Genomic DNA, 143878 nt, shown 5'->3' with positions numbered 1-143878 from the left:
CATCACTAGATCTGTCTTAGAACAAATTCTAAAAGAGCTCCTCAAGCTAAAATAAAAGGACACTAAATAGTACCATGCAAACATATGAGACTACACAATAGACTTGTAAATGTTAGTATATAGTTAAGGTAAGAATACCTTAATAGTGTGATATGGTGGTGTGTTAACCAGTTAACTTTAGTATATAAAGGTTAAAGGATGAGATTATTAAAATAACTGCAGCTATAATAATTTTAATGTATAAACAATATACAAAGAGGTAAATTGTAACACGATACACAAAAATTCATGGAGGGGAGTAAAAGAGTAGATTTTTTTTTGTATGTGATGGAAGTTAAATTGTTATCAACATAAAATAGAGTGTTATATCTGTAAGATGTTTTCCGTGAGCCTCATGGAACCACAAAGCAAAAACCTGTACTAGATTCAGAAAATACAAAGGGAAGGGAATATCACTACAGGATATCACTAATTCACAAAGAAAGGCAGCAGAAGAGGAAAAAAGGAACAAGAAACAAAAAAAATCCAGGAAACAACAAGATGGCATTGATAAGTCTTTACCTATCAATAATTACTGTAAACATAGATATATTAAATTCTCTAGTCAAAAGTCATAGAGTGGCTAGATAAAAATACAAGATCAAACTATATGCTGCCTATCAGAGGCTCACTTCAGTGTCAAAAACACAAACAGCTCCAACTGAAGCTTTAGAACAAGATATTCCACACATGTGGAAACCAAAGGAAAGCAGTGGTAGCTAGAGTTACACCAGACAAAATAGACCTTAAGCCAAAAGCTGCAACAAGAAAAAAATGTCATTACATAATGATAATGTTTTCAATTCATCAAGAAGACAACAATCATAAATAAATATGCACTCAACAGTGGAGGACCTTAATGTGTTAAGCAAATACTAACAGATTTGAAGAGAGAAATAGACAATAGAAAAAAAGTGTCCAGATCTTTAATACCCAACATTCAACAAAGAATAGATCATCCAGAAAGAAAACCAATAAGGGAGTACTGAACTTGAATTATACATTAGACCAAATGGACTTAGACAAAAAGAGAACAGCCCATCCACCAGCAGCAGAATACATATTCTTCTCAACTGCACATTGAACATTCTCCAGGACAGATCATGCGATGGATCACTGAACAAGTCTTAGTAAATTTAAGAAGACTGATATTATAATAAGTATCTTTTTTAGTGATTCAGTTATACATATATATACAGTTTTTAAAATATTCTTTTCCATTATGGTTTATTATAGGATACTGAATATAGTTCTCTGTGCTATACAGTAGGACCTTGTTGTTTATCCATTCTATATACAAAATCTTATATCTGCTAACCCCAACCTCCCACTCTATCCCTTCTCCTAACCCCTCCCCGTTGGCAGCCACCAGTCAGTTCTCTATGTCCGTGATTCTGTTTCTGTTTCATAGATAGGTTCATTTGTGTCATATTGATATTTTAGATTCCACATGTAAGTGATAACATATGGTATTTGTCTTTCTCTTTCTGACTTACTTCACTTACATACTAAATATTGGGTTGGCCAAAAAGTGCCTTTGGTTTTTAAGTAAAAATAAAAGACACACTTTTCATTTTCACCACGAACTTTATTGAACAATGTATTCACCCTTTTGTTCCACTACCTTCTGGCATTTTTCAGGCAACTTCATAATTCCATCTTCCCAAAACTTTTTATTTTTTTGAGCAAAGAACTGTTCCAGGTGCCTTTTACAGTCTTCCAGGGAATTGAAAATTTTTCCAACAAGAGAATTTTGTAAAGACCAAAATAAATGTAAATCAAAAGGTACAATGTCTGGTGAATACGGTGGATGAATCAGAACTTCCCAGCCAAGCTGTAACAGTTTTTGCCTGGTCATCAAAGAAACATGAGGTCTTGCGTTATCCTGATGGAAGATTATGCGTTTTCTATTGACTAATTCTGAACGCTTTTCATTGAGTGCTGCTTTCAGTTGGTCTAACTGGGAGCAGTACTTGTTGGAATTAATTGTTTGGTTTTCTGGAAGAAGCTCGTAATAGAGGACTCCCTTCCAATCCCACCATATACACAACATCACCTTCTTTGGATGAAAACCAGCCTTTGGTGTGGTTGGTGGTGGTTCATATCACTTGCCCCAAGATCTCTTCCATTCCACACTGTACAGCATCCACTTTTCGTTGCCCGTCACAATTTGTTTTAAAAACGGAACGTTTGCATTACGTTTAAGTAGAGAATCACATGCGGAAATATGGTCAAGAAGGTTTTTTTCGCTTAACTTATGTGGAACCCAAACATCAAGGCGATTAACATAACCAAGCTGGTGCAAATGATTTTCATCGCTTGATTTGGATATTTTGAGTATGTCAGCTATCTCCTGTGTGGTATAATGTTGACTGTTCTCAATGAATGTCTCGATTTGGTCGCTATCAACTTCAACTGGTCTACACGACTGTGGAGCAACATCCAGTGAGAAATCTCCAGCATGAAACTTCACCAACCACTTTTGACGTGTTCAATCAGTCACAGCACCTTCTCCATATACTGCACAAATCTTTTTTGCGTTTCAGGTGTGTTTTTGCCTTTCTTGAAATAATAAAGCATTATATTCCGAAAATGTTGCTTTTTTCTTCCATCTTCAATATTAAAATGGCTACCAAAAATTCACCAATTTTGATAAGTCTTTTTTTAAATGCACACCGATATGACAGCTGTCACATACAATCTAACAAAATTGTTTTGAATGAAGTTAAAGACAACTAAGTGCTACTAAAGCCATCTTACGGAAAAAATGGAATGAAACTTTGGTCCAACCCAGTATTTTTTTCAACCACAATGGTAACAAACCAGAAATGAACAATAGGACAGAGTCTGGAAAATTTACAAATGTGTGGAAATTAAACAACACAATCCTAAAGAATCAATGGGCCAAAGAAAAAATTAAAAAATTAAAAATAAAAAGACTGAATCATGAAGAAATAAAACAATCTGAACAGACCAAATTACTATTAAGGAGACTAAATCGGTTCTCAAAAACCTCCCAACAAAAATTTACCAGGACTACAAGGCTTCATTGGTGAATTCTACAAAACTTTTTTTTTTTTAAAGCAGAATCTGAATCAGTTGGTTTAGGACTGGGCCTGAGATTCTGCATTTTTTTTTACCTTTATTTATTTATTTATTTATTTATTTATTTATTTATTTATGGTTGTGTTGGGTCTTCATTTCTGTGCGAGGGCTTTCTCTAGTTGTGGCAAGTGGGGGCCACTCTTCATCGCGGTGCGTGGCCTCTGATTATCGCGGCCTCTCTTGTTGCGGAGCACAGGCTCCAGACGCGCAGGCTCAGTAATTGTGGCTCATGGGCCTAGTTGCTCCGCGGCATGTGGGATCTTCCCAGACCAGGGCTCGGACCCGTGACCCCTGCATTGGCAGGCAGATTCTCAACCACTGCGCCACCAGGGAAGCCCCTACAAAACTTTTAAGGAAGAATTAATACTAATTATTTTTAACTGGATAAATCTTATGAATCTATTTGTGGACAATACACTTTGCATTTTATAAATACACTTGGGGAGATATACACACAAAGATATAAAACAAGTTAGAGCTATTGTTTCTGAATCTTTGATGTCTTTGAAAATACTTATCATTTGAGTTGAGCTATATTTCTGAAATTTAACACTATTGAGCATACATTAATAATATGATTCTTGTAAACTTTTGAGAATACAAAGAAGTGATAAAGAAGAGTATTTCTGTTACATGAGCATAGAGTATAATGGAAACTTACAAGAACAAGCCTTGACTGATTACAACCTCCACCTGAAAAGCCAGTATCTTTAATTAACAAAGGTGACAACGTTCATTTTCCAAAGCAAACTACAAGTAAAGGAAAACTAAGAAGAAATTGGAGTTTCCAGATACACCATGATGGTTTATGCACATTTCTCAGTGAATCACACCAAACCCTTACTAAAGATAAAAGAAGTACATGAACGTCAAAGCAGAGAAATCTTGCAGAAAACACCTGAACCAGGGAACATCAGGTGTAATGGGACAAACAATTATCAGGTCACTGAAGCACACATGACACATCATCCCCGCCGTGGTATTCTGGGTGAAAATACTAAGAAAATCATAACCTGAGACTATCATGAAAAAATGTCAGTTTTATGCAAATTTCAGTCCACATATACCTCCCACGTTCTCTGACTCTAATACTGTATTTAGTCTTTCTTATCAAAATACAGAGCAAATCTATCCTAGTTACTTTTTTTCCCCAGAACTTTGAGTTATCTGGACCACTAATGCCATCCCACTTAAAAGTGTGTTAATCCTGTTGTGCTAAGTTGATGTTGCATTCAGACGTACGTTAATCATTCCACTTTCCCCTTCTTCACTAATATCTCAACATCTGAAATTACCCCATAGGGAATTTTGGATATTAATGCCTTCCCATGTTGATTTTTCACAAAAGGAATACTTTCAATAGTTGAAAGTCATTAATTCATGGTGAGAATTCTCCAAGCTCTGTAGGGAGCCTGGATGCAGACAATGGGGAAAAGGCTCTGGAACACAGAGAAGTATTGTAAAGAGCTGACTGACTATCATAAGAAGGAAAAAAACAAGTAGTTGAAAACAACCTTGCTAGGCAGGAACATCAGAAGTAGAAAATGAAAGGTTTGCAGGTACTCAATCCATGACATTTCAGGAGAAAAAGCAGACACGGCCTCTGACCCCGAACAGGACGTTTACCTGAGAAGCTGCCATTTTCTCCTCTTCTTCCTCCTGCTCTGGGTTGTTTTCTCATCGATATTATGTTGAGAAATCACATCAGTATCTTGAGAATATGTCTTCAATGGCATCAGCACAACTCCTTCACCTGTTCCCACCATACCCACAGGCAAAAGGACCGTGAAATGCCAACCTTTTGAAAAAGAGAGATTCAGGAAAAATGAGCTCCTGCATGGAGACCAAACTGTGAGGTTTTTCTTTCCTGTCTACATGTGCTCTCCCCTCACACAGAGGCCCAAAAACTCTGCTACAGCATAGAGAAAGTGGGCTACACTCCTCTGCCCCTTCCAATCCCATGTAGAGCAGACACCGATGCCTCTCCAACGGCAAAAAGACCAAAGACTGGAAGCAACACTTACCAATGAACCCAGCAGCCCTCGTGCTTAAACAGGGCCTAACCTTAGAACCACCTGGAGTTAAAACAATGCAAATGCTCCCACCCAGATCAATAGACATACTCAGTGGGGAGGGTACAGGTGATGTTATTTCTAAATACTCACCATGTAATACTAGTGGGAAACTGCATGGGAACCACACAGCAAACATTTCTTCCAAAGCTTTAAGGTGCTTACAAATTTGGAGGGAATCAGGGCCCCACTCTAAATTATGATTCTCCTGTGGGGCTCATAAAATGGCATCTTTAACAAGTTTTTTGTTGGTGCAGATGTTACTCCTCATGCCCGTATCCAGTAGCACTGAGCTAGAGTTATCAGGCAGAGCACACCTGAGACCACTGAGTAGCGTGAAGGTTTCAGGTAAGAACTTCCAGAAGTGCAGGTTCCCTGGGCCTGATTCCTAGGGGCTGAGCCCCTCCTGGAATAGGTGTGGCCTTGCTGCTGCCTAGGGGACATGCTGCTAGGTTGGTGGAAATCACATGGTGGGTTTAGGGTTGTGTGAGGGGTGGCTCGTAGAAATCTACCCAAAGGTACCCTTAGTCCTCAGGTCCTTTAGCCCCCTCTCCTCTCAGGGCCCACCTGACCCACAGGACTACCTGAGAGCAGGGCATGACCACCTGTCCTCAGGTGAGCCGAGACTCCCTACTCCTAAAGATCCAGAGCATGAAGTTGTTTGCATCACAGATTTGTTTGAAAATAAACCAAAGGCAGCTGAGGGTGGATTAACATTTTGTGTTGGGAATGGACAGAAGCCTTTGAAAATGATTCCATGAATGCATATTTGATGATTCACAAAGGAAGTCATAATCTATGTTAATAAAGCACATTATAACTGAATCAACAGATCAGAATTTTTTGTTTATTGTGTGTCTATGTGTGTGTGTTATAAATTGTGGTGCCAGAGTTTGTTCTCTCCACCCTCCCTTATGTATTTATAATTTCTCAAATATTTAAAGTGCATTGATTAAGGTAAAAATTAGAGAAAAGCACATCCACTTTTTCAAATATTCTTTGAGAATATTGTACCTTTTAAATTTTTTATTTATTTTATTTTAAAAACTTAAAATATTTTTATACAGTTTTTAAAGGTTACTTTCCATTTACAGTTATTATAAAATATTGGCTATTTTCCCCATGTTGTACAATACATCTCTGAGCCTATCTTATACCCAATAGTTTGTACCTCCCACTCCCTCACCCCTATAGTGTCCCTCCCACCTCCCCACGGGTCACCACTAGTTTGTTCGCTGTATCTGTGCATTTGTTTTCTTTTTTGTTGTATTCACTCATTTGTTGTATTTTTAGATTCCACACATAAGTGATATCATACAGTATTTTCCTTTTGCTGTCTGACTTATTTCACTTAGCATAATGCCCTCCAAGTCCATCCATGTTGCTGCAAATGGCAAAATTTCATTTTTTCATGGTTGAGTCGTATTGTGTTGTATACATATACCACATCTTCTTTATCCATTCATCTGCTGAAGGACACTTAGTTTGCTTCTGTATCTTGGCAATTGTAAATAGTGCTGCTATGAACATTAGGGTGCATGTATCTTTTGAAATAGTGTTTTGGGTTTTTCTTGGATGTAAATCCAGGAGTGGAATCACTGGGTCATAGGGTAGTTCTATGTTTAGTGTTTTGAATCTTTTATAATAGTATATCCCAAAAAGTGTTTCATGCTCCACATACCAGTGTATTTAAATTTTAAGTGATTTTTAAAAGAGCCTTTTTTTTGGCCACATGGGTTGTAAGATCTTAGTTCCCCAACCAGGGATTGAACCTGGGTCACCACAGTGAAAGTGCTGAGTCCTAACCACTGGACCACCAGGGAACTCCCAGACAAATTAGACTTTAAAATAAGGACTGTTAGGAGACAAAGAAGGGGACTTCCCTGGCAGTCCAGTGGTTAAAGACTCCACGCTTCCACTGCAGGGGGCAAGGGTTCAATCCATGGTTGGGGAACTAAGATCCCACATGCCATGCAGTGCGACCAAAAAATAATAAATAAAATAAAATAAAATAAAAGAGACAAAGAAGGACACTACATAATGATTAAGGGATCAATCCAAGAAGATATAACAATTTTAAGAATTTATGCACCCAACACAGGAGCACCTACATACATAAAGCAAATATCACCTGACATAAACAGAAAAATTGATAGTAACACAATAAAAGTAGGGAACTTTAAAACCCCACTTATAACAATGGACAGGTCATCCAGACAGAAAATCAATAAGGAAACACTGACCTTAAAGGACACATTAGAACAGATGGATGGATGTATATATGACACATTCCATCCAAAAGCGTCAGAATACACTTCATTTTCAAGTGCACATGGAACTTTCTCCAGGATAGACCACATGCTATGCCTCAAAACAACCCTCAGTAAATTTAAGGAAATTGAAATCACGTCAAGTATATTTTCCAAACACAATGCTATGAGACTACAAATCAACTTTAAGAAAATAACTGCAAAAAACACAAACACGTGGAGGCTAAACAATATGCTACTAAACAACCAATGGATCACTGAAGAAATCAAAGAGGAAATAAAAAATACCTAGAGACAAAAGAAAATGAAAACACAACAATTCAAATCTACAAAACACAGCAAAAGCCGTTCTAAAAGGGAAGTTTACAGTGATACAAGCTTGTTTACAGGAAACAAGAAAAATCTCAAATGTACAATCTAACCTTACACCCAAAGGAGTGAGAAAAAGAAGCTCAAAGTTAGTAAAATTTTTAAAAATCATAAAGATTAGAGCAAAAATAAATAAAAGAGATGAAAAATCAATAGAAAAGATCAATGAAACTAAGAGCTGGTTCTTTGAAAAGATAAACAAAATTTAGCCAGACTCATCAAGAAGAAAAAAAAGAAAAGAGAGGGCCCAAATCAGTAAAATCAGATATGAAAAAGGGTAAGGTACCACTGACACCACAGAAACACCAACGAGCATGAGACTACCATGAACGATTATATGCTAATAAAATGGACAACCTAGAAGAAATGGACAAATTCCTAGAAATGTATTTCCCAAAACTGAATGAGGAAGAAATAGAAAATATAATCAATTTGATGAATTACCAGTAATGAAGTTGAATCAGTTATTTAAAAAACTTCCAACAAACATAAGTCCAGGAGCAGATGGCTTCACAAGTGAATTCTACCCAACATTTAGAGAAGAGTTAACACCTATTCTTCTCCAACTATTCCAAAAATTGGCAGAGGAACTTGCAGAGTCAGGAATTATAGGGTTGGGGGAAATGGGTGCAGGGTCATGAGGAAACTAAGGACACTTGGTAACTGATGACTGGAACATTTGGGGGCATTAGACATACAGGACACAAGAAATGGGCTGAAGTCACTGGAAGGAGAGGAGGATAAAGGGCAAGGGAGAAGGAGGATACGAAGGATAAAAGGCTTGGAAGCAGTAGAAGGCGAGGAGAGTTGGGCTGAGAGCTCTGGAATCCGGGGGATACAGGTTTCATGGGGATGGAGGTCTAAAATGCACAGGATGGACATGGGAGAGCAATAAAGAAGCCTAGAAGGGGAAGAATTCATTCTAAAGATATCTAAAGGTCACAGAGGCAGAGAGACTGAGGTCACAATGAGGAATAGAGGACGGTGGAGTTGAGGGGTGGAGGAGGGTGATGGTAGTTGCAGCAGGTGGATTAAGGGTCACTAATTTTTTCTCCTATTCACTAATTCCATGATTTGCATTCAAATCATAACCTAATCATGAATGGTTTCTAATTTGAGACCTTGAGGTAATAACCTAACTTACATAAAATACTTGTGATGATCCCTTCAACTGAATACACAGTAAAGGATTAGAGAAAAAATGAGTGAACAATGACACAGTGTTTCTCCTCTCCTTTAGGGACACCGGATGCAAGGTGTGACCATGGAGGGCTCACATGGAAACCACCAGAATGAAACGGATTGTGCCTAGCACCTGAATGGTCCTGGAAGTGGATTCTCCCCTGGAAGCTGAAGATAAGAACCTATGCCTCATGAGACCCTAATTTTTGACCCTGTAAGACCGTAAACAGAAAGCCCAGCCAAGACCACTGGATTTCTAACTTATGAACAGTAGAATGTTTTTTAAACTGCTAAATGTGTGGTCATACATTATGGCAGTGATAGAAAACTGTGCATAGGAACAAATTTACTTATAAAATAATAAACATTATAAAATATGAAATTATAATATATTTAAACAATAAAATCAAGTAAAAATGCCCATTAATTAACCACCCCCCAGAAGCAATAAATTTTTTTCTTTGGCTACACATCACGGCATGTGGGATCTTAGTCCCCTGACCAGGGATCGAACCCTGGCCCAAGGCAGTGAAAGCCCAAGTCTTAACCACTGGACAGCCAGGGAATTCCTCAGAAGCAATAATAAAATTTTATCTCCAGATGCAACATCATCAGTTCCAAGTATATCCTCCTTGCTATGCAATTTCCATGTGTAACAAACTATATTTGAATTTGTACAATATATATCCACACATACACAAACACTAAAATATTATGTACATGGTTCAATATTGATATATATAATGTCAAATCAAACTCTGTCAATAAAATTGCTTTCCTTAATCAATGATATATGAAGGTGATATTTTCACACCAGTAGAAATGGATCTCCTGCATTCCCAAACACACGACATCATATTCCATGGTAATTACGAATAGAAAGGCTTTACTGAAACCCTCCCTAGTTATGCATTTACATAGATACATCTGTTTTTATCCTGCTATCACAGAATGTGGATCTCCGATTTCTACACATGTGCCTTATCTGGGTGGTTCTGGGACATGAAATTGTTGCACCAACATGACTGTGCATTTCTACATTAGGTGGACAATTGCTAAATTACCTTGCAAATGGATGAAAAGTATAATATCCCACCTACTGCGTTTCCAGTGTTAAAGTAATTAAACAAGGAGGCCATTAGGCTGAGGTGACTCTCACATTGTGGTAGCCTGTTTAAGCAAACAAAACTTAATTCAGAGTCAAGGCTCGTTAATCTGAGAAAATAAATTAAGAACAACCAATCACACACAGCCAGCAGGCTTTCCCAAACCACGGTGACTGGTTAAGATACAATCAATTATTATCCTTGCTTTGATGTGGTGTCTTCTTTAGAAAAACCTCTCTCCGAGTTCCTGCAGATAAAGTGCTCCTAACCACCTTTGATTTGAGGCTGCTGGAACTGAATAGAGGTCGGCTCAAATGAACTCGTGAAAACTGGAATGCTCATAAATTAACATTTTAACACACAGTGCCACATTTCATCTTCAGCACTAGCACCTTGTCTAGTCCCTAAACACCTCGCTCAGGTGCAGCGTGGCCTGAGGACTCAGGGTGAAGTCTCTCCCCGCTTCTCCCTGCCCCCACTCACTCACGCCAACAACACACCAGCACAGCTGTGCCCTCACTTGACCAGACTGCACCCTTGATAGTAACACCACACTGCCTGCGCCGGCAGAGTCTCCCACCACGTGCTGAGCAGTGCACAGAGGACTTCTGGCACACACCAGCCCCTCCCAGGGCCAAAACTTCCAGTCACAGCCTCCTCCCTTCACCAGCCCGGGGCTCAAGATCGCCAGCCTTGAATTCCATTTTAATGGAGCCCACGCACCTGAGTTCGCAGTTCAGGCAAGCTGGTACCACAATCTGTAGCACAGGCCAGTTCTCCCTCTGACCCGTGTTGTTACCCCTTGGGTTTTGACAACCTTCCCTTTTTTGGCCTCTTTTTTAGCCCAAACCTTCACACAGGCACACACAGGGAATGCAGATGAAACTCATAAAGACTTGAATCTAGTACCTCTAACAATGCATATGACCCAAGAGCAGATTGAAATCAGGGACTGGCCACCCAGAATCACCCTGAGTAATATAAACTCATAAGGCACCGGTCAGTCCCACTTCTAGAGCAGCCCATCGGATGCCACAGATTCCTGTTTCATACTTGAGGCTTAACATTGCAGGCACAGCTCTGCTGCCCCAGAATTTCCACCCAGAATATAGTCCCTCTTCCAAAATCAGACATGTAGAGCCTAATAGGAAAGGTCAATTCAGATTCCTTTTAAAAGGGCTACTTAAACAAGCAAAAAAAAAAAAAAAAAGTCCTGCATTGGCTCCGCCCCCATTCCTTGGTCATCCTTTTCAGAGCAGCTCAGATACCGGAGTTTCTGAAAACTCTGCCACCTTTGTGAATGGATCTGGCATTCACAATTTTTGATGCTTAGACTCAGATAAAGGAGAGCAAAGGACTATCTTCTGTGATAATGAAAGAGAAGAGACAAAGATAATCTCTACTCCCAGGAAGGCAAGCCTGACATCTAAATCCTCCTGGGAAAGATGAACATAGAATATCCAGTTCCCAGCAGATTACGACAATCAACTCTCATAATGTGAGGATGTTAGCACAGTGTCGTGAACACAGTGCATCCTCCCATAGCTGTGAGCATACAGTAGGTCCTCATGAAACATTCCTTTCATGAATGAATAAATGTTTCCGCATAACAGTCTTCCTCAGACCCCACTGCTTTCTCTGGTCCCTGATCAATTTGAAAGTGGTGAGCAGAGAATGTCATCTTTTCAGAAGTTGTTAGTGGTCTTCCCTGGGAACAAGCAGTATTTGTGTTCGGATAGGCACTCAGGCGCTGTTCTTGATTTCTCTAGATTAATGCTACTGGAAATGAAGTCTGGGGTAAGCAAATTCAGTGGCTGCTCAAAGTGCAAATTAATGACCTTCATCCCAACTTGGAGACTCATAACATCTGAGTGTGGGGCCCCAGTATCTGTTTTTAACGGGATCCATAAGTGATTTGTATAGACATGCAATTCTGGTGAGCAATGTTCCCCAAAGTCATTTTCAGCATTGACTCCCCATTGGAATCATTTATGTATATTTTAGAACTACCATTCCCTGTGTCCCACCCCCATAGCTTCTGTCAATTAGTCTTTGGCAGGGCCCAGCATCAATGATATCTTAACGAAGTGGCCCAGGTTATTCTATCATGAGGCCAGGTAAACACTGTGAGGCTCCCAGCTTCATTTCCTTTTTTTTTTAATTTTTAAAAATTTATTTATTTTATTTATTTATTTTTGGCTGTGTTGGGTCTTCATTGCTGCGCATGGGCTTTCTCTAGTTGCGGCGAGCGGGGGCTACTCTTTGTTGTGGTGTGCGGGCTTCTCATTGTCATGGCTTCTCTTGTTGCGGAGCACGGGCTCTAGGCACGCAGGCTTCAGTAGTTGTGGCGCTCAGGCTTAGCTGCTCCATGGCATGTGGGATCTTCCCGGACCAGGGATCAAACCCATGTCCCCTGCATTGGCAGGAGGATTCTTTTTTTTTTTTTTTAAGAGTTTTTTTTTTTTAAACATCTTTATTGGAGTATAATTGCTTTACACTGGTGTGTTAGTTTCTGCTTTATAACAAAGTGAATCAGTTATACATATACATATGTTCCCATATCTCTTCCCTCTTGCGTTTCCCTCCCTCCCACCCTCCCTATCCCACCCCTCTAGGTGGTCACAAAACACCGAGCTGATCTCCCTGTGCTATGTGGCTGCTTCCCACTAGCTATCTATTTTACATTTGGTAGTGTATATATGTCCATGCCACTCTCTCACCCTGTCACATCTTACCCCTCCCCCTCCCCATATCCTCAAGTCCATTCTCTAGTAGGTCTGTGTCTTTATTCCCATCTTGCCACTAGGTTCTTCATGACTTTATTTTTTTCCTTAGATTCCATATATATGTGTTAGCATACTGTATTTATTTTTCTCTTTCTGACTTACTTCACTCTGTATGACAGACTCTAACTCCATCCACCTCACTACAAATACCTCCATTTCGTTTCTTTTTATGGCTGAGTAATATTCCATTGTATATATGTCCCACATCTTCTTTATCCATTCATCCAATGATGGGCACTTAGGTTGCTTCCATGTCCTGGCTATTGTAAATAGAGCTGCAATGAACATTTTGGTGCATGACTCTTTTTGAATTATGGTTTTCTCAGGGTATATGCCCAGTAGTGGGATTGCTGGGTCGTATGGTAGTTCTATTTTTAGTTTTTTAAGGAACCTCCATACTGTTCGGCAGGAGGATTCTTAATCACTGCGCCACGAGGGAAGCCCCTCCAGGTTCATTTCTGATGACCTAGTGCAGGGTCTGGTCCCTGGGGAAGCCTGGTCTACATAGACTTGAATGGGGGACACTCAGTCTATCTCACGTTCCCAGGGCTGTAGTGGAATGTGTACGTGTCTGTAGGAGACAAGTACCTCCAAAGACAAGGGAGGAGAAACTCACATAAACTCCATAAAAGAACTTTGTATGTGCACAGATTTTCCCCAGGTCCCCCAAAGCAATGGAATAACAGTCAGAACATGCAGACCCTCAGAGGCCATGGGGAAGCCTTTGGCTCTCACTCTGATTGCCATGGAAGATCACTGGAGCAAAAGGAAAACCCTTAGAGGATTTAGGAGCAGGATACGAGTAGAACAGATGTACCTCTGTGACAGCAAGAGACATAAACCTGGGCTTCTCAAAATAATTTCCATCGAAGCAGAGCCTCCCAAAAACATTTTAAAGCCTTGCTTCCTCCTTCACCTTTGTACATCACCCCTGTGTTATCTGCTTTATTCATTCCCACCTACCTGAGTGTATGACTGTTGTCTCCTTTTCTTCACATCCCAGGGCTCTTTGCTCAAAAGAGGTGACCAGGTTCAGCTTAGAGACAGCAACACCTGTTTATGAAACAAAGGAACATATTACTCATCCTGGAGATTCTACAATTTCCAATCCAGTACTGTGTTCAGTAGAGAAGAGAGGACACTATAATTTATAGAAAATTACTTCACCAAATAGTATTTCCTGACAGCCCCTTTAAAACACTTAGGAAGCATTTCTAATTTGCAGATCCTTAACTCTACTTCCAAGTAGTACTCAATCAAAAATAAGGAATGGATAGCCGATTTTAAGATGTGGGCAACAATATCTTATTTCATTTTAAATATCTAGAATGATCACTGATCTACAGCGAAAGATGCAGACCAACTCAAGAAATGAGAAGGACAAGATGAAACCTCATGAAGATTTTCTTTGCATCAACAAACCCCTATTTCCTTGAAATGATTTCATTTCTCATTTGTGCTGATTATATTACAGCATTTTAAATACTTGAACACATACTATAGGACCCTTGTTTACTTTTCCTGAAGATACAAAAGTAATAAAGAAGAGAATAACTGTGAAATGGCAGTGTAATAAAAAAGGAAATTTATAGAATATTTACTAACGAAAGTCTGAACAAAGGTGAGAGTCTTCATTTTCTAAAGCAATCCACAAGTAAAGGGAAATGAAGTAGACAGGGGGAGTAGTCACATGAAATGCGATGCTTTATGCACAGCTCTCAGTAAATCCCTCCGAGACCCTATTAATGGTAATTGAAGAATTATTAACTTCTCTGCCAAGGAATCTGGCTCACAGCCCCTGAATCAAGTGAACAAAATTAACATCAGCTGTAATGGGGCAAATTGATATCAGCTGCCCTATCCACACAGGACTCATCATTGCTGTGATACCGTTTTGAAAAAAAAAAATCTAATCATGAGAAAAGTGTTAAGCAAGTTTAAAGTCACATATAACTCTCACATCCTGTACTCTTGTGTATTTTAAATAGTAAGTCTTTCCTTGAGGCAACTGGTAGCTCTGTTTCTTTATCAGAACTTTGGGTTACTCTGGGCCATATAGCAAATCAGCTTTATTGGTGCATTTTCATTATCCTTGTCTACATAGACTGATGCTGCATCCACACAGGACCTAAATATTACATATTTTCCTTCACTGATATCCCAGGACCCAACCTCATATTCAGTGGGAATCTTGTGTATCAACACATCCCTGAGTGGATAGGACAAAAAGGGATCATTTTCAACATTTGCACATCAGTAATTTATGGTAGGAATTCTTTATGCTGTAAAGGGAGCCTGGATGGAGAGAAGGACATGGGATGTAAGAAAGGAATATCCTAAAGATCTAACCTTGGCTATCATTAGGAAAAAAAGAAAAGTATTGTTGCAGTAAAAATAGAAATGAAGTTTTCCTTCTCCTGAGAGCAAGGAAAACAAAGGGAACAGTGAACAGGCAGGCTAGAGATGAAACATAACCTGGCCTGAAACAGTTAATCACTCCTAGTTTTATTTTAACTGCTACTAATCTGTAGTGTCTGTAACTAGATTTGTTCTTCACAAAGATAACCTCAGTCCCTGACACTATGTAAATTACATTCTGCACCTATCACCCCTAACCCTGTGTGAGTTACATCCTGGGCCTCTCACTCCCTAACCTTATTCCATCCCTGCACTTACATTTCCTATGCCCCCTTGTAACAAATCACTCCCTGTAGCTTTTGCATTTCAGAAAGAAGGTCGCTGGCCCATAAACCAGAGACAAATGGACCCAATTACCAGACTGCTGGACCCCAATTACCGGGCTGCCTGATGCCAGCTTTGACTGTTTTGAAATAATGCAAAGGAAAAAGAATGCAAGACATTCACTACTTTGATCCTTATCACATGCCCTGGACTGCGAGCCCCACACATAAAATCTCCAATTCCCCAAGGAGGGGGGCACAGTTCTTGAGGTGCTAGCCTGCTGTGTCTTCCCTTTGCCTGGCAAAGAAAATAGAAAGCCTCTCTATTTCTTATCCTCCAAATTTCCGTCTCCGTATTTCTATTCGGCATCAGTGCGCAGGGAGCCAAAATTTGTTGGCAACAGTATTGAAAGCAAATTTGTTAGGAAGGACCACCAGCAGTAGAGAAGTAAATGTTTGCAAGTTCTAAATACATGGGATTTCAGCAAGAAAAGGGGACACAGCCACTGATCTGGATCACAAATTTTACCTGAGAACCTGCCATTTCTTCCTCTTCCTCCTCCACTTCTAGGTTCCTTTCTCAGGCAATATTATGTAGATATATGCACCTGTACATCTTTGAGGGCATCAGCACAGCGCCTTCACCTGCTGCCCCACTCTCAGAGGCAGGAGGCCCCTGAAATGCAGAAAGACCACGTTCCCCTCTCCTTTGTCACGTGACAGATTCAGGACGAAATGAGCTCCTACATGGAGACCAAGGATATTCTCCTTCCCTGTTTTCATACGCTCTTCTGTCTCACAGTCAGCCAGGAATGCTGCTACAGCAATGGGGTATGTGGGGTACACGGCCCTGACCCACCCACCCAGACTCTACTACCCTTCCTTAAACCAAAGGCTAGATTCAAGTCTCACATCACAGAAATATGAGAGACCTCTTGCATAACCCTGGTTTCACCCTGGAATTGCCTGGGAACGTAATTAAAGCAAATTTATTTGTAATCTATATAAATCATGTTGTTCACCTGAAACTATGTTGAAACCCTGAATCAAATACAATATTGTATGTCAATTATACTTCATTTTTTAAAAATGCACACTCACCCAAGCCAATAGACAGAATCTGTGAGGGAGGTCACAGGTAATAGTAGTAATTAAAACTCTCCATGTCATCTTTATTGTAAGCCTAGAGTGCAAAGCACTTATGTAAATCTTGCCTCTCAAACTTTAATATGCATACAAAGCATTCAAGCACCCATGGAAGAAACTGGGATTCTGCAGGTTTGGAGTGGGGTCCATGAACTGGCAGCTGTAACAAATTTCTTCCTTGTACCGAGGATGCTCCCCCAGACCTGTTTTTAGTAGCACTAGAGAAAGCAGGCACACCACACCTCAGCCCCTTCCACCAAATACCTTATCTCAAAGTGACTATTATTGGTTCTGTGCGCTTAAAAAATTATTCACAACCTAAAAGTTGAGAGTTATGTTTTATTCAGCGGGAATTTTTAGGGCTTCAAGCCCGGGAGGCAGCATCTCAAGTAACCCTGAGAACATTGCTCCAAGGAGGCGAGGTGGGGAGCCAGGTTATATAGACATTTTGCAACAAAGGGCAGGTAGTCAGGAACATAAAAGGATTATTTTTAATTCAAGAAAACCAGATATCCCAAGTTAAGGAATTTAGCGCTTTTCTATGTATGGGAAGATGCAAGATCCTGGGCTCACTGAAATCATTCCTTTGATATGCACCTCAGCTATCTGGGGCCAGTATCCTGTATTTTCACATTCTGAGTTTCTTCAGGGCTCACTGTAGGGAGTGGCTGCAGTCTGATGGCTGCTAGATGGCAGGTATTCTTTCCTTCCTGAGTTCCCTCAGGGCTCACCAGGTCTCACTGGAGGGCTGCAAGTGCAGATGACTGTGACATCCTTTGTTTACTGATATGGCAGGAAATACTCCTTTTCTCAGTTCCAAGAAAGACCACCATCAACATCTTGAAGGATCACATGTTTGGCTGGCACTTTAAAGTTTACAGAAGGCAATAAAGGTTGTAACATCTGAGTAAGTCTCTATTTGTTAAACAACATGTATATAGTCATTAGTGCAACGATTATTGAGCATCTACTATGTGTTTACAAGTAGGTTATGGTTTTGGAAACCTCATGGATATTGTTGGAGTTAATCTTCGTAATACCCTGGGATTTTGGCACTAGGAGTCTCATAATAACCATGAGAACATAGATACTAGGACTCACCTTTCTCTCTCTTCTTCTGTTTCCCTATCATTGATTTTTTAAAAAAATGTTTGCAGGACTTCCCTGGTGGCGCAGTGGTTAAGAATCCACCTGCCAATGCAGGGGACACAGGTTCGATCCCTGGTCTGGGAAGATCCCACATGCTGCGGAGCAACTAAGCCTGTGTGCCACAACTACTGAGCCTGCGCTCTAGAGCCACAACTACTGAGCCAGCGTGCCACAACTACTGAAGCCCGCAAGCCTAGAGCCCATGCTCTGCAACAAGAGAAGCCACCGCAATGAAGCCCATGCACTGCAAGGAAGAGTAGCCCCCGCTCACCTGAACTAGAGAAAGCCTGTGCGCAGCAACGAAGACCCAACACAGCCAAAAAAAAAAAAAATTGTTTGCCTACAATAGAAGCTACCTATAGATGGCTTCCTCTTAATTCATCTCCCCCTTAATTCGGGTAACCTGTCTTTAGGTCAGGTCTCCAAACAGGGGTGTGGAAATGGGAGGAAGAGGCTCAGATGAAAAGCAAAGAAGGAAGTTTCAGGAGAACTTGCAAGAGAAAAACAGGCCAGAGAGATGAGCAGAGCCTGACCCACAAAAATACGAGCGCTTTTACAAGCCCTGCATTCATGGCCATCCCCCCTACGTTTTCAACATGCCTACAGCCACCCAGGCCTAGAGCTGGAAAACTGCAAGCCCAGGAGTCAAGCCAGATATTACAGGGTCCAGAGTCCTGTCTCTGGAGAAATAAAGGGAAGTCAGCCCGCAGACAGCCTTCACGCTGTCCAGACACTAGGCCACCAGATCAGGCTGGAAGGGCCCCCATCAAATGCCAAAAGCAGACCTCTGTCCCCTATTTGAAGCGAGGCAACTTGAGCCAGAGGGTCAAAGCCACTCGGTAACCAAGCCCTCATGTCTGCGCACGACCCTGAAGTTGCTCCAAAGCCGGCTCCTGGCCCTGAGGTCCAGCCAGGGAGCCTTAGGTGGGTTGCACCAGTCCTCTGGCGCCGCCTGGCGGATGTCCGCTGGAACAACAACTCTCAGCCCTTCAAACAGCCTCCCTCCCCTGCCCTGGGGGCTACACTGGCCTAGGGCACCAGCCCGCCTGATTTCCTATCTCCCCTCCCTCTAAGGACAGTGAAGTGCCCCACTTAGGGTCCTATTGCCTCGCAAAGTTTCCCAGGGCACTCATGCCTCCCTACAACACCCCATTACTTTATTCCAATTAGGCCTTAAAGTGACTTGATGTGACCTGGCTTTCAATCAGCTCCCCCTCAATTCAGGTGACCTGGCTTTAAGTCAGGTCCTCAAACAGGGGTGTGGGGACAGGAGGAAGAGGCTCAGATGGTAAGAGAAGAAGGAAGTTTCGGGAGATCTAGCAAGAGAAAGAAAGGGCACAGGGATGAGCAGAGCCTGACCCACAAAATACCAGCGCTTTTACAAGCTCTGCATTCACTACCAACAGCCTCGTTTTCAACATGCCAACACCCACCAGGCCTAGAGCTGGAAAACTGCAAGCCCAGGAGTCAAGCCAGGTATCACGAGCTACGGAGACCCGCCTCTGCAGGCCTTGGGCACCAGCCAGCCTGATTTCCTACCTCCTCTCCCTCTAAGCTCAATGAAGTGCCCTACACAGGGGCATATATATCTCTCAAAGTCTCCCAGGGCACTCACCCCTCGATATTTCACCCCACTACTTTAAATCACGCAGCCTCTGAAATCACCTGAGTCTGCTTTAATTCAGGTGACTTGAAGTCTAGTGACTTGGCCTTGCTGTAAATCAATCATCTCTGCCTTAATTCAGGTGAACTGGCTTTAGGTCATCACTGCCCCGGAGGGGTGTGTCGACAGGAGGAAGATGCTCAGATGGAAAAGGAATAAGGAAGTTTCGAAAGAACTCCTGAGAGAAAGAAAGGGCATAGGGATGAGCACAGCCCGCCCACCAAAATACCAGCACTCTTACACGCTCCTGAGACATGATCGCCAACCCCCTTTTCCAACACCCACGCAGCCCTGCAGCTTGAAAACTGTAAGCCCAAGAGTCAAGGCAGGTATTTGTGGGTCCAGAGTCCTGCCTTTTGAGAAACAAAGTGCAGTGAGACCACAGACAGCCTGTTAGGCTGTCTGGCCACTGAGCCACTTGCCAGGCTGGAAGCGCCCCCATCGCAGGCTGAAGTCAGACCCCTGCCCCCTTTGTGAGGCGTGGCAATTTTGGGCAGGAGAGTCAGAGCCGCCCGGTAACCAACACCTTCACTCTGGGCACCACCTTGGGGTTCCACCAACTCCACCTCCCGCCCCATCTCAGAGCCTGGAAGTCTGACCTGGGAGAAGCAGTTGGGCTCCGCCGGTGCTCCTGCGCCCTCTTGCGTCCATCCCCTCTAACGACAACTCTCGTCCCTTCCTCCCGACCGCCCAGCCCAGGGGCTTGCTTGGCCTTGCGCACCTTCCAGCCTGATTTCGTTCTTCCTCTCCCTCTAAGTGCAATCAAGTGCTCTACAGAGGGGCGTATATTATCTCTCAAAGTCTCTTAGGGCACTCAGCCCTCCCTACTCCACCCCACTACTCCGTTCACCCTTCCTCCCTCCACCTCCGGAACCCACGGGGCAGCGCTTCTTAAGCTCCAGCCCCCTGCAACCATCTCTGCAGCCTGGATTCTTCCCGGAGTCTGGAAATTTCTGGGATTGGAAGCCAGGCTTGCAAGGTCACCGGTTGCGGGGTCGTACCTGGAAGACGGGGGAAGGGTGGGGAACTGGAGCCTTAAAGCCCACCCACGTCCTTCAAGGGGAAGGAGGAACGCATCATTTTAACAGTACTTCTCAGGGGTCAGCGGTGATCAATACTCACTTGAGGCAGCAGGAACCACCTCCTAACTGTCTCCCTCGATTCTGCCGGAAGGGTCCCAGGGCGTCTGTGATAGCTCAGGTCCCAACCTCTTTTCTAGGTGAGGCCACCGCTTTCAGGGGCCCTTCCAGTCCAATCCCCCGTCCCCTGCCACCTGGTGCTTTATCTCAGAGAGGAAGGAGCGCAGAGGGACTTGGCTGAATCAAGGAACCTTCTAGCTTACAGATGAGTTTTAAGTCAGAACGCCGCAAGACGCAATTAAATATTATTGGAACCTACTGTAAGAGCGGGAGGGGATGTTAGGAGGCTGAGAAGCTGAGTCCGACCGCAGCGGGTCCAACCTTGGGACCCCGCACAGGCCCCCCCCCCCCACCTCGCTTCCTCACCTTCAGGAGGAGGGGCGCTGCGACTTCAGCCCGGACTCTGCACCTCCCCTCCCCAATTCCCATCGGGACGCGCAGGGCGGCCCCCTCCCCACCCCGGGAGGCCCGAGCAAGCCGGGCGGAGGGCACCGGCGAGAGGAGGGACCAAAGTTCCCCCGGACTAAGACGCTGTGTGCGGCTCTTCCTAAACAGCTGCAGTAGCAGCCGCTTTGAGCGAACCCAGTGCGCCTGGAGCAGCAGCCCGAGGACGCCGTGCAGGGTCGGGACCGACTTACCTGGCGTGCCGCCCCAGAGGGCAGACGGGGTTTCGGCCGCCGGGGTCTGTCCCGAGCGCAGTGGCAGTGAGGCTTTAGGCGGGGTCGGGGGTCGCGCCGCCCTCCTCTCAGGCTTTGGGACAATCTGCGACCGTGGAGGCAAGAGAAGCGGAGCGAGGAGTTAAGGGTCCTTGCGGACCCGCGGCGTTCTGAGCGGCGGGGCGGGGCGGGGCGGGGGCGGGGCTACTTGGCCCACAGTCAAGTGCCCGGCTTCAGGTCAGGTGCCCCAGCCTAACGTCAGGTGCCCCGGCTTACGGTTAACAGCAGAGTCCTGGGATTTAGGTATCGTTCATCCAGAATGGAGCAATTATACTCCAATAAAGATGTTAAAAAAAAAAAAGTAGGATTAAATGTTTGAAGCTGTAAAAGAGAAAATAGGATATATGAGCAAGGCACAATTTATTCTCACAAATAACCAAGCCAACTTGGTAAACATTCAAATACAACTTCTGGAAACAGAACATTTCCATTGGAATAAAATCCCCAATGGATGAGTACACCTAAAATCAGACATAGATGATAAAAGAAGTAGTCAACTGAAAGTTGGATGTGAAGCACTTCCCCATAAAGCAGGTTAGAGAGACAGAGAGAGAGAAAAAAAGAAAAGAATGGCGCTTATGGTACAAAAAAGTATGGGTGGCTCAGAAGGGGGTTGAAGATTTCTACTACAATAGGTAGGACAGGGGCCGGATAATAGAGGGCTTTGTACTCCATGAAGACTTTGAGTTTACTTTTGAGACACTGAGAAGTCATAGGTTTTTTAAGCACGGGTGACATGATTTGTCGTGGGTTTTGTCAAGAGTATTCTGGCAGCACTGTGTAGAGTGGTAGGTGAGGAAGCTGGTGTTTGCAGGAGAGGTCTGAGGCAAGGAGGGGAACTGATACGTGACTGCAGAAGGCCATGTGGAGGGATAGAGGAAAGAGTAACCATGAATTCACTTTTTGGGTGAGGAAGAGGGAAAAATTCAGGAAGACATCCAGATTGCAGTTAGTTGAATAAATGGGAGGAAAAACTTTTCTTTTAGACGCTTGGATTTTTTTTTTTAAGGTGAAGTTTTTTATGTGCAAGATATTTGAGAACTTTATGGACTGAAGGAAAGGGAGATTGAAGATATAAGAGACTGTAATTAATGCTGTGAGAGCTGTAGACAGCTCCTGTTGATGTCTAAGATTAAGGATTCTGCCCAGAGGGTGGCTGAATTGATGTAATGTGAGATCTACAGAGGGTCGGGAACGAAGTGGGGTGAGGAGGAAGAAAGGTGATACCGTCAGTAAAAAGAGAGGGCTTGAAGGACTTCCTGGAAAGTCAAAGAGGAGGTGTGTTTGGGGGGAACACCAAGTAGATGTTTAGTAAATGCTGCTTAGGTTACATGGTTACTTAAGGGGGTCTGTGATAAAATTGAATGATCCCGGAAACAGAGTTAGGGAAATGAAAAGAATTTTAGGGTATATTCTGTCCCACTTGACTGGCTTATTATCAGCCCGTCTGGCTCTGATGAGCAGTGATGTGTAAGTCTCCAAGTGTTCACACAGGTGCTCACGCCCTCAGAGTATTCCAGGGGTTCTTGTGGGAGTGAAGGAGTGGTAACAGAGTTAATATTCCAAGCAGAGTAATCTCTCTCCTCTCATCAACTTACTAATTTTCATATTTTTTTGTAATATTAGAAGAAAAAAATGGCTTAAAGCTCCCTATATTCTCTTATTTTTCAAATACTAATTATTCTTGAGCTCTGGTAAATCCTCTTTACTCTTACCTTTGGAAAATAGGTTCTCCCAGCTTTTACTTCTACATCTTAAGTAATCAAATTACAGTTTTGTGAGTGCTCTGTTTTCATAAAATTGAAAGATTTGTATGGCTAGCTTACCGTAGAGTAAAAGAAAAATGTATACAAAGTTTAGAAGGGAAAATTAACCAGTAATTAAGGGCATTTCACGAAACAGCTTTGTGTGTGTGTGTGTGAATATTTCTCTTAAATGTGTTTTGGCCAAATGCTGTCGTGGAAAGTTGTTTTTCTTAAATTGGATATAATTTGTATTATCTATCTGCTGAAAGGGCCTGGAAGCAGTGATATGCTATTAGCAATGTACCTTGAGACCAGATCTTCGTTTCTAAGAAAAACATCTCCTGCTGAAAGAACCCAGCACTTGCAGAAATGGCTGATTCCAGGACTGGTGAAGGGAAAGTACAAACTGGAACATTTTGTGCCAGAAAGCAAGAAAGTGCTCAAACAAATGGGGAGGTCATGTCAAAAGGACACAGGAGTCAGCTTTATGGAGATCTAACTTATCGTGGCTGGAACTATTTGATATCAAAATAAAATGGATTATAGACCTATTAAATAGGAATCCATATTTTAATACATAAGTAAACACATGGGTATAAGGAGAAGCTTCTGCTCACCTTAGACTGTCAACTAATAAGTTTGTAAGAATGAAAGAGAAAAATCATTTCGCAGCCATCATGGTAGTGTTTCAGACAATCATCAGTGGATGTTAAAACTAGAGAGTGGAAGTTTTATGAGGAATAGAACATGTATATAGTCTAAAAGAATCCCTCCGCAAATTACTTATTGATAACAAAGCAAGAAATGATAACTTCACAGTAAAGAAACTCCCCCTTAACTGAGTGATCAAAGTTAATATTGCATGTATGGGACTTGCTGATAAACTCTACTTCCTGGTGTGATGCACTAAGAAGGATACAGTATCACTTCTGTGATATTTCTGCCCAAAATGCATAATGTTGAGTCTCATCATGCAGGAGTATCAGGCAAACCCCAACTGAGGGACATTACATGAAATAGCTGACTTATATTCTTCAAAAATGTTAGTGTCAAAGATAAAGGCTGAGAAATAAACTGTTCCAGATTAATGGAGACTAAAAACTAAAGATTAAAATGCATGAAAACAAATTGCATTGTGTTATCTTAGATCAGATCCTAGATCAGAAGAACAAAAGTTGCTAAATAAGACTTTATTAGGACAATTGGTAACATTTGAGGTCTGTAGATTAGATAATTATATTTTATCAATGTTAAATTTCCTGATTTTGATCATTGGACTGTGATTATGTAAGTGAATGTCTCTGTGCTTAGGAAATACATCCTGAAGGATGTGTCTATGACTTATTTTCAAAAGGTTTAGGGAAAAAAAATATATAGAGAGAGGAAAAGAGTGATAAATTGGGCAAAATGTTGAGTTGATGAACTTGGGTGAAGGGTGTGCAGGTGTTCCATATACCATCCTTACACATTTTAAATTTGCAATTAATTCAGAATGAAACAAATATCTACATATATACCTTTTAGTATATCTTTTCTATACCAGAATTCTTATTACACTGGAATATATAAAACTAACCACTAAAAAGACTTAACCTGGCTTCTCCTAAATAGTTTATCAGTGAATGATATTCAGGTATGCTCAAGTAGCCTTGAAGAGAGTTTCAAAAGAGACCTGTCAGCTCTTCTCACCCTAATTAGTGTCGTAATGGTGAATGTGTGAGGGCAGTCAAGATCAGCTTCCTGAAGAGTATACTTTGAGTAATGGCCTTGTTTTTTTGTTTTTATTTTAAAGCATTATTGGTCTTTGGTCTTTTCTTTCAGATTCTGGGCCTCTGAACTTATATCATTAGTTTTCCACGTCTATATTAATTGATAGGACCTATTCATGCTCACGTTGGCAAATCTTTAATTCGGCAAATCTTTAAGTACCTGTCGTGTGGGAGGAATGTATATGGAATTATAAATGACATGCTTCAAACTACATTCTTGATTACTTTCTCCCTTCTTCCTCTATTTCACATCCAGGGAGTCATCTCTCTCTCTTAATTTCTTTGGTGTCAGCAACTTTTATCAGTTCTTTTACTTAATAACTTGTACTCAGATTTTGCTGAAGCTCTGAACACCTGCAATATTGTTGTGGCTTCCACTAAGTTTCTCTGCACTTCCTACTTTCTGGCATAACGGGATGTTCCAGACTCATCTTGGGAAAACTCTGGAATCAGCCATTTCTCTTGGTTCGTTTTAATGGGGATTGGTATTTAGAAACCAAGATCTGGGCAAGTTGATTCTTGAGTACTCGGTCTGCTGTTTGGCTTGTCATGTGTGTTCACCACATTTATTTTTAGACATTTTTAGTGGGTGGAGAGAGCCCCAAAGAACATAGTATGTGAATTCTTTTGCCTTTAGTGGCGTACTGTTGGAAAGGCCTTTTTTCTCCATCTTCAATATTTCTATGCTTTTTGAGAAGGAGATTTATAGACCCTGGTCATAAAGGAAGCAGATTACCCTGTGTGTTATGTATGTGTACGTAAAGTTGGATGTTGATAGGAATCTATATCCCTGGATGGGTATGTAGTTTTTCATCTTTCTTGGAATCATATCAAAGTGACATCTACTTTTATATACGTATTTATATTTTTCACTAACAATTTCTATTATATCTTTTGTTAATTTGGCATCATTTTTCAGATGAAACTTGGTTTCAGGTGGAATTTTAAATTTAAAAATCTTTAGTATGTCTATTAGCATGATAGCAAAATATGACCCTTTAATAAATTAAATTGGAAAAATTGTCTCAGAGCTTGCCATTTTAAGAATTTAGTTGGGCCAAAAATATTATATGTATGCATTCAAATATATACACATATAAACTTGGGCAAATTTGGTTAAGGAAAATAGACATGGGAGACAAAGGTAGGCAAGGGGAACAGGTAGGAAAAGGTAGGATGTGTGCCGAGAAACAATAAGTCCCTCAGACAGTTGGATTAGAGCGCTTGTATACGGAAAGAGGCAAACATAAAAGGAAAGGATAAACAACAAGGACCTACTGTATGGCACAGGGAACTATATTAAATATCCTGTAATAACTATAATGGAAAAGAATCTGAAAAAGAATATATATGCGTGTGTGTGTATAAAACTGAATAACTTTGCCGTACCTGAAACGAATACAACATTATAAATCAACTATACTTCAATAAAAAGTTGTTTTGAAAAAAAAAAGAAAAAGGGAAGGTTTGCACCAGGTGGTAGAAACCTTTAATGCCCAGCTAAAAATTCGGGTTATTTTCTAGCAATTCATAATAAAATCATTGTTGATAAAACCATGTCCTTTAGTGATGCTGAGAAAGGGGACACAGCATCGCCCAGCCCTCGAGGTGGGTCTGCTCCTCTCAAGGAATAAATACGTATTTGAATCACGAATTCCTGTTTCCCAGGGAATGTCTTACAATCATGTGCGGCAATTCAGAACGCCTGAGAAGTGTTCGTGTTTTGTTTTCTTAAATCCAGCCATTTAGTATTTACTTCTTGTTTATGACTGTACTTTGAACCTTATTTTGGGAGAATGTACCTAATAAAAGCGAGGTATTTATTTACTTTTCTATCTAGGTAATGAAGCATATATGTGTATACTTTGGAGGAAGTGAAGCAGATGAGCTGGTATTTATCGAGGGCCATATACACCACCCAGTATGTAGGTAGCTTTGTTCATGCTATCCCAGTCAGTCCTCACAAACAAGCAGTGGTTATCTTCTTTTATAGGTAAGGAAACTGAGGTTTTGAGGGGTCACATCCAAGTGACATTGCTAGTAATTGTCAAGGGGGAAATCCAAACGTGCGTCTTTCTACTTGTATGAGAATTGCCAGTCATTCATAGTATTGTTTTTTAAGCTCTCAAAAGTTGACAGTGAAGGGATTGCTGTGCTCTTGATATATAGAAGCTTAAGGCCAGGAGGTAAAAAATGGTGTGGATGGAGAGCAGTTACAAGTGATATTTGCTAGCCTGCAAAAATAAGAACAGAAAATGGGCCAAGAGGAAGATTCCTTATAGCCAGGCAGAAACGTCTGCTAGAATATGTAGGAAAGAATCACAGCATCATAGGACTTGAGTAAATGTGAGCCTGAGGGAAGATTGGTAGCAATGATTTTATCAGAGTGAGTCATCTGACAGCTCTAATCAGAATCACCCCCTTTATAATAGCTTAGGTCATCCATGTGCCTATTTCTAGAAAAGACTGAATCAAGACAAGTGAAACATACCTGAAGATCCTGGCCTGAACATTATAATTGACCTGGCAAGAAAGTGAGCTTCAGATTTGACAGCTCAGTAGTGGTGGTGGTGGTGATGTTAGAAGTACTTAACAGTCTGTGTTTTCCTTCTACAGCATTATTTTCCAAACTTCCACAATTCCTGGAGGGGGAGGAAATCGAAAATATGTCTCCAGGGATCTTGAGGCATCAGCTGAAGTGATTGGGAATTTTTTTTGAAATCTCCTCTTTTATCTTTAGGCAATCTTCATTTTCATATCTATTTGTTTTAATTGAAATTACTTCTTTTACTGGTTAAATATTTCCTTACCCCCATCCTAAATCACCCAGTGGAATTGACGGTTTGGGAAAATGTGCTTATTTCACTGGCCTGGCATCTCCCGCCTCTGCGCTGGGTGGGTGCCCCGTGTGAGAAGCACCACCTCCCAGGGTTTGAGCTCCCACAGAGGCTTTACCGGTAGCACACGGGGCTGCCACACCCCTGTTGACTCCCCACCCCTGTGACTCCCTCACTTCTGGTTCCTCCCTATTTATCACACTGTCATGGTCTCTTTCTTTCACTGGATTGGCATGACTTTATTTTAAGGGCTTTATCTCTTGATGTGTCCAACAGTTTTATTTTTAGAATTTCTTTTTTTTGTCTTACCAGGGGAATGTAACCAAATATCTATCTATCTATCTGAGTCTTGCAGGTACATATTTTTTCCTCACGATGCTGCTTGCTATTTCACTTAAGGCACAGTTGCTGCAGATATGACATGACAGAGGGCAGGCTTAGCCTGGGTGTTGTTTGCGGCCAGTCTCTTCTGGCACTGAGTCAGCATGAAGGCCCAGCTCTGTGTGTGTGGAGCTGGGGGTGGGATGGGGGAGCAAATTGTCATCTCTGTCTCTTGGATAGGAGGGAACGAGCGCAGGCCAGCACGTACGGAAACTAATTTCAGGTCGCGAGCAAGTGCCAGCTTTATGATTGTTGTATATATTGTATTTTCTAGTGATTCCCAGTTGATTTCCAGCTTTTGTTACGGCCTTGACAAGAGTTCAGTGCTTTTTGGTAATTTAACAGCAGCGAAGATTTCCTTTGTAAAGCATTTTTATACCTAAATGTTATATGAAAAGGATTATTGCTGATTTACTGATACTAAAGACTTGGTTCACGTTAAGCCCTCGAGTCCTTTGTTTAGGGTGTCATTTGTGTCCAACCTGTTTTCTTCTCCTGAAACTCTATTGTCTACCTTGAACTGGTCTAATCTTGCTTGATCCCATGTTTCCCCACTATCCCTCTGCAGAACCACCTTTGGTACCAAATGCAATTGCATTCCTGTCTTTTGAATGACATCTGCTACAAAAATAGCTTTTTACATAGGCCTTGTAGATTTCAAAATCTTTTCTTTTTAAACTAATGTGTCTTTATATCTTTGGAACTATTCTATGAGATAGACAGCTTGGGGATTGTTATTACTCATTTTTTGAATGAAAAAAGAAGATACCAGTGGTCGTGACTTGCAACTTCATGCCAAAGCCCCAGGTCTCTGGGGTTTCAATCTGCTGAACCATTCTGCTTCAGTACCCTAGCTTCTAGAAACATTTCCAGTTTTCCCAAAAGTGGGAAGAATTTATTATGTAGGTTGAGTTGTCTACAGAGAAGATAGCTCTAAGATATTTCAGGTTTGTTTTTTTTTTAAGTTTTAAAATCAGGGAAGAAACAATGAGTTTTCTGAATTTCCAAAGAGGACTGGTTCCTATATTAGATAGGTTAAATATGTTTACTTCCTGAGAACAAAGTGGACTGAATCAGAGAAGATAGTGAGTGGCTAAGTTTTCATTTTTCTCTTTATTTCTGGGACTAGTATTTTATCTCCTCTTTGTTGAAATATTGTGAGAAAGTCATGGGTGGAAGAGTCACACTTTGTGGTTCTTAGTAGGAATTTCTGTGTTCATGAGGTTTCTCAAAGGTAGTATTAGAGGTCCTCTAGCTATGTGAGAGTTTTTGAAAATCTAATAGAAATGGTAGATTTCCATGTGGTAAATCCATGGATCTTAAAATGTCAAGCTTCTTTACTTTTGGCTGGAATTTAATGCACCTGATTAGAAGCCCTGTTTGGCAGCACATGGGCATGACTGATTAATTTTTTTTGAGAGCTGTCATTTGTTTGTAGACAAGGAGTCCGTGAGGAGAGAATATAATCAAGTGACTGGTCTCCTGGGCTCCAGGTAGTTGGGAGTCTGAGATTTGTGCTGCAGTGATGGAAGATGTCCACCAGGTGGCACCAAGGATTTGCTTAACTGTTGGCTCCCCAGCTAGTTAGAGACTGGACCACCTGAAGCCCGTTTAAACTTCTCCCCCACCTTGTAAACTATGGCTCAGCTGCAGCCGCACCCTCAGTTCTGGTCCCTGACTTCCCCTGCACCCACCCCCTCCGCGCTGCTGCTGCTGCTCTGTATCGGCGTCTCACCACACTGTGGGTGTTGACTCTTCCCGTGGATGGGAAGCTTCTTGAGAGCAGGGCCAAATGAATTTACTTTAAAGCTTATTCCTTTCGGTATTTCCAGCAGTGCCGGGCACAGGACCTCTGAGCTGCAGTGTTGAGTTAGCATCTGTTGGTGATCTGTGGGCTAGTTGTGACCCTCCATCGCGTTCACTTTCACTTTGGTTTTTTTGTCTTGAAGGGCATGTTTATTTTCCCAGCCGCATAAATGACTTGCTGGAGGGGGTTGTGTAGTTTCATAAACCTTACTCTAAACTGCACCCTGACCAACCACTTTCACTAACTTCCAAGACAGTTATAGAGATCATTCCTGTGGAATGATGGGTCTTCCCCGCAGCCCTGCAGCTGGCCTTGGCGATGGGACGTCCCTGCGTGTTAGGCAGCAGACGGCCTCGGAGCTGTTAGGCTGTGCGCCGTGTAGGTAGGAGCTTGGGAAAAGCAGAAGAGAATCCTCTGTAGCTCTCATCCCTCTGCCTTATCGGGGCTCCCAGCGGGGCCTCCCACAGCAAGCGGGTTTGGCCTGGGAGGGAGGTCTCTTGCCGAGGAAGGGCGGGCCCGGGAGGAGCAGTACTACCCCAAGCTTATTGTAGTTGGATTGTGTCATTTTACTGGAGACCATTAAGGAAGTGGACGTTCATTTTTTTCTTTTCCAGAAAACAGATAATGGCTTCTAAGCCAATTGGAAGGAAATTTGACAAGGTTTCATAACAGTGTTATTTCATTATTACAGCCAACCTACACAGGCAACCAAGTTGTTTTCAGGCCTGACCCTGGCTCTGGCTTTTTCGTTGTGTGGATACCTTTCCAAAGCGTTTGATTTGATGACACATTCAGGGGTTCTGTGTTTGAGAGCAGACCCCAGAGTGTGCAGAGCTCTGAGCAAACAGCATTTACATTTACCTAATGTGATTTAGAAACTGAGCCACAGTCTAGGTGATACTGGAGGTGGTAATACTGATGTGGTGTGTCTGGCTGCTTCTTGAAAGGCTGTTTAGCTCCCTAGTGAATTTGATAAACCAAGGCCATATTTTTATTTCTAGAGCTGGGAGTTCCCCAAGCTGGCCGTTTTGACCTTTGAATGTTAGGAGCCCCAAAAGTTCTGATTATGAGACAAGGAAAAGGCAACAGCTTTTCTTGTCCATTAAAAAACCCAGGACTCACTCGTGACATCCTTTTGTCCTACAAACAGAGCAGAGAATGGGACCCCTGCTCTTTGGGGTGGTGTTACTTTAAAGACAATCAGAATCTACCTGTTAAATGCTCATCTTCTCTGTGAGTCTGTGTTTTGGTTTATTATTACCTTTGGCAGTTGAATTTAAATCCATTGGGGGTGGGGTGGGGTAGTTTGTAAGTACATTTTCAGAAATGCATCTAAAAGTCTTTTCAGGAAAAATTTGGGACCTGCTAGTGCAAATTAGCATCGCTAATACAGCTGCTTTGTTTTTAGGTGATTGGCGAGGACAATATGGCGGTGCCCTCCCACCTCTGCAAGGTGATCCTGGTGCGCAGAAGCCCGGGGTCTACTGAGCCCCTGGCACTAGGGGCTTCGTGGTGCCCAGCGAGGCCATTGGCTTCCAGCCCCAATTAAGTGAGCTCCAGGTGAGCCTGCAGGACCTGGAGAAGTTGTCAGGACTGGTGTTTTTCCCTCATCTGGATGGAAATAGTGACATCAGGAACATCTGCTTGGTGGACACCTGTAAGCTCCTGGATTTCAGGAAGTTCACTCTGAGCACAAGGAAGATTCAGGGAGCCCGATTGGTACTCAGACTGGAAAATCCTTTCATGGAAAATTTGTGGAATGCAGGCATTGAACCCAATGAGGACTTCATGACTCACTGCAAAAAGAAGCTGGAAGAACTCAAAGCTCAGAGCAGTCAGGAGTCCTGGAAAGAAAGCCCTCGTAGTTCACCTCTCAGAAGTGTGACGTTGTCTGTAACGAAGCAGGTGCAGCCTCTTTGGGATACTATGTTTTAGAGGCTCTGCTTTAAAATGATGGAATCCTAAATTTCAGACTAAATTTCTCCCCAAAAGATCAAAGATGTCAAGCGTTTTGGTTGGTATTTTATTTGACGTGGGAAACTAAGGAAACTGTTAACGCCTGCAGATCACAGGCTGGTCTGGTGTCAAGTTAACAGGAGGGCTGTGTCTGCAGGATGACGCTGTGTGCGTGTCCCTCTGGATGTATTGTATGTGAAGGCGTTATATTTTCTGCCTCCAAATCGTACAGTGTCTTTGATGTATCTGCTCAGCCTTCTTGGAACCCAATATTGTACGTGTTCTTTCCCTGGGACTTGAGCTGGTCTTAGAGATGGCTTTTAGATATCCCCTATGCATTGTCCTGACCACGTGTATCATACATTTGTTTCTTGTTCCTCCCCTCATGGGCCTGCTGTTCCTCCTCTTCCGTCAACTACATTTTCTGCTCACTTAGTATGTTCTATATACTAAGCTCAGTGCTTTACGTGTATTATCCTACAACTACCCCCTGAGGGAAATACCACTATCCTCATTTTACCCAAGAGGAAATTGAGGCTTAGAGAGCTGAAGTATTTTGCCCAAGGTTCATCTTCCCAAAGAATTAATCCACATTAAAATCTTCCCTGACACAGAGGCTTTTGACTCAGAAAGACATATGTCCTGAGTGATGTAAGGGGTGTCTGTGATCCTGGGGCCTGCTTGGTAAGAGGGGTCTGGTTTCTTGTCTGCCATCAAGCCAAAGGGACTTTAATGTCCTCTGACTTGAACCCTCCTTAGTTCTTTGGGAAGAAACAGTCACAGGTATTTGAAGGTTAAAGGTCAGTGCTTTTTGGGGTTTATCAGAGTCCCTATTTGCCTTCAGAAATGCAATTCTTCTAGTGTCTGGCTGGTGCCAAATTGATGTGTTCCCTGCTTTTCAGATGGGCTTTTTGTTCTAGAGATTGAGGAACCTTAGAGGGGTCTGTGCCCACAGATTCACCAGTCTGTGGCCCACTCACCTTTGTGCCAGCGTGCCTACCTGGATGGGATACATAGGGCTGGTGGTTGGCCCAAAGACCCAAAGACAGTTACCTCTGGGGGAAACAGTGGCTGTTTTCTGAGCCAGATCTCTAGATTTGGGTTTATGTGGAATCCTTTCATGGGCTGTCATAAGTGTAGGCAGTAAAATATCTTAAAATAGGGCACAGGAACTTGTCTGACTGTGTCCTATCACTGCTGTCTTTCCAAGTGCTGTTACTAGAACAGTTTTCATGGTGCTTTGTGTTTGTCTCTAACAGACATGCCAAGGCTTTAAGATAAAGGTAAGATGATAATGATTGACATTATTCTGCTTTATTTGGGAAAGAAAGAAGAGAAGAAAGAAAGAAGTTGGGGGGTCAGAACACCACAGCCCAATTAATACCTGCCTGTTTTATCCCACTGTTCCCCATTAGCTTGTGCCAGTCTTTTTCTTCTCAGGAAGAAAGAGCCAAAATGTCAATGTGACCAAAAAATCTGTTACTTTCTCTCCTTGTTGGAGAGGTGACAGTGGGGTCTGGGTGTTTTTCCAGGAGCCCGAGGGCGGCTCTGTGGGAGAGGTCCTACCGCCTGTCTCCAGAGGTGAGTCCCCGTCCGCTGTCCCCGGGGCCTGTCACTATGTTCTCCTCTGACCTGAATTTCCAGCAGCCTTGGGGTTATTCCCATGCTGTTCTCACTCCTGTGTCACCACCTCAATGGTAGAGAATCTTGATTTTTAGATCAATAAATTAAAGTCTTAACACGTTTTTAGTTCCTATGAAAAATGCTACCTGGTCATTGTGAAAAAAAAAGAGATAACTACTTATAACAAAAAAAGAAGTCTCCCAGTCCTCATTTTTATATGTAAAAGTTTTGTTGATATACGACAAGTGATGCTTGAATTGTTGTCTCAACACTTCCACTAAGAGTCCCTCCAAAACAGACTTTGAAATGTAAACACTGGGTAGAGCTCAGGATCTGCCTCTGGATCAGATCACTTCCGCCTCCCCCGTGGGACTGTTGAGTACTTGGACTCAGACGCAGCGGAGCCCTAGGCCTCCCCGCAGCATCAGGTGTGTCCCTCTGGTCAAAGAAGCACCTCGTTACTGACCTGAGCCAATCACCATCCAGCCGGGCCCTCTCCGGGTCCTGCCGCGGTCTCAGGCTGCACCTGGGCCTCTGCCTTCCACTCTGTTTATGCTCAGGGAGCCCCTGGTCTGAGGGAGGCTGCCGAGGGAGAAGGACCAGGCTTCGGGGGCTCTGCTGCTGGGACCCCGCTCTGGGGGTGAGGGACTCACTCCCTAATCTCTCTCCACCTGCAGTAACATCTTTATTTCGAGACTTCAGGCTCCTTGGTCTATGGATTGAGACTATTTCACCTATATCGTATGCAGCAAAGGGAGACCTTACACAAGTGGCAAAGGTAGGATGGGTATCCTAGCCCCTTAAATACCTGTTAGTGTTTCTGCCCTTGTGCCTCAATCTTCAAACGACTGAAAACCTCTGTCCCTCCTTCAGGACTTAGGATAGAGCCCAGCAGGAGATACAGAGTCTGATCTTGAGGGAATGGCTTCCTACAGAGCTGAGCTCAGCCTGCAGCCCTGCTCTTGGAGTGACTGTGAGTATTACCATGTCGCCTGTGTTCCCTGCCTTGATCGTGAGTCCATAAATGTCATTGGCGTTAACATGATGAATCTCAAATTTCCCGTCAGCGGCCTGTCCCCGACCCCAGGGTCTGCTGTTCTGTTCCCTGCTAACTCCCTACCATGTCCACCCTGTGTGCCCTTCCCCTTTCTGGGCCCTCACTCTCCTCCTTGAGCCTCTAATTCATTCTGGTGGAGCTGGTCAGGGGTGGCCTCACATCGACCATGGAACCCCTGCTCTTGCCCACCTCCATGCCCAGACTTTCCATCCGGCCTGCTTTTCTGGATGTCGTCATGGAGATGGTCTATCAGGGGATCCAGTGCTGCTTTTCCAGTCCAGCCCCACCTTCAGGGACCAACCCTCAGGTCATCAGAGGGCCGAGCGGAATGCACCGCACTCTGTTAATTTGGGACAAGGGGAGATGGGGTGGTTCGATGGGCTTCTCTTCCATGTTCCTGAACTTGACAATTCGGCCAAGGGCTGGTCCACCCTGAGTGCACAGCACCTCTAGGGGTCACTGTGGCCTAATGCCACACCACTGGGACCTCGCCCCAACACAGAGCCTCAGTAGGCAGGCTCCAAGCTCTCAGGCTGGTTGGGACAGGAGGGGTCATCTCTTCCAGTGCGCCTCATGTTTGGCTCATGTCAGAGAAGTCTAGAGAGTTTAATTTTTCCCCTCAATTTTATTTTGAATAATTTCAAGCTTTCAGAAAAGTTGAAAGTGCAACGAATGTCCTCTCCCTCCATACTGTGTCTCATTTGCATTCTTGTCTTGAACCATTTAAAAGTAACTCATTGTCTAAAAAAATGTAAGTTGTAGACACTTCACTTTTTTTTTTCTTTTTCCTTTTTTTCTTTTTGGCTGCTTTGGGTTTTCGTTGCTGCGCGCGGGCTTTCTCTAGTTGCGGCAAGTGGGGGCTGCTATTCGTTGCGGTGCGCAGGCTTCTCATTGTGGCGGCTTCTCTTGTTGCGGAGCACGGGCTCTAGGCGCGTGGGCTTCAGTAGTTGTGGCTCGCCGGCTCTAGAGCGCAGGCTTAGTAGTTGTGGCGCACAGGCTTAGTTGCTCCACGGCATGTGGGATATTCCTGGACCAGGGCTTGAACCCGTGTCCCCTGCATTGGCAGGTGGATTCTTAACCACTGTGCCACCAGAGAAGCCCTTTGCTGTTGTTTTACTTTATTTTTTTAAACTGAAGTATAGTTGACTTACAATGTTAATTTCTGCTGTAAGCAAAGTGATTCAGTTATACATATATACATTCTTTTTTAAAATATTCCTTTCCATTATGGTTTACCATAGGATATTGAATACAGTTCTCTGTGCTATACAGTAGGACCTTGTTATTTATCCATCCTGTATATAATAGCTTACATCTGCTAACCCCAAACTCCCACTCCATCCTTCCCCCGGCCCCCTCCCCCTTGGCAACCACAAGTCTGTTCTCTATGTCTGTGAGTCTGTTTCATAGGTAGGTTCATTTGTAACATATTTTAGATTCCACATATAAGTGATATCATGTGATGTTTGTCTTTCTCTGTCTGTCTTACTTCACTTACTGTGATCATCTCTAGGTCCATCTGTGTTGCTGCAAATGGCATTATTTCATTCTTTTTTATGGCTGAGTAATATTTCATTGTCTATATGTGCCACATCTTCTTTATCCATTCATCTGTCGATGGACATTTAGGTTGTTTCCATGTCTTGGCTATTGTGAATAGTGCACAGCACTTCACTTTTTCATACTTCAGCCTGAATTACCTAAGCAAAAAGACATTCCCCTATTTCCAAAGTAACTATTATCACATCTAAGAAAATTATCAAGAATTTGATATCATCTAATAAACAATCTTAATTAGAATTTGCCTGCATGTTCCCAAAATGTTTTTTTATACTTTTTTGAAACATCCAGGCTTCAATCAAGGTTCCTATATTATATTTTGTTAATTATGTCTAGTCTCTCAATCTAGAATAGTCTGCCTGGTGAGCTTCAAAAGAATAGTAGATTCTCCAACCCCACACTTGACGATTTTGATTCAGTAGATCTGATGTGAAGCTGGAATCTATATTTTCTAAACAAGCAACCCTGGCAATCCTGAGGAGCAACCAGGATTTGGAACCAGACCATGTCCTTCTTTGCTCCCACCCTCCCCCAAGGCACACATTCCTTAGACAGAAGTCTTCGGGCAAGCAGGTGGTCTTTCAGCTTGACCTTGTGAATATCAAGGGAAAACTTTCTCCTATCCCATTGGGCCCCCAGGTCCCCAATTTTCTTTATAGAAGAGCTGCATAACATTAAGCTGAAACCTTCCCCTGTAACTCCTGCTCATCAATGACAGGCCCTACCCGCCTTTCCAGGCTACACAGAACTGGCTGGCACCTACTTTCACCTGATAGCCCTTTAGAGATAAGGTGCTCCTCATGACATCAGGGCATCTCATTTCATGCCCAGGCATTCATGGATTTCAGACCCTTCACCATGATTTCACATGTCTTCCTGGTGTGGCGGCCACGTCTGGACAAAGCATTCAGGGTGAGGTGATAGCAGTGCTGAATCGAGGTGGGGGATTGACACCCCACTTTTCTCACTATACCACTGGTTCACGTGGGACTCGCTCCAACTAACAGCTTTGGGTCTTTTCCACATGATCTACTGTCAAATCACTTTCTCATCATGTGCTCACATAGTCAATTTTTGGAACACAAATATGGCATTTTATGTATGCCCAACTATTAAGATTCCACTTGATTATAGCTCCTACCCATCTTCAGGCGAGTTCACATTCTCGATGATCCTGATTTGGCTATCTGACATGTTAGCTATGCCTCCCAGCTTTGAGACTGTAGATTGGAAAAACAGGCCTTCAATGTGTCCGTTAAAAACATTGAAGGAAACAGAGCCAAGGAAGGTCCCTTTGGTAAAAAATTCATTTTACATGGCAACCTGCTTCACATACCCATGCAGCAAGTTTCATGTGATAATAATGGGCTCTGATATTTTCAGAACTTACGTTCAATTCTCTTCTATGTCTTTAAAAAAACAAAGACTAAATTGATTGCACAATGCAGAAATAGGTCTTCATGAAAATTTGCCTGTGAGTCACTCTGGGACAGGGAGATATTGCCCACTGCACCTCTGGGTGCACACAGCATGGCTGGGCCAGCGCTTTGGACACCTGTGCTATGCAGGGAGACTGCCCAGCCCATCTTCCCACTTACACATCTAATGTTTGCCCTCCACCCCGCCAGTCTGTTGCCGTCATTTTACTTTGCTTTGTAGTTCAGTCACTCATCATTTACTTGTCTTTGCCCTCCAAGGCCTGCTAACTTCCTGGAGGCAGGCAGATTGCAGAGTTGGCTCCTTTCTGGGGCCTCCAGAGGGTTCTGTAAACAGCACGTGCCCAAGACGTGTTATGGAGTTACCAGCAAGTCAGAAATGTTGAGCTCATCCTGCTTGAGTCTCACTGTGCTCATGGTCCCTGTGAGGGAACCCAGGAAGGCTGAGGACTAGGGCCTGCCTGGGGGGCCAGTCCCCCTGCAGGGAACAGAGAGACTGGCCTCTGAGACGATGACTTCTCAGAGGAGGGAGGAAGGCATGTGCATTGTTCTGGCTGTGAGCTTGTGGGCAGGCGTTGCGTGGAGCAGGGCCCGTTGCCTGGGATGACTCCCGGTGTGCTGAGCACTGCTTCCAGCCGGCTGGAGCTCCCCGGGCGCTTTCCCCACTCACTTTTCATCAGGATCCACAGGGTCTGGTCCTGAGGCCGCCCGTCCCAGTGGGAAGATGGGAGCAAGGAGGTGCCCATCAGAGTGTGCTGAGCAGGGCTTTTGTGTGTTTGGCCCAGAGAGAAGCGGAGTTAAATTTAGGTCTTCCAGCTGTGTGCTGGTGTGGAACCCTGCCCTCTCCCCTGGCCCCAGCCAGGATCTTGGAATTATTTCTCTCCTCTCCCTCTTCCAGCCCCAGTTCCTCGACAGGCACAGGATGAACCGTCATGCCCCTGGTGATGCCAGGGCTCATTTCTACCCAAATGTCTTCTAAGGCTGGGGACAGTGGCAGACAGTGGCCTTGAATTTGCCAGGCCTCCCCAGCAGCTCCGAGGCCTTGGCACATCTGGGGCCCAGCTGGCTCTCTCTTAGCCCACTTGGCAGGACACATATTTTAGTTCCCACCACCTCCCATGATGGACCCCTGACTTCTCCTCCGGCCTCCTGATTTCTGTGCTGTGTGCCCCCTCTCGCTTCTCTGCCCCTCCCTGCCCCGCGCTGCATAGGGAGCCTTCAACCTCTCGCTGTCATTGCCATTCAGACACGGGCCGAGACCTTGGATCTTCTCCAAGGTCAGTGGAGTCCAGGACAGTATGACGTGTCTGTGTCCTCTTTCCCCATATGAGGCTGAAACTTGAATAGACTGGTATTCCTCAGGGGTAAGTGTGCCCCGACGCCTCCTTCACTGTGGCCCTGGGACCCTTCCTCCGGGGTCCCTGGCTGAGGCTCAGAGCCTTACAAGCTCTGGTCTAGGGTCAGAACCTAGCTCTGCTCCTCTGCATACTTGCAATATGATTTCAGGTAAGTGGCACCCCCTTACGCCTAGTTCCCTGTGTGCAACTTGAGGTTGGACCAGACACTCTCCAGGGTCCCTCTGCGTTTGGTGTTCTGACTGTCCAGGGCACAGCACTCCTTCTCAGAACGCAGCCTGCAGGGGTGCTTTGAGGGGAGACATGCAGGGGCAGCCTGGAGGCGTGGGGGATAGTGGGCTGAGGGGCCTCAGAGGAGGCGTGAATGAGGGAGAGGCAGAGCAGGCCGGTGTGGACAGCCCTGTCCCAGCCCTATCTCCCGTCCGCGACACCCTCTCCACACCCCAGCCCCGATAAGCGGGTGTGAGCCACGGCCGCCTTGTGACAGGTCCTTCAGCGGGGAGGGGATGGCGCGGGTCCAGGCCTCTGCTGAATCCAGACGTCAGCGCCTCCCTCCCCCACCCCCTCTTCCCTGCTGGGCTGGACAGGCCCAAGCAGCCCCATCCTCCCTGACACTCGGCCAGCGAGGTTCAGCCTCCTCAGGGGTGCAGGGAGCAGACCTCCCTCAGTCCTTTCGGGCAAAGAGCCGAGGAAGACGGCCACCCCTGCCAAGCTGCTCCTGCAGTGACCGTGGGGCTGGGGCCTGGCTGGTCCTCTCCTCTCCTGCCCTCACCCCATCTCCTCCAGTCCCTGTGGCCATCAGCTTTCAGTCATCCCCCCTCAACTCTGACTTTGGGGCCACTATTCCATTGGGGCCCACCTTCTTTCTTCCAAGGCCCCAGCCAGTGTTCACCACCAGCAGGCCAAGGTCAGAAACCCCTAATTTCTGGGTCTGTGGGCCTAGGGGTCTGAGAAGAAGAGACACTGAGCTTGGAGCTCTCAGGAAGGGGAAGGGAAAGGCAAACAGGCTGGGCTAGAGGCTGCAGGACACCCCCGGGAAGGAGGGTCTTTGCCCCCGAGCCTAAGGCACTCAACTCAGAGCTTCCTTCTGCTTTCTCAGAGGCTTGCGAACGTGTTCAGAGCTGAAGATTGCTTTGATTCTCAGGCTGCCACCATTGTGCATCGGGCAGCCCATCCATGTGCATTTGGGTGTAAAGATGTGCGTGTCCTCTGTGTGTGTTCCCGTCCCCGGGTTCCGTTCTCAGCCTCTGCACAGCTTATGAGGCATCAAGGCCCACTGGCTAAGAGCACAGACTCTGGAGCCAGGCAGATTGGCCTGGGGTCAGATCTCAGCTCTGCCATCTTAACTGCTCTGTGCCTCAGTTCCCCCATCTGCAAAAGGAAGATGACAACGTGGACGATAGTACCACATACCTTGTAGGACTCTTGCAAGTATCAAATGAGTTACTACATGTAAAGTATTTGAACAGCGCCTGCCACAGAGTAAGCACCATGGAGTTGTTGGCCATTATTATTATTTGCGTAAATTTTACTTTAATGTAATTTTACATATATCCTTTATGCAGAGTCACCAATTATTTATATTTTGCTCATTAATTTTATAATTCTCTCTCTACATATATGTATGTATAATATACTGTATATTCTATATTGTATATATACTATACATAGTATATACACATACACATTTTTTTCTCTGAATCACTTGAGAGTAAGTTGAAGACATCATGCCTTTTTACCCCTAAATACTTGAGAGTGTATTGGTGAGGACAAGGATATTCTTTTACAAAATCACAACGCAGTTAACAAAATCAGGAAATTTGTTATCTAATCCACAGACCATATTCAAATTTCATCCGTTGTGTCAATCACATCTTCTTTCTATTTATTTTTTTTTCCTGTTCCAGGGCCACCTGTTGCATTTAGTTGTCATGTCCCTTTAGTCTCCTTTAATCTGGAAGAATTCCTCGGCCTTCCCTTGTGTCTCTTGAACTTGACATTTTTGAAGCGTTTAGGCCAGTTATTTTGTAGAATGACGTTGCTCAAGTTCTGTTGCTGTTTCCTCATGATTTGTTTCAGGTTATGCATTTTTGGTAAGATTACCACAAAGGGGATGTTGTATCTCTCTCGGAGTATCACATGGGGAGGCACGCAATATCCATTTTCCCATTTGGTAGTGATGTTGTCTCCGATCACTTGGTTTAGGAGGTGTGTGCCAAATTCCCCCGCTGTTAAATTAAGAAAATTAAAGAGCAGCTGTGGGAGGATACTTTGATACTATGTTCCTCATCAAACTTTTATCCTAATTTTCATCCATCAATGATTTGCTACTCCCTCCCTCCTTCTAAACTTACTAACTGGACCATTCAAACTGGCTCCCATGTCTTTTGACATGTATATACCAGTCTAAGCATTCTCTTACTTTCTAGGATGGTCCGGGGCTCATCTTGTATTTTTTCTCTGCTCTAGCAATGAATCAGCCATTTCACCAAGGAGTCCGATTTCCTTTGAATGGAGAATGGTATTTAGAAACCAAGACTTGGGGCTGCGTGTGCTCATTGATACTGGTGTATTATTGCTCCTACTTGACCATTTTATCATCTGTTCACTTGGATGCGAAGGTTGGGGCAGCACCAATGAAACTGCAGCTTGGAGATGGGAGGGGCAAAGGAGCAAGGTGACCTGCATAGAGTCCCCTCTCCTCTCTGGCTCTCTGAGTCCTCCCCGCCTTCTCTTTCCTTCTTTCCCTCTTCATCATGACCTCATGTCCCCTTTCTTGGTCAGAATTCCTCTGGAGATTCCAGCTGTGGGAACCTCTGAAACCATTTCCCCAGCTACGTGTGTGATATCAGAGGCAGACAACTATGTGACCTTTGTGTGTGAACAGTCAAAGGCAAAGATAATTTACAAGAAAGTTTTTGCTTAGAACAGTCTGGTGACAGGGTGATTGGGGAAGACACATTTGGAAGATTTCCACCTGGAAATGTTCTTTTTTCCGGCATGAAAAGCACACAGACCCAAACCTGTGCTGCGGTTAAGGCTGGGTGCCGTTGGAGGTCTGCTCTCCAAATAAGCCTCTGCAAGGCTCAGGGGACCTGCAGGAATGGTTACATGCCCAGTGCAGCCCACTTGCCATGTCCACAGGTGGCAGGTACAGGTGCGGCTTAAAAAGAAACTGCCTGGAGTCCGGGTAAGACCACTTGGCTGGCTTTGTTAGTTATTCAAATGTAGGGTGAGTACATATCCCTGGTCCCCCACTTGGGAGTTAGTTAACTGTTTTGAGACTATATTCAAGGCTTCCTCTCTCTGAGATCCGGGGTATGGAAAGCTGGCCTCTGGAGGAAGTGCATCAATTTACAGAAGAACCCAGAGCCTCTGGGATGGAGGAAACAGTATCCACCTGCTACTTCCTGAGATGAGAAGGGAAGGAAGTGTATTGTGGGGGAGTGGCGTGACCACAATAAAGGCCTTGGACCAGGGGCTTCTGAAATGAAATGCTCTTGAGGAAGCAGAGGTCAGGGGTAGTGACAGGATCCCAGCAAGGACTCCCCTGTGTTTCATGGGGGAACGCTGGCTTCAGCGTGGAGTCAGGCTACTGTTGGGAGGTGCTGAGCTGGGCTTGTGCTCTCGACTGGAGACTGTGGTTATTTATCCACAGGAGTGTCACCTAGAGACGAATCAAAGTGGGGTTCCCCCCTGGGCTCCCTGTGACTTTGAGGAATGGTACCGCCTTCTGGTAGCCTGGGCTGGATCCTGCGAGGTGTCCAGGTGTCCTCAACAGTGACATGGCAGTGCCGTCAAACCTCAACCCCAATTTTGTTTTTGCAAACAATTCAAGCAGAAGGTGAAGTTCCCTCAAGAGAGGGACTGGATATGTCATGTAAATTCTTGATAGGTTGATAGAAAACATTAAAAGCTGATTGAGAGTATCCCCTGCCAGTCCAGTGGTTAGGACTCTGAAGCTCTCACCGCCGAGGGCCCAGGTTTGATCCCTGGTTGGGGAACTAAGATCCCCCAAGCCGTGCAGCCAAAAAAAAAAGCTGACTGAGACAGCCTTTGTGCTCTATGCTCAGGGGGCAGTTCATATAGCTACATTCACAACGACCAGAGAAGTAGTGTTTTCCTATCAGCAGCGACATGGTGCAATGCCTCAGGCAGGTACAGGAACTTGCTATCTTGCGGAGCTTCTGCTGCCTGTGGTAGAGATAGGAGGTTCTTTTCCATTTTGGGTTATTACCAGATATTTTCCATTATGGGTTATTAACAGATATTGAACATAGTTCCCTGTGCTATACAGTAAGTCCTTATTGTTTATCTATTTTATATATAGTAGTATGTATCTGTTAATCCCAAACACCTAATTTATCTCCTCCCCTTCCCCTTTGGTAACAGTAAGTTTGCTTTTTTTTATGTCTGTGAGTCTGTCTCTGTTTTGTAAATAAGTTCATTTGTGGCATTTTTTAGATGCCACATATAAGTGATATCCTATATTTGCCTTTCTCTTTCTGACTTACTTCACTTAGTATGATCATCTCCAGGTCCATCCATGTTGCTGCAAATGGCATTATTTTATTCTTTTTTATGGCTGAGTAGTATTCCATTGTCTCTGTGTACCACATCTTCTTTATCCATTCCTCTGTCAATGGACACTTAGGTTGCTTCCATGTCTTGGCTATTGTAAATAGTGCTACAATGAACGTTGGGGTGCATGTATCTTTTTGAAATATGGTTCTCTCTGGATATATGCCCAGGAATGGGATTGCTGTATCATATGGTAGCTCTATTTTTAGTTTTTAAAGGAACCTCCATACTGTTCTCCATAGTGGAGAATTAATCCTTAAATAGAATAGGCCCCCAGTGAATCATCCACCTTGATTGCCAAGTATTCTTTGGGGCAGATGTCAGAGGCCTGAGGGCCAGCCCAGGTGGTGGCCTGAGGAGGCCGATAGCCTCTTGTGGCACCTTCCTTGTTGTCCTAGTCAGAGACCAGAGGCGCCTCCTCACCCATTTTTGGGTGCTCTGTTCTCCAATTTTCCATCCCAAATTGCTCCCAAGTTTCTCATCCTCCACCATCATCTCTCCCTGCAGAGACCACCTGACCTGCTTCCCCTCATCCATTCTTACACCCCACAGATCTTTCCCTCAGAGCAAGAGGTAGGATCTTTCTAAAGTACAAACCTGGTTGGCAACCTTGCCCCTCCCTGCAAATAATAAAAAGCAAGTACAACAAGGCACCTCTTTGTGTGCCGCTGGGTCACGTCCACACTCTGCTCCTGGCTCCCCCTCACTCCCATGCCAGCCACGTGGGCCATCTTTCCCTTCTGGACCAGGCTGCGACCCTTCCCTCTGCCTGGCAACACCCACCTCAGTCAACAAAAATGCCATGTCTTCATCAGAGGTCTTCCCTGATGCCGACTCTGGATATTCGTACTCATTGTACTTTGTCCCACCCCACCCCCTCACTGTTTTGTAATTATAAAGAGCCCTGGTTTGTGGATTTTGAGGTTAATGTCTGTCTCCCCAGCATGACTGTGAGTTCCATGAGGGCAGGGGTCTTGTCTGTTTGTGCTCATTATTGTGTTCTCCAGAATCTGGGAGATGTTCAGCTCATGTTTGCTAAAGGAAGAATGGACAGATGCCTCAATTTCCCCAGCTGGTCCCGTGTGTAGGCTGACATCACTTAGCAGGAGTGAGGGAGTGAGGTAAGGGATCCCTTTGGCTCCGGGACCTCCTGTCACTTGCGCCTGGGGAGTCTCGCTGCCGTCAGGCCCGTAGGCCAGGCTGTGGCCCCACTGCTCGGTTTTTATTTATCCTGCAAACATCAGAGTCTCTATAGGAGGAGGAGGGTGGTCACGCAGCAGCTGGGGCTGGCGGAAAGCAGACACATGGGGCCAGGTGGTCTTCAGCCGGGGCATAGGAACAGAGAAATTGGCATGGGGGCTCTGCAGCTGGGGCCTGGCAGCAGGTGGGTGGCGGGGGCGGCACTGAGTTGGTGACTTGCCTTGGGGAGAGAAGGGCACTGTGACCAAGGTGCCAAGGGAGTCTGGGCTGATGGCTAGGAGGGCTGGCTGGGCTGCCCATAATCGAGGAGCTGACAGTGGGCGTAAAGAACCCACTTAGTGTAAGCGAAATGGAGGACTGGGGGTAGGAAGTCCAGCGCTTCAGCCTCCCAACCCAGCCGTGCCCCTGGCCTCTGGTCGTCCTCATGCCTCCTGTACTCCAGCCCCTCACTGCCTCCTAGTCTCCCTGCTCTGGGCTTCTAGAACTCCCAGGCCCCCAGCCCCTGTGACGCCCTCCACTCTCCCAGCCTCCCTGTCCCTCAGCTCCCCAGTCACCACCTCTGGCCCGTCCTGCCAGTGGCCTGGACCCTGCTGGCCAGCCCCCTTCTCTCATCACCTCCTCCTACTCCCTGTGGCACCCTGGCACCAGCCCCAGGTCTGTGTGGACTGATTTCCCGATACTCCTGTCCTCCCTGCCCCACACCCCCAGGGAGGGGCTCCCTTGGGGATCCAGCTTCCCCCAGAGGTCAGGTGGGGGGAGGGTGTGGCTGACGGAGGGCCTGGTCCCCCCCCCGAGCTGTGGATCTGAGCTAGGGAGAGGGTGGTGGGGGGAGAGGGAAGGGCATGCGGGGCCACTGCAGGGCAGGGGATGGGGTCCCCGAAAGGCCACACTATCTTCCCAGCTTCCTTGGTCTTGCCTGGCGCCATCTGCCCTTCCCAGCTCTTCCTCAGTCTCCACTGTCCCCCCTGGTCCTTCCAGCTTCTCATGGTTCCTCTCATTGGTGAGTGAGGAGCTGGGGCCTAGGCCATTCTGCGTGTCAGAAGGACGGGCTGGGGGGAGCTTTCTGCTGCATTGTGTGTGTAGCTAGTGTCCCGGGGGTGGGTGGCTATGGGGGGTGCCCCTGGGTGGAGGAAGGGACCTGTGAGGGGTGTGTCAGTAAACAGAGAGCAGTTCAGGAAATGAGTGGATGTTACTGTGGAAGGGACTTAGAGATTGTCCCTAACCATTTACAGATGAAAACACAGGGCTCTGGAAGAGGGAAATTGGATTGGCATGAACAAGTCACATGGGGGCTAGTAATCATGCTCATCGTTATCATGCTGGATATTTATTAAGTGCTACTGTGTACTAGGGATTATTGTAAATTCTTTATGTATCTTAGTTTACACAATCCTCACACTACCTTAGGAGGTAAGTATTGTCATGCCCATTTTACAGATGAGAAAACGGAGACTAGAACAGTGAGGTCAGTTTCTCCACATGGTACAGCAAGCCCATGCAGCGTGATGGAATGTTGTCACACTGCACAGGGAATTTTGCTCCTTCAAATGGTGACATATATATATAAAGTCTGTCTTTAGAGCTCCTTAAAAACAATAGCAGACGTTTCACCAAAGAGGATATAGGAATGGCCAGTAAGCACATGAACAGATGCTCAACATCATTAGTCATCATTAGTCATCAGGGAAATGTAAATTAAGATTATAGGATATACCCACCCAACTGGCTAAAATTAAAGGAAAAAAAAGACTGACAATTCCAAATGTTGGCATGGATATGGAGCAACTGGAACTCTCATTACTGGTGGGAATGAATGATGAACAGCCACTTTGGAAAACATTTGACAACTTCTTATAGAGTTAAACATACACTAATCAGATGAAACTGATTAGTTGTCCCCTGAAACTCAATTTCTAGGTATTTACCCAAGAGATAAAAACATATGACCATACAAACACCAGTACACAATGTTGATAGCAGCAGCTTTATACCTGATGGTGAAAAATTGTAAACAACCCAAATGTCTATCAACTACTGAATGCAAAACCAACCATGGTACATCCATATAATGGAATACCTCTCAGCAATGAAAAGGAACAAACCAACACAGGCAGCAACATGGATGAGGCTCAAATGCGTTATGCTGAATGACAGCAGCCAGACACAAAGGCTACGTGCAATATTATTCCATTATATGAATTCTCCAGAAAAAGCAGATCTATAGGAACAGAAAACAGCTCAGTGGTTGCCAGGGGCTGGGGTGGGGGAAGGGGTTGACTATAAAGGAGCATGAGGACGTGATGGAAATATCTGATATCTTGATTTTGGTGGTGATTATACTGCTTATACATTTGTCAAAACTCACCACACTGTGCATTTAAAAAGGGTGAATTTTGGGACTTCCCTCATGGTCCAGTGGCTAAGACTCCACGCTCCCAATGCAAGGGGCCCAGGTTTGATCCCTGGTCAGGGGACTAGATCCCACATGCTGCAACTAAGACTTCGCATGCTGCAGCTAAGAGTTCGCATGCCACAACTAAAGATCCCATACGTGGCAACTAAGACCCAGCACAGCTAAATGAATAAATAAATAATATTAAAAAAAAAAAGAAGGGCTAAAATCTTAAAAAATAAATAAATAAAAAGGGTGAATTTGTTATGTGTAAATTATACCCCACGGAACCTGATTTAAGTATAGAAACAGTGGGCTGGAGAGGATAGAAAGTATGATGGTCATTGTTGCCTCATTGCGAAAGTGACATCAGAGGAAAGAGGGGAGCCATGCACTCTCTGGGAGAAGACTGTGTCAGAGAGGGAACAGCCACTGCTGAAGCCCTCAGGTGAGGTGTGCACGGCCTGGGCAGGAGCCAGCAAGGAGCTGTTGTGGTTGAAGTGGAGTAAGAGCCGGGGTTGTAGACGGGTTCAGACAGGCCCTGGGGAGCGGGGTGCATTGGGGGGGCTGCAGAGGGCTCAGGCTGTTCTCTGAGTGTGATGGGGGCCACTTGGGGGTTCTGTGCAACTTGCCTTTTAATAGATGCCACTGGCTGCTGTGTTGAGAACGGTCTGGGCCAAGGACCAACCAGGAGGCCTTTGTAAGAATCCAGGCAAGAGGCGTTGGTGGCTCAGACCAGCATGGTGACAGTGGTGTTGAGGAGTGGTCAGACTTGGGATATAGTTTGAAGGCAGAGTCGACAGGATTTCCTGCTGGATTGGATGTGGGGTGTGTGAGAGAGAGGAGGTAGGGATGATGCCAGGGTGTTGGGCCTGACCAGCTGGAACTCCAGCTGAAAACCCCATGGGGGCTGTTGACCGGTGTTACCTGTCCCTGGGGCCTGTGGCTGAAGTCAAGACAGACACGGGGGAGGGCTCGGCCCTGCTCCTGGCTCTGGGGCTCAGGGGATGGGCTGCCCGTACTGGTTATTCCATTACCCTTTATTTATTGGCCTTATTGGTTTTTGTCATTTCCTCGTTGTCTCCTGTCTGGAGAGAAGACTATAAATGTGATGGATTGATACAGGATACAGGAGGCCCAATTATCTCTGTCAAGCCGGCCTCTCCTCTTGGTCAAGCCCTCCCCGTTCTCTGTCTTTGCAGCACCTCCCATAGCCTTGCAGGCAGAAGCAGCCTGGTCCCTGGCTGTCCAGGAAGAGGGAGTGCAGCCCAAGAGGGTGAGTGGCTTACAGACGGTCCCCAGGAGACACGGCTCCAAGAGCAAATACAGGAGGCAAGCTCAGCCCCACAGAGGCCGGGGCCGGAGGACAGCGGGGTGGGAGGGCAGGACGTACTGCCGCCGGTCAGCCCACACCCGGGGAGGGGGGCTCTGCTTCGACTTGCACGCCTTTCTGGAATCCGAGCTGGCGCCTCCCTCCACGAACGCTGGGGTGATGGGGCTTTTCTTTCCGGCAGCAGGTGCCTGGCAGCTGCCCATGGATGCCAGCCCCGTGAACTGGCCTGGGAGGAAGTGCTTGTTGGAGTGGTGATTGTACGTGCTGGGCTTGGGCTTGGGCTTGGCCCATCCCCGTCCCCTGCCCTTCAGGCTGACTTGGGACACCCACAGGAGAGCGGCGCCTTGGGTGGGGGCCCCCAGGGTCCTTCTGGGATCCCCCCAGGATCCCCTGAGACAGAGCTTGGCAGCTGCCAGGCTTTGAGTGTCATTTCTGAACCAAATCCCTCGGCCCCCACCTCAGGCCTGTCTGCCTGCCTCTGTCCCTGGGAATGTCCTGAGGCCCCTCGTCCAGGGTGGTTGGGACAGGAAGCCTGAGGTTCCTTCTTAGGATTTCAGGCATCTCCCTATGGTCACGCCCTGCTCCCTCCCCAACACGGACCCTGGTTACTGTGCCTTGAGCATGCATGTGTGTGAATCCGCACCTGCCTCTCCACGTAGGCGAGGATCTCATGTAGGTGACGTCCTTCCAGAAGAACAAAGAGTGGAAGGTGGGACTGTGGGTGAGAATAGGAGCCGGGGACCTAAGAGGACAGAAGGGCAGGAAGGATTCAATGGAGGAGAGGATCCAGGTGAACCCAGTGGACAGTGAACGGCTGGGTTGAGGGGGTGTCTCTTGTGCCAGCATTCCAGGGCTGCTCTCTGTGCCAGGCACGGGGCGGGGGCCAGAGAGTGTGGTGCGAGCGGGCCGGCCTGGCCTTCCCCAGCCCTCAGGCAGCGCACAGGACGGTGCGCTGGAGGGGTGTGCAAGCGGGGCAGGAGACACATTCCTGCAGCTTCCCCAGCCCATCCGCGGTGGCCTTTGGCATCTCCTAGCTCTCGGCGCTGCCCGCTCTGTCTCCGCCTGTAGGAGTGAGTGCCTGTGCTGTCTCCCTGCCCTTCCCAGCCTCCCGGCACTGAGTCTCAAGGCCGTCAAGGCTGAGGCGGAAGAGCGGCTGGCACAGGGCAGGGAGCAGCCAGGGCCCTGGCCCCAGGGTGAGAACTGACGTCTGTCCGGGAGCATCTCTCTCCCTGCCAAGGGCTGAGATCCTGAGCTGCATGCCTTCCTTCTGACACAGGATCCGGCAACCGTCCCTCACGGAACCTGGACCCCAGCCTCACCCCAGAGTGGCCGGGTGACAGCTGTGGCGGTGTGGTGACCACAAGGCCCTCTCTTGCCTCCCTCCAGATGCGCCTGACACCTCCCAGGCCAATATTTTATATTGGGGGTATAGTTGATTTACAATGTTGTGTTAGTTTATTGTCAGTTTCAGGTGTACAGCAAAGTGATTCAGTTATACATATACATATATCCATTCTTTTCCAGGTTCTTTTCCCATATAGGTTATTACAGAGTATTGAGTAGAGTTCCCTGTGCTATAAAGTAGTCCTTGTTGATTATCTATTTTATATATATTAGTGTGTATATGTCAATCTCAACTTCCTAATTTATTACCCCCACTACCTTTCCCCTTTGGCAAACATAAGTTTGTTTTTTTTATGTCTGAGTCTGTTTCTGTTTTGTAAATAAGTTCATTTGTATCAATTTTCAGATTCCACATATAAGTGATATCATATAATATTTGTCTTTCTCTGTCTGACTTACTTCACTTAGTATGATCATCTCTAGGTCCATCCATGTTGCTACAAAAGGCATTATTTCATTCTGTTTTATGGCTGAGTAATATTCCATTGTATATATACACCACATCTTCTTTATCCATTCCTCTGTCAATGGACATTTAGGTTGCTTCCATGTGTTAACTATTGTAAACAGTGCTGCTGTGAACACTGGGGTGCACGTATCTTTTTGAAATATGGTTTTCTCTGGATATATGCCCATGAGTGGGATTGCTGGATCATATGGTAATTCTATTTTTAATTTTTTAAGGAACCTTCATACTGTTCTCCATAGTGGCTGTTATGAATTTATATTCCCAACAACAGTGTATAGGGGTTCCCTTTTCTCCACACCCTCTCCAGCATTTATTCTTTTTAGACTTTTTAATGATGGCTATTCTGACCAGTGTGAGGTGATACCTCATTGTAGTTTTGATTTGCATTTCTCTAATAATTACCAATGTTGAGCACCTTTTCATGTGCGTTTTGGCTATCTGAATGTCTTCTTTGGAGAAATGTCTATGTAGATTTTCTGCCCGTTTTTTGATTGGCTTTTTGTTGTTTTGCTATTGAGCTGCATAAACTGTTTGTATATTTTGGAGATTAATCCCTTGTTGGTTGCATCATGTGCAAATATTTTCTCTCATTCTCTGGGTTGTCTTTTTGTTTTATTTATGGTTTCCTTTGCTGTGCAAAAGCTTTTGAGTTTAATTGGGTCCCATTCATTTATTTTTGTTTTTATTTTCGTTACTCTTGGAGGTGGATCCAAAAAGATACTGCTGCAAGTTATGTCAATGAGTGTTCTGCCTATGTTTTCTTCTAAGAGTTTTATGGTATCCAGTCTTACATTTAGGTATTTAATCCAATTTGAGTTTATTTGTGTATGATGTTAGAGAATGTTCTAATTTTATTCTTTTACATGTAGCTGTCCAGTTTTCCCAGCACTTATTGAAGAGACTGTTTTTTCTCCATTGTATATTCCTGCCTCCTTTGTCATAGATTAATTAACCACAGGTGTGTGGGCTTATTTCTGGGCTTTCTGTCCTGTACCATTGATCTATATTTCTATTTTTGTGCCAGTATCATACTATTTTGATTACTGTAGCTTTGTAGTATAGTTTGAAATCAGGGAGCCTGATCCCTCCAACTCTGTTTTTCTTTTTCAAGATTGCTTTGGCAATATTTTGTGTTTCCATACAAGTTTTAAGATATTTTGTTCTAGATCTGCAAAAAATGCCATTGGTAATTTGCTAGGAATTGCATTGAATCTGTAGATTGCCTTGGGTAGTGTAGTCATTTTGACAATATTTAGTCTTCCAATCCAAGGACATGGTATATCTTTCCATCTGTTTGTGTCATCTTTGATTTTTTTCATCAGTGTCTTACAGTTTTTGGAGTATGGGTCTTCTCCTCCTTAGGTAGGTTTATTCCTAGATATTTTATTCTTTTTGATGTGATGGTAAATGGGATTGTTTCCTTAATTTCTCTTTCTGATCTTTCATTCATAGTGTATAGAAATGCAACAGATTTCTGTGTATTAATTTTGTATCCTGCAACTTTACTGAATTCATTGATGAGCTCTAGTAGTGTTCTGGTAGCATCTTTAGGATTTTCTATGTACAGTATCATGTCATCTGCAAACAGTAAGTTTTACTTCTCCTTTTGCAATTTGAATTCCTTTTATTTCTTTTTCTTCTCTGATTGCTGTGTCTAGGACTTCCAAAACTACGTTGAATAAAAGTGGCAAGAGTGGACATCCTTGTCTTGTTCCTTATCTTGGAGGAAATGCTTTCAGCTTTTCACTATTGGGTATGATGTTAGCTATGGGTTTGTCATATATGGCGTTTATTATGTTGAGGTAAGTTCCCTCTAGGCCCACTTTCTGGAGAGTTTTTATCATAAATGGGAGTTGAATTTTGTCAAAAGCGTTTTCTGCATCTGTTGAGATGATCATATGGTTTTTGTTCTTCAATTTGTTGATGTAGTGTATCACACTGATTGATTTGTGGCTATTGAAAAATCCTCACATTCCCGGGATAAATCCCACTTGATCATGGTGTATGATCCTTTTAATGTATTGCTGGATTGGTTTGCTAGTGTTTTGTTAAGGATTTTTGCAAGCAGCTGTGGGCTCAGGAAGACTTTAAGCAGCCTGTCTGCTGATGGGTGGGGCTGTATTCCCGCCCTGTTGGTTGTTTGGTCTCAGCACTGGAGCCTGCAGGCTGTTGGGTGGGGCCAGGTCTTGGTGACAAAATGGCGGCCTCTGGGAGAGCTCACACCAATGAATACTCCCAATACCTCCTCCACCAGTGTCTTTGTCCCCAGAGTGAGCCACAGCTACTCCCGCCTCCCCAGGAGACCCTCCAAGTCCATCAGATAGGTCTGGCCCAGGCTTCTATGAAGTCACTGCTTTTTTCCTTGGGTCCCAGTGTGCATGAGACCTTGTGTACATTCTCCAAGAGTGGAGTGTCTGTTTCCCCTGGTTCTGTGGAGTTCCTTCAATCAGGCCCTGCTGGCCTTCTAAGCCAAATGCTCTGGGGGCCTGACATGGGGCTTAGAACTCTCACTCCTGTGGGAGAACTACTGCGATATAATTATTTTCCAGTTTGTGGGCCACCCACCCGGCGGGTATGGGATTTCATTGTATTGTGAATGCGCCTCTTCTACCATCTCGTTGTGGCTTCTTCTTTGTCTTTGGATGTAGAGTATTTTTTTGATAGGTTCCAGTCTTTTTTGTCAATGGTTGTTCAGCAGCTAATTTGATTTTGGTGCTTTCGTGCGAGGTGGTGAGCTGAAGTCCTTCTACTCCATTGTCTTGTCTCACATCCCTCTCCTCATGTTGTTTTCACTTTTTGCTGGAATTTCTAATATAAAATATATTTTCTTTCACCACCCAGTGTACATACAGGCACTCACCCAAGTTTTCTATGTATATCTGAAACAATAGCTTCACAAAACAACCCTTATCCTAAGCACATAGCATCCACTGCTACTTTAAATTCTGATATCATTTTTTAAAAAGCTGGTCGTGGCCCACTACACTGGGACATGGCCTGCCCTTTGAAATGCCCTGGTCTGGTTGGGGAGACAATTAAACAAGTGTCACAGGAGGTTAAAGTGGACTGTCTCTGCCCCTGTTTTGACCAAGGGGCCAATACCAAGGCTTTCAGGATGCCAAACCATGTGTCTTTTGTATGCAGATGGCTTACAAGGGAAATGGAGCCAGACATGGGGACCCCATAGTCACATCAAGGATAGGAAAAGGGGTCCAAGGGAACCTGTTGTGAGTGGGTTTCTTGCAGAGAACTGTCATGAGTTGTTTCCAGGACCCTGTGGCCTTCTTCTGGGGGATGGCCTGTGTGTGGAGGGTGCCACCTTCTAACCCAGGCCTGCCAAGGGGGGCTTCCTGGGCCTTCTTGGAGAGCTTTGACACGGAGGACTGGGCCTCACTGGGCCTGAGAAAGCTCAAGTGGACCAACCCTGGGACCTGGAGGGAGGGTTGTGGGCCAGCTGCTCTGGTGGTGGCCTTGGAGCACACTGCTGCCAGGGCCTGGCCGCAGGCCAGTGTGGGTGGGGCAAGTGTGCTTAGTGCTTCCTGAGGACCAGAGGCAGCAGGCAGAGAGGGCCTGTGTGAGCCTCCACAGCAGGGCTACCGGGAAGGTCCAGGGGCTTGGCAGGAAGAGGCTGGGAGTAGACCCACAGGTGCCCACAGGCAAAGGAGGGGTCACGGGGCACCCAGAAGGGTGCATTCCTAGGGCTGAGGAGACTACAGGGAGAAGGCCCAGTAGGGAGTCTCCAGAAAGCCAGAAGATGCCCATATGAGAGTCCCCTCTAGCCGTCCAGCCACCCCATCTCTGACTGTCATAGGACTGGACACTCTCAGGATGAGGCAAAGATGGTATTTACAACAGAGTGGCTGAAGGCTGCTGTTTCACCCAAGACTGAGTGGAAAAGCCCCAGCATTGGCCTGGTTTTTGCCCGGGGCCAGGGAAGATCGTCTCCACTGAATAAAGCTGAAAGGGACAGGAAGAGGCAAAAATAAAGGCTGGATTTGATGACGCTGGGGGTCACCTTTGTTTACATAGCGGCTTTGCGGGTATCTGCAAAAAAAAAAAAAAAGTATGTGTATATATATATATATATATATATATAAAACTGAATCACTTTGCTGTATACCAGAAACTAACACAATATTGTAAATTTGTAAATCAACTATGCTTCAATTAAAAAAAAAAAGAACAGAGTCCAGGCCAGGTCATGTAAGCCATTTATTGGTTTGTTTTAAAAATATGTATCTTATTTACGTACGAAGTCTGGTGAGAAGTGCTTGGGTAGTTCAGACAATGGCTGGCACTTGGTGCAGCCAGCGTCGTCTGTCAGCGGCCGGCCCCGGGCACCTGCCTCAGGCTCCCGGGCTGTCCCCACACACAAAACCCCAGTTGCCTTCCGGTCAGCTGGGCCTGCAGGCCGGCCGGCCTCCCAGCCTCATCCCCGTCCATGCAGCAGGCTCTGGGTGCCAGGTGCCAGGGAGGGCACACACCTCTCCAAGCCTTAAGAGCACAGCACAGAGAGCTACAAAAATAAGATTTCCACTCAGAGAAGTGTCGCTGGGACAGTTAAAAACCACATCCCACACTGGACTCAAAGGGAACATGGGAGAAAAGAAATCACTGGGGTGGAAGGGGGTGGAGGCTGGGGCTGCCACCAAGGGAACTCAGGTGACAAGAAGAAACATAATACTCGTCTCGCCGGCAGTGTCCCCTTAGCTCCCCACGGCCAGCTCCCTGACGGCTCGGCGAGGTAGGTTAGGACAGCCAGCTTCTGGCTTCCCGGGCTGCCCTGAGAGGCGGCCTGAGAGGTGGCCACCGGGTGGAGGGCGGCTTTGCTGGAGAGCGGATTTGGGCAGCCGAGCCCCTGCCTGCACAGGCTCCACCAGCCACCACTGTCACTCTCAGGGTGACAGTTCTCTACATTAAAAGATTTGCATATGCTAAGTAGGATTGTCAGCAGCTGAAGAGGCCCTGGGGGGGTAATTGGACTAGAAAAAGTATTTTTCCCTGAAAAGGCCTGTTCACAAGACCTATGGGCAGCCTGGACGCTGCCCCAGGATGTCCTGCATGTGGGTGCCACCAGGACCCTGGGCTGAGCGGGAGGGGCTGGTCCAGGGTCACACTACTCCCTTTCCCAGGGGGCCTGGGGTCCATTCCCCTCCCAGGGCACAGGGACTGGGCCTGAGCCTCCTGAGGCCCCTTCTCTGCACAGGGCCCAAACGGCCCTCCCCACTCGCATGCCACTGCATCTGGAGAGGAGCTGGAGGCCACACGGGCATCCCCTCACCCCTGGGCGGAGGCAGAAAGGTCCGGAGAGGGAGCCTGGGTGATGACAACAGACTCCCTTCTCCACATGGGCCGGGGGCCCCCGCTCTGAGGGCTGTTGAGTTTCTCAGCCCTAACCCCACGGGCTCAGCCTTCTCTTCCTTGCCTGTGGGGCAGGGCCGGCCAGGCTGGGCAGCAAGGACAACCTGGGTGGCAGGAAGTGAGTGGGACTCCTCCCTCAGGCCCTTCGTTTAACGTTAATACTCTATCAGAGGCCACGCTCTCCAGGGAAGAAAGGCAACGTCAGTGCCGAGGACCAGCCCTGGGCCCCCGGCCACTCTCTTCTGGAAGCTTGTTTTATTTGTAGAACTGACCCCAGGGTGGCCTGCATAAAAATACAAGGGGAAAATGGAACCTTGGGGACAATGGAAGGCCAGGATGAGCCCCGGCTGACAAGAATCCCACCCATGGGGGCCGGGAGGAAAGGCCTGTCTCCCTTAGGCTAGGGCAGAAGAGGCTGCCTGGTGCTCACCTCGGGGAGCCCAGGCCACACGTGGCCTGTGTCTGGCCTCTGTGTGTATGAGAGTGTGCACACGCATGAAGGGGAAGGGGTTCAGCCCTCTTGGCACCTTAGCCCAACCCCTGGGCAGTGAAGGCCTGTGGGACCCACACTGGATTTCACTTTTGCTTTGACAACAGAGTCCCAGCAGCTCCACAGACACTCTTGTTCAGAGTTAAGAAGAGGTGGCGGGAATTGCTGCCGATCCGTCCATGAAAAAAAGTTAGTTCTTTGTTCAAGTAAAAAAATATCAAATATAATAAATTTATGAAAGCCCGTTCACAATACATACAGTCTCAGTTTTGTATTTTGTCTCAGCAGCTGGGATGGAGTTGCTTGTCAGAGCCCCGGGGTGTTGCCTGACCAGACCCTTCCGCCAGGACTGGTACACTTGGGGCCTCTAGGGACAGGCCACTCCGAACGGCTGGCTTAGCCAAATGCTTCCAGCCATCAGCATGGTGCACAGGACTCTGCCTTGTCGGTCCATGGGGCCGAGGCTCATCTCTCACTCCTGAAGCCCAAAGCAAGGACAGATGGCCCAACGGCTGCTGGTCTGGGGCTGCATTCGGGTTTGCCATGATGCTGTGCACTGGCCCACCGGGGCGCGCTCACACGACAGATTCACGGTCCCTGTCTGGGGACGGGGGGATGTCCGCAAGATCCTCGCTGGGGCTGTAGTCAGATGCCCGCGCCTGGGGGTTATCGCTGGTGGCCCTGGTGACGCTGTCGTAGGAGGGTGGGAAGGACGTGGAGGAGATGGAGGAGCTGGAGGGCGGGACAAGGCGCTGGGAGAAGTTCTCGTTCATCATGTAGGCGATGAGGCCCTCCTGCTCGGGGGCATCCTCTTCGGAGAGGCCGCTGCCGCCCGCCTGCTGGCGGAAGAGGAAGGAGGCGTGCTTCATGGAGCGCTGCAGCAGGTGCCTGCGGAAGGCCCGCTGGATGATCGAGGCCGACACCTCCTCATGCTTGCGCCGGAGTGTGGTGGTGATGGGCTCGTACGAGATCTTGGACGGGTTGGCCGCCATGAACTTCTCCTCCATTTGGATCTTCAGGGCGTCCATCTCCCCAGACTCGCCCAGGACCCTCTTGGTGAAGGCAAAGAGGATGTCCATGCAGTGGATACGGTCCCCGCTCACCATGGGCAGGTCCATATTGATGAGGCTTATCTGGTTGGGCTTGGCGATTCGGAGCGGCTCAGACAGTGCGTCAGCAAAGTCGGACAGGGCCGAATACTCAATGAACTGGGTGGCCTCCGGGTCGAACTTCTCCCAGATCTCATAGAACATGTCGAAGTCGTCCTCGCTCAGGGGCTCCGTGCTCTCCTCCGTGGCCACACTGAAGTTCTCCAGGATGATGGCGATGTACATGTTGACCACGATGAGGAAGGAGATGATGATGTAGGTGGTGAAGAAGAGGATGCCCACGGCGGGGCTCCCGCAGTTCCCCCGGGAGCCGTTGCTATTGGGCAGGTTGGGGTCGCAGTAGGGAGGCCCCGTGTTGAGGATGGGGCTGAGGAGCCCGTCCCAGCCTGCCGATGTGGTGATCTGGAAGAGGCACAGCATGCTGTTGGCGAAGGTCTGGAAGTTGAACATGTCATCAATGCCAGCCTCCCACTTGACGTAGGCGAAGTTGGCCATGCCGAAGATGGAGTAGATGAACATGACCAGGAAGAGCAGCAGCCCAATGTTGAAGAGGGCGGGCAGGGACATCATGAGCGCGAAGAGCAGCGTGCGGATGCCCTTGGCCCCGCGGATCAGCCTGAGGATGCGGCCGATCCGGGCCAGGCGGATGACTCGGAAGAGCGTTGGGGAGAAGAAGTACTTCTGGATGATGTCTGAGAGCACGGTGCCTGTGGGAAACAATGCAGACTGTGGCCACCGGTGGCATTGTTGTCCTCCCTCCAGCCCAGCATCGCTGGGAGGGGTCTCTGTACAGCAAGGAGCCAGGGAGTGGAGGCCTGGGTCACCTGGGGCCTGCAAGGACCCTGCCTCCACCCACCTCTTTGAGTCTCCATTGCTGCATCTATGGTCCAGAAAAGGAGGACCCACAGTACCTGCATCTTTTGCAAAGTGCCTTCTTAGCCCTCCGTTCCTTAGTCTCCTGAGAATACCTGCAGAGCCGTACCAGGCCCATCATCCAGATCTTGGGTTCTGAGCATCTTTCTCAGCATCTTGGTGGCCCACCTTCGACCAGAACTCGGGAACTTTTAGCTCCTTGCTACTCAAAGTGTGGTCCAAGGACCAGAAGCCTGATCTCCTGGGCACTTATCAGAAATGCAGAATCTCAGCTCCGCCCCAGACCCACTGCGTTTTAAGAAGCCCAGGTGGTTTGTGTGCACACTGAAATACAAGAGGCACTGGCCAGGCAGTCGGCCCACTCCCCGCGCCTCACCTGTCGCATCTCAGCCTCTCTGAGGTGCTTCCTATGACCCTCCCAACTCTGCTAGCTGCCAGGCCTGCCCACCCATCTCTACTGACTACTCTGGATTTGGAGTTTCAAGGAGCAGGGATGTAAGTTATAGGAGAAAGAGTGGAATACACTTGCCTTGTATTGGCCCAAGTGACCTTTCCAGACTCCTCATATGATAATAATGTCACCGGCTGACATGTGTCCAGTGTTCACTGTCAATAGGGCACTGGGCTGAGCAATTCATACCCATCCATTTAGCCCTTCCAACAGAAGAAAGGGCTTACCCTAGGAGGTAAGCTGATACCATCATCCTCATTTTCCGGAAGAGGAAACTTATCCAAGTTACCACCTAGTCAGTGAGAAGCTGCGATTTGACTCAGACACTCTGGCTCCAAGTCGACCTGTTAACTGTGCCTCTCTGGTACACAAGCGCTGGGATCAGTAGGTGTTCCTGAGTACAGACTGCACCTCCTGGAATCTCTGAGACTGTGCCTCAAGGGCTCTGTTCCTGCTCCTGACACCCGCATTCTCTAAAGCTTCTCTCCAGTCCCACCAGGCACAATCTCGCCCTCACCCCTGCCTGGGACCTCTCGGAGCATTTCCTGACCTAACTTCCAGCTTCTAACCATCTGCCCATGACTGCAGCCATAGAAGCCCCTGCTTTTGCCTCTGAGTCACTGAAGGCAGGGTCTGAACATGGCAGAAAGATGAAAGCCAGTCACCCCAAGGCAGAGGTCTGTGGAGGCAGGGTCAAGACTGAGCCCTGGGGCTTCCCTGGTGGCGCAGTGGTTGAGAATCTGCCTGCCAATGCAGGGGACACGGGTTCGAGCCCTGGTCTGGGAAGATCCCACATGCCGCGGAGCAACTGGGCCCGTGAGCCACAACTACTGAGCCTGCGCATCTGGAGCCTGTGCTCTGCAACAAGAGAGGCCGCGATAGTGAGAGGCCCGCACACCGCGATGAAGAGTGGCCCCCGCTTGCCGCAACTAGAGAAAGCCCTCGCACAGAAACGAAGACCCAACACAGCCATAAATAAATAAATTAAAAAAAAAAAAAGAATACAATGCTTCTAACTTTAAAAAAAAAAAAAAAAAGACTGGGCCCTGAACACAAGTGACAAAAGAAAAAAAATATTGATAAATTGGACTTAAAAATAAAAGCTTTGTGCTTCAAGAGACAACAACCAAGAAAGTGAAAAGACAACCTACAGAATGGGAGAAAATATTTGCAAATCATATATCTGATAAGGCACTGGCCTCCAGAATATATAAAGAATTCTTACAACTCAATAGAAACATAAATAAGTCAATTAAAAAATTAAGCAAAGGATTTGAAGACATTCCTCCAAGACATTTCTCTTATTATATACCAAGATATACCAAGGAAAATGACCAATAAACACATAAAAAGATGTTCATCATCATTAGTCATCAAGGAAATGCAAACCAAAACCTCAATAAGATATCACTTCATACCCACTAGCGTGGCTATAATTAAAAAATAAAGAAAATAACAAGTGTTGGTAAGGATGGGGAGTAATTGGAACCCTCATACATTGAGGATGGGAATGTAAAATGGTGCAGCCACTTTGGAAAACAGTTTGGCAGTCCCTCAAAATTTTAGATTAGTGGTTGCCAAGGGGCTGCGGAGAGGGGAAATGGGGACTGATCGCTAAATGGGTACAGAGTCTCTTTTGGGGATGAGGAAAATATTCTAAAATTAGAGTGTGATGATGGTTGCACAGCTATGTGAATATACTAAAAAGTACTGAAGTGTACACTTGAAAGGGTGGATTTTATGTTATGTAGATTATATCTCAATAAAATTGTTATTAAAAAAAGAACTTGGGCTCTGAGGTTAAACAGATATGGGCATGTGCTATGGTCTGAATGTTTCTGTCTCCCCCTAAATTCATAAGTTGAAATCCCAACTCTCAAAGATGATGGTATTAGAACGTGGGACCTTGGGAGCTGCTTAAGTCATGAAGGTGGAGCCCACATAAATGGGATTAGTGCCCTTATAAAAGAGGCTCATGGAGCTCCCTAGCCCCTTCCACTTTGTAAGGACATGACAAGAAGGTGCAGGTTATGAACCAGGAAAAGGACCCTCACCAGAAAACATGATTATGCTGGTGCCTTAATCTTGGACTTCCAGCATCCAGAACTGTGAGAAGTAAATTTCTGTTGTTTATAAGTTACCCAGTCTGGTATTTTGTTATAGCAGACAGAGTAGACTGTGTATGAATCCTGTCTCTGCTTCTCCCTAGTTGTATGATTTCCCTGCCTCAGTGCTGACTTTATAAGGTAGACTACATGAGGCAGGTGATGTCTGAAGGAGCCTGGCACATACCTGGGTGGCTAGACTCCAGAATTTTCCATCTCCAGGGATAACTTCTACTTTAGAGGGCCACCTGCCTCCCGACTCTGGAACCTTTTCCTCCTTCAGCCTAAGGGGCAGGCTTCCCTTGGGAAGGCAGGAAAGCCCCCACAGGTCCCATTCCCTTTCCCAGACTCATCCTTGAAGCTCTCCAAACAGAGAGCTGTGTTCCAGGGTTCCAGGGAGGGTGGGGCCAGGAGGGGGTGCTGGGTCCTCTACCAGGTTGGCCCCTTGGCCTGATTGGGCCCTCCCAGATGTGTGTGTGAGTGTGTGTGTGTGTATGAGATGGGGGGAGAGGCAAGGGATGTAGAGAGAAAAGAATGCAGGAGCCTGGTGTACTTGTTATTAAGTACAGATCCAGGGCTGGAGGAGAGGGAAAGGCCTGGCCTGGGGAGGGCTTTTCTGCCCAGCCGACTTGCATACCCACCCACGATGGAGAGGATGACAACCACGAAGTCAAAGATGTTCCAGCTGTTGGTGAAGTAATAGTGGCGCAGGGCAGCCATCTTGACGATACATTCGCCTGTGAAGATGGCTACGAAGAGCAGGTTGATCTTGGTCAAGATGTTGACCTTCTCAGGCCTCTGGTCATCTGTCTCCACCATCATGGTCACCATGTTCAAGCAGATGAGAAACATGATGGTGACATCGAAGGCCTGCTTGGTCACAATGTCGAATATGAAGCCTTGGTACTTGTTCTGAAAGGAGGGGCAAAGGACAGGCTCAGCAGGGGCCTCAGACAGGCTAGCACGCCCCCATTGCTGCCTCTCAGCCCAAGCCACCTACCCTCCTACTTCACCTTCTGGGGGGAGGCCAACGCCCCCAGACAGTCACAGAAAGAGGAAGAAGTCAGGATGCTGGCCAGCCTGGCTCTCCTGCTGAAAGCTCCCTGGGCTTCCAGGCCCAGCCCTAGGCTCTCTCTTCCCTGAGACCATCTCTGATGGCTCTTCAGAAAGGGACCTCTCTTACCCCGAGTTTCCTCAGCATGTCGTTCATCATGCTTCCCTTTTTGTTCCCACTGTCTGAAGGCTCAAGGTCAGATTTAAAGTTCAGTCCTAGTAATTGTCTCAGTCCTCAGGTTAACAAATTTTCTCCACTCTTTTTATGGAATTTATTTTATTTATTCTACTTGGGACTTCCCTGGCGGTCCAGTGGATTCTACTGACTGTATTTATATGTGTCTTTAATTGTAAGATTATTTTGGGGAAGAGAGACGATTATAAATAAGTGAAAACACATGCACGCACGCACACACACACAACTAACCTAGAACTGAACATGGAGAACAGGAAAGTATCAGATGAAATGGATGAATTAGATGCAAAAACTGGGGCTGCCACTTACAAGCTAGTGATTTAGGTACCAGTCACCTAATTAACCTCAGTACTGCCCCCATCCTGCTCCAATACACACACACACACACACACACACACACACTTTTTTGGGCCAAGGGAGTCAGCCTAGCAGAGAACCCAGCACCCCTCTGGGCCCCACCTACCAGGGAACTCTACTGCTCAGGGAGTTGCAAGGATGAGGTTATGCACGGGGGTGGGGGCAGGCTGCCCTGCGCTCCCTGGGGAAAGCCTGCAGCCCTACAGGGGAGAAGGGGGCTCACTGAGAGGTTCCTGTGGGAGGGGAGTGTCCCCTGGGCTGCCATAGCTGTCTCATGCCTTCCCCTCTATCTCCATGAGACTGAGGCCCCTGTGCGTGGTTATAGGTCCCTCCTTTCCTGGACAGGCTGAGGGCCCCGGGCTGGGCCAAAAGACTGTGAAGAGGCCCTGATAGCTGGTCTTGTGGCGCTTCCCAGGGTCCCCTCGGCTGATCCTCCCCACTCCCACCAAATCGAGAGCCTGACTCACCAGGGGCCGTGGGATGGGCTTCTGGGGCTTCTTGGAGCCCAGCTTTTTCATGGCGTTGTAGTACTTCTTCTGCTCCTCTGTCATGAAGATGTCCTGGCCCCCTAAGTGCAGAGAGACAGGTACCAGCTTCATTTTGGGGTTCTCAGAGCCCCAGCATGGAGGGCACAGGGATCTTGCCTCCTTGATGAGGGTGCCAGGATTGCACTCCTCCGCATTTCCTCTCCCAGGGGAGAAAAGTGTGCCTCTATCCTGCACCAGAGATTCCCCCCACCCCCGGACCTGCTTCTCCTGGGTCCCTGTCCCCATTCTCCTTCAGCTCTCTCTGACTTTGTGACTTGAAAATCCAGTCCCTACTCCCATCCTCTCCCCTGCCCAGCTCAACCACCTTGGAAGTCCTCTCTGCCCACTTGGTTTGCCTGCCACCCAATCATGGCCCCTCTGATGGAGCTCCCGGAAGACACCGGCCTCTGTGCAGCTCCACCCCCGCCATTGTCCCTGATCACGGACCAGGTAAATAGATACAACCCTCACCCCAGGTTCTCTTAGGAGCCTCATCTCTCAGACTACAGCAGGCGTGGGGCCCCTTGTTACAGGCTTACAGCCCTAAGCAGGTCAATCATGGACACACCCTTCTCCCACCCTATCCCAACAGGAGCAAGAAGAGGACCATCCCCAACAGGAAGGAAAAATGGGGCCAAGAGCCGGAAAGGCTCCTAAGTCCCTGGCATCCAGCCTTGCCCTGCAGTCTGGGGAACCTGCGCTCTACATATCTTTTTCTTCTGTTGGTTGAAGTTGTCAATGATGACACCGATGAAAAGGTTCAGGGTGAAGAAAGACCCGAAGATGATGAAAATAACGAAGTAGATGTACATGTAGAGGTTGTATTCCCACTGGGGCTGCTCTTCATACTAGAGGGGAGAAACCAGATGGGAGGTCAGACAGGCGGGAATGAGGGTGGGCTGGCTGGGTGTGTCAGAGGAAGGTCACCACACGGGGTGTATGTCTGAGTGTGTGTGATGGGTGGGTGGGGATGGAGTTGAGGAGAGTGGGTGGTGGCAGGTGAGGAGGGCAGGCATGCTGGGCTCAGGGCTGGCACAGTGTCCCTGCATGGCTCCTTCCTCTGGGCCACTGGGAGGTTTGAGTATATGGGGGCATCTCTCAGCCTGCAACTGTCAGTGTGATGGGGGTGGAGCACAAGGACAAAGGAGAAACTTGATTTATGTCTCTGTTGGTTCCACCCCATCCCCCTGGGGTAAGACTTTGATTCAACTAAATTACAGTGAATTTAATTTGAAAGATATTTGTAAATCTGGGGACTCCTTCGGAGACCACACAACCTTGCCCCAGGGCCAGGCCTGGGCATTCCAGAGAGGCTCAACTCTGGGTTGACACAAGAGACCTGGCCCTTATGGGATGCAGACCCTGATTCCCTGGTGGCCAAGCAGCTGGGAACCTCGGGTGCCTGACTCAGGCAGAGAGGCCAGTGTGACAACCTACCCCCCTGGAGTCCACAGCTGCATACATGATGTCCATCCAGCCTTTAAATGTTGCCTGGAAGGAAGAAACAAGAGTAAGGAAATCATTTAATTCTGCATCTATGGAGCTACTTAGGGCTCCTGTCTGGACAGATGAGGCCAGGAAAAACCTCCTACAAGAAGCAAGCAGTCCATCCCACCCTTTCAGCAGTATCCAACTGGCTGGGTGGTCAGGGAAAGGCCTTCTTGTTCAGGGCTGAGGAGGAGGGGAAGCCAGCCAAGCAGACACCCCAAGAAGGTCATACAGTGGGGGAATAAACTTCTTGATGTTGGCCAAGAGACTGCCCTTCAGATCCACATCCATTTCAGATTCTACAATGACACAGAAGCACACAGCAGGTATCAGGGAGAGAGAAGTGGCTCTTGGGCTCTCAGTTCTTACTTAAGGTGGACTCCAGTGCTGATCTGGTCCCCTTTGTCATGAGCCTTATGGCTTCTGCTTCATAGCTTTTCAAAGGAAGTCCCTGAAGAATCCCAACCTTCCCTCATACTTAAGGGGGTCTTTTGCTAGTGGTGTGTTGGCAAATGGCTAACAAATGGCTTTCCAGAAGAAAAATAAAAGCCCTGATTGTTGTGCTTGCCAACTTCTCTGCGTAAATACTCCCATCATTGCCATCCTTAAGTTGCCAACATGTCATTACTGACCACAGAGTCGGGAAGAGATGCACAGGAGCACAGCATTGTAATATTTCCACTGTATGGATATAATAGGTGTGAATAACCTCAACAGCATAAATGATAATAAGTGGTAATGGTGAGTTCTGATTTCGTTTCAATATCATTGAGTTAATTATAAGTTTATAAAATCTAATTTTTAATAATGGCTTGCAAAATATTGGAAAATGTAGCAATTGGCTCTTGTGAGTCCATACATGCCGGCGCTGGCATGGCACACAAGGCAGGAAAGAGGAGGCCGAATAGGACAAGGTCCTGGCACTGGCTGCATGGACTGCCCAAGTCTAGGATGCTATGATGATTCAGAAAGAGCCTGAGGGACATGCTTGGTGGTGAGACCAATTGCCTAGCGGATCTCACTTGTGTGCTTGGCAAAATCCGATCGTGTCCTGAGCCTACTTTCAGGGTATAAGCTGGTCTGCACAGACTTTCCATGTCTGAGAGTTTTTATGAGTCAGGCAGGGCAGAGGGAAACCAAGGCGGCCGCAGAGAAGGCAACTGCTTCAGCTCCCTGTGCCACGGGGCCCTCACCTGTACAGAGAGGCCTGGAGATGCTGTGGGACCTGCTGGGGACCACCCAAGGTTACAAGATGCCCGTGACCGAATTCTTCCCAGCCACTGTGCGGTTCTGTCTGCAACAGAAAGGGGGCTTTCCTTCCAAGTTCTGACGTTCAGGAGGGACAGTCACAGGGATGGAAGGCACTCTGGGTTTGGCTCTAATCCTGTTCCCCACGATGTATTTCAGGGGAGTCGTTGGAGAAAGCTATCCCTGTGATTTAAGAGGTGGGTGGAGGTGTGAGGGGATATGCCAAGCTTCCCTCTGTTCTGGGGACTAGAGACAGGTGTCTGGGCTTTTGGTTGGGACAGCAAGAAGAACAAGCTGCAGCTTTACATGTTATGGTTCAGATTGATTTCTGTTGTCAAGGTTATTTGTATGCTGTGCATTATAATCACTGAAGCCACTGTCCTCACAAATCAATGGAAACTTTGGAAAGACTGGGGAAGGCCATGCGTGTTTAAACATCACACATCTTGCACATTAGAGATGAAAGGAAATATATTCTTTTAACAACGCAGGAGGTATCACTACCTTTTATAACAGAGGGGTGGCCAGAGTCACAATTTTGCTAATAGTTCAGTCCCTGGGTGTCTATGGTCGTTCACTTGCAATCTGTGCCATTGTACTGCCAAACTGACTGCTGTCTGGGGAGCTGCTTCTGCCGTAGTGCTGAAGCCCCATGCCATACTTGGAGAATGTAGCATTTTCCTTAGAATGGAAAATCTGGGGCCTTCCCAAGCAGCCAAGAATTCCCTGGAGAATCCTAAGCCTCCTTTGGGCAACATGATCCTATCGTGAGGATCCAGAGTGGCCCCGCTGTCCCTCTCCTGCCCACAGCACAGGGGAAGGTGCCTGTTGCTGTACAGCCAGCAGGAGGAAGGAAGGTCCTCCCCCCAACCACAGGACTTACCACCTGCAGAAGGGCCAGGTACCCGGCCCCCACGTTGTCAAAGTTGACTTTCACCTTGGTCCAGTACAATTCGCCAGTCACGTTGAAAGACACACAGTCGCTCTTGTTGTTCACGATGGTGTAGTTCAAGGGCAGGTCTCCCTCAGTCTGGTTGATGCATCTCCCAAACTTCCCCGCGAAGAGGTTCACGCCCATGATGCTGAAGATGAGCCAGAAGATGAGGCAGACGAGGAGGACGTTCATAATGGATGGGATGGCACCCACCAGGGCATTGACCACAACCTCAAGTGGGCAGAGAAGAGGCTTAGTTCCTGGGGGTGCCCAGAACACACACCCTTTTCAAGACCCCCAACCTACTGAACCTCCTGGGTATAGGTCCCTATGGGTGGGGAACAGTTCCTGTGCCCAACGAAGGGGAACCCATGGCTGGAAGCTCTGGCGGGCAGTGAGGGGAGTGAGAGAGAACACACACGCCTTTTGCTTCGCACCCTAAAGTCTGACACAGCTCAGAACATCTGCCTTTCCCTTCTTGGCTCTGCCCGGAATCCATGACCTTCAAACTTAATTTTCAGCAGGGTCTCTGCTGGATGAGTATGCCACAAGTCTGATGAGAAAGGGCCTCTGAAGATACACTCTCTGAGCTAAGCTTCTGGTTTCCTTTGGGGTTGCTGCTACCAGGATGGATAGGTGTTCTCCTGTAAAGTGTGCCCAGGGGACCTCCGGGTGGCACGTCTGGAGGGTGCTCTGACAGCCCTCTCATGCTGCGGTGGGAGCAGGGCTGGCAGGGCGGGTGGTGTGCGCGCTCCCTGTGCCTCAGCCCTCCCCAGGGAGGGGCTCTCTTACCCCATGGGGCCATGGCCCCATGCTCTTCATTTAAACTCACAGCACCCAGGAGAAGTATCCTTGGCAAAAATAACTGGGGACTCCACTCCAGTGAGGGACCTAGTTCTCAGCTGTCTGTGAGCCAGGAACATGTTTGCCACACAGACTAGGAGCGGAGCTGGTGTGGGGCTGGGCGGTGGATATGGTAATGCTGACACACACAAAGGAGGGGGTCGGTCCGTGGTCCCCCAGCAGGCATGATGAACCTGGGAACAGGGTGGGAAACCAACTCTCCCGTTTGCCCTTCTCTGGCTCTGTGGTCAGCAGCCACAGCAGAAGCATTCCTGGCAACTAGTATCTCCCCCATGTCCCCTTGTCCCAGAACAAAATGTCCTTGCTCCCAAAGAGACATTTAACTTAGGTCGGATTATTCACTTGTGAATGGCTTCCCACCAGAAATAAGCAGTTTGTTTCTCCATGGATTGGGGGTGTGAGCAAAGTTCAAAACCATCAACCAAATTGGGGCTGTGTAATGGTGCCTGCTGGGTCAGTGAGAGACACACAGACGTGTCTGCTAAAGTCACAATAGAACTGTGCACATTTTGTAAAAACAAGAAACAAAAAAAACCCCACACACAAACACATGGGTTTGTTTTCTTGCTATATAAAATGGATAATGTTTTTTCTTAGTGGGCTTTTCAATATGCCTTATATGTGCACATTCTTTGGTAAAATTTGGTAACTTGAAAAAAATGCAGAGGGCTCTGCACTTAGAAAATAGTGCCAAAGAGTTTACTAAGCAAATACAAACTGCTCTCTGATGGTGAGAATACAGCTGGCTCCTTCCTTGCTTCCTTCATCCTCCCTAGCACTGCCCTACTGCCTATCACAGACAGAGGGAAGGCAGCCTGTGATGGCCACAAGGCAGGGGACAGGGACGGACAAATGGAGCCGGGGCACACACAGACACGAGGCCCCGCTGGAGGGCAGAAGCCGAAGGGGCCCTGGGCCGGTGGGGCTGGCTGCAGCTGAGACACCTGTGCCCCAGGCCTCACTTCCTCTCCATTATCCAGGGCTCTCTGGCCCTCGTGGAGCTCACAGGGCTGGGGGTGGCAGGCCTGGGGGGAGGTTCTCACAGCTCTCCATCTCCGAGTGCCACCAAGCTCAGCCGTGCTTCCTGGAGATCCTGCACATGCTCCCACCGGGTCAGAGCCGCCTGGACAGCAAGTGGGCCTGCAGGTCCCCTTCATGGAGCCACCTCCCACTGCCCCTGTGGGAAGAGCCACCCCTCTTACCCTCATGCCCTCAAATCGTGACAGGGCTCGCAGGGGTCGGAGCGCACGCAAGGTCCGCAGTGACTTGATGGGGCCCATCTCAGCAAAGCCCAGCGCGTTGGCCACCAGGCTGATCAGCGAGACCTGTGGGAGGCAGGGTGGGAGTGGAGCCACGGGGACAGCTCGAGACAGTGGCAGGGCTCCTGGCCCACCAAAAACAGGCTGGGTGTGAGAGAGCCAGCAGGCCTTCCTGTGTCCAGTCTTTCTGATTCCCAGCTGGATCGTCTTCACAGGCTGTCCTGCGTTGGGCCAGCCTTCCTGTGGCCCAAGAGGCTGGGGGCGAGCCCAAGCATGTCCCAGCTTTCAGACCTTCACCGAGGGCCTGCTGTGTGCACTTCACACACACACACACACACACACACACACGTCTGTAATAGCCGCACTCACCCCAGGACTTGGAATGCACCTCCCAATGCTACAGATGAGAAAACTGAGTTCCAAAGCCACCCGCTAGTGTGGAGGAGCAGGGCCACAAAGCCTGGGCTTTAGGTCCCATGTGCTTTCCTTCAAGTCAGATTCTTGGGCCTGCCCTTTCCCTGCCCCAAAGTAGACTCTCTGGGGAAGAAGGACTGTCCTGAGTTGAGTATGAGCAGACAGACAATCCTGGGGCATCTCCCCAAAGCTGGACCTCACAACATTCTGCCGTCTTCAAAGAAGGGAAGCTCAGATGGAGCCCCTGAGGATTGTTCTCTGCTCTCTGCTTTCTCTGTCCCGCCCTCACCGGGGCATTTCCACCCAGCGGATTTTATCCTTCTAAAGTTCCAGGGGCATCCAATCCCTTCTTATGTCACTGCTGGCCGGTGATCACAGGTTAGAAGTGGCCTCCTGCCTGACCTCGCCGGCAATCACCATTACCACCACCCTAGCTCTGAGGGCAGCCTGACGGTGGCGAGGGGCCGCAGGCAGGGCCCTGACTCCCGCACCCTCCTCCCAGGCTTGGAAGCAGCAGGTTGGGAGAAGGCTGGGCAGAGGGGCTTGGAATAGGAAGACACCCAGCATGGACTTCTGTGCTGCCCCCACTCGGGAGAGGATGAGGCGCATCTCTCAGGGACTTGCTGCTGAGGGCAGCCAGGTCTGGCCAGTCTCGCCGCCTAGTTCCCAGCAGGCCAGCCTTGTCTGTTGCTTCCAAAGCTCGCCCTGCCTGCTCCACCCAATCTCAGTTGATGGCAACTCCATCCTTCCAGCTGCTCAGGCCACAAGCCTTGGCATCATCCCTGCCTTCTCTCTGTCTCTCACACCCTACATCCAACCCATCAGGATTTCCTGTTGGCTCTGCCTTCAAAATATGTCAGAAGTCCAAATATTTCTCACCGCTTCCACTGCCACCATCCTGGCCAGGCCGCCATCATCTCTCCCCTGGATCACTTCCACAACCTCCCAACCTTCTCCCTGCCTCCACTCCCCTCCCCCACCACCCTGACAGGGTGATTCCTTCATAACATGAGTCAGATGATGTCGCTCTTCTGTCCAAAGCCCTTCAACGCCTCCCCATTTCATTCTAAATAAAGGCCCATGGTTTTCAAAGGCTGCATCCGTTCTACCCCATGCAGTCTGGCCTCATCTCCTGCACTTCCCTTCCCCACCCCTCTGCTGCAGCCACTCTGGCCCCCTTGCGGTTCCTCAAGTATCCCAGGCACCCTCCTACCATAGGACCTTTGCACTGCTGTTCCAACCTCTGTTTGGAATGTTCTGCAGACATCTGCCTGGCTAACCCCAACTTCCTTCAAATGACACCACAGTGAGCCCACTCTGGCCAGCCTGTTTAAAGTTCTAATCTCTATCTTCCTTTCTCCCTGAGTCCTGGCCCTCCTAACCCCCTTCCCTCTCTACCTCCTTTTCTCCATGTGTATACATCACCAGCGTGATATAAAGCTGGCTCACGTATTATGTTTCTGGTTCACAGTCACCTTCCTGCGTGCAGGCAGGGGTTTTGTCTGTTTTGTTCCCCAAGATCCCCAGCATCTACAATAGCACCCACATACAGTAGATGCTCAATAGTATCGAAAAAATGCATGAATTGAACATGGAAACATCCTTTTCCAGACCTTGAGGCCTGAAGTCCACCATTTCCATGAAGTGTGGGGATAGGGGGGCATGGCCAGTGTCTGGAAAGCTGGATTCCAGCACGCACTTCCTTCTCCTTGACCTTGGGCCAGGCCCTTCTCTGCTGTGAGCCTCAGTTTCCTTCTCCACAGGCTAATTCTCCAATCTTGAAAATTCCAGGCCCTTAGGCCTGGCCTCAGCGGAATTCCCCAAGGCGGCAGGTGGTGGGAGGTGGGTGGGCTTCCCCAGAAGTCTTTGCAAACTCTATCTGGCCTGCCCTGGGGGAGTCCCAAAAAGCTGCAGGAACAGCTGGGTGAGGGGGCCTCAGGGCAGAGCTGCCAGGATCCCAGGCCTTCCCCCGGCCCTTTGGCAAGGAGGCCTCAGGGGTCCTCTCCCTCATCTCAGGGAGGCTCTGAGGGCTCCAGGCTGTAAGCGCATCCTGAGCTCCCCCCGTCTCTGCCACCCCAGCACCTCTCACCCCAGCATTAGCATCAGCCACTTGGGGTGATGAAAGAGGCCTGGGCTGGAGGCCCAGCAATGTGGATCTATGTCTCCACACATACTCTAGCCCACAGAGCCATTCAAGTTCGTCCTCCCACCCAGGCCTGGACCCTGGCCAGGCCCACTGGCAGCTGAGCGCCTCCCTTTAGCCTCTGGGCCCGAAGTGGGGACCAAGCACAGGCCTAAACTCTTCTATAACTATAGGAAGGATAGCCCCTGCTGGTGGGCAGAGCTACGAGTGTCTTCTGGAAAGCTCTTCCCAGCCTGCAGATCCTGACCCACATCCTGTTGTGCGAGACCCACCACAACCAGATGATGAGTCCTCGCCTGAGCCCTTCGCCATGTTCCCTCTGCCCTTAGGGAGCACAGATCCAAGGCTGCCCCGCATCCTGAGTCTCAATTCTCACCCCGCCGTGGCTACTCTCCCACTTGACTGTGCTCAGGAGCCCCACAAGAGCCTGCACTCACCCTGCTTGGTACCCAGCAGTGTCCCGGGGCCTGGGGAACTGTGGGGCAGGGGCCTCCCATTCCATCTGCCAACTGGGTGCTCAGGGGACATGCCAACCTCCTGCCCCAGGCCCCCTGGGCACACCGGAGGTCAGGCAAGCCCTGCCAGCTGCCTGATCACCCAGGGCAGCCACCTGGAACCCCTCAGCCAGCGTTCATGCTTTCCTCCTTCTCACAGGTGACTCCACCCCCTCTCATCCTCCCCAGGTGGTACCTTCTACCTGAGCCAGGAGGATCTCCTGCCTGCCCAGCACCCTTTCCCCAATCCCGTGCCCTCTGGCCTTTGGCTCACTCCATCTCCTGTACAACACCTCCTCTGTGTGTGGACATGTAGGCTCTTAACCGGTCATCTGTGTAGTGGGCCTGACAGACACTTCACAAGGTGCCATGGTGAAGGCTGCACAATACGGGCTCATCGCTCCCCCTTCTGGACGTCCTGAGACGGCGGGACCCCACTCCTGCCCTGGCTCACACCACTGCCAGAACTGCACTTCACTATCCCCCGTGGTGAGTGTAGTTTCTCCCAGAAGCCTAGGTTTCCCTGTGTCCCCAGTCGGGGGTTCTGATGGCAGAGCCCAGGTCTCCCCTCTGTGACCCCAGACTCGGGCTTCCTGCCCCTTTGCCCACCCCGTGGCACAGCCAAGATGCTCCACGTCGTCCTGCTGACTCCCGCTGCCCTGTCCTTCTGTCCTTCTGTCCCTCGGCCTCAGCTCCTTCTCACACTGGCAACGGGCGCCCCCCTCCTCTCTTCCCTTCAGGGGCCACACTTACGTCCACAATGAGGAAATCGAGCCAGCACCAGGCATTGGTGAAGTACTTCTTGAAGCCATAGGCCACCCACTTGAGCAGCATCTCCAGCACGAAGATGTAGGTGAACATCTTGTCGGCATACTCCAGCAGGACCTTGATGGTCTTCCGCTCCTCCAGGTAGATGTCCTCGAAGGCCTGCAGACCAGGGTAGACAAGGTAGACATGATATCCTGACCCAGCCAGTCCCACCCCGCACAAGCCTTCATCTCTGACAGTATCTGTTGCCCAGGAGGGCGGGGCAGAGGGGAGCCATGTCGTGGAGGGGATTCCTGAGTGTGTCCTCTGAGCCGCGTGCGCACCATTGCTGGGTTAGGAAATGATGTTATGTGGTGTGTGGACAACAAGGCAGAATGTGTAGTGAGAATGCTTCTTCCTTCACTTTAAAGAGCAAGTCTCAGTTCAGTGCTAGTACACTGTTAAGACCTCTCTAAAACAGCTCAAGGCCTGCTGCTAGAAACAGCATACACTTTCCCCACCCCCTCTACTCCACTGTGTTTTTACTCAATTTACTTTGGCAATTACCTACTTTTCATAGGAAACAATATTGGTTTCCAATGACAACAATCATTCAAAGTTGCCCTTTAAAATAAATTTATTTAAACAAACAAAAAACCAGTGAATGTTCATCTAAGGCAAAATTTTAAAGAAATGATAGTAAAGGCAGTTTGTAGATATGAAGATTAGGAAACACAGGACTAGATGAAGTCAAACCTCCTGCAATCCTCAGCATCTGGGAGTCAACGTTCCTAAAATGCTATAAGTTGTCAGTCTTTCCCCACCTCCTCACTGCTGCCTCAACCCAAATCCCCGAGCCAATAGAGAGACTCAGATGGCCCCGGCTGCCCTCTTCTAACTCCAGGCTTCTGATCTGTACCTGCCCCTCCTGAGTTACCTTCCCCTATCCAGAATGTGCTCTGAGGCTCCCAGTCTAGGCAACTGAATGCGTCACTGAGGGCCCCAGGGAGCTGCCTCCACCTGTCGCTCTGGGCCTCCCTGTCTGACTGCAGGGCCTCTGTGAGCTACAGTGATCCAGGGGGCCGGTGCTGTCAGCAGTCAGATTAGCAGACCACATAGCTAATCTGGTCCATGTAGATATGACAACAGGATAATTCAGGCCCCAAAATGGACTTTGGGAGTTGTTCAAGACAGAAAGTAGGCCTGTTTTTTTCTGATTATAAAAATGTATGCCTCCTATAAAAAATGAAATAATACAGAAATTATAAAAAAGAGAATAAACAACAACAAAAAAACCAAACAACCCAATCAAAAAATGGGCAGAAGACCTAAATAGACATTTCTCTAAAGAAGACATACAGATGGCCAATAGGCACATGAAAAGATGCTCAACACTGCTAATTATTAGAGAAATGCACATCAAAACTACAATGAGGTACCACCTCACACTGGTCAGAATGGCCGTCATTAAAAAGTCCACAAATAACAAATGCTGGAGAGGGTGTGGAGAAAAGGGAATGCTCATACACTGTTGGTGGGAATGTAAGTTGGCGCAGCCACTGTGGAAAATAATACAGAGGTTCCTCAGAAAACTAAAAATAGAATTACCATATGATTCAACAATCCCACTCCTGGGTGTATATCCAGACAAAACTATAATTCAAAAAGACACATGCACCCCCCTATGTTCATAGCAGCACTATTCACAATAGCTAAGACATGGAAACAACCTAAATGTCCATCAACAGAGGAATGGATAAAGAAGATGTGGTACATATGTACAATGGAATACTACTCAGCCATAAAAAAGAATGAAATCAGTCCACTTGCAGCAACATAGATGCAACTAGAGACTATCATACCAAGTGAAGTAAGTCAGAAAGAGAAAGACAAATATATGATATCACTTTTATGTGGAAACTGAAATATGACACAAATGAACCTATCTATGAAACAGAAGCAGAATCACAGACATAGAGAACAGACTGGTGGTTGCCAAGGTGGGGGGATGGGTTGGGAGAGGGAGGGAGTAGGAGGTTGGGGTTAGCAGATGTAGGCTTTTATATACAGAATGGATAAACAACAAGGTCCTACTGTACAGCACAGAGAACTATATTCAATATCCTATGATAAACCATGATGGAAAAGAATATAAAAAAAAGAATGTATATATATGTATAACTGAATCACTTTGCTGCACAGCAGAAATTAACACAACATTGTAAATCACTATACTTCAATTAAAAATATTGATTAAAAAAAAGAGAATAAAAGGCATCTCCAATTTTATGACACTAAAGTAACCTCTGCTAACATTTAGGTGAACATTCTTTCAACCCTCACTATTTGTGTGTATATATTTGAGTGCACGATTTTATAAATAGGCTAAAATATTTTGCTTTGAAATTTCTTTTTCCATGAAACAATCTTTTGTGAACATTTACCTACTAAGTAATGTGAATACATACAAGATCTATCATTCTTTTTAAAGGCTGCATAATATTTCATTATTTGCATATACTACTGTTAATTTAGCCATTGTTTCTAATTTATCCCTAGTAGAAACAACATTGCAATGAACACAGTGTCTGATTATCTTGAGGATAAATTTCTAGAATTGAGGTGCCAGGTCAAAGTTATACTTTTGGTACAGATTAGGAACCGGACCTCCAAAAGGGGACACCAATTTGAGACTCCTTCCACAGTGCATGAAGGTGGCTCTTTCCCCACCACCCACACTGGTGCAGTTTCTCCTTTGTCACATTTCCCAGCCTAATGAATGAAATTTGTATTTGTTACATTTTAATTTATCTTATTACTAGTGATACTGACATCATTTCCTTGGATATTTGCAGTGTTCTCTTTATAAATTGCCTGTTCATGTCTTTTACCTATTTTTTCACTTGATGGTCTGGTTTATTTGGGGACATTAACTCTTTGTTTTATATACTTTATCCTAGTTCTGTGCCTTTAAATCTTGTTTACTTTTGTTTACCGTACTGAAGTTCTATACTTTACTTTCACTTATTATTATATCATTTAATATATTTATATCATTTGTTATGATTTTCATTTAGTAAAACCTTTGGCATCATGTTAAGAAAGTCCTTGCCAGAGACTTCCTGAACAAGATGGCGGAGTAGAAGGACTTGAGCTCACCGCCTCTCATGAAAACACCAAAATTACAACTAACTGCTGAACAACCATCGACAAAAAAAGATGGGAAACTACCAAAAAAGATACTCTACATTCAAAGACAAAGAAGAAGCCACAACGAGATGGTAAGAGGGGCACTTTTGCGATACAATCAAATCCCATACATGCCAGGTGGATGACATACAAACTGGAAAATAATTATATCGCAGAGGTTCTCCCACAGGAGTAAGAGTTCTGAATCCCACATCAGGTTCCCCCAGCCTTGGGGTCTAGCATTGGGAGGAGGAGTCCCCAGAGCATTTGGCTTTGAAGGCCAGTGGGGCTTGAGTACAGGAGCTCCACGGGACTGGAGGAAACACAGACTCCACTCTTGGAGGGTGCACACAAGGTTTCATGTGCACTGGGACCCAGGGCAAAGCAGTGACACCATAGGAGCCTGGGCCAGACCTACCTGTGGGTCTTGGAGGGTATCCTGAGGAGGCAAGTGTTGCCTGTGGTTCACTGTGGGGGCAAGGACACTGGTGGCAGAGGCCCCAGGGAATGTTCATCGGCATGAGCTCTCCCAAAGGTCAACATTTTGGCACTGAGACCTGGCCCAACACAGCATCCTGCAGGCTCCAGTGCTGGGACGCCTCAGGCCAAACAACCAACGGGGTGGGAACAGAGCCCCACCCATCAGCAGACAGGCTGGCTAAAGATGTCCTGAGCTAACAGCTGCCCTTGACACATCCCTGCCCACCAGAGGGACAAGACTCAGCTCCACCCACCAGTGGGCAGGCACCAGTCCCTGCCACCAGGAAGCTTGCACAAGCCCCTGGACCAACTGCACCCACCAGGGGGCAAACACTGCAAGTGAGAGGAGCTACAATCCTGCAGCCTGAGCAATGGAGACCACAAACACAGAAAGTCAGACAAAATGAGATGGCAGAGAAATGTCTTCCAGATGAAGGAACAAGATAAAACCCCAGAAGAACAAATAAGTGAAGTGGATATAGGAAATATACCTGAAAAAGAACTCAGAGTAATGAAAGTAAAGATGATCCAAGATCTTGGAAAAAGAATGGAGGCACAGACTGAGAAGATACAAGAAATGTTCAACAAAGAGCTAGAAGATTTAAAGAAAAAAGAGATGAACAATACAATAACAGAAATGAAAAATACACTAGAAGGAATCAATTGAAGAATAAATGAGGCAGAAGAACAAATAAGTGAGCTGGAAGACAGAATGGTGGAAATCACTGCTGTGGAAGAGAATAAAGAAAAAAGAATGGAAAGAAATGAAGACAGTTTAAGAGACCTCTAGGACAACATTAAACATACCAACATTACAAGGATCTCAGAAGGAGAAGAGAGAGAGAAAGTGCCTGAGAAAACATTTGAAGAGATAACAGCTGAAAACTTCCCTAACATGGGGAAGGAAACAGTCACCCACGTCCAGGAAGCACAGAGAGTCCCATACAGGATAAACTCAAGGAGGAACACTCCAAGACACATATTAATCAAACAGACAAAAATTAAAGACAAAGAAAAAATATAAGAGCAACAAGGGAAAAGCAACAAACAACAAACAAGGGAATCCCCATAAGGTTATCAGCTGATTTTTCAGCAGAAACTATGCAGGCCAGAAGGGAGTGGCATGATATGTTTAAAGTGATGAAAGAGAAAAACCTACAACCAAGAATACTCTACCTAGCAAGGCTCTCATTCAGATTCAATGGAAAAATCAAAAGCTTCACAGACAAACAAAAGCTAAGAGAATTCAGCACCACCAAACCACCTTTACAACAAATGCTAAAGGAACTTCTCTAGGTGGAAAAGAAAAGGCCACAACTAGAAACAAGAAAATTAAAAATGGGAAAGCTCACTGGTAAAAGCAAACATGCAGTAAAGGTAAGAAATCATCCACACACAAATATGACATCAAAACCAGCAATTGTGAGAAGAGGAGAGTACAAATGCAGGATATTGGAAATGCATTTGAAATTAAGAGACCAGCAACTTAAAACAACCTTGTATATATACAGACTGCTATATCAAAACCTCATGGTAACCACAAACCAAAAATCTACAATGGATACACACACGAAAAAGAAAAAGGAATCCAAACACAACACTAAAGATAGTCATCAAATCACAAGAGGAGAAAACAAAAGAGGAAGGGAAGAAAAAAGACCTAAAAAAAAAAAACAAAAATAATGAACAAAATGGCAATAAGAACATACATATTAATAATTACCTTAAATGTAAAAAGATTAAACGCTCCAACTAAAAGACACAGACTGCCTGAATGGATACAAAAACAAGACCCATATATATGCTGTCTACAAGAGACCCATTTCAGATCTAGGGACACATACAGACTGAAAGTGAGGGGATGGAAAAAGGTATTCCATGCAAAGGGAAATCAAAAGAAAGCTGGAGTAGCAATACTCATATCAGACAAAATAGACTTTAAAATAAAGACTGTTAAAAGAGACAAAGAAGGACACAAAAAAATGATCAAGGGATCAATCCAAGAAGAAGATATAACAATTGTAAGTATATATGCACCCAAAATATATACTTACAAAAAATAGGAGCACCCCAATATATAAGGCAAATACTAACAGCCATAAAGGAAAAATCAACAGTAACACAACAATAGTGGGGGACTTTAACACCCTACTTTCATCAATGAACGGATCATCCAGACAGAAGATCAATAAGGAAACACAGGCCTTAAATGATACATTAGACCAGATAGACTTAACTGATATTTATAGAGCATTCCATCCAGAAGCAGCAGAATACACATTCTTCTCAAGTGCACATGGAACATTCTCCAGGACTGACCATATGCTGGGCCACAAAGTGAGTCTCAGTAAATTTAAGAAAATTGGAATCATATCGAGCATCTTTTCCAAACAAAACGCTATGAGATTAGAAATCAACTACAAGAAAAAAACTGTAAAAACCACAAACATGTGGAGGCTAAACAATATGCTACTAAACAACCAATGGATCACTGGAGAAATCAAGGAGGACATCAAAAAATACCTAGAGACAAATGAAAATGAAAGCACAATGATCCAAAACCTATGGGACATGGCAAAAGCAGTTCTAAGAGGAAAGTTTATAGCAATACAATCTTCCCTCAGGAAACAAGAAAAATCACAAATAAACAACCTAATCTTACACCTAAAGCAACTAGAGAAGAACAAACAAAACCCAAAGTTAGTAGAAGGAAAGAAATCATAAAGATCAGAGCAGAAATAAAATAGAAACAAAGAAAACAGTAGAAAAGATCATTGAAACTAAAAGCTGGTTCTTTGAAAAGATAAACACAATTGATAAACCTTTAGCCAGGTTTCATCAAGGGAAAAAAAGGGAGAGGACTCAAATCAATAAAATTGGAAATGAAATGAAAAAAAAAAGAGAAGTTACAATGGACACCACAGAAATACAAAGGATCATAAGTGACTACTACAAGCAACTATATGCCAATAAAATGGACAACCTGGAAAAAGTGGACAAATTCTTAGAAAGGTACAATCTTCCAAGACTGAACCAGGAAGAAATAGAAAATGTGAACAGACCAATCACAAGTAATGAAATTGAAACTGTGATTTAAAAACTTCCAACAAACAAAAGTCCAGGACCAGATGGCTTCACAGGTGAATTCTATCAAACATTTAGAGAAGAATTAACACCTATCCTACGGAGACTATTTCAAACAATTGCAGAGGATAAAACACTCCCAAACTCATTCTATGAGGCCACCATTACCCTGATACCCAAAACATATGAAGATACCACAAAAAAAGAAAATTACAGGCCAATATCACTGATGAACATAGATACAAAAATCCTCAGCAAAATATTAGCAAAGCAAATCCAACAATATATTAAAAGGATCATACCCCATGATCAAGTGGGATTTATCCCAGGGATGCAAGGAGTTTTCAATATCCACAAATCAATCAGTGTGATACACCACATCAACAAATTGAAGAATAAAAACCATATGATCATCTCAACAGATGCAGAAAACGCTTTTGACAAAATTCAACACCCATTTATGATAAAAACTCTCCAGAACATGGGCATAGAGGGAACCTACTCAACATAATAAAGTACATATATGACAAGCCCACAGCTAACATCATACTCAGTGGTGAAAAGCTTTTTGAAAACATTCCCTCTAAGATCAGGAACAAGGCAAGGATGTCCACTCTTGCCACTTTTATTCAACATAGTTTTGGAAGTCCTAGATACAGCAATCAGAGAAGAAAAAGAAATAGAAGGAAATCAAAGTGGAAAAGGAGAAGTAAAACTGTTACTGTTTGCAGATGACATGATACTATACATAGAAAATCCTAAAAATGCTACCAGAAAACTACTAGAGCTCATCAGTGAATTTGGTAACGTTGCAGGATATAAAATTAATATGCAGAAATCTGTTGCATTTCTATACACTAACAATGAAAGATCAGAAAGAGAAATTAAGGAAACAATCCCATTTACTATCATCTCAAAAAGAATAAAATACCTAAGAATAAACCTACCTAAGGAGGCAAAAGACCTGTACTCCAAAAACTATAAGACACTGATGAAAGAAATCGAAGATGACACAAACAGATGGAAAGATATACCATGTCCTTGGATTGGAAGACTCAATATTGTCAAAATGACTATACCACCCAAGGTAATCTACAGATTTAATGCAATCCGTATGAAATTACCAATGTTATTTATTGGAGAACTAGAAAAAATTTTTAAAAATTTGTATAGAAACACAAAAGACACTGAATAGCCAAAGCAATCTTGAGAAAGAAAAACGGAGCTGGAGGAATCAGGTTCCCTGACTTCAGACTATACTACAAAGCTACAGTAATCAAAGCAGTATGGTACTGGCACAAAAATAAAAATATAGATCAATGGAACAGGATAGAAAGCCCAGAAATAAGCCCACGTACCTGCAGTCAATTAATCTACGACAAAGGAGGCAATACTATACAATGGAGAAAAGACAGTCTCTTCAATAAGTGGTGATGGGAAAACTGGACAGCTACATGTAAACGGATGAAATTATAACATTCTCTAACAAACACCATACACAAAAATAAACTCAAAGTGGATTAAAGACCTAAATGTTAGGTCAAATACTATAAACTCTTAGAAGAAAACATAGGCAGAACACTCTTTGACATAAATTGCAACAATATCTTTCTGGATCCACCTTCTAGAGTAATGAAAATAAAAACAAACACAAGCAAATGGGACCTAATTATACTCAAAAGCTTTTGCACAGCAAAGGAAACCATAAACAAAACGAAAAAGGCAATCCACAAAATGGGAGAAAATATTTGCAAACAAAGTGACCAATAATGGATTAATCTCTAAAATACACAAACAGCTCATGCAGCTCAGTATCAAAAAAATAAACTCCCCAATCAAAAATGGGCAGAAGATCTAAACAGACACTTTTCCAAAGAAGACATACAGATGGCAAAATGCACATGAAAGGATGCTCAACATTACTAATTATTAGGAAATGCAAATCAAAACTACAATGAGGTATCACCTCACACCAGTCAGAATGGCCATCATCAAAAAGTCTACGAACAGTAAGTGCTGGAGAGGGTGTGGAGAAAAGGGAACCCTCCTACACTGTTGGTGGGAATGTAAATTGGTACAACCACTATGGAGAACAGTATGGAGGTTCCTTAAAAAGTAAAAATAGAACTACCATATGATCCAGCAATCCCACTCCTGGGCATATATCTGGAGGAAACCATAATTCAAAAAGATGCATGCACCCCAGTGTTCATTGCAGCACTATTTACAACAGCCAACACATGGAAGTAACCTAAATGTCCATCGACAGAGGAATGAATAAAGAAGATGTGATACATATATACAATGGAATATTACTCAGCCATAAAAAAGAATGAAATAATGCCATTGCAGCAACATGGATGGACCTGGAGATTATCATAGTGAGTGAAATCAGACAGAGAAAGACAAATATCATATGATATCACTTATATGTGGAATCTAAAAAAAATGATATAAATGAACATATTTACAAAATAGAAACAGACTCACAGACATGAAAAAACAAACTTATGCTTGCCAAAGGGGAAAGGTTGTGGGGGGGGGGAGGGATAAATTAGGCGTTTGGGATTGACATATACACACTACTATATATAAAATAGATAATCAACAAGGGCCTATTGTATAGCACAGGGAACTCTACTCAATATTCTGTAATAACCTATATGGGAAAAGAATCTGAAAAAGAATGGATACACGTATATTTATAACTGAATCACTTTGCTGTACATCTGAAACGAACACAACATTGTAAATCAACTATACTCCAATATAGCATAAAAATTTAATTTAAAAAAGACTATAGGGACTTCCCTGGTGGTCCAGTGGGTAAGACTCTGTGCTCCCAATGCAGGGGGCCTGGGTTGGATCCCTGGTCCAGGAACTAGATCCTGAATGCATACCACAACTAAGAGTCTGCATGTTGCAACTAAGAGTCCATGTGCCACAACTGAGAAGTCCGCGTGCCGCAACTAAAGATCCCGCATGCCACAACAAAGATCCTGCGTGCCACACCTAAGACCCGGTGCAGCCAAAAATAAATGAATGAATGAACGAATGAATGAATAAATAAATAACATTTTTAAATGTATAAAAAATTTAAAAGACTACAAAACATTTAAAAATGAGGTACATATGAAAAAAAAAGAAAAGAAAAGAGCAAAAAGAAAGCCCTTGCCTATTCCAAGGCTAGAAAATAAATGACCTTCCTTTTCCTTTTCCTTTTTTCCTTCCTTCCTTCCTTCCTCCCTCCCTCCCTTCCTTCCTTTCTCGTTTCATTGTTTTATATTACAATTTTAAAAATCTAATATATTTTGGTTGGAGCAAATATATATTTTAATATTTTTTTCAGAGTGACTAGTCAAGTGCCCTAACACTTTATTAAAGAACCCACTTTAAATCCACAGAGTAGAAGTCAACAGTATCATCTACCACATTTCTATATTTGCTTAAATGTATTTCCAACCTCGGTGTGGTTCTGCTGCTCTCTTGGTCTATTCCTGAATTAGTGTCATATGAATTTTCCTGGCCATTTTTCATAATCTTTAAGATAAACTTAAGCAATGTTTTGTCAAATTCCCTTTAAAATGTTAGAAATTTATTACTGCCTTGAGTTTAATAACTCATTAGTTTTAGGAACTAATACAGTCTTTCTGCCCAAGACCAGAGTATATTTATAGTATGTTTATCTGTTTGTCTTCTTTTACACTCCTTAGGCAAGTTTAATAGTTTTCTTCATGTACCTCTTATACATTCCATGTTATATTCATTCCCAATTATTTTCTGGCTACAATGCCTGGCATGTAAGGACTATTGGAGAAATGTTACTTGTGACTAAGTGGTTTCTGTTAGTATAAAACAACAGCAACAATTATTTGTATATTTGTTTTATAACTGGCCATATAATGTTTTTAATAGGTTTTAAAATTTTTCTAAGCAATCACTATCTACAAGTAATGATATATTTCTATTATTTTAAACTCATTTTATACTTGACTATATTAACTTAAATTCTTCTGTTTTTCTGATTTTTATACTGTATGTTTAATTTTCTTGATTAATTGCACTGGCTAGTACTTCAAGATTATTATTAAATAATGAAAAACAGCTAAAAGGTAGTTAAATCATCCTTTTCTTATTCCTGACTTTAATAAAAATGTTTCTAGTGCTTTACTACTAATGATGATGGAAGAAGTTAATTTGAAAGTAAGTTTTTCATTAAGTAAAGGAAATATATTTTATTTCTATTCTTACCAAAGTTTTAAAAATCAGGCATTCATTGAGACAATTATATGGTTTTTCATCTTTGTCTGACTCATATAAATAAATTTCCTAGTAGGGCATCGTTCTGACTTTTTAGGATATACCTAGCTATGACTCATTTAGTCTTTCAAATATTTTACTGGATCCTATTTGCATGTATTTTAAGAATTTTGCATCCCTATTCACTAGTATAGAGTATGAAAACTGGTCTGTGGTTTTACTTCTGGTATACTTAAGGTTTTAAAAATCAGCACTATTTAGCTTTCATAAAAAGAATTTGTAGATTTTCCATCTTTTTTCATACCCTAGAAGATTTTAAATAGGATTGAAATTATTTTCTTCTTTGAGAATATGAAAGAATCCACTCTTGGAGGTGTAAGAGATTAGACCTAGTGGTTTATTTGATTGTTTTAATTTTTGAAGGAATCAGCTTTGGAAATTTTATCAGACTTACTATTTATTTTCTAATTCATTAATTTGTGTTTTTATTTTATTAATTACTTCCTTTGCTTTATTTAAAAATTTTTTTTACATTTGTTTATTTATTTATTTATTTTTGGCTGTGTTGGGTCTTCATTGCTGCACGAGGGGTTTTCTCTAGTTGCAGTGAGTGGGGGGCTACTCTTGCGGTGAGCAGGCCTCTCACTGTGGTGGCTTCTCTTGTTGCTGAGCACAGGCTCTAGGCACGTGGGCTTCAGTAGTTGTGGCACATGGGCTCAGTAGTTGTGGCTCAGGGATTCTAGAGCACAGGCTCAGTAGCTGTGGTGCACGGGCTTCGTTGCTCCATGGCATGTGGGATCTTCCTGGACCAGGGCTCGAACCCGTGTCCCTTGCATTGGCAGGTGGTTTCTTAACCACTGCACCACCAGGGAAGTCCCTCCTTTGCTTTCTTTAAGATTATTTTATTGTTGTATTTCTAATTTCTTGAGTTAATGAATTTATTCTTTCTATTTAACAATGAAAATGGTTAAGTCTATTAATTTTACTCATTACAGCTTTGGCTGCATCCCACATGCAGTATTACTGATATTGTTATTTTCTAGTTTCTTTCCCCCTCTCCCAAGTCAAACTTTTTTCTATACCTCTATTTTTCCTTTCTTATTTTTCTAGATTTCAGGTGGACAAAACTGGTTGAACTGTAATCTTTGATTTATGACACACTGTCATCTTTGGTCCATGAATAGTCTCTATTTATTTGCTTACTTATTAATATAACGAACACCCATGAACCCACCATGAAACTATTTTCTGTTTGATCCAAAGTTTAAGAATAACTTTTACATTTCTAAGGGTTTGTTTTTAATCTTTCTATTTTTGCTACACTTAGCAGTCTTCTTATCTGTAAAACAGTGCCTATCTCACAGGGTTATTATGAGAATTAAATGTATTAATGTTTGTAAAATGTTACAACAGGGCCTGGCACATAGTCAGTACTATTTAAGTGTTAGCTATTATTTTTATTATTATGTTAGATCAAATTTATTAACTATACATATTTTTTACATATCTCATTGTCTTGTTCTTTCTACTTGATTTGTCAAGCGCTAATAGAAGTGTGGTAAAATCTCACTGTACTACTGTACTGTTGCCACTTTTTTTTCTGATTTTGCTTTGTATAAGTGCTATGAAATCCCAAGCAAATATATTCATAATAGTTGTATTTTTATTATAGGTTGGACCCTCTTTGTTTTATCTCAATTTTTACCTTGAATTCAACCTTGTTTAACATTAACAAACAAAAACACTCTGATTTTTGTTGTCATTGTTTGCATTTGTCTGCTATATCTTATTATTTCCTTTTACTATTTCTGAGTCACAGTGTTTCAGATTTGTCATTTGAGAACACATAGCTGAAGATTGTTTTTCTTCAGTCCATTTAGAGTCCTTTTCTTTTAAAAGATGAATTTTATCCAGTTACATTTATTATTAAAACACATGCTTGATCTTGCCTTTGCCATATTGTTTCCTGATTTAATGCTTCCTTGTTCCTTTTTTCCACCTATCTTTTGCTGTAAAATCTCTGTGTTCTTAAAAAATTTTTCCCTTCAGCAATTTCAAAGTGATACATAATCTGCTTTCTGTTAAACAAGTTTATAACTTTAAATAACACACTCCGACTTCTTTTTCTCTGTATATCATTGATGTGTTGTTTTTTTTTTTTTTTTTTTTTTTTTTTTTACAGTGCTTGGCTCTCTACCCTGATGAGATTCACCATTCGCCTGCCAAAACTCCTCCTCACTTATGCTAGGCTGAGCTTTTCCTCCACAGCCCAGACTAAATGGCTCTGGCTGCCCTTGTTTGTGGCTGTTTAAAAACAAAACTCGTTAACATATTGTCAAATCCTCCTTCTCTGAAGTCTGCAGATATTTGGCTCTAGCTGCTGATGGTAAAACAGCATGTAGCCTGCAAGCCATGGCTCCAGGCCCACTCTGGAACAGGGGCAGGGCAGTACAGGGTGGGATGGGAGGCCCAGAAGTTTAGAAGTGATAGCTGCAATGTCTCCCCATGGCCTGCCCCGACAGGAGGCAGCATGTGCTGGAGGCAAACAGCCTGGGATCAGAGTGGCCCTCTCCCTCTCTATAGTCCAAAGCATTCCTTGTTAGTTGCTCACCCATGGGGTTCTAATCTCCTCAACAATATCAGGTGCTTGCTCCCTCTGGGCTAGGAAAGTTTCTGTTTGTTCTGATCACCCCTCTCTCTGCCCACCAGCACCTTTCACAACCCTCTCCAGGGTTGTTCCATCTCCTAGAAGGGCTCTGAGAAATGAGTAAGGTGCTTGGGAACCAGAGAGGGCATCCCTGGAGGGCCTCACTGCTCCTCCCGGCCTCACCAAACCTCCCTATTTTCCATAGTCCAGTTCCATCTGCTTCCTCCAGGGAGTCTTCCTGATTGCTCCAGTTCCCCCTGACCTCCCACACCCTGAGTCATCTACTGCATTCTTACTCAACTCTCTCTCGAGCTGATCTCTGACTATCTCAAACCTGCTGAATCTGATTTCTCCAACTAGACTGGGAGCCCCTGAGGCCAGAGCCAGAGTCTCTTCCTCCTATTGCTCCTCCATGGCTCACAGGACCAGTAGATACAAGCAGAGCTTAGTAAAGATCTATTGAACAAATGGAAAGTCAAGACAAAGGACTCGGAATCTGACTCTCTTGGCTCAAATGCCACATCTGCTGCTTGTGAGTGGTGGGGCTTTGGGTGAGTTACTTAGTGTTTCTACAAAGGGTTGCTATGGGGATTAAATGTGATAATGCGTGAACTACATAGCTTGGCCTCTAGCCCTAGAAGACATGGAATGAGTGGAGCTACCAGTGTAATATCAGCCTGCATTGTTAATTGCATTGAACCAGTCTGACGGAGTGTCTGATGCTGTGTGCAGGTGGGTGTGTCATCAGGGCTTGGGTGTAGGTGACTGGTGACCTGTGACCTATGCCAGCTGTGCACTGTGATCTGGGAAAATCACTTCCCTTTGTGGAAGAAGGAGGCCTGGAGAGATGACCTCTGTGAGCCCTTTCTGCTCTGACCTCCATATGTGCTGTGGGTGTTGACAGTTTATGAGTTGGTCCTGATCTGAGGCCCTGGGGGAATGCATTTTCAACAGAGGCTCCGCCCCAGTTTCTGACCTGGTTTTCCAGCTGGAGATCTCCTTTCTCTACCTCCCCTCCTCCTCCATACCTCCCTGCCCAATCCCCAGGAGGGTACCAGCGCTCCACTGCTGAGCAGGATCATGAAGATGATGAACGTCTCGAACCAGCTGTGCTCCACGATGTGGTAGCAGGTCTTGCGCAGCCTCCACCAGACCTTCCCTGGGGCCTGCGTGGTGTCCACGGTGCAGCAGGGACAGCGCCGGACACAGCCTTTGGGGGAGGGAGAGGAGTCAGACCCAGTCCAGGACCTGCAAATGCCCACATCTGATGGCAAAAAGTTGAATGGTTGAAAGAATGAAAGAGGTTACAATGATGGGTAATGAACTGGGCAACATGGTGGGTGGGGCCATGGCAGGGGGTGGGTGGCAGGGAGGGGTGACTGTGAGTGCTGCCCTCAGGAGCCCACACTCAGCAGGTACCCTGTGGATAGGCTGGATGGACTAGGCAACCAGTAAGTAGATGAAGGGCCTGGCAGTTCTGGGCAGGGGCAAGGCTGGGGTTGGGATGAGCTCCAGCTTGTCCTGTGCTCATCTGGGAAACTCTCCCCCTGGGGGAATGTACCAGAACCCCCTGGGGTGCTGTGTCCCTGGCCTTTCTCCATGTTTGCAGTTTCTGAGCCTTGGGAAGGGCAGACTCCTCACTGATAGCCCCAAACGATGTGCCACATGGAGGGCAAACCCTCATTTTATCCCCAGCGGCCCTCCGAATATACCATGGATTCATAAAAGCTCTAGATGCCAATCACCAGCACAGCCACATGCCACACCCACCTTGAATATTTACAGAGGGCCTACTATATGCCAGGTGCCGTGCCAGGGCCTGAGGGAACAAGGGGAATTAGATCCAGTCCTTGCCGCTGTGGGGACACCTGGTCATGCTACCGTCCCACAAACGCAGTCGACCCACAGCTGCCTGCCCAGCACGTCACAGGCATACTTGCCATGACTCATGTCACAGGCAGGTGGAGGGGCCCCCAGGGTCTCGAAGAATGGGGGGAAAATGGCAGGCACCCAGGTCAGAGTGGGGTGCAACATGGCCCTCTACCCCCAGGAGCTGCAGGTCCTCCTGCCCCGGTGGGCAGGACTGAGGCTGGGCCAGAGGCCCACCCAGGGCAGTACCTTTAGTGAAGCAGTCCTCTGGATCCTTGATGTCCTCTCCGAGGTCGGGGATCTGCTCCAGGAGGTCAGCAGTGTTGGTCATGTCTGCTGTGCTCCCCTCAGAATAACTGTTCTCATGCGTCTGTGGGCAGGACCGTGGGGTGGGGTGGGTGAGGGCATGAGTGTGGGCCGTGTAGCAGCCTCCAGCCTCAGGCCCAGAGTCTGGGGGAGCCTGGGGCTCCCAGAGTGGAGGTGACCACACTATCCTCCATTGCACACCTGGGGAATCTGAGCCCGGGTGGATGGGAACCTGCCATGAAGGTCACCTAGCCTGGACCTTAGGGCTCCTGAGTTTGTGATTCTGGTCTACTGGTGTCTAGGGCAGGGTACAGGGGGTCGGGGGAGGGTTCTGGGAAAACCCCGGGAATGGGGAAGGCATCCAGGTGGAAGTAAAACAGACATGGGGTGCAACAGGGACACACACTGGGACATGGACACATAGTGGCAGCTCGGCACACACAGAGGAAACAGGCATGCCACACCCAGAACAGAGTCAGAGCCAGGATCATGGGCACGCACAGGTACCAGGTCAGACATGCGAAGAACAGGCCAGCAACCCAGCCCACATTTCTCACTCAATTCATGTGGGTGCTGGTGTGATGCACAGAGCCTGGAACAAGAGTGAGAAGGTGCTGGAAGCTTTCCTGCCCGGCTGTGCAAGGTTCTGCTGCCCTGATCCCGCATAACTTGATTATAGAGAGGTGTGTGCAGGTGCCCTTATGAGTGACTGTGTGTGTCACATGTGGGGTGCCAGTGTATAGGGGTGTTGTAGTTCTGCCCACTTCCCCTCTTTGGGCCAGTGCACCCATCTCCAGCTGCCATGAATACTGTTTAGCCAGCCCCTTCTCCAGAAAAGTGTCTTTAGCCAGGGACCTGCAATCCCTGGAAATGGCTTGGTGGTTACATCGAAGCCAGGGGTGGCTGACGCCTAGTGACTGACTGATATGGAGGACACCAAGCTGAGGCTGGAATCCAGCCAGCATGCCATCTGGAGCTGCTTCTTTTGCCTCATCCTGCTTCTCTCACTTCCTTATGGGTCTCTCCTGAGGGCACTCCCTCAACGAAACATTAGCACAGGAAGCCAGGCTCCAGCTCTGCTTCTAGGAGCCCACCTTAATGATAAGTATGGTGGGGAAGGGGGTTCTTGAAAGGAAGGGCAGCCTTCATTTGCTTCAGATCACGTCTACATCCCGCAGCACAATTGGCCAGCCTCATGCCACTCAAGCTCCACTCCACTTAGGGGTGAGCTGGTTTGAGTTCTTGGGCAGCCTCTGCTCTCAAAGTTGCCTTCTTTTGCCTTCCTTCCACTACTCACTCCACCGCTGTCTCAAAGTCCTCTTTAACCTTGAGGTTTGCGATAAGGAAGGGCTGGATCCTGGTGAGAATGCAGAGAGTGCTCCTGGGTGCAGGGTGGTCTCCCGTGGCTTTGAGGGTCATGCCCTTCTCCCAGCTTCGTTGAGCGGCACTGAGCTGGGAAAGGCACAGTCAGAGGTCTTCATGCAGCTTTTCTTTTCAGACACTGGAGCTGTCACGTGGGAGGACAAGTTCTCAGAATCTCGCTGCAGGTGAGATGAGGGGTCCTTCTCCCACGAAAGCCCCAGTCCACCTCGCTCTCCCTCATTCCCACCGTGACCTGATTTGAAGAGGTGATGAAGTTACAAAACTCGTTCAAAGCTCAATGTTCTAGTACAGGAGCCCCTTCTGTCCGTGACCTTCTGCTCCTCCTATGTCTTCCTGTTCCCACAAGCCTTGGTGTGTCAGACCCTCCAGGGGGAGAAGTGTGACCTGCACAGTCAGGATGATGATTCCACCAGGCCCTCGTGCTTGCAAACTGGCCATGATCACAAAGCCTCCAGTGGGCCCATCTCATGAAAGGAACAAGGCAAAGGAGAAATATCCTGTTGGAGCAAGTCACAGCTGCCGGACTGAGGGCCGAGGTCAGGCAGCAGTTCAAGGGCCCCTGAGTGCTGTATCTGAACATATGACCTCCATCTTCCTTGGTGCTTGGCAGAGCCGGGGTGGGGTGTAGTCAGCTGTGCCACAGTCCAGTTAGCTCAGGGGCTGCAAACTCAAATGCTTACAGGGCCAGGTAAGTGATGGAATGAGGGCAGGCAGGTGGGAACTGGCAAACCGGAGCGCTCTAGCCAGTGTCAAGGAGGCGGCGGTTACCACTCATCTCCAGCAGGGCGGCTCTTCTTGCAATTTTTTTTTTTTCAAGAGAAGCCAGAAATGCAGATTTTTTTACATAAAAGCTTCTGGGTTTTAAATGTTGGTAGCAAATTCAAATTAAAACCCTTTTGTGTCCCGAAGCCCTCCAGCAGGCCTTGTGTTTGCTGCCTCTGCTTTTGTCCAGGTGAGAAGCAGCTGGTGGCTCGTGTGCCGAGAACTTGTTCTCAGAGCTCCCCACAGTCCCCTGGGATGGGCTGATTCACAGGACAAACATGTGCCGACAGGACCAAAGCACAGGAACCGAGTGAGGAGGGGGTGAACAAGCAGAAGTTTGGGGTTAGTCCTGCATCGTGGTCCTGAGGGGCTGCTTCCAGAATTTCCCCATGGCTCTGGGCCCCAAGCCGTGTCTCCCCTATCAGGACAGGGCTGCCCATGCTCCCCTCCGCAGACGGGTCTCCCACACTGGCTGTGACGGCGGCTGTGGTTCCCAGCAGCAAATGCAGACCTGTGCCCAGGGCCTCTCACGGCCTCTAGTCCCAGCAGCAGTGCCCCACCGGCTTCAGGGACAAAGGTGTGCATTACCTCACTGCACCCTGGGGCTGGGGCCTCTGTTCTCCGCTGCTGCCGCAAGTCTGCCTGAGCTGCACTGGCCTCGGCCCCAGAGGAGGTGGTCTCTGACACCTGGCTCCAGGCCCTGGGCTCCGGGAGGGCCTCTGGGCTGCCAGACACAGGCTGGGGTTCCTGCTGAAGAGACGCCCCAGCCCATGAGCTACCAGGTCGGAGTATTTCTAGGACCCTGGCTCTGCTTCAGGCCCTGCCCATGCAGCGGGGCACTGCCTCCTGCCCTCTTCATGAGGTCTCATCTCACTGAAGACCCCTCCCTCGGGCGTCCTGAGGCTGAAGGAGGCTCCTGATAGGTTCGGGCAAAGGGCCTAAGGCTAGACAAATCTCCCTCTCCTCCCACTCCTTGAAGGGTACAGCTGGGCTATGATGCCCAGGTCCCAGATGCTGGCAACTCTACTCAGGAAGGACATGCTGACTTTCCCCAGGAGTTCCCATGGCACCCCAGCTTGCTAGCTTGCTTGCTTGCTTGCTTTTGTGCCTGCACGTGTGCGCGCGCACACACACACACACACACACACACACACACACACACACACACACACACACACACACACACACACACACACACACACACACACACACACTGGCCCCAGGGAGCCAGGGCCAACAGGCTCAAGAGAAGGAAAGGAGGAGGAAAAGGAGGGCCAGGCAGAATTCCACTCCTGTGCTGGGAGCGTCTTGGAGCTAATTAGAAGCTGTGGTCCTGGCAACGCCAACGCTCCCCCTCCCCCAACCGACACTGTGGCTGTCCCGCAGCCCGATTGAAAGGGCAGAAGCTGGCCTCTGGGACCACAGGGAGGCAGGAGGATGTGGAATCAAGCCTGGAGCCTCAGATCAAATTCCATGCAAGGGAACAGCTGCTCTTCTCAGCCAGACCCACCCAGTGCAGGCCCTGAGGAAGCAGCCAGGATGGGCCCAACGAAACAGAGAGAACCAGTCCTCGCTGTTTGACCTGAGACCTAGGGAGAAGCCATCTGAGCCTGGCTCAGGCCATGAGAAAACTGAGGGAGCTGGGGTGGCGGTGAGGGGTACCATCCCGTTTGTCCAGACTCTAGTCCTAAGTGTTAAAAATAACAGGTTGGGAGATAAGATAGTGCTGTCTCTGACACCTGCCATCTTAGGGATGCTTATTTTTAAATCTCAGAACTAGCCCTGGGCCTGGGAGGAGGGGAAGGGGCAGTGGGGAGGTCTGGAGGCCACATTCCTCCCTCACCAAGACATTCCACCTTGTTAGTCCTGCAGGTGACAAGGTCAGGGCAGGGTCTGGGGGCCAGGTGTTCTAGCTCTGTCCTAGACGCATGAGGAACTCCTAGCAAGTCTCTCCCTCGCTGTGCCTCAGTTTCCCTTTCTGTACAATTAGCTGCCCGTGACCAGCCAGGGGACGAATGATAGACAGCAGTCCTTCCCAAGACGCCCTCCTGGGCTGGGCTGGGCTGGGGAGAGAGGGTTGAGAGCTGGTTTCAGCATGCCTCCATGAGGCTGGTTTTTGGGGGATGGCCTGTCTTCTCCCTCCAGGCCACACCTGCTGGGGCAGATGCTCTGAGTGAGGCTGCGTCCCCTGGACAGTAGGTGCTGCACACACGGTGCGGGGGTGGGATGGGGGATGGGGCTCACCTGCTTGCTGGACTCTTCCTCTGTGCTCAGGCTGTTCTCCTCATCCTCCTCTTGGTCATCCATGTCTGACTCGGCCACGGCGATGGGCACACACACGGGCTCCGGATCCCCGGGTGTGCCTTGGCCTGGCCGTTGGCCTTCCTCAAACCGTGTCTCCTTGCGGGCTGGCAGCACCTTCTCTGTCTCTGGGGGTGGTGGGGGGCTGGAGGTGGTGATGCAGCCGGGCAGCTGGCCCTGGGTGGCGAGGGCCGCAGGCTTCTGAGCCCGCCGCTGCAGAAGCCCACAGCAGAAGTCCCAGGTGGTCCGCTTGATGAAGCGCAGGCCCCGCTGGATACGGGCCAGGGCCAGCTGGAGGTTGTTCATCTCCCCGTCCTCGTCAGGGGCTGTGAGGTTGTCTGCACTGAAGGAGCTGAGCAGCAAAGCCAGGAAGAGGTTCAGGACCTGTGGAGATAATGCCGTGCCCTGGGTGCTCAGCCTCGGGGCTATGATGAGCACTGCCAGAGGCAAACAGCTCGAGGCTTAAACCCTGGGCCCTAGGCTCTCATCCTAACCCCCCATACTCCTGAATATAGGGAGTTTGGCTATAAAAGGAAAGACAAATTCTCATCCTGAGGTAGGTGATAGGCCCCAGGCTAAGCAGCTGCAGCTGGTCTCCTGCTGATGCTTCAGATGGGATACCAGCAGGAGCATTGGGCCCTGACTGGGTGCATTCTCATGGATTTCCTGGCCTGACACATGCTCAGAGAAGGTCCTCAGTCTAGGGGAAGGACAAAAGGAGGGAGAAGACGCCAGCTGGAATCCATCTTGGCTGAGAAATGTGTGCCCACACCAGGACCAGATCTGAAGATGATTGGCCAGAAAAAAAATCCGGAAAACTGGCCCTATTTAAGCAACCTAAGCCCCTCCCTCTGAGCTTGCCTGTGTGCTCTTCCACACATACTTTGCTTTTTCCGCACTTACTTTGTTTCTTCCACACATATTTTGTTTTTTCCACACGTACTTTGCTTCTAATAAATGCTTTTATCTTTTTCACAATCTTGGTCTCTTTGCTGAATTCTTTCTTCAAAGAAGAACTGAGGTCCTTCTTCCAGCTTTTCACTGCCAGAATCAATCCCTCCTCCCAAGGACTCAGATACAGTCTGAATCGAGGGCGTTCAAACCCAGGTTTCTTGGGTGTTGGCCCAGGTTCAATGGGAGAACCATGGGTTCATCTGATGTCAAAGCCTGCAGATGGGGCCTTGCTGCCTTGGGAGTAATGGGGGGCAGTGAGGTCAGGGTGAGCACAGGACCGCTCCCTGGGAAGTGGGATCCAATCTGGGATCAGCAGGGACAAGACAGAATCCCACCCAGAAGCAACCCAGGGCATCCATTCACTCACTCACCCACCCATCCATTCATTCATTCATCCATCACCCATCTGCTCTTGGGGCTTTCCTGGGAAGAGGCCTCTGCATCTGTTGGTGAAGGAGGGGCAGTGATATGCCTCTGAGTTCCCCACTGAAGCTGGGTCACCACTCAAAGATCTGGGGCTCCAGCTGTGGAGCTCTCTCCACCTGTGTCCCCAGATCCGACCATGCTTTCCAGGTGAAGGACATGGGAGACTGAACAGAGAAGAGGGCGATGGCAGGAAAAGAGGCCAGGTGGCAGCCCTTGGGCGCCTGGGACTAACTGTAGGGTCAAGCTACTGAGATGGAGTTGTGTCCAGGCAGTGAGGGGTGCTTGGATGGGTGCTGCTTGCAGGATTAGACACTTGGATAGAGTGGAGGGACCTGGGGCTGGCGCCAGGGGAGGGGCTGAGACTTCAGAGGTGCCAGAACACACAGTCTCTACTTAAGTTATTTATTAGGGGTTATGGACTTGATGTCCCTAAGGGGGGTTTGAAAAATCTCTCTGTCTTTGGATGGTTCTGGACTACTGCTTGTTGTTAAACCACACTGCAAGTGTGAAGTTTTAGCCTTTGTTAAAAAAGAGAACTTTTACTGAGTGACAAGGGACTGGGCTTGGGTCCATTTCCGTCTCAGGGAGGATAATTGAAGATGGTGGTGGGCTCGTTCCACACAGGGGTCAGACTGGCTCATGAGCATCACCAGGCCAACAGGACACAGACACAATCTCCCCATCTTGGGCCTGGGTCTCCCCTCCGCAGCCACTCCCAGAAGGGAGTCCAGTTGAATGGGGGTCCCTATAGCAGGGTGGTGTGTGAAGGTGGACACCCAACCTGAGTCCCTGCTCTGGCTTCTTACAAGCCCCTGAGACATGCTTGTCAGCAAGCTGGGAGTGAGAATTCTGGCGAAAGCAGTGGGCAAGGTTGGAGTGCCAGGCCTCAGAAACCTGCCTTTGGTTTAAACAGTAACATTCATGTGGACAGTATGGAAAGGTTAAGAAGTAGGCTCTCCTGTCCTATCTCTACAGAGAGATGATCACTTTTGACACCTGGCAGTCTCTTTTATGTCGTCACTGGAGGGGTGACACATGTGATGTGAGGCAGAGCTGCTGTCTACACTGACCTCTGGCCAGGCCCCCGGCCTCTGTCCACACTGGCCCAGGCCTGGCCTGCCTCAGTTCCTGGTGGCCCACCCTGGGTTCCCCACCGCAGCCCTCGCTCACGCCTGGCTTCACATCCCCTGACCTCCAGGCATCCGGGGCCAGGCTGGGGGCAGGGCAGGGGGTGCCTGGGCAGCCTTGTCCACCCACAGAAGACGCTAGGGCCTCCCTTGCCGCCGGCTTCAGAAGATCGGCTGCTTCCAGTGCTTTCCCTGTCAATCACACTGCTGCTCCCCAGCCCCTGCCTGATGATCACTTCCCATTTCAATGACAATCTTGCTTCCACCCACGCCCCGAAGCAGCCCAATTCCTGAGGCAGCCAGGGAGGGGGCCGCGTGGGCTGCGCTAGCTTCCCTCCTCCAGCAGCCTCTAATCTCATCCCCAGGCAGATCTGCTAGGAAATCGCAGGCTGTGTGTGCGTGAGGGAAGCTCAGCCTGGCCCTGGGCTGAAAGCTCTGTGTACTCGCATCCTCCTTGGAACACAAAGAGTCTGGCAGCCCCAGAGCTGTGCCAGGGGCTGAGCGAGGGGCACCCTGAGGGGCGGCAGGTTTGAGCGGATGGGAGGGGGGTTGCAGGGCCCGCCAAAGTGCTGGGTTCCACTGGCACTGTGCACTCTGCTTCCTCTCTGGGCTCCACCTATGGAGGCTGAGGAAGACCGACCCCAACTTGGCCTGGTTAAGTCACATGGGAGGAGAAAGCAGGCAGGTCTGGAGAAGGGCTCTGGAATCTGCAGCCCACAGTACTCACATCACCTAAAACCCCTCTATGAGCCGCTGTGAGCCTGCGCTGCCCACACCATGGGCAGTGGGAGCCAGACACTACAGGTGTGACGTTGGAGCGTGTGTGGTCCCCCTGTGTACCCAGGAAGGTGGCTGCATGTCCACAGTGGACACTGACCTCTCCCTGAACAACTGACCCCTCTCAAACTTGCCTCTTCCAAAGGCTCCTTCTCTGGCATTTAGATTTTGATCTCTCTCAACTCCAGAATTGCCCACATTGTAAAGACACAAGGCAAGATGCACTTTCCCTGGGACAGACAGGTGGCCATGGGAGCAAAGACCTGGTCTCCTCATTACAGGACAGCAGGGACTCTCAACACAGCTATTCAGGATGACATACAAGGTTCTCTCGGGCCCCACCTCACCTGGACAACCACCACCTGCCTGTGCCTGTGTTTTGCTTACCTTGCTTCTTTCCTCTCTAGCATCACCTGTCAATCAGGTCAGCGTGAAACCCCCTCCACCAGGAAGCCTTCCTTGATTTCCCCAGCTGAAGGGGCTCAGCACCCATGGGCTCCCTCTTAATGGCTCTGACCATTCTGACCAGCTTGAGGGTTATCTCAGGCCTGTTTGAACTCTCCACCTCCTCACTCTCTCAAGGTGGTGAGCAATGTCAGAGCCACATTCATCTCTGTATGCCCAACAGCATCTGGCACAATATTCTGCATGCAATGGGAGCTCAGCAAATGTTTGTTAAGCTGAATTGAACCAGGTGATAAATCACTGACAGTGAATAACTAATAAAACAATGAGTAGATGAGAAAATAATTAATTAATGGATATAAAATGAATACATAATGAATAAATAGGTAAATAGATGGGTAAATGAAAGAATGAGCAAATGAAGAGTGATGTGCATGAATGGATAGCTGAGTGAGTGAGTAGATAGCTGGATGGATAAATGAGTAGATGGATGGGGACTGATGAATGAGAGAATAGATGAGTGGGTTGATAGATGGATGTAGAGGTGGATGAATGAATAGAGGGATAGATGAGTGAGTGGAAAGATGGGTGATGGATGAATGAATGGATGGATGGGTGGGTGAATGAATGGATGGGTAGATAGATGGGCAAATGGATGGATGAATAGGTGTGTGCGCATGTGTGTGAATGGGGGTTGATGGATGGATGGTTGATGGATAGATGAATGGATGGGTAAGTGAATGAGTAGATGGAGGTTGATGGATGAATGGCTGGGTGAGTGAGTGCATAAATGGGTAGGGAGATTGGTAACTGAGTAGGCAGATCGATGGAAAGGTGGACAGGTGGATAGGTGAGTTGGTGGGTGGGTTATTGATGAGTGGATGGATGGCTGGATAGGTAGATGTATGAATGAGTAGAGAGATGAAAGAGTGAATGGGTAAGTAATAGATGGATTGATGATACATGGATGGATGGGTAAGTGGGTGCACAGATGGGTGAGTGAATGAATGGGTGCGTAAATAGATGGAATGATGGGTAAATGAATAGATGGATGGATGGGTAAATCGATGGATGGATGAGAGATTGATGGGTGGATGGATTGTTTGATAGATGGCTGAGTGAGGAAGTGGATGGATGGAAGGAGGGGTAAGTGAATGGACAGATGGATGACTGGGTGGGTGGGTAGCTGGGTAGGTGAATGGATGGGTAGGTGAGTGAGTGTGTGTGAGGCCACTGGCCAACTTACCACGAGGTTGCCGATGACCATAACAAGCAAGAAGACCAGCAGGCACAGTGACTGCCCAGACACCTCCATGCAGTCCCACATGGTCTCGATCCACTCGCCACAGAGGATGCGGAAGATGATGAGGAAGGCATGGAAGAAGTCCATCATGTGCCAGCGGGGCAGCAGACCTGAGTCGCTGATGCGGTGCCTCAGCTCTGAGTAGTTCTTGCCAAAGAGCTGCATGCCCACCACGGCGAAGATGAACACGATGATGGCCAGCACGAGCGTCAGGTTGCCCAGTGCCCCCACTGAGTTCCCGATGATCTTGATGAGTGTGTTCAGGGTGGGCCAGGACTTCGCCAGCTTGAAGACCCGCAGCTGGGGAGGGAGGGGTCCTTGTGAGGGGCTCTGGCTCCCACTGCCCATAGACACCCTCACCCCCGACAGCTCCTGCCTGAGAACCCAGGGCACCCTTAAAGGTCACCGACACCTGTTTCTCCTCATTTGTCCAAGAGCACACACTATTGCTTCTCTCCACAGCCTGAGGGCAGCTTCATTGGGCCCTGCTCTGGGAGTCAGGTCAACAGCTCCAGACTCCTCCCCCCAACCCACCCCTTCTCTCTGTCCCTACACCAGCCTCCTACCCACCTTGGTCTCACTTCCAGGAACCACCCAGTAGATTCCCCATCATGGAATGTCCCTCTTCCAGAACCTTCCTCATCAGGTATCCTTCTGGGCGAGCTCAAACCATCCCTGACTTGCCCAGTCACCTCCATCTTTCCCTCCTCTCAGTCATCACAGAGAAAGGGAGCTGGTGTTTAGCATTTATTGAACACCCACTGTGCCAGGCCTTATGTTTAGGATGGATCAGCTCATTCAGAACTCCAAATAACTACATGAGGGTGGCACTATTATTACCTCATTTGACAGATGAAGAAGCCAACCCTTAGAGGTGGAGTATCTTGTCTAGGTCCCTTGGCTCTTGGCAGTGGAGTCGGAATTAAAACCCACAGCTAGGCTTTCTATTTTGCCCCCACCAGCCTGCCTTCCTAGCCCCAAGTGAAGCCACTTCCTCCAGGAAGCCTTCCCTGACCTACCTCTAGCCCCATGCCTGGACCTCTTAGACATTTTGAACTCAAAGCATGGTCCACAGACCCATAGCTTTGACATCATCCGAGACCTACTGAATCCACATCTGCACTTTAGCAAGATCCCCAGGCAATTTGTGTGCACATTAAAGTTTCAAAAATGCAGATTCCAAAACCAGCAGGTAGAGCCTCAGCAGACTTGGTTCTACCTGTTGCTTGCCATGTGGCTTTGGGAAATTGTTTCATCTCTCTGAGTGTGGAGTGGGAATGTAGTAATACTAGCTCCTCTCCTGGGATTCTATGAGGACTAAAGGGGGCATGGTGAATCATAAAGGGCTTTGCAAATCATCAGGATGGATGGGCACCCCAATTGCCCCTCTGGAGGGAGGGCTATCTCCCTCTGTCTTGCCCACCTCTGTGTCCCCCACATCACCAGCACTGGGGTACGTAGCAAACAGCTGTTGGGTAAGGCATGAAAGATCACAATAGGGGTGATTGAGTGGTGACCTCGGAGGGGGTGTGGCTCAGTACCCCAGGCCCCCACCCACTCGTCCCCTGCCGGGCCCAGCCGTGTACCAGGCGGAAGGAGCGAAGCACCGACAAGTTGCCCATGCGGGACAGGCCCAGCTCCATGAGGCTGAGGATGACGATGATGCTGTCGAAGATGTTCCAGCCCTGCTGGAAGTAGTAGTAGGGGTCCAGGGCGATGATCTTGAAGGTCATCTCTGCTGTGAAGATCCCTGTGAAGACCTGGGAAGCAGCGGGAATCAGGGGTTCCCGACGTTTAGGCTGGAAAAAGCCTCTGGCAGCAGGGGCTCCCTGCCTCCTGACTCTTGCTCCTGTAGGGTCCCCCTTCTGGGCTGCCAGCTCTGACTGCGCCCAGAATCCCAGTGGGTGCCTGCTCAGCCATGGCCCGGTCCCTTGGGGACACCTCCAGCCCGATGCCTCCAGCCAACTCTGCTGTTTCCCAGGCATGACCCACCAGCCTGGGCCTCAGAAACAGCCAGCCCCACTGCAGGCTCTGCAGTGACTCACAGCTCTGGGAGGCACCTGGGATCAGGGGAAGCTGGGGTGGGCCTTGACACCACAGCTCCAGACTCCTTCCAGCCCGTGTGGCCACAGGAAGTTTCACACACGCCAAATACACACATTCCCACAAACACGCTTTCATGGCTCATGGCTTTTGCCCATGCTCTTCCCACTTCCTCCCTGTCCACATGCTGACTCTTCTCACTGTGATAACAACCAGCCACCATCTCTTGAGGCTTGACTATGTACCAAGAGCTGGGCTAGAATGCTTTGCATACGTTGTTTCTTTTAATCTGTCCAACAACCCGACGAGAAAAGTATCATTAACCCCATTTTACAGGTACAGAAACTGAGGCACTGAGAGGTTAAGTAACATGCCTGGGGTCAAGTAGCTCATAAATTTGAGAACCAGGAGATGAACTCAGTGCAGTCCTTCAAGATTTAGAGCAACCACTCTCCCTTCTAGAAATGTTCCTGAGGTGGGCAGGGGCTGGGCTTCACCTGGTTCACTGACTCATGAGTCCTGAGCAGCCCAGCTTCAGCCGGCAGAGACTCAAGGTTAAGGAGTCCATTGTGTGATGGGCCAGGCAGCCCCGACCGTGGCCTACGGCTCTGAGCTGTGTCAACTGCTATGGCAGGAGGGCGCATGGCTCTGGGAGGAGGGGATATCCCCTGAGGGTGCGGCTAGCAGGAAGTTGGTGCCTGTGTATCAGGCCTTCCTGGAGCCAGGTGGGGTAGGGGGTGGGGTTATCCTGAGGGTGGTGAGGAGGCTCTGCGTTTTCTGCAGGGGAGGCCTGAGGTCAGAGGGCCTCAGTAGCTGTGGAGGTCAGAAGCAGGGGCATGGCTGAGGCGTCTCACTGAGATCAGCACTCAGGAGTGGGGGTTACCTTGTCCTTGGCACCTGCCCTGAGGACACTCTGTGCTGAAAGGAGAGAAGGAGAGGCATCTGCACCTGTTGGTGGTCCCAGCACCAGCCCTTTCCCTTCTGCGGAAACGAGGCCCTGTGGCAGTGGGCTGGGGGGCAGGGGATTGCTGTTGGCCCAGGGAGGGCACTAGGATGGCAGGTGGGTGGGCACCTCTGCACTACCATACAGGGCACCACCCATCAGCGCAGCCCATGTGACTTCAGTGGTCCCTTTAGTGCTTGTGCCCAGAGAGAACTGTCCCTCCACCAGCTGGTATCTTAGGGAAGGGAGAGCCCCCGAAATCCTCCAGCCTGTGCTCAAATTCCTAGGCTGCCCTCACATGTGAAGAGGCATCCTTGGGTTCCGCCGCTTTCCCTGCACCCATAACTTTTCCGTCTCTCTGACCCCATCTCCCACTACTCTTCCAGCCACGCTTGCCTCCTTGCTGTCACCTCCTCAGGGCCTCTGTACCTGCTGCTCCCTCTCCCTGGATCCTCCCCTCCCCAACCCACAGGACTCACTCCCTTCAGGTCTCTGCTTAAAAGCCACCTAATCAACTCAACAAAACTTCTTAACACTTAAAATCGGGGCCCCGCCCACGATTGTGCTTATCTTCTTCCTTGCTTTATTTTTTGTTCCCTCATATGCCACCCTGACATACTGTACGGTAGCTGTGTGTTTGTATGTTGAGTCTCCTCTGGCTAGACTGTAAACTCCACAGTAGGAGGGACCTTTCTTGTCTTACTGTACCTGGAACAGTGCCCAGCCTATAGGCGGGCCATCAATATTGGCTGAATAAGCATGCAAGTGGTTGGGCCTTAGACCTCCTGCAGCACCCGGCTCCATGTCCCTGTTTTCCTGAGGCCTTCCCTACTCAGCAACGGCCCTCACCCAGCTGCATTCCCTGCGTTGGGCTTTGCAGAGAGCCCCTAAGGGTGGGGCCTGGATTTGCCCTTCCTTGCCCCCAGCCCCCTGGTCTCCCTGGCCACTGCCTGAGGATGCCAGGGTGAGTGTGTGCTTAAGACCCACGAGTGCTAATACTCATGTCTGGGTAAAGGAGCTCAGGAAAGATCCCCCACCTCACTTTGCCCAGGTTTGCAGTTGTTCTGGCAGCAAAATAGCAGATACAAGGTGGTGTTGGAAGTCAGCAAGAAAAAGACAGCAGAGGGAGGCTCTTGGGGATTGCCTTTGGGGAGGTGATGGGCAGAAGAACCAACAGCATCACCTGGAAGGTCTTCAGAAATGCAGAATCCTGAAGGCCCCAGACCTGCTGAATCAGAATCTGCATTGTGACCAGACTCACAGGTGATTTGAAGTTTGAGAAGTGCTCTTTCTGAGCAATGGTTCTTAAACTTGGTGCTCTTTGAACCCCCTAAGGAGTTTTAAAAATATTGATGCCTGAGTCCCACTTCCACAGATTCGAGTTAAGTTGGACTGGAGTACCCAAGTAGCGAGAGTTTTGTCAACTTCCCAGGTGATTCTAATGTGCAGCTAAGCTTGAGAACCACTGCTTTAGAAGTACATGAATTTTGGTGTGACTCCTTCCAAAGGATCACCACTGGCATTGTAAGGACATGAAATCAAGGCTGGATGGTTTAAGACGTGCAGAGAACGGCAGCCAGACCCGAGTTCCAAAGCAGGGTCTGCCACAGTGGGATCTTGGGCCAGTTTCCTCATCTCTCTGAGCCTTGAGTGTTCCCATATGTAAAATGGGGATAATAATAACACCATAGGTGGTTTCTAAGAGTTAGAGCTAATGGATGTCAAGTGGATACTGCCTAAGAGAGGGCGGTTATTGTTCTCATTGGCCTCATTTATTATAACTGCTGAAAACTCCAGGCCCAGGCAGGAGCTTCAGATACAAACGGCTCTGCATGATTTATAGGCTCACTGGGATCTAGCAGGCAGGCTGTGAGTGTGGGCACCCACCTCCCCTGACTCCTGGCAGGTGGTACACAGAGCCATCAGTGCTAATGGTGGCTTCCCAGGAAGTGGGAGGACTTTTGAGAAACCCCAAACTCTACTGACCTTGGCTAATGTCTTTAATGGGATCATCCTGTACACACTGTAAACTTGCTTTTGAAACGTAACACCTTGTGAACATCCTTCCACGCCATTTAAACATCATCTACAGCATCATTTTCTTTTTCCTTTAAAAAAAAATAGTTGTGGGATATTCCACGGTACAGATGTGCCGTAAGTAGTTTAACCATTTCTTTGTGATGGGCATTCTTTTGTCCCTATTAAAAACATTGCCAGGACTTCCCTGGTGGTCCAGTGGTTAAGAATCCTCCTTATAATGCAGGGGACGCGGGTTCGATCCCTGATTGGGGTACTAAGATCCCACATGCCTCGGGGCAACTAAGCCCACGCACCACAACCACTGAGACTGCGTGCTGCAACGAAGAGCCCTCGCGCCAAAACGAAAGATCCTGCATGCCGCAGCTAAGACCCCGCGTGCCGCAACTAAGACCTGATGCAGCCAAATAAATAAAATAAATAAATTTTTAAAAACCATTGCCATAATAAATATCCTTTCACATACATATTTTAAAACAACTTGCCCAATTATTTTCTTAGTATAAATTTCTGGAAATGGAATTGCATAGCCAACAAGCATTTTTAGAGATTCTGACACCTAACTGCTAAAAGATCCTCAGAGATCGGTTTTAACCAATTCCACGAACCACATGGGATAACTGTTCCCCTCATAAAAATGCTAATTCCTGTCCCACTAACCTTCCCAATCCAATAGGACAAAAGCCATCTTTTACTGTTGCTTTGTTGGACATTTCTTTGATTTTTGTATTTCTCCTTTTGTGAAATTGCCTGTTCATATCCTTTATTTGTTTTCCTATTATGGTGTTTGCCTTTTTTTGGTGTTGTTTATAAAAGTGCTTTATATATTAAGGGTATTATCCCTTTGTCTACTGTGTGCATTGCAATTTTCTTGGTTTGTCATTTATCTTTGTCATTGTACTTTCTAAAAATTCTAAAATATTTTAAGCATATAAACAAATATAGAATAATATGATGCGTCCTTTGTACCCACTACCAAACTCTACCAAATATTAACATTTTGCCATATTTGCTGCAAATCTTGTTTCATTTTTCCCTCAAAATAATAACAAAGAATTAAATAGCATTTACTATATGCCAGGTACTGTACTAGTGCTTTACATACACTGAATCACTTAATCCTCACAATAACTCTATGAGATATTATTATCTCCATTTTACAGATAGGGAAACTGAGATACAGAGAAGTTAAGTCACTGGCCCACATGATGGAACCTGACATGAACCTAAACAGTTGGCTTCTTCTGCATAGTCTTGATCACCACCTGCCATCGCAGGTAAAACCCATAGAACTACATTCACTCCAAGGTAATCACCATCCTGAATTTGATGTTTATCATTCCCATGCATGTTTTTACAGTTTTGATGCATAGTATTTTTGCATTGTTTTAAGGTTTCTATAAATGCGCCATGCCATATGTGTTCTTTTTTGCAAGTTCCTTTTATTCTTAACATCATGTTTGTGAGATTTATCCATATTGAAAGATGTACACATATTACTTCTAATTGTGCACAGTATTTCATTGTATGAAAACACCACAATTTATTTATCCATTTTTAAGTGGAAAGATGGACATTTAGATTGATTCCAATTTTCCCTGTGACTAACAATGCAGCAAAGAGCTTTCTTGTACATGTCTCCTTGTACAGACATGTGGGACTTTCTCAAGAATATGTATATCTGAAATTAAGTTATAGGGTATGCATATCCGTGACTTATCAGATACTGTACAACTGTTCCCTGAGATGGTTGTACCAAATTGACACTCTTACAAAGTGTGAGTTCCCACTGTTTCATATTGCCAACACACAGAAGCTTATTTTTGATTCTCTAATGGGTGAGAAATAGTATCTAAATGTTGATTTAATTTGCATTCCTCTGTGTTTCTTTTCATTTGCTTATAACTATCTGAATTTCCTCTTCTGTTATTTCTTCTGTCCATTGTTGTGGTTGTGTTTTTGCCAGTGGATTGTCCCTCTTCTCTTTATTGATGTGTAAGCATTCAATGTATATTCTGGATTCCATGTCTTTCCAGTTAAATACTTTTCATAACATCAATTTCCAGTTTGGGGTACTGATTTCACTTTGTTTACCATATCCTTTATTGTACACATATTACAATTTTTTTAACATAGGTAAATTTAGCAATCTTTTCTTTCATGGTATAAACTTTCTGTATGTTGGAGAAAGCCTTCCTAACCTCCAAATTTTAAATATTCTTCCACATTTTTATTCTAAAAGCTTTAAAATTTTATTTTGTTGCTTTTAGGTGTTGAATCCATTTCCCTGCAACTAATTAATGAATATGGTATGGGATAGGGATCTAATTTATTTTCTTCCATAGAGATAACCATTCTGGGGACTTCCCTGATGGTCCAGTGGTTAAGACTCCATGCTTCCAGGGCTTCCACTGCAGGGGGCGCGGGTTCGATCTCTGGTCCAGGAACTAGGATTCTGCATGCCATGCAGTGCAGCCAAAAAAAAAAAAAAGGAGATAACTATTCTTCCCAATCTTATTTATTGAATAGTCTGTCATTTTCCTATTGATTTATAATGCCATCTCTGTTATTTATCAAGTCTCCAAATATGCATTTCTTATTTCTGAGTTATTGATTCTGTAGTACTGGTCCGTTTTTCTATATTGCACCAATACTATAATGTTTCAATTACTATAGCTTTATAATATATCTTATACATGGTAGGGTAAGCTCCCCAGCTGATTCATTAATTTGTTTGATAGACTTTATTTTTCCATATTAATTTTAGGATTGCCTTTTCAAATCCCATGGGTAAAAATGTGTTGGGATTTTGATCAGAATTACATTAAACATCCAGGTTAATTTGGTAAGAACTGATATCTCTACAGTATTCAGAATTTCATCCATGAAAATGGCGTATCTCTTCACTAATTTATTCTTTTATATTTTTCAATGGTTTTGTAATTTTTTTCATATAAAATTTACAATCTTCTGCTACATTTATTCCTAGATTCCTCACAGTTTTTATTGCTATTGTAAGTGTTAACTTTTAGAAATTACTCTCCAAATGATCATTGATGGTGGCTAGGAGTAGAATTAATTTTAGTATGTAGAGTCTGTACCTACCAACATTGCTGAACTCTCTTACTGGTTCTAATTGTCTTTCTGTAGATTTTCTTGGATTATTTCTATAGATAAAAACATAATCTGGGAAATAACATTAGATCTGTTTTCCTTCCTTCTTTCTTCTTTTTCTTCTCTTACCACACTGACAAGGACTCCAGTATAATTTGACTCGAAGCAGGGAGACGGGAACAAAGCTAGAGCTGCAGCACAGCAGTGTAAGGCACTAGGTAAGAGGATGAGCTCTAGATACAAATGGCTTGGATTTGAATCTTGGGTCTTTCACTTCCTGGCTGTGTGACCTTGGTTAAATTATTTCACCACTCTGTGCCTCTGTTACCTTATTAGTAAAATAGGGGTAATAATAATACCATCCCCCTTACTGGTTGTTATAAAAAATTAGGTGTTCAACAAGTATTAGCTATGATTACCAGGATCACTTTGTGTGTTAATTTTTCAGACATAGGTTCCAGGAACACCCAGGTATAAATTTGAACTCCAAATCTGTATAAGGCCAAATTCATAGTCACAAGCTTCTGGAGGTTACTTGCCCCACCCCCTCACCCCCCTCCAGCCCTGGCTGAGACTGACAACCTTCCTTCTTTATTGTTTCCCAGGGTCAGTGTGTGGATTTTTTTTAGTTCACCATTTTACTGAACATAGGGTCATATTCTTATGTGGTTACTCAGTTCCAAACCCTGCCTGCACTGTCCCAAACACAAGTCCTGTCCCTGCGTGTTCACAGAAATCCAAGCCCCCAAGATTACTCAAATCAGCACCCCTCCCACCCCCTGGGGCAACTACAGAATGATTTCACACGTTTACTGCTATGGTTTTTAAGTCCCTCTTTGTTTTTGGCACTTGGGGGTTTTTGTTACTTTCTCATGAACTTTACTATGCATGTCAAAGAATGTTTGCTGTATTTTTAATTGTTTCATAGTTGTAAACATCTCAGGTTTCCTTGTCCACAGTATTGCTAGCAACAGACGTTTCATTTGCCTTTTACCTTTGTTTATATGATGGGCTAAACATTAGTGAAATCTATCAATCTTCTCCTTTACGGAATTTGTCTTTAGTGACATGCTTAGAAAGGATTTTTTTCACACCAAGATTATTTACCCATGCTTATTTTTGTGGTTTTGTTTCTTATTTTTGTGGTTTGTTTCTTTATTTAATATTTAAACCATCTAGAATATATTAACTGCAAGACAATCAAAACCTTACATACTAGCAATAAAGCTATCCAAACAGAACTAAATAGAGCTGTAATCCAATGACATGACCTATTACTAATAACTGAACCACAAATTTAACACAACTGCAATTCAATCACAACTTAATGCTCCAGGGAAGCCACCAGTGCTCTTCATCACCTTGACTGCTGCTCAGTCCAACCCAACGGTCACATTCCATTAAAACTGTATTCAACTGAAATCCTACGTAACCACCCTCTGAAGACCACCCAACACAAGGCAGGCACAATTGTGCCACGAGACTCCTACAGACTGAGATCTAGCTTTTCCTTCTGTTTGTATACAGAAGAAGAAAAGAAAAGCAGAATCACAGCAAAACGGACTCACATTTGTGAAAAAATTTGAATAGACCCTGTAGAGAACTATCTAGAGTTCTGGATATGGAAAGTAATAAGGGAAGAAAATCCTCACACTCCACAGTGTAGGAGACATGCCTATCTGTGGGGGCCACCTGTGCAGCTGGGACCAAGACAGGGCTGGGTCTGCAAGAGGAGAGAGCTTGGACTGAATGACCCCCTCCCCCAACTCAACCTCAGTGATGATCCCAGGAGCTCCTTTCAGAGGCCAGTGGGCTCTCTGCAGCCTTGCTCTAGGATCTTCTGCAGAAGGGCCGACACTTTGTTTACCTGGACAGAGCCAGTAGGACCCTGTCCCCCAGAGTCAGGAGACAACAGCTACATGCCCAGCTATGCCATCACTATGTCACCTCTCTGGCCTCAGTTTTCCATCTTCAGAGTGAAGAGCTAGGACTTGATTTGGTGTCAAGAAGAAAAAAATCAGAATTAGAAACCAGACATTCTGACTTCCAGGGACAGTCTCCTTAATAACAACAACAAAGATAATAACCACAGCTATCATTTATTTTGAGTGCTTATTGTTTATCAAACTCCGGGCCAAGCACATTATACACATTATCTTATTCAATCCTCATTAGCTTCCTATGAAGCTGATATTGTCATACTAATTTTACATTTATTAAATTCAACAAATACTTACTGTACCAATTACTGAAACTAAGTAATTTGCTTGAGGTCACATAGTAAGAGCTGAGTCAAAATTCAAATCTGGCTCTGCCTGATTTACTCACTCCATCCATCCATCCATCCATCCATCTATCTCTCTATCCTTCCTTTCCTCCTTCTCTCCATCCAGCCATCCATCCATCCTTTCCCTAAGAGAACTGCCTCTTTTTGCATACACTCTCCTCCTCCATTACTAACTGCCACACCTCACGTCCCCACACATTTCAGGCTCACCCTCAACTCACTTTCGTTTTCTAGCTTTTGGGCATCTTTATCCCCAACCTCTCACTCCCAATTACATCTCTCACAAAAGCTGATCCTGAGGCTCCTTCCACAAGGTCTTCCACAATGACTCCTATCTTCAGAAGATCCTTTCGTGTTCTGAGTCCCTCCTCCCTTACCCACGAAGGCTGTGCCAGCTGGCCAACAGCCCTTCACAACACAATGCCCATTTGAGAGTCAGCTGCCAGCAGCCCTTACCAGGTTTCCGACCTGCAGCATCTCCTCAAATTCAGTTGTCATGTTGTAATGCTCCAGTGCCATGAAGAGTGTGTTAATCACGATGCACAAGGTGATGGTGAGGTCGGCGAATGGGTCCATGACCATGAACTTCACTCTCTGCTTGATGGACATCCACAGTGGACAACACTCCCAGATCAGGTAGCGCTGGGCGAAGCGATTCCAGCATGGCGGATACTTGCGGTGAGACTCCAACTCTGGGTGGGAGGGGGCGGGGCAGAGAGCCAGTGAGCTGGTTTGTTTTTGTTGACCGACTCTTACATAACTCGTGGTATTCCAGAAAAGATGTATGACCTACCCAGGAGATGACAGGGCTGCTACATGACAGGGGGACAGAAAGAGGGGCAGGGAAGACTAAGGGAAAGAGTGGCCTATGTCCTGGCTCCTTACTCTGGGAATACGGGAAAAGAGGGCCACAGGGACAGAAAACCAGGATGGATGTGGGGAAAACTGGGACAAGATAGATTAGGACAGATGTGGGGTCTCTTGAGACAACACTCCCACATAGATTTGGGGACACTCAGGGGAGGTATAGGCTGAGACAACATCTGAGACAGGCAAGTTCAGATATAAGGACACCCAGGACCCTACCAGTAGGAACAGATGTGGATATCTGGGACATATCAGGACAGATGCAGGGGGGGGGATGCCTGGGACAGAAGTCATATTGGACAGGAGAGGACAAATCAGGGGGGTGCCAAGTTCAGGATGGACTGGATGTGAGGTTGCCTAAAGTGGGACAGACTTGGACAGATGTGGGATGCTTGGAATAACCTGGGGTAGATATGGGGATGGCTGGGATAAGCTAGAACAGGCATGCTTAGGATGGGATGGCCCCAGCAGACATGGGGTGCTTGCGAGAGGACAGGATGAGACCAATGAGCACCTAGGACAGGCCAGGACAGCTGTGGGAATGCTTGGAAGAAACACAGACATGGCTCCTGAGGATGCCCAGGACAAAACAAGCTGGAACAGACGAAAAGACACCCAGGACAGGCCACAGAGACTGAAAAGTCTGGGACAACTGTGGGGATGTCCAAGGCAGGCAAAGCAGCTGGGGTGAACTTGGCTCAGGCCCGGCTAACTGTGAGGGTGCTCAGACTAGAAGCGGGGAGTGTTTGGATGACACCAGGGCTGACCTTCCAGTACGCTGGTGAGGACGCTGACTGCACTGAGGGCTCGCTGCCGCTCTCCTGGCTCCTCGAAGCCATCCACACACGGAGCCTGGGGGTTCAGCATCTGAGGCCTGCCTGGCTCCTCCGACGGTGTGGTCTGGGTGTAACCGGGAGATATGCGTCAGCCTGGGGACGGGGGTCTGCCTGGATCTGGGGCAGCTGCCCCAGACTCAGGTTGGGGAGGTCACAGGGGGCCAGCATGGGGGTCTTGATGGGACACTGGGCGCTGGGCTTCTTTGCTCCCAACTCCCTCCCAGCTAACAACTCCCCTCTCGCCAATCATTATCTCCTTCATTCTCTTTTTTTCCTCACCATCTCTCAGTAGTGGTGATTCCTGAGTGTGGACAGGAAATTACATGTACCAGGTTCTTTTAACCAGATGCTGACATATACATTAGTACATGCAAAAACAATCTGGGAGTCTTAATTGACCCCAAGCTCCCCGGAGTCAAAAAAAGCTGAAAAAAAATCCACCATGCTCTAAGGTGACATTAATGGAAGCATAAAGCACAATGCTCAGATATAGCTGGTGGGAGCTTTTGTGGAGGCAGTTTGGCTATATCTACCAAGAAAATTTTAAATTGGCTCTGCAGTTCCTTGTCTAGTAATCAAACTTCATAAATAATTATACACGTGCACCAAAAATATGTATGCAACAATGTTCACTGCAGCATTGTTTCTAATACCATAAAAACAAAACAACTGATCAATAGGAAGAATATTAAAATCAATTATGGATACAGTCCAACTCCGGACTCTGACGCAGACAATAAGGAGAAGGAGGCTGTTACACATATGTTCCCATGGGAGCACTTCCAAGACAAACAGTTTGATGAGAAAACAAGAAAAAGATCTGGAAGATAACACACTAAATTGTTAAAGTGGCTATATCCCGGGAATGGGATTGTGTGGGAAGGGCAAGGACTTTTACTTCTGCACTGTTGGATTTGTTTTCAACGTGCTTGCGTCATTTTTGTAAGTAAAAGAACCAGGCCTACAAATGGAGATGGGGTGTGTCCTAATGAAGGGGGTGGCAGCAGACATTCCCTAGGCTCACTCAGAGCCCCCCACAGAACCAAGAGGGGCCCGCAAAGACTTCATGTCAGCATGGCCGTGCACGACCACAGTCCGTGAGCCCAAGCTGGGGCTGATGAAGGCACTGCGCTGTTCAGCATGCAAGAGCGAGGCTCTATAATCTGTCAGAGGGAAGACGGGCCTAGACAACGCAGGGTGGCAGAGCCAGGGCCCGGGGTGGGTACCAAAATGATCTGGGCTCAAGTTCAGGTCAGCTTTTGCGATTGGTAGGACTGCCCTGAAGTGTTGCCTAGGGAGGGAGTGAGCTCCCAGTCATTGAAGTATTCAAGCAGAGGCACCTGAGAAAGCTGAGGTAGCTGGTGGAACAGTAGTACCCTAGGTCCAATGCAACTACAAATCTGGCCAGCTTAACTCACAAGCATGTCTTAAATTCTCCCAACTTCTCTCCTTTACCATCTGTGATAGTTTGGGTTATCATTCAGCAAATATTTACCCTTTCCTCTCCCACTGTGACTGAAGCAAAATTCCCTGTCTTATTGGTGACACACTTGCTTTGGCCAAGGGAATGTTAGTGGACATAATGTGAACAGAAGCTTTGAATGTGCTTGTACCATTTGCCTTGCTCTTGTGCTCCAGTAATCCTCCAGGAAAAGAGCTTCCCCAAGTAGCTGCCACACTTTCAGCCCGGGACAAAGACAAGGGGAGCAGCCCTGAGCCTAACCTATAGTATGGAGCCAGACCATGTGCAGTCTGAGGCAGAGCTGCCCAGCCAAGGTCAACCTAGACCAGCCAAACCATGGTCAACTTGCAGAGAAGTGAGCGTGAGAATAAAGGCTTGTTGTTAACCATTGACTTTGGGGGTAGTTTGTTACACAGCAGCATTGTGGAAATAGTTGACTGATACACTGTCCTAGTGCAAGCTGTCATCATCTCTCTCCCAAAACTACTACAACAGCCTCCTAACTGGCCTCTTCTCTCCCCTCTATTCTCTACACAGCTGAAAGGGATTCCCTTAAAAAGTAAATCAGATCATGATAATCCTCTGATCAACAACTCCCCCCCATCTTACTCAGAGTAAATGCAAACTTTTCTATAGCTTACAAGGCCCTGCATAGCCTAAATCCTAACTCCTCAAACTCATTTTATATCCCTTTCTGTTTCCACCACACCCGGCCCTGCCTGGCCCTCTCATCCCTTAAACATGTTGAGCTTATTCCTTTTCAGCGCCTTTACACTTTCTGTCCCTTCTGCCTAAAACACAATTTTTCCACATCTTCGTGGCTGGCTCCCTAAAATCACCTGTTGGTCAATTTTAACGTCACCTCCACATAAAGGACTTCCCTGAATATTCTAACTAATAGCCCCCATTCCCAGCCCTCCCCCTAGCAACTTTCTATCACATGACCCTTACTGGTCCCTAGAAATATTGATCAGTTTACTCTCTGTCTTCCTGCCTACGATGCCAACTCCATGAGGTCAGAGCTCTTGTCTGTTCTGTTCACTGTTATATCCTTGGAGCCTTAAACACTGGCACTCTATGCAGAGGGCTGGCACTAGATAGATATGGGTTAAATGGATAAATACTTGGCACTCAGGGGCTTGGGTTAAGCTCTAGCTCTGTCCCTAAGATGATGGGGGCGGGGAGGGGGGGTGGATAGGAGGGAGAAGAATCTGTTCAAGGTGCCTCCCCCACTCCCTCTGCCTTTGGGGCCAGGCACGCATACAGACAGCAGGCAAAGTAAACCTTCACCCTCTGCCCCAAATTAAAGTGAGCCGTCTGTTGGGGCTGCCCCCTCCTGTGTTGATGAAGAAACCACTATGTGCCCGACACTGTGCTTTGTTTTCAGACTAGAACTGGGCACAGGTGTCACCAGGGACCCAGTTGAAGCAGGGAAGGCATCCCCAGGGGTCTACAGCCTGCTAATCTCTTTAACTTTTCAACATCTCCATCTTGGTCCATTAATTCCTTTAACTTTGCAGATAACCCCCTTGGCCTGCTAATCCCTTTAAGGTTATAAATGGGCCCCACAGAAGTGAGAATGGGTGAAGTCAGAGTTCCTGGTAATGAAGTGTTTGAACTTGGATTCCTCCTGACATGTGCAGTACAATGAGATGATTTTCTCCCTAATGAGATTAGGAAATTCTATTAGCGCTCCAGCTGCTGACCTGATTCCACAAGGTTGAGGCTCCAGGGCTGGACCTGCAGCAACTGGGAATCTGTGTTCTTGGGAAGCCAGACCCCCAACCTCCAGGTAATGGCCAGGTGGGTCCCCAGACCCACCCAGAAGCTATGGTCTGCCCCCAGTGCGTTCCCAGGACCCTCTCCTTGACTCCCTGCTCCAGAGGAGCATGAGGGCCCCAAGTCTTCACTCCTTCCGTCCTGCTCCATAATAACAATCATAGATAATAATAATAATTATTGAACATGAGGCAAGTACTGGTCTAAGCACCAGACAGGTATTAACACTTTTAGTCCTCGCCACCACCTTCTGATGTAGATACTATTTTTATTTCCACTTAACAGATGAGGAAATTGAGGCACAGAGAGATTAATTGCCTGTGCAAAGTCCCACAGCTAGAACAAGTGTCTGAGCTGGAGCAAAACAGGCCATCTGGCTGTGAGCCCCCTCTTCAGCCTGCCTCCACCTTCCTGACCAGGTTTCCCTGTCTTGTCCTACTTCCTCAGAAGGTCTGCCCTCCTCCACCTCCTGCAGGCCTCGGGGTCTGAGACCCACATTTGCCCTTTTCCTGGGTGGACTGCTCTGAGCCCTGTGTTGGGGGCAGGGGTCAGCAAGGGCACTCGGTGACTGGTTGGGCAGACATCAGCCTGTCATGGAATAGGCTGACTGAGTGATCAAAGCTCCGACTGGCCTCTCATGATCTGGCCCTCCCTTCCCGTCACCTTTCTGACAGTTGCTCCAACTCCCCTCCCCTTTACTCCCTGGTTTCCAGCCACACTGCCCTCGTGGCATTTCCTCCAATACACTAGGCATGCTTCTGCCTCAGGGCCTTTGCACTTGCTGTTCCTTAGGCCTGGAACATGTTTCCCCCAGATGATGCAATGACAGTATGTTACTACAACATTATCACCACATCAACGTACTCATGCGTGTCCTGATTGCTTTACGCATATTAGCCCATTCATCCTGGCTTCGATCCTGAGGTGGGTATTTTATTTTATTTTACTATTTTATTTTATTTTTTGGCTGCACTGCGTGGCATGCGGGATCTTAGTTCCCTGAGCAGGGATCAAACCTGCGCCCCCTGCAGTGGCAGTGTGGAGTCTTAACCACTGGACCACCAGGGAAGTCCCTGAGGTGGGTATTTTAAATCCATTTTACAGACAAGAGACCTGAGGCACACAGAAATAAAATAACTTGCTCACAGCCATCCAGCTGGTAAGCAAACCCCATCCGTCTCCAGAATCTGGGTGCTAACCCCTCTGCTATACCACCCCTCACCTGGTTCCCCCCTCCTTGCCTCCTTCAGGTCATTGTTTAAATGCCTTGTAATAAGGGGGTTTCCCTTTCCCTCTTCCCCACTTTTGTCCTCCCACAGTACTTAGAGCTTGGGCTAATATTACTTGACATTTATCAGTTTGTAAAGTGCTGAAATATTTTGAACTTGACGAATAACTGTTGCCCAGAAGCTCAGAAGTGTTCCCTTGCCACTCTGGCCCTTCTCCAGATTGTCCATGATCTGCAACTCTCCAGGGCTCACACCTGGCACACACAGGACCTCTAGGGCACTGGTCCTGTGTCACCACAGCGTCTCAGTGCCCATGCCTTACTAGCTGCTAAATATTTAACTGTCATCCCTGTTTATCATCATTACATACCATATATGCATACATACACATTTTTCTTCTTTCTTTAACTTTTGTCTGTCTGGAAGCTCTAGGAAGCAGAGATTTTTTGGTAGGCTTATTCACCCCCAGAGCTCAGTACACAATAGGCGCTCAGTAAATACTTGGTAAGTATTTTTAGACCTGGCTCTGGTGACCAGTCTGGGAGATGGGACCTGCCTGGCGTTGCATGGCGGGGCGGACTCACCGTGTCCGGGGGGCGTTCCAGCATCATAGGGCGGAGGAGGCGGCTCCCTGGGGAGGCGGCCTCAGGGTCGCCTGCCCCCAGCAAGGAGACCACCCCGTTGCAGTCCACAGTGCTGTTCCTTTTGCCATTGAGGACGTGGCTTGGAGTTGAGGTTCCGGGACTGGGTTGTCCCTGGGCACTAGGCCGGCGCAGGGGCCAAGGCACCAGCAGTGATGTGCGGTGGCTCTCACTGTCCCCGGCTGTGCTGTTTTCATCATCTGCAAAATCTGTCTCAGAACCCATGTCCCGTCGGCGGAAGGTGAAAATGCTTCCATGGCTGGAGCGTGGCTTCAAGGAGGTCCTGCTGAGGCCATGGGTGATGCTGAGATGATTCTGAGGGCACACAGAGAGGGGACATGACCAAGACGGTTCTTCCCGTGCTCCCAGCTTATCACTTGTGGCTTTGGTCCCAGCTCAACTTGGGGCATTGAGGGCTTTTGTCAGCCACATAGGAACTGGATGGGCTGAGCCGGGGGTGCTCAGAGGAGGGGTGCAGCGTTAGAGGCAATCCTGCATCTTCTGGGATCTCTGCTCACCTGAAGCCTGTGCCTCTGGGGCTTTGAGATTGAAGCTTATCTGGGGGAGAAGGGGGCAGGAAGGCCCCTGCAGACAGGCCTGGCCGGAGCAGGGCCTGGGGCAATCAGTCGCGTCCCTCACTCATATAAGCACGTCCTTGAGCTCCTACCAATCCACACCATGGGGAGTCCCTCAGTCCCAGCCCCAATGCTGGGGACTTAGCTGAGGTTGGGGATATCCTAACACCCAAACCTACCTTATCCTTCTGCCCAGGGCTCCTCCACTCTAAGAGTGGCCATGGGAAAGAGGAGGGGCTGGGAGGGGGCTCAAGGAATATTCTCCTTGGGGAGCAACCGTGGGGGCTGTGACAGCACCAGGGGACTAGCATGATGGCCTTTTGATGCCGGATCCACCCTGAAAGGGCCAGAGCCACGGCCGGGGATTACCACTGCTCGGGGACCATCCTCCGAGTCGGACTTGGGGAACCTGTCATCCCCACACTCCTCCGACCCTGAAGACATTCGTTTTCTCCTCTTGCTCCTTCTCTCGTGGGAGGTTACTGCAGCCAAAGGGGACATCTCCAAGGAGCTGCGGGACACGGTGTCCACACCCCTGATGGTGAGGGCCTGAAAAACGGTGGATGTCTTGGTCATTGAGACATGATGCAACCTCAGGCCAAGGTAGGCCAGGCAACGCTCAGCACCTCCATTTTCCCCAACAGTTAAGTGGACTTGCCCACTCACCCCCAAACGAGTACATCATGGAGAGGTGAGCTCAGACAGACCCAGGATGTTTTGAGAAAGATCCAGATCCAGGGATGAAGAGAGTAGTGGCAGAAGTGGGCAGTTCTTGGAAGAGTGGAGTGTTGGGGCAGGTGGGAGAGGGGGTATTGATGAGTAGAGGTAGTGACAGAACTAGAGGGCAGGGGATCTTCGAGAAGGTTCGGCTGGTCAAAATGGGTGCTGCAGGATGTGGCATGGAGCAGTGAGAAGGAAGTGGATGTCCTTGGCCTGGCTTCTAAAAAGTTTGCTCTGCAGTTAGCCTCTGGCACCCACCATGTGTGGAACTGTGGCAGCATCGCCAGTGCTCATTTTCTGAGCCTGTTCAGGCCTCCGACCTTGGATCTTCCTCACTACCCCATCAGAAGGTATCCCTTGACTAGGATAAACTATGTCTATGGACACATGGTTCTCTTCTACCCAGCATGCACTAGGCTCACGGCGACCATCTTTAGCCAGGAGCTACCACATTTACCCACCTGGCACCACTATCACCCAGAAGACACCATGGTCATAGGGAAGAGCGTTCCTCCGCAGGCACCATACTCACAGGACCCACCTTTACTCAGCAGGCACCACTTTTACCTAGCAGGAACCTCCCCATGAACAGGCTCTGTCTTTACCCAGCAGGTGACAAATTTTTACCCAGCAGACACCACATTCACAGGAAATACCTACACCCACCAGACACTTGCTTTACCCAGCAGGTGCCAGCTTTACCCAGCATGCATCACTTACAGCCACCAGCTTTTACCCAGCAGGCGCCACACTTATAGGCATCCACAATCAGGTGAAGGCTTGTTCTGGAGGCTCCTTGGCCACACTGCTCACCCACCTCATGCTCTTTCTTGAGCATCTCCATGGCTTCCTGGAATCGCTTTTCCTTCTCCTCTGTCTCAGCGATGGTGGCTTGGTTTTGCTCCTCGTAGGCCATGGCAACCACAGCCAGGATCAAGTTCACCAGGTAGAAGGAGCCCAGGAAGATGACAAGCATGAAGAAGATCATGTAGATCTTCCCTGCAGACCTCAGGGTCTGGGGGAGCAAGGGGGCGGAGGTCATCTTCACTGGGGCCCCTTCTGGGTCAAGGTCATAAATCCCAAGTTGCCCAGCCTGGCTGTGCCAGGGATTCAAAAGGCCACAGCCTGGAGAGGGGGTAGAGCATGTCCCACCTATAGAGGGAAGTGTCCTAACCTACAGAAGAGAGTGACCTGCACACAGGGGGCAGTACCCCACCCATGGAAGGAGGCAGAACGTTTCAATTGACACAAGAAGTGTCACATAGGGTGGACCAGTGTTCCACTAACAGAGCATGGAGTATCCTATATAGAGGGCTGGGTACTTGGTCACCAGCAAAAGGAAAGTTTCTTTGCTTGCTGAGTCCCCATCCCTCAAACGTCCCCTGTGCCTCCTCTCTTCTGACCAGTGGGGAAGCTGCTGGGGCGCTTGTGACTAGTCATTTGTGCAGCCTGGGCCCTGGTGCTAGACACTGAGCCCATTCCTGGCAGCTGTCTGCTGGCCCCATGCACTCACGTACCTGCTGGTAGAGGCGCTCCCAGTAGTCCTGCGTCATCAGTCGGAAGAGCGCGAGGAAGGCCCAGGCGAAGGAGTCGAAGCTGGTGTAGCCGTGGTCAGGGTTCTCGCCTGCCTTCAGGCACCTGTAGCCCTCGGGACATGTCCTACAGCCAGACACACTGACTCTGTCCCATGCTGTGAGGGGTCCTCTGCCCCTGAGACGCTAGCTCCACAAACCTACTGCCACACTGCGGGGTCCTGCCGCCGTGACTTTTCATGCTGTGCCTCCCACCCGGGACACCATCTTCCTCTTTTCTCTACCCATCTGTATGCTGCTAGGCCTAAATCCAGCTCCCTCTGCCCATGTGACACACCATCCCAGCTGCTGTCTGCATTGCCTCTCCCCTCCCAGAGGAAGTGCCAAGGGCCTGGCTCAGCTTTCTTCCCTGCCTGCCTACCCCAGGGGAGCTGGGCACAGTGCAGACACACAGGGGGAGCATGAGGCTGAGGTGAACAGGATGGAGCCCAAGGCAAAGGTCAGGTGGCCGTGGTGCTGTGGGATGATTCTAGGGTGGATGGGCTGGGGCCCGGCCATGTCTGGAGGGGACAGCCTCTCTCCCAAAGAGGGAGCGATGGTCTGGAGTCACGAGTGGAGTGAGTGTGTGAGAGAGAGGATGGGGGCAAGGGGAACTTGGCAAGTAGGAGGATGCAGCCAAGGGGCCTCTGTGCCTTGCTAATGTCCTAAATTAAGAAATTAAGACTTTTTCTTTAGAGACAGGAAGGGCTCTGGAACTCCATATTCAGAGATGCGGGACTACAGCCCCAAAGAGCACCTCCCTTAGGTGAGCCTGTGTGACCCTCCCCATAACAACCTATGACACAGTCACATTGACCCAGGCACCAGTGTGCACAGGGCCCTGGAAGCTGCACGTGGCTACTGGGCATCTCTGGGTACCACACCCGGGCTGCAGGTCCAGGCCCTGCTTGCCCTGGAGGAGAGTCTAGGCTGCCGGTGGAGGCCATACTCACTCTTGACCTGATGGATGGATGAGGAGGGAGGAAGTGAAGACAGGAGGGGGTGGGTGCCGCCCTGGGGGGCTTTGGGAAGGGAATGGAGCCAGGGTTGGGCTAGTGTGGGGCCCTGCAGGGTTTCCTGGGCTGCCCCCCAAGTCCAGTCCCATCTTCAAGGCTCTGTTTGCCTTCCCTGAAGAGCCGAACCCCCATCTCTTTCTTCACCCCTTCCCAGCTGTCTCCCTGTGGAGGTGGGGGGCAGCTGCCATGGGCCTGGCAGGGAAGGGAGGCAGGGAAAGGTCTTGCTGTCCCTGGGGTCAAGGGCATAAACTGAAAGCACAGTCAGTTGATAAAGCACTGGGAGGAGACTCCCCCAGCTGGGTGAGGTGGCCCTGGGGGGGTGGGTGCTACGTACCCAGCGTCAGAGCTGTTCCCACACAGTAACACATCGGAGGTGCCATTCTTGAGCAAGTAGTTTTCTGGAAGAGAAGCATACAACGGTGAGAGGCACATGTGGCCCAGACTCCTGGGGATTCCAAACTGCACCCTGGGCTTTGGGGAGGTAGACACTGCTGGGGGTCTTCCGTCCGCTCCTCTGCCCTCTGCCTGACCTCTGCCCTCTGCCTGACCAGGTCTGAGGCAACTCTGGCTGATTCCCTGGGCTTCCTCTGGCTCCTCCTCCGACGTTCAGCTGCCAGTGTCCCCAGGTGGACTCAGGAAATCCCCACAGGGAGCTTCTGGACCCTGCCCCAATCACTCAGGGGGTCAACCTGGGTCAAGAGAGGCCCTGAACAGGAGGCAGGGGTTTGTTCAGACATGGCTGGGGCTGGACCAGATGAGACATAGGACATCAGTCCTGTCGCCTCCACTCTGTGACCATCCATCAGTCCCCATCACTCCCCACTACCTGCCTTAGTCTTAGGCGTCAGTTCTCCAAGTGTGGTCCCCAGACCAGCAGCAACAAGCATCAACTGGTAACTGGTTAGAAAGGTAACTTCCCAGAGCTACTGACTCAGAAACTCGTGGGGTGGGGCCCAGCAGTCTGTGTTTTCCAGAGCCTTCCAGGTGACTTTGGTGTACACAAACATTTTAGAACAGCTGCTACGTGGCCACACTGAATCACAAGCAAATTTACTCATTGAGTTTCCATCTATTTCTTTTTTCCAAAGTGGACTGCTGGTGTATGTTAGAGGCCTTAACTTCAGAACGGCCCTCGGGGTCCTTGTGGCCTGGAATCTGGCCTCATACCAGCATCTACCTTTGGTCTAGACTGATGGCTCTAGTCAAGAGAGGTGCTGGTCATCAGCCCGGAGGATGGAAGTGTAACCCACGGGGCAGTGAAACAACTCGAGGGGCTCACATGGCTTTGTACAATCACCGAGCTTGTCCTGCGGTGCATGGGTATGGACTTAACATCCTGACAAGGATCACTGAAGTCAAGTGACAAAGCCCATGCCAAGCTAATGGGGCCTCTACTCTGAAGCCTCACAAACTACCCCAGCTCCGTCCCCCCACCCTTTCCCAAGCAAAACCCCTCTCCCTGCTGGCAGGCTGGTCTCCTCACCCTTCCTGACCCTTCAAACATTGTAGCTGCCGTTCTCCTACCTACCTCTCCATCCTTCCCATTCTTCAAGTGTTATCTCCCCATCTAGCCCGAGAAGTCAGGAGGACAGGTGCTGAATCTGCTCCTCTCCTGTCCTCTCTCCCAGAGCCCCAAAGGGCAGGGGCTGGGATCCCTGACACGCAGTCGGGTCTCTGGGGGAGAAGGTAGGGCTTGGACGTCCTCAGAAGGAGGCCTGTGTGGGAGATGCTCAGCCCTGGTGGCCCCACAAAGCCCTGCCTGGGCCACAGAGCCAGTCCGCACCTGGGTCATTGAGGTAGATGTCCAGCGATTCCCAGACCAGGCCGTCGGCTTCCACGGAGCCGTTGGTGCCGCTGAGCACCGTGAAGTTGCGAACGCACTTGTGCCTCAGGTTGCCCATGAAGAGCTGCAGGCCGATGAGGGCGAAGACGCTGAGGCAGAAGACCGTGAGGACCATCACATCGGCCAGCTTCCTCACAGACTGGATCAGGGCCCCCACGATGGTCTTCAGGCCTGGGGGAGGCGAGGAGGAGCTCGGAGTCACCCACAGCACCCGTGCTCCCCGCTCCAGTGGACAGGGGCCGGGCCTGAGGGGTGCCGGGCCAGGGCGGGGCGATCATGAGGTGGGGGCAGGGTTAGGAGGCCTCTCCTGGGCTTTTCAGACCAAAACCTCCCTTTCCTCTGCTGCTGAGAGTCTGTCCTGATCCCCCTGGGGCAGGAGTCCAGTCTGGCTGTGTATTTTCAGAGGGGCCTAGTTCTCTTTGCTCTCCATAGCCAAATAAATGAAATAAGTATGGAGAATGCTGTTTCCTTGTGGGAGAAAACACTCAAAGCCCATCCCCCTCTGGTTGGTCCCAAGTTATGCCAGGCCTGTCCCTTTAAATGTAGTTCCTGGAAAGGAGACAGAGGGCCAGGCCCCCTCCAGGGCAATGGACAGCCTTGGCCTTGATCCTGAGATGGGGAGTGACACAGCCATTCTTGGTAGGGGAATGTGGTGTGTGCACTGGGGAGGTTGGCGGGGGGGTCTGGCTAAGGCCATGGTGGGTGACGTCCTAAGGGGCCTGCTCTGGCTCAGGCCCCACTTTTGGGAAAGGCACAGGGGTACCTGTTTTGTATTTTCCTCCTCTGCCCTGTCCCCCTGGGACCCATACCCATCCATCCCACCCCCCAAAGCTAAGAGGCCGTGATCTGTTAGTTGCACAGCCCAGCTCCCTGCAGAAGCCAGCGCCGCACAGAAAAGCACGTGTAGACGCCTTTGGTCTGACACTTGGCTGCGGTCCTACAGCAAGTTCACAAGTTCGAGCAGAGCATTGGGAGCAAGGGGGCTTCTCTGCCAGCAGCAGAGACTCACCTCCCACCCCTCCTCCCCACCCCCATCCCTCCTCCCCACCCCTCCCCACCATCAAAGCGGCCAGATCTCAGATTAAGCTCCATCCATCCATCGTCCAGCCGGTTAATGTGTTAGGAGCACCTGTGCGGCTGTGCCCGCAGCTGCTGTGCCCATGACTCAGAGACAAGGAGGCAGCGATGGGCAAACACGGGAGAGGGGAGAGGAAGTCCTCCCCACAGTGCCGCCAACGCTGCTGCCTGCCCAGGGCTTGGAGGCACTCAGCGTTCTCTGTGAAATCATCCTGGCAGATGTTGGCAACTGCCTGGGCACTGGGTGGACCTTGCAGGGGTCTGGGCCCAGAGTGGTGGAGGTGGTGATGGTGGTGGCGGGGTCCATGAGCCCTCTGTAGTCCAGAACTACGCTTCATCTCTAGCAGAGCTTCTAGGACCCTCGGTGGGCATCTGGTTCTCCTCGCCACGCTTGGAGACCCACCCGTAGTGTGGGGCATGGTGGGGGCAAAGTGAGGGGCCGTGGGCAGCAGCTCACATACCCAAATTAAACTCTGCCTCCAAAGTATCTGTGGCCTGAATCACTCAGTTCAAGGCTCTGAAAAGCACCTCCTGGTCTGTGGAGATAGTGTCCTTGGGGACAATCAGTTGGTGACCCATTCCTTTAACCATTTCCCACAATGATGAGAGTCCACTTCTGGCAAGAATGAGTCCAACCAAGTAACGGGATTCTTTCTGAGAAGACCCAGGAACAGAAGGGTCCTGGGGGATCAAGTGGGAAGTTCTCCCTCCACTGAAGTTCTAACAGGCTGGGTGAAGAGCCCTTGGAAACTAACCATTCCGATTCATTCCCATTTTAAAGGAAAGGAAACTGAGGTCTGGAGAGGGCCACGGCTATTAAGCCTCAGCTCAGGGAACGCCTCCTCAAGGGAGACTTCGGTAATGCTGACCACAACATTTTCCTAATGACCACTTTCAGGAGCTGCTGTTTGCTGCCTCACTGGGCTGCTGGCAGCTTTGAAGAGATCCAGTGGGACTCGGTTGGGGTTGGCTGGCTCCCTCCTTTCACCCCGGACTGAGAAATATTTTCCTTTGTCAGCCTTATTTTTTTAAAATAAAACAAACTGGAACATGATTTTTCTTAATTGTCGTGGTCAGTGTGCTTATCTATCCTTGCCGGGTGTGTGCTGTGAAGTCCCCAGGGCCCTAGAGGACAGACCCTGGCCGATGACACCTGTCACAACGTTGGGGGGGCTCCATGGGGATGGGAACAGAGTGCCCCACTCGCTACAGGCTCTTAGCAGAGGTCTGGGCCACTTGCAGGGAGTGTGTGGGCAAGTGGCTCCTGTGCTCACCCCATGGTGGGTTCAGAGCCAGGAGGAGTATTGAGGCTCAGTGTGAAATCAGCATAAGTGGGGGCTCCTCTTATTAGATAATTAGCCCCACCGGGGGAGTCTGAACTCCTTCAGGGAGCTCACAGCAGGGCCCCTGCCTCCCTGGGGGCAGCAATAGCAAATGCAGGCCAAGGGCCCAGGACCCCCGAGCTTTCCAAGTCAGGAGTGGATACAACCATCTGACTCACCAGCTCTGACATCTCTCCAGATCGGTGACATGCAACCCGTTTCCAGCTGCCTTCTTAAAAGAAATGCCTTCTCTAGTTCTGAGTGGGGATGCACTCAGAAAAGTTTCTGGAAGGGGCCTCTGGGCTCTGAAATCATTATAAGTCTTTGAGAGCTTTCCTAGATGGATGGGGTAGACTGGCTTTCTAGAGAGGTCGTCTGGGCCTCAGAAGGTTTCCCGGGGACAATTGCCAACATGCGTCAAGGAGAATTTCTTCCCGAGGCTACCATGCACGGTTTGCTAAACCTCTACCGCACATGCAGCAAGGGCTGTTAGACGCCAAGGCCCGGTGACACCTGTCCACAGAGTACTCTCCGTTTCACAGAATGGGGCTGCGGTGTCTGCTGTGTGTGTATCACCAAAGGGGGCTCAAGGCAGGGACTGGGCCCTCAGCCATGAAAGGCCATGCCTGAGCTGTCCTTTTTTACTCTGAGTATGGTTTCCCTCACAAACAGTACTTTTAGTTTCCTTATCGGAGGATGATGCTTCAGGCTGAAGCAACTCACATACAAGCTTTTAGCTATTCCAATAGTTGAGTTCAGTTTGGGAAATAAATCACTACCTTGGGAAGAATTTGGGTTCAATCCAGGACCTGCCATGGAGTACTCTGTGCCCCCGGGGGTCTATGGTGGTGGGCTTTGCTGGGGTGGGCAGTCCGAAGCCCATTCTGAGGCATGGAGGGGACAGCCGTGTCCACTGAAGACAGCCCCCATACCCAAGCTCTGGGAAAGGTATTCTGGGGACAGGCACATTTGCAGGGGCCTTCCAGAGGGTCGCCTTGGCTCCCAGGTAGCTGGAAAGGCCCAAGCGTGTCCCTCCAGCCTTGGCGTTTAACCTGATTTTCACCTGAAATGACTGATACAGTTTTCAGGGCCCGGAAGACTCGGAAGGTACGTAAAGCTGAGACATTGCCCAGGTCCACAAATTCAGTGGTGTATCTGTAACAAGGGAAATTCACACACAAGACAGTGACAACACGCCGGTAGGACACACAGTCAGAGGAGGGGGGTGGGGGAGACGGAGAGAGAGTCACTTGTAGCTGAGATCTGGGAGGCAAACCTGGGCATCTTACCTGGGATAACTGAAATAGTTTTTAGAGCTCTCAGGACTCTGAAAGTTCGAAGAGCCGACAAATTGCCTAGTTTTATATTTTCTGATACATACCTGTAGAATCAAATCACAGTTATTGGGAATTACAAAGCGGCACCTCAGCCCGCCCTCCCCGACCAGCCCTCTCCCTTCTCCCCCTCCCATGGGGAGGGCTGTGCATGACCCGGGGCCTCCCCCAGGTTTTCTTCCTGATCTCATCCCTCCTGCCACGGGGAACCTCAGCGAGGGTGCCTTAAGGATGTCCACAGAGCAAGCTCCCAGGCGGCTCTCTCGGTGATGGTCCTGTGAATAACCAGCGCCACGAGGCAACGACTCTGCCACGTTCTCCATGCCACTTGGGGACTATGACACGAAGCCACATGGTGGAGTCTGAGACTGGGGACACAGCAAAGAGGGAAACTCCATTTTCCAGGAGGCTCAGGCCAGGTGATATAGGAAGCAAGCGGGTTTCTGGTCCTGGTTTTGCTCTACGTCTTCTGCAGTGTCACCAGCTCGTGCCTGGCAGCTCTGATCCGTGGGACCCTGAAGTCTAGCTGAGACCGCTGCGGAGGCATGGCTGGGTGTCCGAGGGCATCCCACTCCTTCCTTCCAACCACAAATCTCTGCGCAAGGCGTGGTTCAGGAGTCCCTGAAGTCAGGAGGTGGAGGCGACTTGAGTACTCAAAGGGAGAAGAGTTCCCAAAATGATGCTTTGGAAGATGAGATGGGAGGTTGCCCAAATATTTAGCTCTTAACTACTCACAGGCAACGGCCAACACAAGAAAAGAAAAAAGCAGGTTGAGGGGTCCTAGGGATGTGCCAGCCCCTCTCCCATGAGTCCACCCCAGTCTTGGTGTCTCCCCATAATGGCCCTGGCTCTCCACAGGAGTAGTGACCTCAGGAGGCAAGCAACCCTCCTCGGTGTGTGTCCTGCTTGGGCCCGAGTGGTGCTCAGCAGGGTTGAGTGGCCGTGGGGCTCCCATCTGCAACTTGGACAATCGTCCATCCATAGCTTCCACAATCACAGGAGGAAGGAGTCGGTCTCTGGCTGGCAGGGACCCGCCCAAGCAGAGCGTGAAGACACGCGTGGATGGGTCACATGACCAGGATGTCTGAGAGATGGATGGATAGTGTGTGACCAGGGCTGTTGGGACAGTGGCAAGTGACCTGTGATATTTAACCAAAGGTTTCATATCCAGGGTGTCTGAGATTTAACCAAAGGTGTCTGATGTTTGACAAAGAACAGCAGACTCAGGATGTCTGATGTTTAACCAACCGTGTCCGACCCGGTGTCTGAGTGATGTCAGTCCAGGGACACTGGGTGAGTGTCGAGGGTGGGCTGACAGTGCTGACAGACTCACTCTGCCTATCACTGGGGACCTCCAGGCCCTTCCACTCGGCTCAGAGCTTCTGAATCTGTCTTCAAGCTCTGGGGTCTGCAGGGAGGGACTTGGCAGGCTGTGCCAAGGAACTCAATGTCCTCGGGTCAGCCGGCTCCAGCTCTGACCCTGGGCTGACACCAGCTTCCTCTCCATCCACTCATGGGGCTATTCCATCTTTATGGGGTCCCGTGGACGAGGCCTGCTCCCTCCTTACTCTCCACATCCCTTCAGAGCTGGGAAGTCAGCAGACTCATTCTCAGCAGAGCTTTCCTTCTGTCTACACCAGATCCTTTCCATGGTGTGGTTTCCATTCCTTCTGCTGGACTCACTGCAGCTTGCAAATCTTTCTTGGGTGCAACAGTCAGATGCAGCCCTGTGTTCCGGGGTGCGTAGAAGTCACCTCCCTTGTTCTGGCCCATATACATCTATTGATTTAGTCGAAGCTCCCTCTCAACTTTTGATGGCTCTTCTACTTTCTGTGAGGGCTCTGACCCTCAGGCCTCTGTCCCACACTCTCCCCGCAGGCTTGGACTCTCTGTCCAGACATGGTGTGGCCACGGGACTGCCAGGTTGAACCTGGACCATTGCCGATGTCGCTGTTACATGGAAGCCACAGTTCCAGCCTGTGCATGGCTCTGGATCCATTTCCTGCTGCTACTCCAATGGGTGTGGCCTGGGACAAAGTTTTCTTGTTCAGGACACTGGCTCCAAGGCTGTCTCTTCTGGTTACAGGGAATGGGCAGAGAACTGTGCCAACTGGAGAGGAAACCAACCGTCCCTGCTTCAGCCTCTTCTCCCTTCCAGACCCTGCCTGGCCCCTCGTGTCTCCAGTGAAGCCCTGCCCATCTCCTGCTTGGATTTAGCCTGTCTTCGCCTGTCCCAGTGTAGACCCTGCCTTCCCCACCTCCTCAGGGCCCCCAGCGCTGACAATGCTTGCCCTCTGCTCAATACCTGCTGGGCATAGGAAAGCTGAGACCCCAAGGTATGTGATTCCGGCAGCCTTCAAGGCCAGCTGTGTGGCTGAGAACAGGGTGCAGCCAGTGGTTGATTGTGGGTGAAGTCAGGTCACACGTGGGAGAGCAATACTGAGGAGGAAGAAGACTTGACGGTGGGGCACAGAGCAGGGTGAGGACAAGGTGTGTCTGTGACCATGTCTATGACACGGGGGCTGCTGCCTCTTTTACTTGACCCAGAACCTAGTGCCTGACTACTTCCCATTTTGGGGCCCTAGACCCCCAACCAAAGCCTCTCTTGGGGCCCTGGAGAATGGCAAGGCAGGAGAGACCCTGTATTTAGCAAAGGGCCAGCTTCAGCAGTGGCCCAGGTCAGGGTGGAGCTCTGCTCCTGCCAAGCTGGCAAAACGCTCCTCCAAGCCATTCTACTCTTTCTGCTGTGGCCAAGTGGCTGGGCAGGGGCAGACAGCTGCGGGGGTGGATCGTGGGCCCTGACACAGAAAAAGCAGCCGGTGGTGGGTGAGAATTCCACCCCATCACACCAGCCCCAGCGCAGGAGGGAGCCTTTTGGAGGCTGAGGAACCATGAGGAAGGCAGACTCTGGCCTTCTTCCTGCTCTGCCCCTATCTTGCTGTGCAGCCCTCCCATTCCAGGCAGACGGCCCCTCCTGGGCTGCTAGGCAGAGGTACAGACAGCACGTTAGCTACTGTAGTGATTGCCACCCTCTCCTCTCTGCCCTCCCTCCCTTCCCCTCCATGTTTGGTTTCCATAACAACCCCAGAGGGTGGGAGGCTGCGCTAACTAGCAGGTAATGCCCAGCTCAAAGGGGGCGACAGGAAGAGCTCTGGCTGCGGGATTGCAAGTGGAGCCTGGCAGGCTTCCTGGCACCCCCTCCAACCCTCCACAATTCTAAAGTGGGTGGGGTTGGGAATCAGGTGGAAGCCTAGCCAGAAACATCAGAATAGGGGTGCTTCTCAAGGTTACGAGTTAGGAGACTTGGTTTGAGCCCCAGCGTTGCTGCTGATTCATTCTACAATTTTAGGCAAGTGGTAGGCTCTCTTTGAGCCTCAGTTTCTCCATCTGTAAAACGGAGGGTGGGATGGGGAGTTTCACTGAATAGAACTTTGTTGCCACTTAAGACTCCTCTGATTATTCTAAGAGCCCCTCATTATTGAATCATTTTGGCTATAGCAGAACACTTTTCACAGCATTACCACGGCAGTAATTCATTGTTTTCATAAGGCAGGAGCACTGTCAATCAAAGTGCCAGGGCAATCCAGCCCAGAGCACAAACCTGACATGCCAATGGGCCCAGGCAGCCCCAGGGGAAGTTAGTGGACCATTACTGTGAGACGCTCGGAAACCTGGAAGTAGTCTCGTGGCCTCTGAAGTCCCGTTCTGCTTTTTCTCCCCTGGTTCTGGTCCAGAGTGAAGGCAGCAGGGCTTGGTGAGGAAGGCACTCCTGCTCTGTGATTCCCAGTGGAGGGAGAGGTTTTCTGCAGGATTCCACGGGGATTGACTGGCATGAGACAGGACAGGAGGACTGGCTAAGGGCTGGATGGGGAGGACTCAGAGCATCTCCCAGAGTCATGGGCTGATGACAAGCCAAAGCCTGGCTCCTGCCATCAGACAAGGGGCCCGGGTTGTGGGAGAGTTGCTGCCATGACACAGTTCTGCTGAGGCTCCAGGATGGGAAGGTAGGAAAGGCTCAGGCAGATGCTCTATCCTCTTGAAGCCCCTTCCTGTGACTTCGGGCCCTCAGGGGCCCATGGATCACTGCCCACCACCCCACCACCCCGCCCCCGTCGTAGGGCACCTTGGAGCCTGGGCCCGCCTTAGCCATCCTACTCCATTCCCATGAGTGCAAGCCCCTGGCTCTGACAGAGAATGCTCCCTCCCTCCTCACACATCAGACTTGCCTCCCAACTCTGTGTTCTCAGCTGATGATCCTGCTTCTTACCACTGAGAAAACAGAAGCAGTCAGAAGAGAAATTCCTTCTCTCACTATCGGCTCTATCAATCCACCTCCACTGCCACTTGAAATTCTGCCTTCCCTGCTCTTACGGCCAACACTCCACCCAGACCCTGGATTCCTACCCCTCGGGACAGCTCAAGGGCTTTGCTCCTGCAATTGCCCCCTTTCCTCCATCACCAACTTCCCCTCTCTCATGGATTGTTCCCATCAACTTGCAAAGATGCCTCCCTTCTTTAAAGGTCCTCCCTTCACCCATCCTCCCCTCTGGCCACCACCCTACTTTGGGTCCTATTTTAGAGCAAACCCCACAAAGCAGATGGGTACATTTGCCTTCCCCCCGCCCCGCCCTCTTCCTACCCTCCCTCAAGCCTTCTCTAATCAGCCATGTGTCCCCCACTCCCCTGGAAGCCATCTTGTCAAGGTCAAAATCATCAACCATTTTTATGTTGTTGACTTCAACGGTCCATCTTGGTTCTCACCTTCCTCAGCCTCCTTGTGGTCTCTTTCAGGTCGAGTCACATTCCCCCGTTGGTTTTCAGCATACTGCTCTCTCCTGGTTTTCCTCCAGTTTCTTCGCTCCATCCTCCTTTTTCGTGACTTCAGGATGTTAGAGCGTCCCAGGGTACAGTCCCCAGGCGGCTTCCCTTCCCTGGCGACACTCCCAGATGATCTCATCTGGTCTCCTGGCTTTAAATACCATCTGTATCCCGACAGCTTCTAAATTTATACCTCTGAGTGGACCTCTTTCCTGAACTCCAGGTTGGAAGATCCAGTTGCCGACTCGATATCTTACCCTGGATGCTTTCATACCTAATACATTCCAGACCGGATGTTTGATTCTTCTCCTCCCTCTGTTTTCCAGGCCAACGAATGGTCACACCAGCCACCCAGCTGCTCAAGCCAATAGTCACCCTGAGGTCTCCTGTCAGCCCTACCTTCAAATATACTTAGAATCTGACCATGTCTCTCACCTTCTCCACTGGGACCCTGGTCCCAGACACAGTCCTCTCTCTCCTGGCTACTAAAATAGCCTCTGAGCTGCTCCATCACTTCCGCCCTTATCCCTCCACAGAGTCCTGTCCACAGAGCAGCCAGGGCGATCTTCCTAGAATGTAAATCAGACCGCGTTCCTCCCTGCTTTTAACCCCCATTGGCTCCCATCACACTTGGCTTTTATCATGGCCTGTGAGGCTGCACAATCTGTCCCCCACACCCCACTACTCTTTCCCTTGTTCACTTAGCTCTGCCCAGGCCTAAATCTACACTGGATTCAGGGCGAGTGGTAGCCTCTCTCTGAGCCTCAGTTTCCCCACCTGCAAAACGGCAGGCTGGAGTCAGCTCACAAGTAGCGTGCCTAGAAACAGGGGTTCTGATGCATGTTCTGACCACCAGGCAGAGAGCACCCCATCAGCGGGGTCCAGCTTCCCTCTTTTCCTCTCTCCTCCACTGCATGGATGAGCTCAGAGCCGCTCACATCCAAGGGTAAATAAAGACTTTGTCATGAACCGGTGGGTTCAGTGAATCTGAGGATCCTAGAAAGTGGCAGTTGAACTGAAACTCTGATACCACCCAGCTCAACACCGACCTTTCACCAGTGGGGAAACTGAGGCTCTATAAGGGTAGGGAGTATAACCCTCGTCAGCTCTGCTCTTGCCAAGGTGCGGCGCCCAGCCCTGCACACACTGGGTTCTCCACACACATCAGGCTTTCAGGAAGGGTTTGATGGCTGAGCCCCCGACCATGACTCTTGCATGGGAGGCCTGCCCTAATCACTCATCCCCACCAGAAACCAGCATCCGTTGCCTGAGACATCCAGAGTGGCATGTCTCAACCCAACCCCTAAGCAAGGGTCCCTTCCCTGGCAAGGAAGTGGGGCCTCAGCTGGCATGGCAGCAGGCCTGGGGTCACATTTGCTTACTGTGTCCCTGGCATCAGTTTTCTCATCTGTAAAATGGGAGTAAGGAACCCCCATCCAGGTGACCTCTCTGGCTGGTGTGAGGACCCACTGGATCATGTCAGTGACCAGGCGTCTCACAATGTGCCAGACATTGACTCTCTGAGTGGAGATTACAACCATGCTGGGGCACCTGGCATAAGCTCCTGGGGATGCCCAGGCACTTCTCCAGCTCCTTTGCTCTCTTTCCTGCAGTTTAAATCACCTTGGAATCCAGGTCACTGTTCATAGTGGTCCAGAGATTTCAGGTTGTAACATTGGTTTCCCTTGACAGAAACAGCAAAGGATGCTAAACCAGAATCTTAATGAAGTCCCTTGAGCAATGGGCTGCCACGGAGCCACAGATGAGCCAGGGGGCCTAACCAGCATGGCCGCCTGAGCTACTCTGTACCTGTCTCTCCCCACCAGGGTGAGCCGAGGGCCTCCAAGCCATCTTCCTCCTGCAGAGCTGATGTTGCTTCTGCAGGGAGGCAGAGAGGGCTGGGCAGCCCGGGGCCAGGAGTGGCGCCCACGCCTGTCAGTGTGGCCGAACCCGCACAGCACAGGGGCGAGGTACTTACGCCATGATGATCACACTGAAGTCCAGCCAGTTCCACGGGTCCCGAAGGAAGGTGAACGCATGCAGGCAGAAGCCTCGAGCCAGAATTTTGACCAGACACTCAAAGGTGTAGATGGCAGTGAAGGTGTACCTGGGGAGGAGAGACCGGTGGGCTTTCTCAGGGAGGGTGAAGCCCGTAGGCCAGGTTGGCAGGAGCCCTATGCAGCTTCCCTTTCGAGGGCTCTCAGACCAGGCTCCCTGCAAAGCCCCCATGGCAGAGCTGGAGTTGGGGGCCGGAGCTTCATTCCAAACACCTGGTCAACTACTGCATCTTCCCGTTTACTCAGCGTTGTGCATGCCCATGTGAACCCTCCATCTTCTGTCTCTCGGTTGTCTTGATGTAACAAGACCCTCCACGTATCTCCCCACCCCAGCCCTGGGGGTCCAGGTACACAGGCATACGGTGGCCACTGTGGGACAGTTAGGACACTCAGAGTCATGGCCCCTCACTCTTGTTTGTGGCTCCTCAGTGATGGGAGGATTCTCGTCCTCAACCACCTACAGGCAGGTGGGGACAGCTGTCTACCTTGGGCCTGGAAAGGGGGGTGATGTTCTAACACTTGAGGCTGGGAGGTTGCTGTTCTCTGTGTCCGGGGCCAGCTGAGCAATCCCAAATGCTCGGATGCTGGGACTGCGGCCCACAGGGCCACAGCCATGCTTGTCTCCAGGTCTCAGCAGCTGGACGCAGACCCCAGCACCGACCGTGCTGCTGGGTCCTGTGTGAACAAGGAGAGCCACCAGGCAAGCCAATTAGGTAAGAGAGGCTGTCCCCAACATTTCACTGGTCCCCTAAAAACAGGGCCTGTTGGGTTCCACTTAGAACCTATGGGTCAGGTACGTTCATTTGGGAAGAAAGAACCAGGCACGGTTTTCTAAAACTGTGCAAATGGTTATAGGAAGCAGGACTTAGGGAAAAGAGGCAGCAGAGTGTGGTGTTGAGGTCAGAATAGTCCTGGGCCTTTTCCCGGCAGCCACACCACCTAGCTGCAAGGTCTGGGGTGGTTACTTCTCCAGTTCTGTCTCTCATCTGTCAAATGGACATAGTGTCTGTACCTGCCCTATTGGGTTGTCATGAGGGTTACATGATGCTTATTGTTCCAGGATAGTGCCTGGCATGCACTAAGTGCTCAATCAATTATTAGTAGTATTGTCTCAGAGCCTTCTCCAATACCATCAGTCCTCTTTAGGGTGGGTCAGGGAGAAACCCTCACTTGGCCAACCTGGAGAGCTTCCTCTCCTGAGGACATAACTCAAAGCATGAATTTGGCAGGACTGGAAGCAGCGAAAGAGGGAAGGGCTAGGGCAAGGACCACCACCCCCCCCCCACCAGGTGGGTGAGTCCCTGGGCCTCTGCTGGGGTAACTTTGAGGCCAAGAGTCTGGAATGGAAAAGGCAGGGTGGGAGGGGCTGGCTGGAGAGGCCCTGAAGATACTCACTCGACGTATTTGGTCCAGGGTGGAGGGTCGTGCTGGGCCATGAACACGCAGTTGGTCAGGATGGTACACATGATGAGCATGCTGAAGAGCATGGCGCAGGGTCAAGGAAAGCCGCCTGCAGGGGGCCAGACGGGCTGCCACCGCCAGGGGGTCCCGCCCCAGGTGTCGGTACCGCCAGGCCAGGGCTGCCAGATCAACGAGACAGGGGCTCCCAGGGGACACACCAGGGCTCTGCCCAGTCCTTGCCAACCCCTCCCCACTGAGGCTGGACACCTGCCCTGCTCCACAGCCCCCAACAGGGACCAGACACCTGAATTCAAACAGCAGAGTCCCTTGTAGGGCCCATCCTGGAGAGAAGGGAGGTGGGGCCGGCCCCCAGACCTCAGAGGTTTTTACCCATGGCCTAGTGGGAGCCCTGTCCTTGGCCACATGAGAGGGAGATGGGTGTTTATAAACAGCTCCTCAGGGGCCACTGTTTCGGGTAGAGGAAGGCCACGGTGGCAGGGCCCCGAGTTCCCTCCTCCACTTCTATGGGAGCAGCCCACGCTGACCTTTGGACTAGGACTTCTGCCAAAACGTTCATGCCTTGTCCGGACACAGTGACCCGGGGGGAGGCAGGGGACCACATCTCTGGCTGCTTCCTCCTTTGCACGTGCTCTTCACTCGTGGCCTCTGCTCCGCCTAGTACACTGCTTCCCTCCTTCAAGGAGTGCCTCCTCCGAGCAGCCTGCCCTGACTCCTTGCTTGCTGCACCCCCATGGCACCAGGCATCCCTCTTTTAGCATGTCTGGCTCCCTGAATGGCAGTGCCCCTCTGTCCCCACCAGAAGGGGAGCTCTTCAAATGCTGGGATTGCGTCTCGGGCATCCTCTGGGCCCTTGGCCTCACACTGAACTGCTCCAGGCCTTGTCTGATCCCTGAGTCTTTTTTTTTTTTTTTAATATATTTATTTATTTTTGGCTGTGTTGGGTCTTTGTTGCTGCACGTGGGCTTTCTCTATTTCCGGCAAGCGGGGGCTACTCTTCGTTGCGGTGCGCAGGCTTCACATTGCGGTGGCTTTTCTTGTGCAGCACGGGCTCTAGGCGCACGGGCTTCAGTAGTTGTGGCACGCGAGCTCAGTAGTTGTGGCTCGTGGGCTCTAAAGCGCAGGCTCAGTAGTTGTGGCGCATGGGCTTAGCTGCTCCGCCGCATGTGGGATCTTCCCAGACCAGGGCTCGAACCCGTGTCCCCTGCATTGGTAGGCAGATTCTTAACCACTGTGCCACCATGATCCCTGACTCTTTGGCTCCAAGTCCCAGACACTGCTTCAGGCTGGACAAAGCTCTGACTGACCGCCATGGCATCCCTTACCTCTACCGGACCTGCAGAGGAACAAGGGCCAGACCCTGGGCCTCTTGTGGGTAGGGGCACCCCCGAGAGGCCCAGCCCAGAACAGGGACACTCTGCTGCCCCACAAATCCTCTCCCCGGCCCGAGAGAGGAAACTGGGCCTCCCTTCCCTGCAGCTGCCCCCAGGCTCACCACCTTGTCCCGGCCTCAGCCCTGCGGGCAGCAGCTGCCAGCCAGGCAATTCCCACGGGAAACCCAGGAGCTGCAGTAATTGAGCTCCGGGGGCCTGCCTTTTCCCTCCCCATCACAGTTCCACCCTCTCCCATGGCTTCGCCCAGCCTCGGGCCCGATGGGGAGCCCAATGCAGTCAGACTGGAGATGGGGCTGAGCTGGGGTACTGACTTTGGTGGGGGGCTGGCCCAGCTGGGGAGAGAGGTGGGATATCTCAAGGAATCTAGGTGAATGCCCTCCACACCTCCAGCACTCCTTCTAGGGAATCCAGGGAATCAGGCAATAGCATGTCAGACCTGGCCCCCAGTTCATAACGAATTCTCCAATTTCTCATCTGAGATCAGAGGGGTCAGGTTTTGGGACACCCACCCCAGGGTTTGGATACTCAAACCAGAGTTGCTCAGCTCAGCGGCCAGGGCCTCAGGGAACCTTGATTCCTCCCTGGCCAGAGGGTGTCTCTCCAGACACTGAGGTCTCTCCCTCAGCTTGGGATCTGTGCATCCCTCTGCCTGGGGGAGGGTCTCCATGGCCAGGCCTAGTTCCTCTCCAGCTTTCAAGGGCAGGATCAGATACCCATCTCAGTAGCCCTTCTCCCCTACACACGTGCACGTGCGACACACACATTCCCGTTCTTCACACCCCGGCTCCCTGCCAAAGCTTTCCTCACTGGGCAGGCAGTTAACAAGCCCCTCAACCAGACTTTATTCATCCCCACAGATCCATTGCTAAACCAACTGAGGATGAGATGATTCCTGAAATATGAAAGTAATGATGCTAAGAGCAAGTATTTATTGAGCCCTTCCTAGGTGCCAGGCTCTGTTCTCTGCATCTATTAACTAATTCAATTCTCCCAAGAACGCAGGAGGTGTTCCATTTCGTCTCCATTTTGGAGATGAGGAGACTGAGGCACAGAGGTTACCTTAAAGGATGCTCTAGTAGGCAGAATAATGCCCCCCCCCCACCGCCTGCCAAAGACAACTACATCCTAATCCCTGGAAACTATAAACGTTAATTTATACAGCAAAAGGGACTGTGCAGATGTGATTAAATTAAGGATCTGGAGATTATCCTGGATTATCTGGGTGGGCCCAATGTCATCACAGGGTCCTTATAAGAGAAAGAGGGAGGCGTCACCATGATGCTTATGAGAAAGACTCCACCAGCTGTTGTTGACTTTGGAAATGGAAGGGGGCCAGAGCCGAGGATTTCCCGTAGCCCCCAGAAAACAGAAAAACCTAGAAAACAGACTCTCCCCTAGAGCCTCCAAAAAGGATTGCAGCCCTGCCGATACCTTGCTTTTAGCCCAGTGAGAACTTTTTTGGACTTCTGACCCCCAGAACTATAAGGTGGTAAGTCGTGTTGTTTCAAGTGGTGAAGTTTGTGGTAGTTTGTTACAGCAGTCACAGAAAACGACTGTGGGTACAAACCACAGGGTGAAGGGCTCTGTAAAGTGTGAGCAGACAGCCACCCAGGAAGAGGAACAGAATTATTTGTCATTTTTAAGAACAAACCTCATGTGAGCACATGTGCGTGGCTCTGTGTGGGAGATAGGGAGGCCTCTTAGCCATTGAACTGCTCCAAGATACGATATTATGAGAAACCAGACCCGCCTCTGACTAGGCTGGCCAGGAAGGCTTCCTGGAGGAGGCATTTAGACAGGCACTGGAGGCTGGTTAGGGTTCCTCCAGCCGTCAGTCAGCTCAGCTGGTCCTGGTGAGGCTCAGAACTGGGGAGACCCCTGTCTGGGAAGCCAAGACTCTCCCAAGCCCTCTCTCAGTGCACACACCACTCACAGCTCTCATTAGAGTAGAGAAAAGGTCACTTGGCAGACAGCAGCAGTGCGGACAGGCCGCCTTGGACCAGAGGACTTGGCGGGACACAGACAGAGGCGAATCAAGGTCTAGCATCAAGACTTAGGGAAGAACCAGAGTAGACAGCCCTTCTGAGCCCAGCTAGCCAGGGCCTGGGTCACACGGTGGGAAAAGACAAGTGCTCCCTGAATGAATTTTGGCTTTTCCAGACACAGCAATGGAGGGTGAGGTGCGCAGACTCTGGTCTCTGCCACTTGACTGCTCAAAACCCTGCCTGGCTCTCCTATCCTTGAGGACAGCCCTTCCATTATTCTCAGTCTTTCTTGTGTGTGTGATCTTTTCCTACCTAGACTGAGCCTTTAGTCCATGTGGCTCCACCCAAGCATCCCTGGGTCCCCCATGGAGCCACCCACACAGCCAATACCAGAGAGATAAGTCAAGTGTACTCCCGGCCAGGGCACACCTGTTTGCACTGCCTAGTGGTTTCAGGCCGATGATTGAGCTGGTTTCATGTGTGGGCAGAGGCAAAGGCCAGCTCTCCAGGGCTGAGCTCAGCTGAACATCTTCAATCCTGCCGTGTCATTGTCCCCAAACACCCACTCCCAGCCTCATAATTAAAATGCCAGCAAGGACTGCCAGCCTGGGTTGTGGGGAAAGCCTGAAACTGGGGCTGCCTGTCTTCAGATCCTAAGGAGTCAAAAAACTCCTAAAGAGAAGGGAATTAATGGTCGGGGTATTTTCATATATTTGTGCTATTAAATTAACACACACACACACACACACACACACACACAAACATGTGGTTTGATTGCCCATTTGAATGTTCTAGGGGAATGTGGGAGGATTTTGTGAACAGATCCTATGCACCCAGGAAGGCAAAATGCTGCTTGCCATGAACGTGCGGCCTCTCTGAATGTGACTGCAGTGGAATCTGGCGTTCTGTTGGTTTCTTTTATTTAATCCTGGCAGGAACACATTCTGCAGGATTATAACAAAAATACTTCAGAAAAAAAAATTCTACATGCCCATATTTACTTTTTAGGCAACTTCCCAGGGACGCGCTGCAAGCGTGGAGCCCAGAGCAAAGCTGAACTGAGTTATCGCGCAATCACCAGCATGTCACTGGGAATGCCTGGATTGTCGCAAGTGAGCGGTATTTCTTTCTGGAGAGCAGGGACTGCATTCCTGCCCCCTTGTAAGTTAGTCTTTGCCCCTACTGCCCTGTCCAAAGGGCCTGGCACAGAACTTTGCACACTGGGGACTGAGATGTTTGAATGGCTATAGAAATGTAAGCCAACAATCAGTTTCGGTTTTGCAACATGAAGAAGTTCTAGAGATCTATGGCACAACAATGTGCCTATAGTTAATATGACTATGCTGGACACTTAAAAATGATTAAGATGGTCAATTTTATGTTACACGTTTTCTACCACAATAAAAAAAAATGTAAATGGAGAGAAAGCTCATAATTCAAAACCTGAAATCTGTGGGCATTAGAAATGCATGGTGACTTGCCAATGGGCATGGGGTTTCTTTTGGGGGTGATAAAAATGTTTTGGAATTAGAAAGTGGTGATGGTTGCACAACCTTATGAATATACTTAAGTCCACTGAATGGTACACTTTAAATGGTAAATTTTTTGGTATGCAAACTGTATCTTGATTGAAAAAAAGAGAAATGCATGAAGAGCTTGTAGATTTCTAGGCCTCACACTGGTGATTCTGGTCTGGAAGGAGCTAGGAATCTGCATTTTTAACAAACTTCCCAGGTGCCACTGGCAGACTGACATTTGGAAATGACTGCCTTAGAGCAGTGTGTGCAGAAATCATGGAGACCTTCCTAAAACGCAGGTTCTGGGCCCAAGTTTCAGCAATTCCTATAAGATCCTTGTGATACTGCTGCTGCTGGTTGGTGTACCACACTTTGATGGCAAGACTCAAGGACACAGAGGGGCTGCTCCCAAACCCCACAATCCAGGCCCCTCTTCTCCCTCAGTGCCCCCCAAGCCCGCTAAGGGGCACTATTGGAGGCCAGCAGTGCGCTCCCATCCCCAGGCAGTGGAGCGTCAAGGCAGCTGCTCAGAGCCCAGCACAGGGCCTCCCAGATGCTGAGCCACTCCCCTGGGGCAGCTGCCCTGGGAGACAAGGTCCACCTTAGTGACCTCAGGGCCGGTCCTGCCGGGTGGAACCAGCCCCTCACAGCCTCAGTGCCACCGCTCGGCGGACCCTCTGGCCAGGCTGGGGACTGCATTGCCCCTACCGCCTCCCTGGCCTCAGCTGCCCCATGGTCCAGCTTTGCAGGAACCCTGGGACTGCAGCTGCATCCCTAGGGGCTGCGGTGGCTGCCAAACAGAGCTGGGTTGGTTAGATACCTGCAGGAGAAGCCGCAGGTGGGAGCCGGAGCATGCTTTCAGGGACGCCACGTCCTTGGAGTGAGGCTGGAGACAGGCTCAGAGCAAGAAGGCGGCTGGCCTTTCCTCCCGCTGCACTGCTCTCTCCAGGCTATGCCCACATGCCGGCAGAAATGACAACTCCTCGTGTGGTTGTCTAATCACTCTGAGGGGACTGTAAAATTCCCAAGGGGGCAAGAACAGGGTCTTATTCAGCTTGACACCCCCAGGGTGCCGGGCAAAGTGCCTGGCACCTACAGGGAGCTTGGGAACGGTTGCAGAATGGCTCAAAATTAAACCCAGGACCACCCTTGCCTCATAAAGTAGGAGGCAGCTGTGAATGGTAGGCTGCCCCTGAATATAGTCTCTCCCCACAGTGTCTGCCCACCCTAGAGATCGCCCTGCTGATGCCACAGCCATGGCCTGCATGGGCTGGGAGCGGGGGGTGGTCCCTGGACATACATGTGTCTCAGGATCTCCATGAGAAAGGCAGGAGCCAGTTGGAGGGGGCTGGGGAGCGTATGCATGCAGAAAACAAACGGGGCCCTGAGGCCCTCTGACTGGTCCCTGGGTTTGGGATCAGGCACCAGGGCACAGGTGGGCAGACAGTGGAGCCAGGAAAGAGCTACTCTCATCCCTGCCTGGACAGGAAAGGCCCCCAGAGCAGTCAGCATCTGTCTCGGTTACTCAGTCCCCCACTGAGCAGCTGTTTTCCTGAAGCCTCCTGCCCTGACCAGAGGTTAATGGGTGAGACCTTCGCCTTCACCTCAGAAAAGGTCCATCCAGAGGGGGAACTGAGGGGGGACCTTGGGGAGCTCTCGGGCCAACCTGCCAACCCCAAAACTAATCACACCACTGAGCCCAGCATCATTGATTCAATTAACAGGCAAGTCAGCTGCAGCTAAAGCAAAGCTGCCCAGGCCCTCACGGTGAAACACAGATGCCTCTGACTCCACAGCCAGACACCTGCCCCCCCGCCCCGAGAGGCTCCATGTGTAGGGCCCCTTTTCTGAAGTCCAGAGAACAGCCGTTTCCCTGTCCCATGCTTGGCCCGAATGGGGTCCTCCTAGGGCCCAAAGACCAGTACCCGTCCCTTACCACACTGCAGCCGTCCCGTAGCTCTCCTCCACAGCCTGAAGATTTTTTAGGTTGTGGTTTATATAACTTAACGCTAACCAGAGTTCTTTGAGATACTCGGAAACTGCAAACATTTTGTCAACACCTAATCAAAAAGCAAGCGATGCCTCCCTCGAAAGAGGCCCACATGTGAATAAACCAGAGGCCTCTTTACTGGGAAGCGTTTTTTCCTTGGCTGAGCCCCCGTGACCTGCTTGAGGTCCCAGCCGGTAGGCGGGGAGGTGCAGGCCCAGGGGGTGCAGTGGGAGGGGACATGTGGAGCCAAGACCAGAACCAGGGGACACTGATCGGCCCATTTCTGCTGGGATCCTCAGTAGCTGAGCTGCTAGGACGTTTCTCTCCTGAAGAATCAGAGGCGAATCTCCCAAACTTTCATGTGCCCACGATCCCCTGGAATCTTGTTAAAATGCAGATGCAGATTCGGGGTGGGATCCGAAAGACTGATGTCCAACCGCCCCCAGGTGACAACTGTGTGCTCGTCTGAGGACCGACCGGGAATCAGCACCACCCTCAGCCCTAAACGCCCCTTCCACCACCCGCCCCCCTCCCTGTTTGGGGCCCACACAGCGGGGACGGACTGCCAAGGATATGAATGAACCAGGATCTTCATGGCCGCTCTCCGGATGGGGTGGAAGGGGCTGAGGACATACAAGGCGTTGGTGGCACTGAACCGGAAGATGGTCTTGCCTTTGTTCAGGACGATGAAGGTCTGTGGATGGAGAGCTGCTTTAGGTCGGGTGGCAGCCCCTAGGCCCTTATGGAGAGAGGCTTTTGGGGGGCAGCTGTTGGCTCAGAGCCCTAGAACTCTGGAGAAAGTGTAGGGTGAGAGGAAGAGGAGAGGGCCTGAGGGAGAGGTAGGGGCAGTTGGCACATTTGGCAGGTGAGTGGACCCTTGCTGGGTCACCCACGGCTGGGGTGGGACGAGATCAAGTTTAAGGGATTGTCAGGTTGGGTGGATCTAGTTTCGTTTGAAAATTACAGTCCCAGCCAGAAGAGGCCTTTCATGATCCTAGCCGAGCTGTTATCATAGCGGAGGCCAGGACCCAGCTGATGCCCCCTCCTTCCCCTCTCCCTTCTGACCCCTCTGTGCTTCCCCACAAGGCCCACTGAGGAGTAAGGGTCTGATAAGGGAGCTGGGTCAGCAGGGAGGACTAATGGGTGAGAGTAGGGATGAGGAAAATGCAGAGCCCAGCCCAGGAGAGAGAAGCTTTCCCGGGGACCGTATCTCCTGGAGTCCAGACAGATGGCAGCCCCACCTGACCCCAGAGGACACGACCTAGTGTCTTCCTCGGGGGATCATGTGCAGCCCAGGGTAAACCCGCTCCCCGCGCTTCCAGAAGATTCTATCTACACAGCACAATGGGGCATGGGAGCGGACAATGGTTGCTGGAGGCTGAGCCACGAGCACATCGAGTGGGCATTTGAGCCAGATGCCGCCCTTGAGGACAGCAGTCCATTGTCCCTGCCCCGGCTCAGCGGGTGCAGCTGAGGTGGCATAGCCTGGGGCTGTGCTTCTCCAAGGGCTGAGCTGTTGAGATAAGGTTCTATTTACTCGGGGCTGGGGAGACAAGTTGACCAGATAGATGAGGACTGAAAGTTCTGCTGTGGTGCCTGCATCACCCGGTGGGGCTGCAGGCAGTGTGACCAGGGGTCAGCAAGGAGAGACGGGAGGTTAGAGACCAGAATCCTACCTGGGGTCACCACTCAAGTGTCCCCGATCACAGGGACAGGAGAGTGTCCCTGACTCCTCCCAGGCTCAACTGCCACCAGCCCCCCAAAGCCCAGCCCAGCCCTGGCCTACTCTCAGCTGGGTCCCCGTGCCATGACTCCTGCCTGTCCCAGCTAACTTCAACCCCATCGCCACTTTGATGCACCACTCAAACCTTGACTCGTCCCCAGCTGCAGCCTTAACCCGACCATAACTCTCACTTCCAGCTCTGACCAACCAGGACCTAGGCCCACCCAACCTGACTAATCCCAATGTCTAGTCTAACTCAGACCCCAACCGTGGCCCCAGGCCCCCACCTTAACCCAGCTTGAGTCACTCGAACTCGGGGTGGCGGGGGGAATCGAGACCAGGTTCAAGGTCTCTTTTCCCACCTGTGCATATAGCCTGGGTGGGCTTTCCTTCCACCTACCCACTCACATGTGCCTGCACACACGGAGACAATCGGCACCTCTCCCACCCTCAGACTCCTGGTCTCCTGAATTCAGTCTCAATGCACAGTGACACACAACTCAGACGCCTGGTGACACTGACACGCAACACTCATACCCGCCAGGTGCTCACATTCACTTCCTCAGTGCTTCCTCAGCCCTGGACCAACTGCAGTGATGTGGGCAGGAACCATCCTCCTCGGCACCCAGCCTTTTGGGGAAAGGCCTCCCCCAAATTCAAACCTGCCTTCTTCTGGCAGTGAGGCCCGAAGTGTGGGCAGCTGGGGTGGGGAGCAGGCCTCTGCAGGAGCCCTGCGTGCCCGTGGTCTGGCTGGGTGCAGGGCTGAGCACACAGTCCTGAGAGGTGAGGCCAGGGCAGGGGACCCAGATGGGGGAATTGACCTCCTGGGTAGAAATCCACGCCTGAGGAAGCCTGAGTTACCCTGCCCTAGTGGACAAAAGCCCCTTCCTCTCCCTACACTCAGGAGGGACAATGGCAGAACCACCCCTCCCTACCCCTCTCAGATTTCCCACTGGCCGTCATGGCCCCATCACCAGCCCACAAGGCCCAGGATGCTGCTGCCGTGGCCCCCAGCCTAAGCTGTCATTACACAGCCAGTGCCTAGCAAATTCCGTGGGGCGGGGGATGGGGGCTACATGCTGTCTCTGGTTAGGAGAGGGATCACATGCTGTGCTCTGGGGCCCAAATTGGACTCAGGGCCCGACTCCAATTCACACATACCACGGGACCGGGAGGAGTCCTCCAGGGGTGAGAATCTAACCACAGATGATTCCCAAAGTAGATACTCCACAGGGAGGCAAGATTTCAAGTGTGGCTGCCTGCTCTTTCTTTCATAGCACCAAACCATCTCAGGCTGCATAATTCTGGCCTTTTATTCCGGAACTCTAACATTAAGGTGATTGGAATATAGATCACTAATGACTCACTCTCCCAAGGCCCAGGGAAGCCAACCCCAAACAGAGCCCCGTATGGAGGCGAGGCCCTCTCGCTGTCTGCTGCGTTGACAGGGATGCTGCAGGGAGGTGGGGCGGGGGTGGGCAGCAGTCACCTTTTGGGTGCTATAGAAGGGATCCAGGTCCTCCAGGGGCTCCCCAATGAGCTCTCGGGGTGGGTTGCCATAGAGATCCGGCAGCTTTTTGGAGGCCTGCAGGTCCAGCTGGGGCTGGGGAGCCTCCTCCTCGGGCAGCCTGTCTCGGCTCTCCTGCGAGGCGGCCGAACCTCGGGCCTGCTTCTCCGCCATGCGCTTCTCGATGGCCGCCAGAGACTCCCGGGTGAACCTGCGGAAGCTGCTGGTGCCCCGAGGTAACAGGAAGTCTGCCATCTTCTCATCCTGCTTCTGGGGCACAGGCTGTCCTCACGCTGCCTGCAGGGAAGCTGAAAGACACAGACATGGGGCTGATGCTGCGCCCACGGCCAGGGGGCAGGGTGGCCAGACCTGGGGGGAGTGGCTGGGCTGGTGGAGGGAAGGACCAGCATCTTGGCAAAGATGCTCCCCACCTCTCCACAGGCACACTTGGCGGATGCCGGCCTGGGCAAACCCAGAGCCCTCCAGGCTGCAGGGAATGCATGGGGACCCGCAGGAGGGTCACTCCTGCCTTTCCCATCCCAATGAGCATGTTTGAATGCAAGTAGGCACGAGTGACTGGGTCACTGGGGACCCTTCATTCTACCCCACGCGATACAAAAGGGCACACTCACACCTGTTGGTTCCTTAACCAAGCCCACTTTGAGACACTTCTCACAACTGATGCCGACACACCCTGGGCTGAGGGGGACACTCCATGGGGCAGGAAGGGGGCCTGTCACCTTTTTATTTCAGATCTCTGGCCAGGTTGGTCCTGAACAAATGAAGGATGGAATGAATGATGAATACGTAGAGGAGGGGCAAGGGCGTTAGAAGGTACCCACTGCTGCCCTTCCTCTCAGCTTGTCTCCTCTACAGGAAACCCTGGGACCCTAGGAGGGTGATCAGAGCCCTCCTGGGCCAAGGTCCCAACTCTGGGCTTCTTTTCCAGGCAGATCCTCGGCCTGAGTGGTGGGACCAGAGGGTGGGGGACATTCTGTCTGGTCTTCCCACAGCACCATGCACCTGCGTGGGGGAGGGTGCCCAGACTTCACCTGGGG

General features: G+C 48.6%; 1 protein-coding gene across 7 annotated transcripts; it reads right to left on the bottom strand.

The window, feature by feature from the left end:
* Window positions 1-56754: 56754 nt before the first annotated feature.
* Window positions 56755-143087, bottom strand: SCN5A (sodium voltage-gated channel alpha subunit 5). 7 transcript variants are annotated; one of them, XM_061195300.1, is made up of 27 exons: window positions 142803-143087; window positions 140166-140284; window positions 132681-132770; window positions 131207-131335; window positions 124366-124457; window positions 120618-120848; window positions 119169-119232; window positions 117765-117906; window positions 117065-117262; window positions 115897-116076; window positions 114896-115267; window positions 109773-109905; window positions 108595-108830; window positions 99301-99474; window positions 97658-98014; window positions 92666-93106; window positions 91010-91171; window positions 88220-88340; window positions 87157-87311; window positions 72448-72621; window positions 68587-68709; window positions 66470-66751; window positions 64288-64341; window positions 63561-63698; window positions 62791-62895; window positions 61359-61629; window positions 56755-57995 (listed from the first exon to the last, which is right to left on the bottom strand). In XM_061195300.1, exons 1-27 carry the CDS (start codon window positions 143073-143075, stop codon window positions 56755-56757), a joined length of 6057 nt encoding a protein of 2018 aa, XP_061051283.1. In that variant the 5' UTR covers window positions 143076-143087. The 7 variants fall into 7 exon arrangements, with proteins under 7 accessions (XP_061051283.1, XP_061051286.1, XP_061051281.1 ...); XM_061195303.1 differs by having other exon boundaries at window positions 61455-61629; window positions 91010-91168; XM_061195298.1 differs by lacking the exon at window positions 124366-124457 and adding an exon at window positions 124140-124231.
* Between the last annotated feature and the right edge of the window lie 791 nt (window positions 143088-143878).

Source organism: Eubalaena glacialis, chromosome 7, assembly GCF_028564815.1.
Source record: "Eubalaena glacialis isolate mEubGla1 chromosome 7, mEubGla1.1.hap2.+ XY, whole genome shotgun sequence".
In the NCBI taxonomy this organism is placed as follows: domain Eukaryota; kingdom Metazoa; phylum Chordata; class Mammalia; order Artiodactyla; family Balaenidae; genus Eubalaena; species Eubalaena glacialis.
Note: the sequence above shows the minus strand (reverse complement) of the source record. Positions and strands in the feature narration are given on the sequence as shown.

Bases quoted from the DNA above. Each gene is read 5' to 3' on its own strand.
- SCN5A (XM_061195300.1), bottom strand. From the start codon at position 143,075: ATGGCAGACTTCCTGTTACCTCGGGGCACCAGCAGCTTCCGCAGGTTC. The intron at 120,849-124,365 runs GTAAGATGCCCA...CGCCTCCCCCAG, and splicing joins AACTATTTCAGTTATCCCAG to GCCTGAAGACCATCGTGGGG. The intron at 88,341-91,009 runs GTAATGCACACC...TCCTGCCCACAG, and splicing joins CAGCCCCAGGGTGCAGTGAG to ACGCATGAGAACAGTTATTC.